The sequence below is a fragment of the Ctenopharyngodon idella genome, chromosome 1 (assembly GCF_019924925.1).
Source record: "Ctenopharyngodon idella isolate HZGC_01 chromosome 1, HZGC01, whole genome shotgun sequence".
Taxonomy (NCBI): Eukaryota; Metazoa; Chordata; class Actinopteri; order Cypriniformes; family Xenocyprididae; genus Ctenopharyngodon; species Ctenopharyngodon idella.
The window spans coordinates 39,914,150-40,025,364 of record NC_067220.1 but is presented as its reverse complement, the minus strand read 5'-3'; the positions used below and the strand labels follow the sequence as shown (position 1 = coordinate 40,025,364).

Here is a 111,215-nt window from a genome sequence, read left to right as displayed (position 1 = left end):
CCACCTTTATGTTACTTTAAAAACTGGTATGTGGACAGATGCTAAATAAATGGTGTGGCAGCAACATCAAATAAAGGTTTTAACCTTTTTGCAACCTTTAGTAATGGTTACTGAATTAAGTGATGCAGTGGTCCACATATAAACATGTATGAAAACTAAATAAAAAAAAGAAAAACAATAGTAAAGCAAATATTCTAAAATCTCTAAAAGACTACTATATGATACAGCAAATTCTTAAAAAGAATGATATCTAGAAAAGGAATTGAACTTTGTGGTGGTGGAATGAAGAGAGAGGAAGCCAACTTCCTGTGTAGCCATTTTGATTTCAAGATATCAAAGAAGTGAGACGGAAGCCACTGCTCTCTCTACAGATACCACATGGTTACGGTTGGATGTATTATCTTCTTGTCTCTTTTTTTTCTCTAGCCTCACACTTTCACTATGACTGGCTCATTCATGAACAAACATACTGGGTCTAATTTTGAAATGAAAAAAAAAGACTTACTCATTATTATGGTAGACAATGGAATCAAAATATGAGTAGTTTGGCTGTATCATTTATTGTGATGCAAACATTATTTCAGCTAGCTACTGAAACTGTACAGGAACTTGCGGTGCTTTTAAATTATATACGCATCCATAAATGTAAGATATACATTTTTATGAATATGTGCGTTGCTTAAAAACTGAACCTGTGACCTTGGCGTTATAGCATCATGCTCTGAGACTTCTGAAGAATGTGTGCGGCCCTTAAGTTTAAGAATGACCTCCACCCTGATCTCAGCTGATGACACAACTAAAAGTCCACACAGATCATTGTCAGTGAATCATTGTCACTCCGAAGAATTATTCAAGGGACAAGAGAAGTAGTGCAGAAGTACTGCATATATATATATATTGGGGGAGGTAAGAAATGTTTCTTGAGCAGCAAATCATCATATTAGACTGATTTCTCAAGGATCACTGAAGACTGGAGTAATGTTGCTGAAAATTCAGCTTTGATCACAGGAATAACTTACATTTTAAAATATATTCAAATAGAAAACAGTTATTTTAAATTGTAATAATACTTTTCAATATTACAGTTTTACTCTTTTTTTAAGTGATACAACCAAGCTACTCATGTTTTGATTCCATTGACTACCATAATAATGTTTAAATAAATAATTTGATTGATTGATTGTTTCATTCATAGATAGATAGATAGATAGATAGATCACATTTTATTAATTTTCTCAGTTTATTTAATATTTATTGCAAAAATCAGGGTTTTAAACTGTATTTAAACATACCTCAAATTTTGGTAACAGGATTACAAAAATTGCAAACACAAATGTTAAAAATGAACCTAAATTAGGGGCCGTTCACATATCGGGTCTAAAAACACGTGGAAAGCGCGGCTGCGCTGCTTTCTTCTTTCCAAAACGCTAGTGGCGTAGGAAGTTTCAGCAAAGGATAAATTGATTTCTAGCCCTTGCATTAGCTTTACTACTAGATATATTTATGGAGATGAGATATAAAAACCACCCTGTACAGCTATGATCAGCTGTTTGGCTGAGTTTTCGATGTTTTGTTAAGGAAAGGCCGAAGCTGATCAGTTGGTTCTTGTCACATGACCTGCGGTGCGCTTGCGGCATTCTGAAAAGTTGAGATGTTCAGAGTGGAAAACGCACTGCATGCGCGACGCGACCGGCATGGCTACATTTGAAATAACGAACTTGAGTGCGCAAAAGACCCGATATGTGAACAGCCCCTTAAACAGCTCATATAATTTTAGTTTGACCTCGTGATGCTGGCAACCGAAAAGGTTAACGGGTTAGTTCACCCAAAAATTAAATTTCTGTCATTAATTACTCACCCTCATGTCGTTCCACACCCGTAAGACCTTTGTTGACCTCAGAACACAAATTAAGATTACATTTTTTTTTATCCCCCATAGAAAGCAGCATAATTACCATCATTCAAGGTCCAAAAAAGTAGTAAAAGCATCGTTAAAATAGTCCACATGACTGCAGTGGTTCAACCTTAATGGTATAAAGTGACAAGAATATTTTTTTTATGCAAAAACAAAACAAAAATAATGACTTTATTCAACAATTTCTTCTCTCCCCTGTCATTCTCCTATGCTGTTTACATTCAGGCTGTTTTAATGATGTCTTTACAACCTTTCTGGACCTTGAATGTGGTAATTACTTTGCTTTATGGGGGATAAAAAAAACTCTCGGATTTCATAAAAAATATCTTCATTTGTGTTCTGAAGATGAATGAAGATCTTACAGGTGTAGAACAACACGAGGGTGAGTAATTAATGGCAGAAATTTCATTTTTGGGTGAATTAACCCTTTAAGCATCCTTTTTCACTGACCATTTGTTGAAAGAAAAAACAGCCTGTTTACTAACATCGTTTAATATTTAACTCGCTGCAGCAGGAGAGGAAGTTGAGTGTGTGTCGTCTTGGCAGGTGTGTGGTATATACCTGAAGATATAGGTGAAAGGTTCTGCTCTGCTGCCGAATGGCGAAACATGGGTTTGCACCTGGCTTTTAGCCCAGTCAGTGATGATTCAGTCTTATTAACATATTGAGGAGACAGTAGTGGCTTTCTTTTTGGGCAAAACAGGTGTTTGCGTGTGGTTGTGTGAACGTCTTCTCACACACCGCAGGTGTGAAGTGGCATTGTGTCTTAACCTGGTATATTCCCTAAATGCATAGAGACCATGACTGTACTGAAATACAGTTTGCATTAACATGTCACATTAAAGTCGGTGTTTCAATCTCACACTCTTGCGACAGCATGTTGTGTACGTGCTGCCTCTTCTCAAGTGTACTCCCCCTCCTCCACCTCTCCATGTGCGGAGGCGTTGCCTCTGGAATCAGGCCGACATGGGAGAGGTTTCCCGGCCGTTCACTAAGGAGGAACTACTGTGTGGTCTTGCCCATATATGGGACTGATAGATTGCCAAATCGTGAGTCAGTTGATTCCTGATCAATAGAAGGCTACGGTTACAGCTTATACTTTAATGTAAAAATCTTAAAACATGTTAGAGTCTATCTGTGGGGTCTGACTCTTAAAACTTTATAAGAAAGGCCTATTATTACTCATGTTTTGTGTGTTAGCCTATATGACTCAGTAAGTAAAATTACTCAAATACATATGGTCAATAAGCCCTCAAATACACTTGAATTATATATTATCTGAATTACTCAGGCAGCCTTATTATATATTACTCATATAGCTTTTCCTATAAGTTTAGTGGGCCCCTCTTGACTTTTCACAAGGGCCGGGGATGATGTGGTAGCCCTGACACATTCATCTTGGTTAAAATCTTAAGATCCTCTATTTACTTAAATGGCCAGTTTAGTTGTGCCACCTAAATTAAAGGAATATATTTAGAGCTTGACATTTAAAATAATTTCCACTTGTTGTATGTAAAAGAACGGCTTCTAAAGACATTTTAAGATCTCCTAAGAAAATAATATTGGGTTGAAACCAATTGGGTTAAAAAAAAAAAACTTGTTTATTTAATGCTTATATAGTCTTTAAGATTCTTAAGCCGTCTTAGAGCTGTTTATTTTATTTTTTTCCCAGGTCTACAACAGTGTTTCTGTTTTGTTGGCCATGGGATTTTTTCTTAAAAGTGCCTATGCAACCATTGCGGCCAGTTTTTGCGTCTTGTTTGTGGAAACAAAAATAGGAGCGCAGTCTCCCTTCAGTTTTTGCACTCTCGCCTCCAGCGTTGTTTTCAATCTCAGCGGTTCCTGGCATCTACGTCATCGCCCATCTGACAGCTCGAGGAGCGGAACGAACTCTCATCCAATCAGCGGCAGTCATTTTCCTAGCCACACCCTCAAAACGTCGAGTATAAAAGGCTTCAAGGCGCACTTCTCATGAGATCGAGTACGCGCAGAGCCAGAAGATACAGCGTGCGGCTGTTTGTAAATAACTGTCCGGGAACAGCGAAAAAGCACTTTTTGGACATCAGCTGTCAAGGGAAAACACCTGTCGACTTGGTACAGTAAAGTTGTTCAAACTATTTTGGAAGTTTCTTTTCTCTTTGACATCATTTTTTGCCTCATGTAATATTACGGACAGAACAAGATTTGCGGACATTAAAGTGTACAGTCAACTCAAAACGTCCAACGTATTTTCTGTTCTCATGTCAACAAAAATGGAGCAACCGTTTTATCATGACGACTCGTTTCTTTCTGCTTATGGTCACCCAGACGCTGCCCTGCACGACTACAAGCTCCTAAAGCAGAACATGAGCGTGGGCTTCACCGAACCTTACCGAAACCTCAAGTCCCTCCGCTCCGAAAGCGACTTCTACACGGCGGCGACCGCAGACGTGGGCTCGCTGAAACTCGCCTCTCCGGAGCTGGAGAGACTCATCATCCAGAACGGTAACGGTGTCATCACATCACCCACCCCGGGGCAGTATCTGTACACCCGGAGCATCACAGAGGAGCAGGAGGGCTTCGCAGACGGCTTCGTAAAGGCGCTGGACGAGCTCCACAAAATGAACCAAATGCCCCCGCCGAACGTGTCCATCGGGGCCGGCGGACTGTCGTCCTGCTCGGCGGCTTCGTCCGTCTTCGGCGCCTCCCTGCAGCCGGAGACCCCCGTGTACACCACTCTAAACAGCTGCAATCCCAACACTAACCTCACGCCTGCAAACAACTACCCGACAGCCACCATCAGCTACCTGCCTCACCACCACCACCAACAGTACCATCACCACCACCAAGCCACGACGCACCCTCATCACTTTCAGCACTCGCTCCATCCGCAGCGACTCGTTTCGCTCAAAGAGGAGCCACAGACCGTCCCCGACCTGCAGAGCAGCGACGGCTCTCCTCCCATGTCCCCGATCGACATGGAGGACCAGGAGCGCATCAAAGCGGAGCGCAAGAGGCTCAGGAACCGGCTGGCGGCCACCAAGTGCCGGCGACGGAAGCTGGAGCGCATCTCCAGGCTGGAGGACAAAGTGAAAATCCTAAAGTCGGATAACGCCGGACTGTCCAGCACCGCCTCCCTGCTGAGGGAGCAAGTGGCCCAGCTCAAGCAGAAGGTCATGACCCACGTGAGCAGCGGCTGCCAGCTGATGTTAACGCCGAAGATCAAGTCGTTTTAAAACGAACTGCGATCACACGGACAATGACAAATGGGAAACACTGGAAGAGCAGACCATGTTTGTGTGTTTTGATGCAAATGCAATTGCAGCACTGAGTACGAGCGTTGTATATTTCTTAAGTGTTTTCTTGTAGAAAACTATAGTGTTATAATAATTGTCTTCGAAAGCATCTTGAGCGACAAGGTACTTCCAACTGGACAATGAAAGCACTTGAACCTGAGTAACTTTGGTTTTGTTGTTAAGTGCTGCCCTATGAAAACATTCCAGTAAGTTATTGATATTGTGAGTCAGGTTGATCCAGACCTTTACATGTGTTTCTGTTTGTTTTGTTTATATTTTGTTTTTTATATTTAAGTAAAAATGTTGAAAATAACTCTACTGTTTGGGTTGTTCATTTCAAGCACAGAAAGAAAACGAATGGTTCATTCTGAAGTCTGCGGCTTTAAAATTTACGTGCCCACGTTGGCTTCTTTTTCCTGCTGACGTAAAGCCCATATATGGGCTGTTTTGGTGCATGTACGTCACTAAGGGTAGACTTGCGGGAACCCCCGCCCACGCTACCGGTCAGGAAGTCCGCGCGCTTTCATGTCTGACGTTCGAATGAATGAAGCGCGTGTGAATGAGAGAAAATTTAGCAACTCGGGATTTTCCCCGCGCGCAGAAACCTTCCCAAAACAGTTTCAGCGAAAACTAGAGATAAAAATATGAGCACGGGCTTTTTCCAGGTACTTTGCAAAAAATGGAGCCGTCGCAAGCACAAAAATAGAAAAACAGATCGCAGTATAAATAAGAGCTAGACTTGTAAACGAGAAGTGACACTTTTCCAGTGAATACCGGAAAATATACCGGTAGATTGATCTAACTGTCCACTACTAAAACCACGTACCCACGCACCTTCCAAGGCATATGCTATGTTTTGTAACATCCTTTATTCTTTCAAAAGTGGTAGATTTTCTTCATTTTAGTCAGGCCCAAAATACAACACTTAAGGCTTTCATTAATTACACCATTCAGATTCACCATTTCTATACGTCCTGCATAATGTAAACAGCAAATTCTACTTTGGCAGACAGTGACTATATTAAACAGAGATTAAATCAACAAAACTGACATTTTAACCCAAATAACATCTTGATTCAAATCTATGAATAAAAGCCAGTATTTTGTTTTATTGAAAAGACTTGCATCAGCAGTTGCCTTTATATAGTTTGAAAACATCACATTATTTTGAAAACAAGATATTTATAGACATATCAGCATTACACTCTCTTGCTAATAAATGACCTTGTATTGTCATGACCTTGAGCAAAAGTCATAGTAATGAACTGTAAAACTTTTTAAAGTCATACTGTAGCTCAACATTACATTTATACATTTGGCAATGATATTTCTTAGCACATTATTTGTGATTTAATGTTTAAAATTGAAGAGATTTACTTTCATAACCACCTCTTCAGTAGGCTATGAAAAAAAAAATCATTTCATGAAATGATTCATGATCACATTAATATTAATCAATCTTGTTTATACTAATTTGATTACATAGAAAATAACACCATGTGTTGAACACTGGTCTAATTTAAATAAAATAAAAGCAGAAAAAAGAACATATTTAATGCTGATGATTCAGCGAGACCAACCAAATCACTACTTATAGTTAGGGTTAGTTATAGTTCCAGATCAGAAACGTCAACAAATGTTTAAAATTCAGTGTGAAGTGTTCCCTCTACACTTTGATTTCCTGTAGCCTTCGCTTTATTGTTGCTTTGGGTGTGTTTTATCGTCAGAAGATTGCCACTATCAGATGACGTTTACATTACCAGCAGCACTTGACCACACAATCTACAAATCACATCTGTTTGAGCAAACACAATCTTTTAGATACCACTGACCCCTAAATATTATCATCCTCATGCGAGGGATCCCAATTCTAACATTTAAAGCGATATACAGCTATATAGTTTCATGTTTAAAGACCTAATTTACACTATAAAAAAAAAAAAAATGTATAGGCCATTATAAACGTAGAAAACATTATTTGGAAAATACTTCGTTTCTGTTATGCTACATTAAGTTTTTTCCTAAACTTTTCCATGGACCCTTCTAACACTCAGCCCCAGACCCCAGCTTGAAACCCCCCGATTTAGATTTCCACCTGAATATACATTAAAAGCCACCTTGAAGTAAATTATGTAGTAAAATTATTCTCACTTTACTATTGCAGTTATGTGGCAATTCATACTGGGCAACAAGTTGCTCCTTACAGTAGACTAGTTCTCCCAAATGCAATGAAACACTGCCATCTACCGGTCTGATTTGTCCCAACTTAAGACATGTTCCAGTTCAATTCATTTCAAACTCCACCAAAAACAAGTTTTACTCATCCAGTTTTTTTTTTAATTTATTTATTTTTTTTTATTATTTGATTACACTAGAACGCTTATATAGCAAGTAAACTGGGCCAGTGTTTGGAAGATTTACAACCAGAGATTGTTCATATTGAGTGAAAACCCATGAAGTGGTTTACATCTTCCTTATTGAGTTGGGAATACTTTTCTGGGTGGGTGAACTATTATTAGCTTGTAATGAACCTGGAACATACCAACAGCTTATATTAGTAAAACAAGACAACTGCAATGTTACGCAATAACAGCCTGTTTATTTTGACAGAGATACCAATAAACACCAGAATGTTAAACAACTTGAGGCAATTCAAAATGAATCAAATGAGTACCAAATATGTAATGCAGATTAACTAGAACTGCAAACGAACTACAGGCATTTCAGTGCATGTGAGATACTGACTGGAACAGCTTCTTCGGACAGTGGAAAGGAAAAGAAATCTGTCTATCAAGTGCATTTAAACACTAAAGAGTTTGTTACGTCGGCTAAGACAACTTCTCAAGAAATCTCAGGCTAAATTTAAGTGCACTAACACCCCACTGAATGGGAGTAAAATCTAAATACGACAGGACTGTTACTGCTTGGAGAAGAACTCCTTGCTCTTCTGCACATCTGGGACAATAGTGTCGCTTCCTGGTTTCCATCCAGCAGGACAAACTATGGAGAACAGACAGACATGTTATTATAAATCAACAGCATGTAACAGATACTGTTATCATGTGTATGTGTGTGTTATGTATCCTGAATTGAACCTTAACTGTAATGTGACTCAGTAACCTAACACCTCTGCATATAGACTGACACTCTTATTACGTATCCTGAGATCACTTGTGATCAGATTTCACTGCTACATCCATCACTTCAGTCAATGTGTTACTGCATGATGATAAAGCAAAAAAAAAAACTTGCCACACTCTTGCTCTCAAATACACTTGACGTTTTGAGTAAAATGTGTGTAGATATCAATCGCACCAAAGATGTGTTATTCGAGTAAACTGTTCTTTGTTGGCATCAGGATGACTTTGTGTTTACATTACAAGTTCAGTGTGGTCACATGTCTCTGACTACATGCTGTTCAGTCAAGAGGCATTCAAGGCGTAAACAGGACACTGAGAAAGAGCACCCGTCTTCACCCACCTTCTCCATATTTGTCAGTGTGCTGGAAGGCCTGCACCAGTCTCAGAGTCTCGTCCACCGAGCGTCCCACAGGCAGGTCATTGATGGTGATCTGCCTCAAGATGCCTTTATCATCAATCACAAACAGACCTCTGTGGAGCAGGACGAGAGGAGAAAACTTACTGCTTGTTCAGCAATCTGTTTACAATAAAATCTGTATGATGACTGTTAAACTAGTTTTCAACATTATAGGAATGTTTCAGGTGCAATTCAAGTTAAGCACTAAGCATTTGTTGCATAACGTTGATGATTAGTACAGAATTTCAATAGGTCCCTCATTTCGTAATTACGAATTAAACTCAAAAAAGAGTGAATTAGTAAAACAAGCTGACAGTATTAGTAAGTCATGGGAACAAATTGTTAATTTGTGGCCACAATATACATATTTTTTTCTCCGCATGTCTTGTGTGAGGCTGCTTTTAAAGAAATACATAAAAAAAAAAAAAAACCAGACAGTATTCCCACCTTACTTCAAAAAGGATATTTTTTGTTGATATCTTTACAGAAAAAAAATTGGGGCTCAGTATGATATATTTTAAAAGGAATTAACACTTATTCATCAAGGATGAATTAACTTGATCAAAAGTAAAAACATTTATAATGTTATAAAAGATTTATTTCAAATAAATGCTGTTCTTTTGAACTTTCTATTCATCAAAAACAAAAAAAAAAACCTAATTTTTTTTCCACAAAAATATTACACAGCCGTTTTCAACATTGATAATAATCAGAAAAGTTTCTTGAGCATCAAATCATCATATTAGAATGATTTCTTAAGGATCATGTGACACTGAAGACTGGAGTAATGATACTGAAAACTCAGCTTTGATCACAGGAATAAATTACATTTTACAACACATTCAAACAGAAAAACAGTTATTTTAAACTGTAATAATATTTCACAATATTACTGTTTTTACTGCATTTTTGATCAAATAAATGCAGCCTTGGTGAGCCTAAGAGACCTCTTTCAAAAACAAAAAAAAAATATATATCTTACTGATCCCAAAATTCTGAACAGTAGTGTATACTACTGTATACTGCAATATAATAAACATAATATATTTACAGAATAAAACATTTGTTTGTTTTTTAATTGAGTGATGGGTAAAAATAATTGGTGAATGGTAATGAACACTGTCATATGCTGCTAGTTGAACTTAACTTTAAACCCAGAATTTGTTTTTAAAATCAACAGCTGAACGCATTATATAAAATTCCAAGGTGCAATAAAAGCGGTTTAGCATTTATGTTCTTTTTTTGGGGGGGAGGCAGGGGGTTGTTGGTGTGGGGTTTCTGTATCGTGCCCACACTGCAGTACACGTGTATGTTATCAAGCACACTTGATCGTTATCTCCTGCGGTAATCAGTGAGAGAGGAAAGAAGGTGTAGTTCAACTGAATGCGTGCAAACATTAGCACGACATCACAGACCTGTAAGCGATGCCCTCCTCCTCTTTCAGAACGCCGTAATCTCGGGAGATGGACTGAGTCAGGTCAGCCACCAGCGGGATGTTCATGGAGCCGAGTCCACCCTGTTTCCTGGGTGTGTTGATCCTATCAGGAACAAGCCAAGGGTCATGTCACAACAGGAATGAGATTTGATTTATAACGTGTTTAATCCACTGGATTACAGATCAATAGACATTACCACATGGTTATTTTATATTTAAACTATTTACTTTACTTTTTTTATATATATATATATATATATATATATATATATATATATATATATATATATATATATATATATATATATATATATAAAAAAATATAGTAAAGTAAATAGTTTAAATATAAAATAACCATGTGGTAATGTCTATTGATCTGTAATCCAGTGGATGGATGGATATATATATCAGTAGCGTAAAGAGTTTGAGTAAATTAGTTACTGTACTTATATTTATATTTTTATCAAAACAAATGAGCAACTTTTACTCTCTACTTGCCTACAATACATATGAAATGAGTAATGCGATTACACATTACATTTTGCAAGGCACCTAACTTTTTCTGCAGTAGTTTGTTTCTGCTATAAAGAAGCGATGTCGCCATCTAAGGGCATTGAAGGTTCTACATCTTGTGCATTTTGCCATTACTCACCCAAACTTGTCAATAAGGCTACTTTACATGAATACGAGTGCATTAGCAGATAGTTGCTGAATCGCAGTTGTCTGATTTATGAGATGAGGTCATCCAGTGCAAGTAGACTTTGACTAGTTAATTTTACTTAACATTATTTTATCCACTATATTGACGAGACCTTTTTGAAGGATATTGGTTTACTTATGTCCTTTCTGTGCACTTGAGCTCAACTGAGACTTGAGGCTGTTGTGTCGACCTTGATTTATTGCAATTTTGAGGTGTTTAGTTTTATTTTGATTTTAGAAAATAAACGTGATTGCTCTCCTCACATATCAACTGTTTCTTATTTTCACTGGCATGACACTTAGGTGTTGAGGACTAGTTCATCTTTGAGCCTACATTCAGCATGAATAAAATACTTCAGTACTTAAAATACTTTAAACAGGGTTCCCACTCTTTTTCAGACATCATTTTCCAGGAGTTTTCCAGGACATTTCAAATTTCATTATGACGGGAATAAAAGACTACAAGCACAGATTTACAGCCTATAGTAATATATTCCAGAAGTCTTTAAAAACATATAGTTTATGTTTTAATTTTGTTTTAATTTACTATATATTATTGACAGTATTCAGTTGTACTCGAGTCTTTTTTTTGGGAAAGCACACTTTCTATATTAATCTTAAATTATGTTATAACGTTCATAATTCATATTATATTCAAACCATTTAATAAAATGATCTAAACAATCATAAGTAAACAAACAAGATATCACGATTGCATAAATTATGCTATGAGTTTAATGTTTTAAAATAATTACAATATTGAATAGTAAAAAAGGATAGATACTTTTAAAATTACTGCCAGTAGGTGGCAGCAAATAAGGGTCTTAACGAGTGAGTCAATGGAGTCATTCTTTCAAATGATTCATTCAAAGCGTTTATTAATTAACGAACGAAGCAAATGAAAGTCTGTATGAATGGGTAATTGAATCACTTTCTTGAACAATTTGTTCAAAAACACAGATTCCTTCAGAAACAAAACCCTGCTGTGTGTTGAGAAACATTCTCCTAATAGCGTTAATTGTTTGGGACCATTTGTAAACTGTTTGTTCTTCAATGAAACAAAGAAAGAAACCTGATTGTCCTGGAAATTTTTTTCCAGGAAAATGCATGTTTTCTCTCATTTACCATGTTTTCCAGGACTGGAAAATGTTTCATATTTTTTCCAGAACTTCCAGGTTTTCCAGGATGCGTAAGAACCCTGTTAAAATCTCTCGGATTGGGGGCACAAAAAAACTTGCTGTCCCTACATAATATAATTTTGTTCATACCACCCTCCCCTATTTTTTAAACATCCAAGTCGGTCCACAATTTTTTTAGCAATAAGCTCAATAATAAATGATATTTCAGAAAAGTCTGTTTTTTTTAAAGCCATAGAGAGAGAGAGAGAGAGAGAGAGAGAGAGAGAGTTTAGAACAGTCTAAAAAACAGTCTAAAAAAAATAAAATAATAATAATAGATTTTAATTATTTAAATTGTCGTAAAGAATAATGCTCTCGATAAAAAGGTCAAGACGAAAATGGCAGTTTCTAGAACTAATAAAGCGCTACACCCTTCCTTTATCTGCGCCTCTCTACACTATAGCAGCTCTTATCAATGACAGGCTGGTTAGAAGAACATTAGATAACCACTAACTGGGTGAAGCCATAGAAAGCCCGCGAAGAAGCACGTTCACCAGCATGAGAAAACTCAACGGTGAAATCTAAAGTACAGTGCAGGGCAAATGGTGCTATTGATCTATAATAAATTAATTATGTTCGTTTCAAATATACTCAAAACAAAATCACCGCTAACTAAATAAAAACGCTTGATATTTTTACACCATTTTATCGATATTCAATATACATTTTTCTTGATATGCATGTATGTATTTGCTCTGAAGTGACATTAAGCCCCTCGGATGTGGAAGATGTAGGAATCCTCACCATGCCAGATGGCTGAAGTGAGAGTCGGTGGAGGCAGCGATGACCTCACAGCCGATTTTACGGAACTCGGCAGCCCGTTCGCTGAACGCGATGATCTCAGTAGGACACACGAAGGTGAAATCAAGCGGGTAGAAGAACAACACGACATATTTCCCTAGAGAAGGAATGAGAATGAAGTGACAAACAGGTTAGACCTGACAGCGAACAGAGTGAAAATAGAGTTCAATTAGAATGGCTCATATCATGATCAAATAGAAAGCATAAGTAGTTTAAAATGACATTTAAATTCTCATTCTAATCTACAAAACGGCAAGTGTGAAGCGTTTGATGCTCACCTCTGTAGTCAGAGAGCTGAACGTCTTTAAACTGTCCATCTACCACAGCTGTGGCCTTGAACTGAGGAGCAGGCTGACCGATCTTAGCGTTTCCAGCAGACATGATAAAGACTGGCTGTCACTAGTGATAAGAAAAAAATCCAGAAGAACTTTATGGCACTGCTGCTTTAGGCTTTGATCACTAAAATTATTATTAATATTGTTGCTACTACTATCCCACTTTTTGTTACAAGCTAAAAACTTCTAAAATATTGACGCATATAAAAAACATGTTTCTAATACAATTTTTTGCAACATTAAATAAAAATGGACAGGCTGAGCATTAAAGTCAAAAGTTGCAATAATCTTTCTTCCCTGTTCTAGAGCTGTACGATTCTGGATAAATTGAAAATCATGATTTGTTCAGTGTTTTTTTTTTTTTTTTTTGAATGAATCGCATGGATGAATGATTCAATAACAAAAACATTTTTTTAACAGTCACTGTCGCCACCTAGTGGCCGTGTTAATTTCAAAAGGTGATTTACGCTGCGTCCCAATTCGCATACTATCCGTCCTAAATAGTGTTCAAAAATAGAATTAGTGTGTCCCAAATTGTAGTATGTTGAAATGAGTATTCCAAAGATACCCGGATGGTCTACTTTTTCCGGTTAGAATCCGAAGTGCAGATCTGTGCACACTTCTAACGGCTAATATTGCCCACAACCCATTGCGCTGTGGATGAGGATTTGATTAGAACTACAAATACGAATAAAAAGTGTTAAAAAACTACAAACATGACGGATGTGCGAGACTGACGGTTAAGCAGAGCGGTTAAGATAAAGGGGTTTGAGTGATTAATAATCAGTATGTAACCTGATAAAAATAAAAAATAAAAAAAAATTAAATGTTATCCACGTTATATTTCATCTGCAACAGCATTGTGAACTTTGAACGATGCGTTTGGTCATTAACTTTCAAATGCATCATTAAAAGATAAGGAGAGTTCTCCACATGAAAGACCCACAACTGGCAGATCAACGTGCAACTACATTTCTCTCCGAAACTGTAGGAAATTAAATTAAATTTTATGTGGAGGATTTTAACTGTGACAAGATGATTGACAGGGCAGTTTAAACGGTTACAGGTTGCGTAACTAAGCAACAGAATGTCCGTTAAAGACGAAATTATGATGAAGTAGTAGGTCCCAAAGATTGTATACGCTTCTGCTAAACACTCAAAAGTATGTACCCTTTCTTCACAAAAACAGTACATACTTTTAGGGCGTAGTATAAGTAGGCGAATTGGGACACAGCATTACTCCATTTTGATCGCTACCAAAGTCCCTTTAAGACAAGTCATTTCACTCGGTGGCCATAGTCGAAACGCCTCTCGGGCATCCAAGTGCAGCTCCTATCTCTTTGAATGGGGAAACATCAAATTCTCCAAATCTGTTTGCAAAGCTTTCGATTAAATTTCATATTTGAAATCACCAATGAAATCTGACAACAACTGTCTCATAAATTGTGTTTGTAAACACTGGAATCATGACAAAAAAATAAAAAATAAAAAAAAAGTATTTTTCAGGCTGGATCAAGCTAATGCGCGTCTCTTGTCTCTCATTTCGGAGGCGCGAGTCTGACTGTTTCTATAGGAACCGGAGCTTCTAACGGCCGCTGCAGTGACACGATGACTTTACCAATAGGCGATTGGCTCTTATTTAGAAGGCGGGACTTATTCCGCCATATTGCGCGTTGCACTTTCTCCCATTCAAAACAATACGAGTGACGCGTCTTGTGTTATTCTAAGGTTTTTATCGCTACCGACATCAGTGTTTATATTTAAGCTATAAACTTTTATCCCAGTACTTCTGTGATTTTTGACACAGAAATAATGATACTGTGCGATTGAAAAGACTCTCTCTAGCTTAGCGGCAGCACCAACACAGATTTGAATGTTCCGGTTTGATTTTGTCAAAGGTTTAATAGATACAGGCGAATCATTTTCATTTAGGAATTAGATCACGTGGGTGTTTGAATCGAGATGGCGATCTTTTAACGATTAATCTGCAGCTCTACCCTTTTGTGACATATCCGAGTGAAACGGAAGAAGAAAAATGGAAGGCGGGACTTTATTTGAATCATTGTGCAAGCAAATTTTATTTATATAACACTTTTCTAAACAAATTAATGCAATTCAAAGTGCTTTACAGACAAGAGGGAACTAATAGATACAGCAATAAACAAAATTAAAAAGAACAATTAAAAATAAATAAATAAATAAAATTTATGCCCTCATAATCTCTTGTGGTTTGCTATTGGTGGATCTCATGTGAGTGACAGGTTGTCCTGCCCTCATACCATTAAACACATCATCAGAGAAGAGATGATGTTTATGAGATTATGAGGGCATATGAATTAAAAAAATATTATGTGGAATGTGCGCACAGATAAATCATTTAATAACACAATAAATAATACAATATTCCATAACAAAAAAAATTGTCCATTTTGATTTCATGGTGACTTTAAGCTATCAAAATTCTGCAAGCTTTTTAAAAGTTATAAAAATAAATTATATTAGCGTTTTAAGTTCTAAAACTCTACGTGGACACGTTACTAAGCTTATAATCTAACACAAATAATCAAGATAAGTAACTTTTCGGCTTTGAACAGCCAAATATCAATGCATAATGCATGCAAAAGCCTTTCAGTAAATCACACACTGCAGGTCACATGACAGTCAGTTGTTCCGAACAAAGAAAGTGATTCAAGAAGTGGTTCAGTCTAAACGCGCCTTTCGTCATCTCAGTTCAACTACAGATCAAACGCATGAGCAATTAAGTCATTTCTATCTTTAACATATGAACTTTACGCGCGTTTTATAAAGTGAACTTGGCTCAGAGGTCGACTACACGCCTTCCGTTGGGCCCTGCACGCTCTGATAGCGCCCGACAGCTCGGTATCTCTGCAAAAAAGCTGATAATACCAACCCCTAGAAAATACATGAATGAGTCAACGACCCCCTTAGACTTTGCCCTGAAAACTGCCAGGAGAAAGAATAAAATGAATCGGAAAAGGCCGAGACGGGTCGCTAATAAAAGTCTTTGTTATCATTCGTAGAGGTTTGTTCACTTATAATAGTGACTGGAAATGTGACACGAGATGAAATGCATATGATGCATGCATAATAAAGTCGCTATTAAAACGAGTAATATATTCAGAGCTATTTAGCTGCTTAGCCACGCGAGCTAAGCCAAATCAGGTGGGTGATGTTACATAAAAGTAGCATTGCGCGATTCATAACAGCTGCAATAACTAATATTCACAGTAAAGCCTCCCGTTAAAGGTCGAATGCATGAAGATATTTCAAGCTGCTGTTAAAATATGAACATACAAAGTGCAAGAGAAAAACAGTACCGACGTTTTGCATGCGCTCTTTTGTTCAGTAATTACCAGCAAAACTATTCATTTAGCATTTGTGCATGTGCATAAACGTTAGGATTGTCCGCGAAACAGCGATATTAAAACTCACCTGTTTTGGACGTGGAAGCGAAACCTCACTTTCCCCTTGATGCACGAGCACAGGAAGTTACAACCGCGCGACCTGCGGCAAAAGTTGTAGGGAGCGAGCGTCGGGTCCACGTAAAGAGGGAGGGTCCATGTGCTTCAGTGCACCTCCTCCTCCCTTCTCTTTAAGTATTTTACAAATTCAAGCCACATTAGTTTTATGATAGGTTACAGATTCGGACATTTCAGAAAACAATACATTTAGATGTACATGGTTGCCATGTTTGTTTTTGTTCTTGTCCATAGTCTACTCATATATCAGAAAATAAAAAGCGCATTCATTATTTTAGCTACGTTTTACATCCACAGCATGAGAACAAATAGCACAAAAAAGCATATGCATAATGCGTTTTGCCATATTGACATCAAAACTTGACATTATACTTGCTTAATCATGGAACATTTATCGCAATTAACTGCCATCTGCTCCACTCCCTGTTTATGTTTTTGTGTTATACATTTTTGCACTCACTTGAATACAAATAAACATTGATTTGGAGGGGAAATCGCTGGAAAAAAATAGCCAAACGTTCTTTGAACTCCATTTCCCACAAACCACTGCGATAGCGAGATGTGGAGGCACACATTTAAACACGTTCGCTGCATACTTTTAGAAATCAGATGTATTTTTGAATACGTTTCCGTGTGTGTCGTATTTTTGTATGAAGTAATAAATACGTTTTGTCCATCCAATATTGTCGGTCAAAGGTCACGCTGTCCTGTCAGACTCGCGCCAATTCTGTATTTCCGGGTGAGGCGCGCTGCACACAAACACAGGTTCGTGCAAGTTTGTTTGTGCATCAATTTTCACACACTTTAATGAGTAAGCACAGTGTAATTATGCATTTTAAAAACCCAGTTAGTTATATAATAAGGATTAATAAACAGCATGTTCTCTACACTTATTTTTTGTAGTATTTTGAATGTAAATTATTTGTATTATCTCGCAATATTGCTCGAATTCAGTATTCAGATGCGGGAGGAACGTGTTGTGGGTCATTTTTTATTTCTGTATCTTACATGGGAAATATTATATTTGTGTTGTAATGAGGTGTTTGTATATGTTTAGACATAACTTATTTACACAATGACAAGAAAATAAAGGATGGAAGTATAAAGCTTAAGTTTAGTTGGTTGTTAGCTTGAAACTTATTTTAATAATTTTCTCAACCATCTATTTTTATTTGATTTATTCATTATTAGTTGTATTATTATTATTGATATTCGTTCATTTAAATCAAAGTTTAAAATTCATGCCACACTTAATTGTGATATATTCTGTTAAACTTATGTTTTAATATTTTATCCACTAAATGATCAGGCATGGATCTGAGTGATTTTGAGGCAGATAACTCCGTGAGCTGTCGTTTGTCCTCGTCCATCCCGGACGTGTGTAAGACAGAGGACTGCTGCCTGGGCATCGATGAGGCGGGCAGGGGACCCGTCCTGGGTGAGTGTCGTCGTCTTTGGAGAAGGTCAATTTTTTGATTGAAATTGGAGTTTATATTTGATATACTCTTTTTCAGGACCCATGGTGTATGGGATATGCTTCTGCCCCGTATCGAGAAAAGAAGACCTGAAGAATTTGAAAGTGGCTGGTTGGTTCGAGTTATTTATCCATTTACACGTTTGATGTTACAGTCTTGACAGAAGTTCAGATTTGAGCAGTATTTTTGTTGTATAATTAGACTCGAAGACGCTGACAGAGGCAGAGAGAGAGAACCTGTTTCTGAAGCTCAATCAGGCCAAACGTTTTGTAGGCTGGGCCCTTCAGGTCCTCTCGCCCAACACCATCTCCACCAGCATGCTGCAAAGGTACACATGACGTCACACTAAAGCTTGTAATTAGAGTCGGAAGAATCATTTTAACCTGTTGGCCCTTTTGTTTCCAGAGCAAAATACAATCTGAATGCTCTGTCACATGACGCTGCTATTGGTCTGGTGCAGTATGCGCTGGACTGTGGGGTGCAGCTCAAAGAGGTATTATTGTCTTGGAACAAATCAACAGCTGTGTGATAGACCGCAGAAATGGTGATGAACCCATTCCCACGTGTCTTTCGTACCTCTCAGGTGTTTGTAGACACCGTGGGTCCTGCAGAGAAGTATCAGGACAAGCTCTCCCAGCGGTTCCCCGGAGTGGAGTTCACCGTTCGTCCCAAAGCTGATTCGCTCTTCCCTATCGTCAGTGCTGCCAGCATCTGTGCCAAGGTAAACGCCTTTCAGAGGTGGATGATATGAGGGGAATATCAGTTATTAGACGAAAAAAAGTTCTGCTAATAATGAAAGAAAGATTTATACTCATTGTTTTTTAAATTTTTACTGTCATTTTACTCATTGCAGGTGGCCAGAGACCATGCTGTCAAATCCTGGAAGTTTGCAGAAGATTTGGGTGAAGTGGACACAGATTATGGCTCTGGGTATCCTAATGGTCAGTAGATATCATCTGAATCTTTCCATTTCCAAAAAAAATTAAAGGATTAGTTCACTTCAGAATTCAAATTTCCTGATAATTTACTCACCCCCATGTCATCCAAGATGTTTATGTCTTTCTTTCTTCAGCTGAAAAGAAATTAAGGTTTTTGAGGAAAACATTCCAGGATTTTTCTCCATATAGTGGACTTCAGCGGCTACCAACGGGTTAAAGGTCCAAATTGTAGTTTCAGTGCAGCTTCAAAGGGCTCTACACGATCTATACAGGGTCTTGTCTAGCGAAACGATCGGCCATTTTCTAAAATTAATAAACATTATATACTTTTTAACCACAAATGCTCATCTCGCACTTGCTCTGCGATGCACCACGCATTATGTAATCACTTTGGAAAGGTGAAGCGGTAGGGTGAAAAACTCCATCTCATTTTCTCCTCCAACTTCAAAATTGTCCAACATCTTTGTTTTACCTTTTTTCCTCTAAAGGCCGTTTGACTCACACGTTCACTTTAGCTGCTTTTCCACCGTTGGTACGAACGGTTCTTAGAATGGTAAGGAACGGTTCCAGTTGTGTTTCAACTGGAGCCTGGTACGGCACGGCACGATTACAAACCGTACTCGGCCCGGAATAGGCTATAATGCACGGTTACTTCCTGGTTGTCGTTAAGCCAGCTCGGGCATTTCCAGTGAACTGTTAGCTGTTCATTCTGTAGTCGCTGTACATCGACACAGAACCATCAATAGTTGACTTTTTAATGTTGTATTCATATTTTAATGCAGTTATCACATTTACCTAATTTGCCAATAAACTGGTTTTATTGATTGCAAGAAAGACAAAGCTAATGGGACTGTTTAAGAAATGCCATGTCTGTAATTAGAAACACACACGCATTTTTTTCCAGCACTTCAAATGTTATTTTTAATGTGATGACCACAAACATTACTTGTTCATCCTTCTGAGATTGTCCTCATTGTAAAACTGAACATTTCAAAATGTAGAAAATTCAACATTTGATAGAAAACACTTATTTAAAAATAAAAAAGACAATAATTACCACTTTAACCAGCAGGTGGCGGCAAAGTAGCATTTATTTGCGCATATATCAGCCATTTCCTCTAATCGTTTTTCACTTTGTTTTTGACTAAATATTAAACATGATTAAATAACTAGGTTTAAAAATACTTTTTGTCAAGTGTGAAGTACTCACAAAATCTCATGAAAAACAAAAACTTTTTTTGTGAATGAATTACACAGAAAGCGAGCACCGCGCTTTCCCTTTATAATCAAAGCAGCTGTCAGTCAGTGCAGCGCAACCGCAATGATTTCAGCACACTTGTAAAAACACATTTTATTCAATTAATCAAACTAAAGTGCACAATAAATATAAAATTTTTGACTTTTTTTTTTTTTATATGAAAGTTTGAAAACTGATGGTCAAATTAAATTTAGGCGAGGGGGAGCAATGAGGTACGTCTTTATTTATTTATTTTTTATGCTGTCTTACGCTTGAATAACTAAATGAATGCTATGCCTGACTATTTAAGTGACTATATTCTGATTATAAACTAAGCATTACACTACTGATGCTCAACACATCAGCAAATGACTATCTCACCAGAAGTTTTCAAACTGGCTTATATTGCGGAAGCCCATTCTCAGCACGGTTCGTTATTACATCTCATATCATAAGTAAACCGTTGCATTACCAAGGCAACGAATGACGCTTTTGTATTACATTCCAAAGAGCGGCCGTTATCAGCCTCCACCGTTCGGCCCGATGGTGGAAAAGCGGCTTTTGTAAACACTGGATCGGTACTTCCGTCTGTCACACGTGACCTTTCCAACATGATTACATCATGCGTGGCGCCTCGTCTCGCAGTGCAAGATGAGCATTTGTGGTTAAAAAGTATATTATTTTTATTTTTTTAAAATGACCGATCGTTTCACTAGATAAGACCCTTATTCCTCGTCTGGGATCATGTAGAGCCCTTTGAAGCTGCACTGAAACTGCAGTTTGGACCTTCAACCCGTTGGTAGCCGTTGAAGTCCACTATATGGAGAAAAATCCTGGAATGTTTTCCTCAAAAACCTTCATTTCTTTTCAACTGAAGAAAGAAAGACATGAACATCTTGGATGACATGGGGGGTGAGTAAATTATCAGGAAAGATTTTTTTGTGTTTTTGAAAGAAATCTCTTCTGCTCACCAAGGCTGTATTTATTTGATCAATAAATACAGTAAAAACAGTAATGTTAAATATTATTACAATTTGAAATTGTTTATTTGAATATATTTTATAATGTAATTTATTCCTGGGATCAAAGCTGAGTTTTCAGCATCATTACTTCAGTCTTCAGTGTCACATGATCCTTCAGAAATCATTCTAATATGATGATTTGCTGCTCAAGAAACATTTCTGTTTATCAATGTTGAAAACAGTTCATATTTTTGTGGAAACAGTGATACATTTTTTCCAGACATTTATTTGAAATATAAATCTTTATTATCATTATTAATGTCACTTTTTTTTAATTTAATGCATCCTTGCTGAATACAAGTTATAATTTCTAATAATTACCGTAATTTCTTTCAAAAACATATTACTGACACTAAACTTTTGAAAGTTAGTGTATACTTGGCTCAAAATAAATATTTTATGATATTGTGTGTGTGTGTTAGATCCTAAAACAAAGAGCTGGTTGCTGAAGTATCTGGACCCAGTGTTTGGTTATCCTCAGTTTGTGAGGTTCAGCTGGAGCACAGCGCAGACGCTCATGGACAGTAAAGCTGTAGCTGTTCACTGGTGAGTCTGACAGCAGAGGGCGCTGCCTTTCATATTCACAACAGACTCAGACCGGCTACACTTACACTCTGAAATATAATGTTATATACAAAAATGTGCAACACACAAAAATATTTCTCTTTGAATATGTTATACACTTGTGCATTTTTGCTTGGAATTCAATATTAAATGTTTGTTTGTTTGTTTGTTTGTTTGTTTGTTTTGTAGGGATGATGATGAGGAAGATGGAGAAAAAGCAGCTGCTCGTCAGAATAACACCTCCATGCTGTCGTTTTTCAGCCGCAGCAAGCCGCCCGAGCTCACACACACACGAGACACACACCGCTTCTTCGCTGAGCGCAAACTACAGAGCGTCAACACACTCTGAGCAGCGGTCGACATGTCACAAAATACACACCGTACTACATAATCCTGCAAATAATGACCTGAGCAGCTCAATGTATTATAATGTCATGTGTTTCTTTTTCATTTTCTGGGTGTAAATTAAAGGTGAAATATTTTCATGTGTGTTATTTTTTTGAATGTGTCTCAACGTTTTCAAAAAGTTATCCATAGGTGATATGAAATTCCACAGTCTTTGAATGAACATTATTAGTGATTGATTATTAATTATAATTAATATCTAACTGAAAACTGCCTAGCAACCAGTCAGAAATCTTAAAGTATTTGTACATTTTAGGGTTGAAAAACGTTTTTTAAACTTGGAGTCTAAGCTATCAAACTTGGGTGACAGGATAAATGTTTTTAGTAAAATTACGTACTCCGTGTTTGGTTTTGGCGAAGATGTTATATCACTCCGCGACAACAGGTGGCGCAACTGTTACACAACAATAAAGGAAAAGAAAAAGCGTAGTAGCAGTTTCCGCTTGAACTAAGCAGTGTGGTAAGTTCGAGGCGATTCATTCCGTTTTATTGTTATATTAGTTTTTAATTATTTATATTACGTTTATAATTTGGCAAATCGGCACTTAGTGTTATTAACACTAGTTGGAATACTAAATAGAAGTGCGTTTTGATATTGTGTAGGTGCTCATATATACTGCTAGTTGAATTCAATCTCTTTCTGTGTGCCTTTATTGCAGAGAAAATTTTTAATCATGGACATACGACCGAATCACACCATCTACATCAACAATGTTAACGATAAGATCAAGAAAGAAGGTAAAAAAGACGATTGTGGCTTTGAGTGGAACAGCTTTGACATGTTTGTTGTGTTTGTCTCCCTCTCTGATCATTAAACTATGTTTGAGCTCAGAATCTGCAGTTTTGTGAAACTTGTTTGTTTTTTTTCTTCTCCCGGATCTTTTCAACAGAGTTGAAGAGATCGCTGTACGCCTTATTCTCCCAGTTCGGCCAGATTATGGACATCGTTGCTCTGAAGACCATGAGGATGAGGGGTCAGGCGTTTGTGATCTTCAGAGAGCTTTCTGCAGCCACCAATGCCCTCAGACAGCTTCAGGGATTCCCCTTCTACAACAAGCCCATGGTCAGTGACACACAAGGAACTACAAAGCAGTCATTTGACATTAACGTATCTGATACGATTAACTTTTGTGTGTTATAATTAGATCATCATAATTACCCAAGGATAGTGTTGTCAAAAGTATCAACTTCGACACCAAGTAAATACTGAAGTTTTAAAAATGTGACGCTTTGAGCGCTGTTGAGCGGATTCGTAAATGCCTCTGATTGGCCATTGTGTTCACATGCTCATCAGATATGTCTGTGATTGGCTACAATGATCAACACTTCAAAAACATGTAAAATAGACATCAATGATGCTCTTCACCGAGCACTTACACCAGGGGTGTCCAAACTTGGTCCTGGAGGGCCACTGTCCTGCAGAGTTTAGCTCCAGCTTGCCGCAAAACACCTGCCTGGAAGTTTCTATGCCCAGTAAGACCATGATTAGCTGGTTCAGGTGTGTTTAATTGGGGTTGGAGCTAAACTTTGCAGGACAGTGGCCCTCCAGGAGCAGGATTGAACACCCCTGGCTTACACAGATACACACCGGAGCGTTTGAAAGCAGGCGGTCCGCTGATAGACACCTTCTTTCAAACGCAAATTCATAAGTCAGCACCTTTGTTGAGTATTTTCTCTTTAAAACAGCAGTGATCTAAAGACAGTTTCAAAAATGTGGTTTGAAATCGCTGTTTCTGACGTCACAAACTACCTTGTAACCAATCACGTCAATGTGCCGGCGGGCTTTAGCATATCATGAACTATGACCGCTGTGAAGCAAGGGAGTCGTGTTACATTATTAGCTGCTTAATAACATAGTCAAAACGCTTATATTAATTACCGTTGTGTCCGATATTGTAAAAAGCGATACCATTGTGCAGCGTTTACCTCAGTAAGTTGACCGAGTGGATCTCTGAGCTGGTGTGAGTGGAGGTGGGGCTAATTAGCATATTAATAGATCCACATGTACTAAATGAAGCAAGGGTGTAGAGTTACATTAATGCTATTTTAAGGCACAAGGAGAAAATTTTCACATGAAAAAAACTTTAAATATCTCATTGGTGATCAAAGATGAGTTTTCAGGGATAAAATGATTGACTACAGAGGTACTTTAAAATATGTCGGTGTCATTGTTTTGTCTCAAGATGCACACCGGTAATGTTTTTTTCCTAAAGGAATATTTATAAATGTCCTAATTGAACTAAGGCCTAATCCTGGCTTAATCTATTGGTGCATTTAAATCCTCCTGGGAAGTTTGTATTTACGAGGTGGGAATTTGTGTTTACGATGGCAGGTGCGTTCACAAACAGGGCTTATGATTCAAGTAATGTCGAAAAGATCGTATTAACAAATTTAATGCACATGAACGCTACCACAAAGTCGTAAATATGAGTGGGAAGCTCGGGATTTTCTTTAACCCCCGATCTGTACGAGTTGGGGGTGTGTCAGTGAGAACCGTGGAGGAATAGCACAATATTTATAGGCATTTAGCAGTGACATTGTCAGGCTTTTATATTTACAACAAAATAAGATAATTGCCAGCAGAAATATAATAGCATTGTAATATAACAATATATAATGGTAAAGAGTGGCATCATAAATTAATTAAAAACGTTAAAAAGCAAAACACACCTCATGCACATTCTTTGTTCTTCATGTTCTGGAAGTAGAGTGTAAAAACCTTGCTGTATTTGTGTGTAGATAATTAAGAGAAGGTACACCGCCATCTTGCTCTGACGAAAGTTACTTGAACACACCAACAGATTAAGCCAGGATTAGGCCTTAGTTCAATTAGGACATTTAAGTAGCTTTTATAAATGTTCCTTGGGGGGGGGGACATTACTGGTGTGCATCTTGAGACAAAACAATGGCAAGTTTACACTTTGCTTTCAGTTAGAAACATGCATTTTTGTCTGGGACTGGTCTTAAGCCTTGTCTGTGAAACCAGAGGCTGATATTTTACACCTTTATTTCCTTTATCTGCAAGAGCTACTTGTGTCAGAGAGAGAGAATTACTGGTATCAAAAAGGAAATGGAATGTTAAAGGATTAGTTCACCCAAAAATGAAAAATTTGGTCATTAATTACTCACCCTCATGTCGTTCCACACCTTTAAGACCTTCGTTCATCTTCAGAACACAAATTAATATATTTTTGATGAAAGCCAAGAGCTTTCTGACTCCTTCATAGACGGCAATTTAACAACCACTGTCAAGACCCAGAAAGGTACAAAAGACATTAAAATAGTCAATGTGACTGCAGTGGTTCAACCTTAATTTTACAAAGTGACGAGAATACTTTTTGTGCGCAAAAACAAAACAACAAAAATGACTTTATTCAGTCAAAAGAACTCTTGGGTTTTATGAAAAATTTCTTAATTTGTGTTTAAGTCCAGGGTTTTTTTTAATGGCCTTCCCACCCTATTTTCCCTCCGTTTCTTGGACTTGGATGTACGTCATTGATTACGTTGCACAAGTGCGCACTACTAGCGGAGCCCTTGCAATGGTTTTAAATAAAAAGCCCTAAGCCCTTAATCACTGGAATTTAATGTGGTTACAAGTATTGTGTGGTTTTATCTCAGTATAACCCTTCTAAACTGCTTTATTGACCTAACTTAACTTACATCTGTAAAATACTATTCCCTCCATCCTTTTGAATCGTGTAAAATGTGTGTGTAAATTAAGTGCGAAGACTGCGAGTTTCTGTTCTGACATCACAATCGTGTTGCATTGTGGTCTATGGAGCTGCCTGAAGTGTTCATATGATAATTGATTGGATGGTTGTGGTTTGCTATTGGTGGATCTCACATGAGTGACAGGTTGTCCCGCCCTCACGCCAGTAAACACACCATCAGAGAAGAGATGTCACTGTAAGAGGGAGGGGAGTTATTTTGATTAAAGATTACGAGAGCAAATGAATACAAAAAAAAATGTGCATGGATAAATCATTTATAACAAATACTGTAATATTTCATAAAAGATAGGAATTGTCAGATGTTGTCATTCATATTATGCATCAGTTCACATTATAAAGTATTAGAAATGCTTTACACATTTCACATTTGCTAACCTTTGCATGTACTTGTAGCGAATCCAGTATGCGAAAACAGACTCGGACCTGATCGCTAAGATGAGAGGCACATATGGAGATAAAGAAAAGAAGAAAGAGAAGAAAAAGAAAGCCCTGGAACAGGCGGCCAATGTCAACAAGAAACCAGCGGTGAGTTGAAATGCATCATGTGATCAGAAAAAGACACTGACCTAATTTTGCTGTTAAAAAAGTATATTCTAAGAAAACCAGATCAACTGAGCAAATTTTGCTTCTGCGTTTTCCCTGCAGGGAACTATAAACACACAACCTCCTCCACCTGCCACAGTCCAGGTATATCACACAATTTACACACTTTTAATATTTCTAAAAATGAGTTGTTTTATATATTCACACCTGATTGCAATGATTGCATGCAGCACGATAAATGATTTTATATTGTTTTAGGTCCCTGACAACCCACCAAATTATATTCTGTTCCTGAATAATCTCCCAGAGGAAACCAACGAGATGATGCTCTCCATGTTATTCAACCAGTAAGTTTTAAATACAGTAAACATTCGAAGAAAAACTAATTAAATGTTTCAGTAATAAAATATATTTTTAAAATATATTTTACAATGTGTTGTTATATTGGTGCATATATAGAATTTTAATATTGAGAATATATGAGCAATTTAACATCAAATATTTTTTGTGTTCTTTTAGAGTGGAAAACATTTCACTTTTGTTAAACACTTTAAATCTACTCAATGTTTCCCTTTGAGGGAAAAAAAAAAAAAAAAAGAATCACTCGTTTAAGCTGTTATCGCAAATGCATAAATATATCATGTATTGTCAAACAGCTAAAAATAGCTCTTTCAGCAAGATTTTCTCCTCTGATTGTTCACTCATCGGCTCCCTGTCATGTTTCATCTTTTCAGGTTTCCTGGGTTTAAAGAAGTGCGTCTGGTCCCCGGAAAGCATGACATTGCGTTTGTGGAGTTTGAGAGCGAGACTCAAGCCGGAGTCGCAAAAGACGCGCTACAGGGATTCAGAATCACAGCCACGTGTGCGATGAAGATCACTTATGCCAAAAAGTGACCTGGCTCACACTCGTTTCCTGAGAAATGCAGATTATACTGGACTGTAACTGAGGCATTATCAGTGGATCCTCGGTTCTGATTTGCATTTGTCTTTTCATTCAGTCTAATCTTTTTTTTAAAAAAACACCTTTGTTCAGTGACTGTTTACTTTTTTTTTTTTTTTTTTTTTGTGTGTGTGTATGGAAATTATTCGGTCACGGAGGGACATTGATATTCTAGGACAGATCTTTATTTTGTACTGTGGACTAATAAAATTAGCCTCTAAAATAAAATAAATGTCACCTTACCGTTTCATATTATTGATGACGTTTTTGTTTTCTGCTTGATCTTAAAGGAACAGTTCACCCAATATTAAAAAGGCATTATTTACTCATTCTCATGTTGTTCCAAACCATTATTAGATGCACTGTTCCTTTAAATCGTAACTGTGTGAATTGAGATCAGTTGTAAACTGTCAGGCCTGAACTCTCTGTACCTGATGGAAGGACTTAAATAGTTGGCAGATAATAGAGACATCGGTATGCGTCAGCGCTCACGGCTGTAAATTTTGTTCTGGGTGCGACTCGCTTATGAATTTGGGTTATAAATTGTAATTATAAATTATAAATATTGGGTTATTTGGCTTATGAAAGCTGACGGGTGCATCAATAACAGCAGCACGTTATTGCTTTGATTATAATACATCATTGACGTAAAAACCCTATGGTTACATAGCATACACTGTTCTGCATTCATCAGCTCTCTGTACCGAATGTGTTTTGTGGTTTAGAGATAAACATATCCATGTTTGTTTGTTGATATTTTAATTGCAATGGATGTGCGTTTTATTGTAGGCAAACTTGGGCAAACTCTCACAAAGCAGCAGAATGTTCAGACCAGATTAAATGAGTCATGTTTATATTTTAGCAGACAACGGTCTCATCATTTAAACAGCTGGAGATCTGACCACAGAGGTCAATGACATTTTCAGACATGCTGCTTTTAAAATGTCATGATGAGAGGTTTGCATAATAACTGACAGAAACAATCAAATTAGTCCCAGCACATAATGAGCCATCCACGAAGCTTAATTTCAAAAAAAGAAATAAATATAGAATGACACAACTTCATTAAAAGCTTTTTGTTAAATGGGTTGAATGGAAAGAAAAATAATATTTCCGTAGAGTTTTTTAAACAGGTAAATTTAATTGGGAAGCTTGAACAGTAAGGATGAGCAGAACTTTTGCTCTCCTGCTATAGGAATATTAAGTCCTGGTTTCAAAATAGACTCCTGTATCAACACTTGAACAGCCAATGAAAGGAAAGGCAAATATTAAACAGACTAAATCAATATCTCTTTAACAGAATAAGTTGAAACAGATTTTAATGAAGTTCTTGACCAAAACAGCTCACTCATAATACGCCATTAACCCTCTGGGCTGGTCATGTGGTGGTCAAAATGACCTTTTTCATTATTTCAATAAAATGAATGTACTATATTTTAGTTTGATAGTGTTTTTTATTTAATATTTCGTATTTTTAGGGGATTTTATGGTACTGAATTATATTTATACAGTAGTTATAATTTATTTATTCACTTTTTGAGCATAGACTTGAAAATTTAATTTCAAACTTAAACTGTTGTAAATCTTGAATGCTTTGGAGCACAGACTGAAGTTTGGTCCTTTTTTTTAAAGTTTAAAAAAGTTAAAAAAAAAAATAAAATAAAAAATTATTTATTGTTATGTAAAATGCACAAAAATAGTATTTTCATTTTTTTTTATATGAAATATATATTTCCCAAAACACGTTTTACTCTAATACTATTAGAAAATCAACAGATTGTGATCCAAATTTAAGGTTGACATCTAAAAAAATGAGCTTTCAGTAAGATTTTGTTTGTGCGCAGTACCAAACGTTTCCACTAGATGAAATTCGTTTCCCATTCATTTCCGCAATACAACAATACAAGTGTTACTATTTTTTTCAGGATTATTTAACCTTTTCAGATCATGTCCATGATTTGTGTGTGTGAGTGTGTGTTCACACAGCAAGTGCCAAAACCTTTAACAAGTTTCAAACAATAGCACCACAGGGTTAAATAGTGATATAATGAAACTTACATCACTCTAAAATAATCTTGTTTCTTTCATCATTCTGACTACTGATGCCCTAGCAACCACCCAGAACACTCTAGTAACAATCCAATGCCGTAGCAACCACTCAGAATACCTTTAAAACCGTCTAGCAACTACCTGGAACAGCCTTGCAACCCCTTGGCATCCACCCAGCACACCTTAGTGACTGATGACTTTAATGGCCTAGCAGCATTCACCCAGAACACCCTTTCAACAGCCTAGCAACAACCCAGTACAATCTAACAACCACAAATACCCTAGCAACCAACCAAAGCACACTAGCAACAATATAGCAATGACACAGCAACCACCTAGAACACCTTAGCAAGCTAAACACACCCTAGTGACAGACTGTAATGCCCTTACAACAAACCAGAACACCCTTGAAACTGCCTAGCAACACCCAGAACTACAAATACCCTAGCAACCAACAAGAACAACCTAGCAATCACATAGCAATGACATAGCAACCACCCAGAATACCTTAGCAAACTAAAAACACCACAGTAACAGACTGTAATGGCCTAGCAACCAACCTGAACACCCTTGAAACTGCCTAGCAACCACCCAGAACTACAAATCCCCTAGCAATTAACCAGGGATGCATTTCCCAAAAGCATCGTTAGCCAACTATGGTCGCAAGTTCCGTTGAATTGCGTTAGTAACGATGGAACTTGCGACCATAGTTGGCTTCGGGAAGAATTACAAATGCCCTAGCAACCAACCAGTACAACCTAGCAACCACATAGCAATGCTATAGAACACCTTAGCAACCATAAAACACCCTTGTAAAAGACTCTAATTGGCCTAGCAACCAACCAGAACACCTTTGAGACTGCCTAGCAACCACACAGAACTACAAATGTTCTAGCAACCAACCAGAACAACCTAGAAACCACATAACATTGTTATAGCAACCACCCAGAACACCTTAGCAACCAAAAACACCCTTGTAAAAGACTCTAATGGCATAACAACCATACAAAACACCCTGGAAACTGCCTAGCAATCACTCAGAATTACAAATGCCCTAGCAACCAACCAGAACACCTTAGCAACCACATAGCAATGCTATAGCAACCACCCAGAACACCTTAGCAACCAAAAACACCCTTGTGAAAGACTCTAATGGCGTAACAATCACCAAGAACACCCTTGAAACTGCCAAGCAATCGCTCCAAATGCCCTAACAACCAACCAGAACACCTTAGCAACCACATAGCAATGCTATAGCAAACTAAAAACACCCTAGTAACAGACTGCAATGGCCTAGCAACCAACCAGAACACCCTTGAAACTGCCTAGCAATCACCCAGAACTACAAATGTTCTAGCAACCAACCAGAACAACCTAGAAACCACATAACATTGTTATAGCAACCACCCAGAACACCTTAGCAACCAAAAACACCCTTGTAAAAGACTCTAATGGCATAACAACCATACAAAACACCCTGGAAACTGCCTAGCAATCACTCAGAATTACAAATGCCCTAGCAACCAACCAGAACACCTTAGCAACCACATAGCAATGCTATAGCAACCACCCAGAACACCTTAGCAACCAAAAACACCCTTGTGAAAGACTCTAATGGCGTAACAATCACCAAGAACACCCTTGAAACTGCCAAGCAATCGCTCCAAATGCCCTAACAACCAGCCAGAACACCTTAGCAACCACATAGCAATGCTATAGCAAACTAAAAACACCCTAGTAACAGACTGCAATGGCCTAGCAACCAACCAGAACACCCTTGAAACTGCCTAGCAATCACCCAGAACTACAAATGCCCTAACAACCAACCAGAACACCTTAGCAACCTTGAAACACCCTGTCTATACATCTTAAAGGTTTCAAATTCTTTAGACAAGGCTTTGTCAAGCCAAAAAAAAAAAAAAAAAACCTGCCGTTTCTGCATTAGTTGTATTTGTGGTCAGTAAACTGTAAAATAGTTCTCAGAGCAAGTCCTTTTGTAACGACAGTGATGTGAGAAGATATTAGCTACCGTCATCCTCGTTTACTCTCAGACTACTGATCTCTCGTCGTCATGACAGCCTAATCATCTCGGTTCACACCGCTCTGATCTGGGTCAGACATCAGGTAGCCGCACACAATCTGTGAAGTAACTCAAGCGTGCTGGACATTCAGATAGCATTTTTGTAAAGGACTTGGGAGGCGTCTGCTGCTGCCGTCAGACGAGTTCACCGGGTCTCTGATGCAGTGTAATGGATGTCGCCAGCTGTCCACCATTAAAGCATCACTGCTTCTTCACTTCCTGTTATAATGAGCTTCACTTATTATGAAGGGAACATTATAATTCTGTTCTGCTGTGTTGCCCATTTGCACAGTCTCTGTAAGATCACTGTTTGATATTCAGCTGCTTCAGTGCCGCTTTTATGGCTCACTTTTCCCAGGATGCTGTGCATGTGTGAGTGATTTAGAGAAAGAGAGGGATATTTTTGTCCACGCAGCAATCTACCATCCCCTCCTATCAGTGTCGGAGCTGTAAATTTAGAGGATGTTCAGGCATGATTCTGTCAGGGAGTGAAGAATTGTGTGTGTGCAGGACAGCACGATGCTCTTTGATAGATTCTGTGCTCTACATGTGAGTAAATCTTTAACACAACACCTGCTTCACTTTCTTCTGCAGGTTGTCCAGAAGCTTGTCCTGCAGAAGCTCATCTCGTGAATCCCACAAAAACGTGTCTAGGTCATATTTCAACCCTAAATTAAAAGGAAAAAAAGAAGAATTTATCTTTTGCATAAAGAAAATTAAGCCTATTTTAAGATCATATTGCTTTTTGCATTGTGACAAATTACTTTATAGTTTCTGGAAGCTTGTTTACCTCCATCACATTTTCATTTGAATGTTTAAATAACATGTTTTCATTGTAACATTATTTTCTGCATAACTAAACACATTTTGCTGTTCTGTAATGAGAAACATTTTTAAGGATAAGGATAATTTAAGGGGCAAATATATGGAAGCTTTTTTCCGCCATGGATTAAAAAAATGTAAAAGATACTTGCAACTTTTCTTCTCGAAATTCTGACTTTTTTTCTCTCGTAATTCTGACTTTTTTTATCTTACAATTCTGACTTTTTATCTCACAATTCTGACTTTTTTCTCACAATTCTGACTTTTTTCTCGCAATTTTTTATCTCACAATTGACTTTACAACAGGTTATCCTACTTTTATAACTCGCAATCGCACATTTGTATCACACAATTTAGTACAAGTCAGAATTGTGAGACAAAAAGTTGCAATTACCTTTTTTATTTAGTGGCAAAAACAAGCTTCCATAGTTCTATGCTTAATTGTTATGAAAATAATGTGATAAAATTGAAAAAAAAAAATAAGGAAAGAAAAAGTAATGGACCTAAAGTAGTCCTCATCATCTTTAAGTGAAATACATTTTCTTGTGTCTTTATTTTGATTTTTGGGAGAAATGGAACTGGACATGTTTTTGTTTTCGAGCTGTAGATTTATTTTCCCAATGAAATTACCTGATGAAATCTCTTCTCGTCGGGTATCGGGGTCAATTGCTGACCCTTTAACACCATGTCAGTAATTTATGTCTAAGGTTGAACTAGATTGTTTCTCTCAAGGTTTTCACAGTCATCAGTCCCTGCTGACACCTGAAACAGAACAATTAAAGGATGACATGAGTACAGAAATATTAATTATGACCAAACTGAATATCATGTTCACAATCATTTTCCACTGAACTGAACAAGACCAAGTCAAGTCACCTTTATTTATATAGTGCTTTATACAATACAGATTGTTTCAAACCACAAACACCATAGCAACTATATAGCAATGCCATAGCAACCACCCAGAACACCTTAGCAACCAAAAAACACCCTAGTAACAGACTGTAATGGCCTAGCAACCAACCAGAATACCTTCAAAACTGCCTAGCAGCTTCACAGTAGGTCTAATAAGCAGGAAAATAATGAACAATGTTGCAAACTTCATCAAATATGAGACAAAGTCAAATTCTGCTGTAAAGCAGCTGTATAAAGACAATAGTGTCATTAATCAGTTCAAGTTGGTTCAGTGATTGGATTCAGACCACAGAAATCTGGAATGAAAAAGAGCCTTGAACTACAAAATGCAGTTACAAATATTGCTCCCGAAGGGCCTTTAAATGAAAACCACACATGAAAAAGACATTTAGGCTACCTGAACTATAAATGATAAATGTTTATCTAATGTTGAATCTCAGTAAAAAATAAATTATGAATTTATTTTGGAAGACAAAAAGTCAAAGGCAGGACTCTATATCCCAGGGTTAAAAGTAGTTTTTTGTCTACTGAAATTTCTTGTAAAAATATTTTTGCAGTGTTTCGTCAGCAGAACAATCCAAAAACACGCTAAATAACAGTACAACCCACCGAAGAGATGTACGTCTATCCCTCACAGCCTCGCTTTCATTCCCTTTAAAAATCAAAGATGGCGCTGCTGTAAAGAAGGTCTATTCTATTTAAGGTAATTTGCTTCACCTAAGAACACCCCCTTACCTGTAATAAAATCACATAAAACTCGAGTGGATTATAAAATGCAGTGTTTTAACGGCGGTAACAGCAGTCTGAGATTTTAGTTACATTAAAAATGAATAATAAACGGAATAAACAAGTCCGCCAAGCAGTTCATAGGTCCAGTAGCCGTTTACGGTTGCCAAGCAACGTAGCGACTTGGCGCGTTTATTGCATATACTAGCATTTCACCATTTCGTAGTCCGTCCAGTTTGTATTTGTCGACGCTGTCCACTTTAATTACAGTCATGTGTATTTTTACGAGCTCTGAGTGCTGGGGAATTTAGTATGACACGTTTGTATAAGTTTAGTTAATACGCGAAGAAATACGCGATCATGTGACCGGGTTGCAGACACACGGCACTGCCGCTAGAGGGCAGGAGCAGGAGGCGCTGAGCGCTGCTTCATTCATCAGCTGAGAGAACAGCAGCGCACAGAAACTAGAGGAGACAGTCTGAAGATGCACACATGTCCAAACTCGGAGATCAAAACGAGTAAAGCAAACGGATTAATACTGTGAAGGTAGGCTATATGACTTTTTATTTCTGAAGTGAAAGTTAAATCGTTGTGTTTCCCCATGCAGATCTGTGCATTTTTCTGTAAAAAAACAAACAAACAAAAAACATTGTTTTGACTCTATAATGGTGAATAGACTACAACAAATCCTATATTTAGAAGTTTGTAAAATATGTTGTAACCAATTAATTCTGAGGCTGTTGTTGACCAGTGAACAGCTCTCAAAAAATACTTTTATAAGTGCAGAATACGTTTTATACATCACAGACTGTACAGTGCGTGTATTGTTTATACACTGTGAACGATTTATTGTAAATACTTCATTATAAGTACTGTATGTGTTTGCTGATAGCAGTCAATAATGCAAACGTTTGTGATTTTACTTTTTTCGACAGTGCTTGTTTTGCCCATGACTGATCAATTTACATCTAATTTATTATAGTGCCATTCCTAAATACGGAGTCACAGTTTGGTTATTACACAAAGTAATTGTAAATGCGTTTTAAGCATACATGCAACAAAAATATAAATATATAGCACTTCTTAGAATTTAAATGTATGTTGTGGAAGCTTAATGCAAGTCTGTTTTAATCTTTTTTAGGCCAGTCATGTATTCATAAATTAAAAATTGTTTGATTGTTATTTGGCACACAAAGGCTATATTAACTTCTAGTTTATGTCACTCTTAACTGGGACTGACACAATAGGCAACTCCGTACTACGGATCCTATTAGTACGCAAAAAAAAAAAATTGTAGTGAATTATGTTCTGTTTTAAAGAAAAAAACAGTTCAGCTAAGTCTCAATTAAACATGCACCTAAATCTGAGCATTATCATAAATCCATCCCTAATGTTGCCATCTGTGAGCTTTCCAAACTTAAAAATCAGTAACTGCCAGATAACCAAGCACATTTTTGTCTCTCATCTACACATTTCACAGACAGTGACTGGGTTGTGAATGTGTTTTCTTCCATTAAAAGCACACTTCACCCCCAAAGTGAACATTTTGTTGTCTTTTATTCACCCTCATGCCAGTCCGACTTCATATAATTTTCTTTCTTCTATGAAACACCAAAATGAGATGTTAGGCAGAGTGTGTGATCTCTTGCTGACTATACGCTCTTGAAAATAAAGGTTCTTTATTGGCATTGATGGTTTCAACATCAATGGAATCTTTCCATTCCACAGAAGGCTCTTAAAAGGGCTCTTCAGATTATTAAAATGTTCTTCACACTAAGAAAAAAAAGGTTCTTTTAAGAACTTTCCATTCTTTGGGGAACCAACAATGTGACCCTGGACCACAAAACCAATCATAATGGTCAATTTTTTGAAATTGAGATTTATACATCATCTAAAAGCTGAAAAAATAAGCTTTCCATCGATGTATGGTTTGTTAGCATAGGACAATATTTGGCCTTTCCTAACAATCGCCTTTAAAGTTGTCCAAATGAAGTCCTTAGCAACGCATATCCACTCACAAAAATAAATATTTGATATATTTACGGTAGAAAATTTACAAAATATCTTCATGGAACATGATCTTCACTTAATATCCTAATGATTTTTGGCATAAAAGAAAAATCCATAATTTTGACCCATACAATGTATTGTTGGCTATTGCTACAAATATACCCGTGTGACTTATGACTGGTTTTGTGGTCCAGGGTCACAAATGATTCATATATATGCATGCACTGTTAAAAATAAAGGTTTTAAAAGGGGGTTTTCGCAGTGATACCACAGAAGAACCATTTTGGGTTCCTCAAGGAATCTTTCAGTAAAAGAAACAAAAAATGGTTCTTTTAAGAACTGTTCACTGAAAGATTCCTTGAGGAACCTAAAATGGTTCTTCACTGTGAAAACCCCCTTTTAAAACCTTTATTTTTAACAGTGCATGCATATATACGAATTATTTTTGGTTCCCCAAAAATAACCTTTTTTTCTTAGTGTGATGAACATTTTAATAATCTGAAGATTATAAAGAACATTTTGTGCAATGGAAAAGTTCTTCATGGAACTGCAGATGCCAATAAAAAAGGTATTTTTAAGAGTGTGGTATCGCTGTTGAAAACTGCCAAACTATGATGAATGTCCTTTAACCGTATGTTGTGGAAACTAATGTTCTTAATTTTGCAGCCGACAGCAGATTCTGTATTGGAGAAAGAGTATGGCAGACCCTGGTGCTTTGACAGACCAGTAAAAAGAGAAGATGGGAGAAGACAACAGAAGCACCTCCACCGAGACATGGACTCTCATCCACCCGTCAGGGAGCCCTCATGACCTCATGCCGAATTACGACATCCCTCTGGACTACGAGGTTCCTGTGGACGAGATCCCGGACACGACTCAGGGACGAGCATTCTTCATGGCCACAATCGTTATCGCGGTGGTCTTGGTCTGCATCATGCTGGTCTGCGGCGTTGGCAATTGCGTCTTTATTGCCTCATTGGCACGTTACAAAAAACTCAGGAACCTCACTAACTTACTCATCGCCAACTTGGCAGTATCAGACTTCCTGGTGGCCACTGTGTGCTGCCCCTTTCTGGTGGATTATTACGTGGTCAAACAGCTGTCATGGGATCATGGGATTGTGCTGTGCATCTCCATTAACTACCTTAGGACCATGTCTCTCTACGTGTCCACTAATGCCCTGCTAGCCATTGCGGTGGACAGGTGAGTTTGTCTCTCTGAGCTTGTGCTGCATGATGCTAAATGTTGTACACACAGCAGTGGGAGTTTGTTTAACCCCAGACTTTGGGGTCTGTTTATTAAATAATCATGGCAAATTGGTATTAGGCAATGGTGAGACAAAGCCTGCGTCCGAAATCACATACTCTCTTGAGTAGGTACTTATTTTGAATAAGTAATTACTTCACATCCACTGAAAAAGTATGTTCTATATAGTATGAATGTGTGCAGTATGAATGTAATCCGGACGTACTCCGCCATGTTTGTCATTATCATGTGACCTACCAGCATCAGTTGTGTCACTTCACTGCCATTCATAAATCCTCTTCCATGGCCTAATGGGATAGTAAAGTGTCCATCTTATGCTCACTTCAGAATCTCGCTGGAAGCAGTAGGTCATCCGGGGATTTTTGCCTACTCTTTTATGAGTACTGTGAATTTGGACATACTTCTTTTGTCACATACTGTTTTTCACTTACTATATAGTAGGGAAGTATGCTATTTCGGGTGCAGCCAAAATCTCCCATGATTCACTGTGGCTGTATAAGAAAGTCAAAATTCAGGAATTACACACCAAATGCACATCATTAGCTTGTAAGTTTAAAAAGATTGCTGCTTTATGAGAAATTGTCACTTTCTATGAATAGTGTACAAAATAGGGCCTGAAATTAGTCATTTTTAATATAATTTTGAAAGAAATTAATACTTTTATTCAGCAAAGACTCGTTCAATTAATCAAAAGTGACAGTAAAGACATTCATAATGTTATAAAGGATTTCTATTTCAAATAAATGCTGTTCTTTTAAACTTTCTATTCATCAAATAATCCTGAAAAACAAAATGTGTCATGTTTTCCACATAAATATGAAGCAGCACAACTGTTTTCAACATTGATAATAATCAGAAATGTTTCTTGAGCATCAAATCATCCTATTAGAATGATTTCTGAAGGATCATGTGACACTGAAGACTGGAGTAATGATGCTGAAAATTCAGCTTTGATCACAGGAATAAATTACATTTTACAATATATTCAAATAGAACAGTAAAAAAAAAAAAACAGTTATTTTGAATTGTATTAATATTTCATGATATTACTGTTTTACTGTATTTTTATTTCATAAGAGACCTCTTTAAAAACATTTAAAAATCATATCAACCGCAAATGTTTGAACAGTAGTATATATAAAATATTAATATTAAATGCCAATTTTGCCTAAATTAAGCTGTCATACAGCAATCACTATTATGCTTTAACTTACATTTCCAAAATAGCTTTTTTTTTTTACAAAAAAATGTTAGTAAAAAAAGTCGGGGTCCAATCTTCGTATCTCACTTAATATATCTGAGATGATTTGACAGATGCCAGATCTTCTACTCGTGATAATTGATCTCTGGCTAATTTGGTTCTTCAAATGAATTTGTGGATTTGATTAAAAAATATCAATGGCAGGGACAGAACGAAAATCACTTGAATTAAATGAAAATCACTTAAATGTACACAAATTCATATTTATAACTTCCAATCTTGCAAGCAGAAATTTCTCAGAAGGAGTTGAAGGCAGGATTAGAGACTTCAGCAGTTCAGATTTAGGAGAGACTCAAGTAGGATACACAGCTTTGGATTAGGTGCAGATGTCATTCATACATTCGGAGCACATGCTTTCTGAGGTGCAGCTGCACCTGCATGTGAGGAATTGCATTGCGCTTGCATCACATTTGGGCATTTTCTGAAGCTAAGCTAGCTAATTAGCATGTCAATATTTGAATGGCCAGGGAGAATATGCTGTATCTAGCCTCCAGCAGCAGCTCATGTAAATAGAGACCTTAGATGTCAGCTGACATGCTTGCTGTTTGCAAGCATTTCATTAAATCAGCATCTTGCGCACAGTATGGTACATCCAACAGTCTCTAAAGATATAACCCTATTAATATAAACCCATTAGTCAGTCCTTTCTGAAACGATACCATTATCGCCTCGGTGTAAACTACAAAAAAAACGCAGATTTGTGAAAACGTGACACCGTCAAAATGGGCAATCGTTTTTGCGGATCCGTGTGAACGGGGACTGTTTTGACAACGGTGTGAACAGGGATTGTTTTGACAACATTGCTGCCCTGTTTACACTAGTGCGTTTTTGTTTTAAAACGGTGTTTTAAAATGAAAACGATCATTCTACACTGGCGTTTCCACAGTGTTTCAGAAACAATCTCCGTCTCACGGCCGAAAACGCATGTCACATGACCGTTTATGCACATCATGTGTGCATGTAGGTAGCTGCAGTATTAAAAAAATGCAGAGTTTAACTGCGCAATGGCTGCTAAAAATCACAACAAAGCCAGCAAAGATTGCAGTTCAGTCTCCATGTTTGTTTACACAGTTGTCAAGGATAAGCAGAGCAAAAGTGGGCAGCCACAACATCGTTTTCAAAAGTCTCCGTTTTGGTCCGTTTACACTGAAACGCAAGCCCGGCATTTTCAAACTAAAACGGGGTCTGTAGCATTTTCGAAAGTCTCACTTTCCGGCGTAGTGTAGACGACAGGTGTAACCGTAGCAAAAGTTATGCATTTTAAAACGAAAACGCACTAAGGTAAACAAGGCCTCAAATAGTACATCTTTAACTAGACAACTATTTTAGTAATATTTTCAGTATTGAATGAATGATATTTGTAATTGTGGATGGATTATTTTTTACTGAGCTTATTACAATTCATTTTGGGATTGTCTTCTCCATATAATGCAGCATTTAGCCAAAAGTTACCTGGGACAGACTATAATGCCTTCAAATGCTCCCTACTTAGGCAGCTCACTAGTTTTTGGAACAGAGCCGCTGTCGTATCTTACAATGCTATTCATGAAATTATCCGACCTGTTGCTCCAAGTGTGCAGTTTCCCATGAATTGACTGACTTCTTAACTGGGACCTCGCCAAGTAGCACAGATGATACATATCAATAGTAAATTTAATAAAGTAAACAAGTCTTTAGTCTTCCCATGCATCACAGTAACCGCATGCATTTGGGGCAAAAGTACACTCTGTTCACTCCTGCCGATCTAGCAGAGACTCCACAAAGAACAGAATTCTTTGTAACATTAGAATTTCAAGTTACATACAGATGAGTTAACAAATTAAATTTTTATTTAGAATTATTATTACAGAGAGTGGGACAGATCTCACCACATGAGACAAAACAAGAAGAGCCTTGGGCAAAGATGTGCTATTAATGAAAACGGACAGAGTATAAATGGGTAGAAATAGTGTCGTACCTTTGATTTAGAGAGCAAGAGATGGAGGAGCCTGTTATTCACCATGAATGTCAAAAGGTCGTGGAATATCTCATTAAGGACGGGGAGCAGTGATCAGATCAGACAGAGAGATCAGAGAGTCTGTGTGTTAATAGACCGCTGTGTGCCAGACTGATAATCCTGATTCATTTTCCACTTTTGGACGCTTCTGAGGATTTGAGCCTTGAACAGAGATGTTTAATAAATACCAATACAGATCTATCACAAACACCAGATCCATTTTAAATGTTCAAAGTTTCCTGATCCAGATTTAAATCCAGATCTAGTCCAAATGCTATATTTGGGCAGAATTTAAGAACTGGCTAGTTGAATTGGAATTAAAAGGATTTGGAATTTCCTGCATTTTAATTAAAATAACTTAAACAGGTACTGCAATTTTGGAAAATGTAATATTAATATTTTTGGATATATCAATTTAATAATATAAAATGTATATAGGCTTATGTTGAAGTGTGTGTTATAGTTTCTATAGCTAAATTTCAAACAGATTTGTTTGTTCAGCAGACAAACCTTCCTTTTCTAGTAAAAAAGACTTTTTTGAGTCATAAAAGTTTATTTGAATTTCAGTTATTTTTAACTGAATTTTAAATGTAATTAAATTTCATTTTAAATGTGCTTTCTTGAACTTACTTACTGATTCTACATTGTGCAAAAACAAATATATATGCATTATATACATACATAAACAGGATAATTTAGGCAACTTTACATCTCCAATTTGTCCATTTTTCCTGAGTAATACATATAAGCTTATGAGCACATATGAGCTTTATAAAATATGATCCTTACATTTTTGCTTTTTTTTCTCTGGAACATTGTCCCATGGCAACTGTCACTGATTTGACTTTTAAAATATTCATTTTTTTCTTATTTTGCAATACCTCTTTAATTTTGCCTTACTGCAAAGATAATTATTTTCACTTGTTTTAAATATAAACAACTAAGAAAATAAGTAACACAAAATACACTTCTATTCAAGATACAATCTTGAAAAAAAGCAAACAATGTTGCTTTTCAAGTAGATTTACTTGCTTTAAGCATTTTTGGATATTTTACTGAAAAATAAGTCTAAAAAAAATTGCATTGAGATAAAAATTTAAATTATTTTGTGACAAGTGCCACAATTCACAAAACTATGGAAGCTTGATTCCACCACTGAATAAAAAATAAAAAAAGTAATTCTGACTTTTTATCTCACAATTCTTACTTTTTATCTCACAATTCTGACTTTTTAATCACATAATTCTGACTTTTTAATCACATAATTCTGACCTTTTTTTTTCACAATTATGACTTTTTTTTCTCAGAAATTCTCAGAAATATAAACTTGCAATTATAAAGTCAGAATTTTGGGATATAAAGTCACAATTGCATATTATAAAGTCAGAATTTTGGGATATAAAGTCACAATTGCATATTATAAAGTCAGAATTGCAAGATATAAACTTGCAATTCTGACTTTTTTCCATAATTGTGGGTTATATCTCGCAGTTTTGACTTTATAACATGCAACTGCTAATTATTTAAGTCAGAATTGTGAGATATACACTTGAAATTCTGAGAAAAAAAAGTCAGTCTTTTTTTCGAGTGGTACTCACTGCAGAGTCTATGATGGCCAGCTCCTCCTCTCTGGACGTCCAGTGGGGTGGAGAGATAGAGTTGTGGGTAGGGTTAAGGTAGGATTAGGGTGTGGTTGTACATTCGCTCCTCCTCGCTGGACATTAACGTAACGCAAGCTCCACCCATTTGCTCTGCAGTGAGCACCTTCTCCTTTTTTCCTCAGAATTGGATTTTATAACTCGCAATTGTGATTTATATCTCACAATTCTGAGAAAAGAAGTCAGAATTGCAAGAAAAAGTAAAAATTGTGAGAAAAAAGTCAGAATTGCGAGGAAAAAAAGTCAGGATTGCAGTTTGTATCTCGCAATTCTGACTTTATTTCTCGCAATTGTGAGTTTATATCTCGCAATTCTGACTTCTTTTCTTTCTTATAATGTACGAATTGCGAGATATAAACTCACAATTGCGAGAAATAAACTCGCAATTGTGAGAAAAAAGTCTGAATTGTGAGATAAAAAGTCGCAGTTACGTTTTTTTTTTTTTTTTTTAGTGGCGGAAACAAGCTTCCACACAAAACAGTTTTTTCTATGTTACAAATAATTATGTGCATCTGCATTCAGGCAGTTATCTCAAAGTTTTCTGTATTCAACAGGTACATGGCTATCGTTCATCCTCTGAAGCCCCGTATGAAGTTTCAGACAGCGTACTGGCTTATTTTTGGGGTTTGGATTATCCCAGTCCTCATCGCAGTACCGTCGGCCTACTTCGCCACAGAACACGAGTACCCGCACAGCGCGCTCGGCCACGACAAAAAGATCTTCTGCGCCCAGATCTGGTCTGCGGACCAGCAGCTCATGTATCGCTCCTATTTCCTCTTCATCTTCATCGTGGAGTTCTTGGGTCCCGTGGTCACCATGTCAGTCTGCTATGCGCGGATCTCAAGGGAGCTTTGGTTCAAGAACTTCCCGGGATTTCCGACGGACCAGCTACGTAAACGACTACGGCGTCGGCGCAGAACGGTCGTGGCACTGATCGCGGTTCTGGTAGCGTATGTGTTGTGCTGGGCGCCGTATTACAGTTTCACGCTGCTGCGCGATTTCTACCCAGCGCTGATCACACGCGGCCGTAACTCGCTGGTTGTTTTCTACATCATCGAGTGCATCGCTATGAGCAACGGGGTCATTAACACTCTGTGTTTTGTGAGCGTTAGGAACAATGGCACAAAGTGCCTCGGAGCCGTCAAACTCGCTAACTGCCGCTCGATAACAAGGGCGATTGTTGGCAAGATAGCGGAAGACGACATTAGAACTTCATCTTTGAGAGTGACTGAGAATGTGGAATGTACACAAATAAAGTGAAGGGATGAGACGGAAAAATACACTAAAGGTTTGGTGGTCTACTTTGGAAAGATCCGCACAGCATGAACATATGAATTACAGGCCCAAAAAAGTTTAGAAGAGCCAAGAGAATTACAAATGGAAAAGGTTCAGATCACATAACTGAAGACCATTTGGTTCAGCCAACTGTTGTGATATGAAAAATGACACTGATGAGAGACTGAACTCATTTATGAGCAATATGAAAGAAAATACTCCCAGATTAATATATTTATTGCTTCAAAGACCCACTTTATGCCAACAAGCATTTTCAGTGATCGGACCAAAGGTTCTGTGATTAATGTAGTTTATAGAGCAGAAATTATGTTGCTGGCTGAAACCTTGAGTTAACAGATTTGAACAAAAGTGCCAAATGAAATGTCTAGTTAGCGATTGTCTTTCAGACTAATGTAAAACAAAAAAAAAAAAAACACATTTTTGCTAACCCTAAACTCCAAAAATGTACCTACATACATTTCACTGCAGATTCCAGTTGAAATGATCACTAGTGCCAGTAAATCACCAACAACTTTTATTCCTTTTCACAAAAAAATTACGATTTCAGGGAAAGATTATCCATTAATAAAGATTTATTTTTGCCCTTGCACAATATACATTTTGACCTTAAAACACTTTTACCATAATGCATGATTTGTAAACTAATACATTTTGACATTTGCATCACATAACCAGCTTTATATATATGGCTTTTCTGACGAAGTAAACTTGCTCGGTAGCTCACCTGATACAGCACGGCACTTGCGTTATTGAGTCACAATAAAAAAAAAGCTCAAAGACTAAGCTAAAATGGCACAGTTGCTTCAGCAAATGCGTTTTTATGTCACGTTTGCTTTTGTTAACTACGGAGCCCCGACATGATATAAAGGGGGAAAAAAGTAAATTGTGTACACGATTTACTAATTCATTCCCTTGATTTGCTTAATCACGCACAACTTACTATTTCGTTCCCTCAGTTTGCTAAATCTTGTGCACAATTTACTATTTCGTTCCTTTGATTTGCTAAATCGTGCGCACGATTTACTAATTTTTTCCCTCGGATTACTAATTCGTGCACACGATTTACTAATTCATTCCCTCGATTTACTAAATCCAGTGCACAATTTACTATTTCATTCCCTCGATTTGCTAAATCGTACATACAATTTACTAATTTGTTCCCTCGATTTGCTAAATCGTGCACACAATTTACTATTTCGTTCCCTCGATTTGCTAAATCTTGTGCACAATTTTCTATTTCGTTCCCTCGATTTGCTAAATTGCGCGCACTATTTTCCAGTTCGTTCCCTCAGATTACTAATTTTGCACAGATTTACTAATTTGTTCCCTCAATTTGTTTAATCGCGCACGATTTACTATTTCGTTCCCTCAATTTGCTAAATCGTGCGCACAATTTACTATTTCGTTCCCTCGATTTGCTAAATTGTGCGCACTATTTACCAATCCGTTCCCTCAGATTACTAATTTTGCACACGATTTACTATTTTGTTCCCTCAATTTGCTAAATCATGCAGACGATTTACTATTTCGTGCGTACGATTTACTAATTCGTTCCCTCCTCGGATTACTAATTCGTGCACACGATTTACTAATTCGTTCGCCCCGGATTACTAATTCATGTGCACGATTTACTAAGACGTTCCCTCGATTTGCTTAATCACGCACGATTTACTATTTCATTCCCTCAATTTGCTAAATTGTGCAGACAATTTACTAATTCGTTCCCTCGATTTGCTTAATCGCGCGATTTATAAGTCGAGGGAACGAATTAGTAAATAGTGCGCACAATTTAGCCTACTATTTTTTTTCCTGCATGTCATGTGCGGGGCTCCGTAGTTAACACTATCGGTTAGATTTAGTGCAGGTGGTATGTTTTTTAATAACCTTTTACCGCCACTCGACGGATAGTGTTCAACTGCAGCAATAAAAATAAAAGTACAACCAACATAATAAAACTTCAGATTCACGTTCATCTGTTTCAGATAAAACTAACACACTTTTAGCGTCACTCACTGGACATTTCACTTTGAACGTGTCAGGAATTTGGGTTTTTTTTTTTTTTTTTTTTCTCCAGATATTTTGCCACAGGCACGTTTTTCCAGTGAAACTGGGTTGCTAATTAACTAATAATTTGGCTCTTCCATGAATAAGAGTAAAGTGTAAATAAAGCATTTGTGATACAAATAAACAGTTTGTAGTTGTTCCTTGACCTCAAAAACAGGGTTTGTATTAACCATATTCTGTTAAGTCTTTTTTTAATGATGAAGTTTTCAAAAAAAAAAAGTCACACTAGTTCTGTTTAGGGTCCCCAGGTACAAAAATGATTAAATGCACTGCATTTTCACATTTTGTTTTCTTGTTAGTGTGCATACAGTTGTCTATTTGGATTAGTTTTAATGCCTTTTTCTAATATTTTGTAGTTCATTGTATTTTTTAAAGTGACCCCAAACAGAAACGCTGTGTAACTATAATGGAAAACAACAGTCACATCTGGAGTCTGGAACAACGTTCTGGATGCAACAGCTACAAAGTTAAAGCTACAATAATATCTGCCTACTGGGTTTTCTCTAGATCAGAGAAACATTTGAAAAGACTTTAAAGGGTTCAGAGGTTAATTTACAAATTACAATTGTTATTAATCTGTGAACTTACAAATAAATGAACAGTAAAGTAAATCTAAAAGGAACTTGAAAGAAACTCCCTTTCCTTGTGTTCAATCCAAAACACACATGTGCACACTTGGGTACAACATGCACTTTTGTGTCAAATCGATAAAAAGACAGTTTCCGTACATGACAGTCAAATGCCGTCACTTGTTTTGATCATATTTAAGACTTTCTGAGTCGGTTTAACGCACTGAGCAAATAGAAAAACACACGAGCAGGCCGCTTGGGAGAAATAAACGGTGTGCGAATTGCCATGTAACAGGTCGAGCGCAAAAAAAAAAAGCCTTCATTAGAGGAACAATGGGTCTCCTCACACACCATTAACTGGGAATTATCATTGTGTGCCTGAAACTGAAAAACGCATTTGTTCTGTTCCCAGTCAACTGCCTACGTAGGCAGCAATTTAAGATGCTACGTTGCCTCCCAAGATACCTCATTAGAAGCCAATTTTAAAGCAGAATAGCATCCGTCCTTTGAAGAGAAGGCAATCCCATAATGCATTGCACAAGATCTTTGAAAAAATAAATTCAAGATTGTGAGGAAAAACGTTGCTTCTAAACAGTGAAACAAAAAATGATTTACTAATCATTGAAATCAAATTAACTGTATCATTAGGATTAAGTAAAGATCATGTTCCATGAATATATTTTGTAAATTTCCTACTGTAAATATATATTTTAAAAAAAAAAATTGTGAGTGGATATGCGTTGCTAAGGACTTCATTTGGACAACTTTAAAGGCTATTTTCTCAATATTTAGTTTTTTTTTTTTTTTTTGCACCCTCAGATTCCAAATTTTTAAATGTATCTTGGCCAAATATTGTCCCAACAAGCCATACATCAATGGAAATTCAGCTTTCAGATGATGTATAAATCTCAATTTCAAAAAAATGACCCTTATGACTGGTTTTGTGGTCCAGGGTCACATATTGATAGATATTATGCGTCTAAAAACGGCTGCAGACGTCAACTTGCTCTCGAATGTTTACGGATCGCTCCAATATGGCGGACGGCTTATGTATAGAGGGTGCTTAGACGTCACTTTCCCGCCGGAACACACTCCCTCAGCTGGACTGAGTGGCAAAAGAACCTGCAGCATGACTGGATTTAATATGGGAAACTGCGAAAACGCGAGTAAAACAAACGATTACAACTAAAGGTTGGGCTCGAAAGTGTTCCTTATGACATGTCAAAGAAACCCAATCCATGGATATTGGCATGCAGCCAGGAATGGTGTTTCCAGACATTTATATGTGCCTGATTTTGACGCCGGGGAAATACATAAAGCAAATCCGCCTGTGAACGCTTTATATAACTACAATATAGGTAGGTCTAAATCGGAGTGATCACTTATATCAATGTTATATATATCATCATATCGTCCAGCCCTAAAACTTGTATAGTTGTCAGTGTTTATTTAAAAACACCCAATTACGCAGAATATAAGATGGTAAATATTTAATTGATGAGTTGTCAACACAATATATAACAATACAATATACAGGGTATGATTTTACCCCAAAATCCAACATTTTGACACAAAATGATAACTGCAAAACATGTTTCTTTACCTGGAGTCCAGCTGTTTCTGTGAATTGCAGCGACCTGTTAGTTTTTTTCTGTAGCTTTCAGCAGTCTGTAAAAATATACCTCAAATTTTGTGTCAAAGCTATTTGTACAGTCAGTCGCAAGCTTTTTCCAGTTTTGGATGTGTGTTTTTCGCGGCATTCACGCTGAAAACCAATACTGCCGCTCAGTCTTTTGCACTCAGTGGGCGTAACCGCAGTCATAACGGTCGACGGTAACGTCACGTGCAGTCCATTTAAACGGCCGCTAATGAAGCGTCTATTTAAATTTATCTGAGGTATGAGTTTTACAAGGAGGTGAACGGTCATTTCGAACTGGCGTGAAAGCAGAGCCTACCAAACTTTTTTTTTTAAATCAATGGAGTTGAGTCTACCTTTCATGATTAGCATTATTTGCTTATTGTGTGGTTACATGACAACTAAAAACGAAAACATTTTTTATGCGTTTTGGCCGTTTATTTACACCACCACGAAGTTTTGGGGGAAAACGGAAACTTTTGAAAACGGGTTTCAAAGTGCAAGTTTTTGAAAACGATAGGCTACCGTTATCGCATCAGTGTAAACTATTTGTTCTACTTGAGTGAACAGGATCAGTGGTGTCTCACAGCATATATGTAGAGAACATCACACAACTGATTATGATGCACAACAAAACTAGGCATTAACAGGCGTACAACATTTACTTTATATCGAGTCAAGCGCTGACAAGAGTGCTTTATCACTTTACTGAGCTTATGAGAAAAACAGACGCGTTTTCCTTAACGGTTTGGCGACTCCTGCTCTTGAAGCTGGAATAGATACATGACTCTCGGCACAAAAAGATAACCTCCTAAATCTCCTAAAACGCTAAATGCTAGAAACAGATCGAACCACAATGTCTCTATTTACCTCCCTTCTCATGGGTACTGATGCTGATTTATAAACCGGCAACACTTCAGGACAGCTGGGACCGTTCAAAACCAGTAAAACCCGCTGATTTACGTGCAAACATATACCGGTCAAAAGCTTAGGGTCGGTAAGATAGGATGCGATAATAAATAAATCAAAAGTGACAGAAAATACATTTATAATATTAAAAATATTTATATATCTAAATGTTGTTCTTTTGAACTTTCTATTTATCAAAGTATCCTGAAAAAAAAAAAAAAATGTATCACGGTTTCCACAAAGATATGAAGCAGCACAACTGTTTTCAACATTGATAATAAAAGTTTCTTGAGCAGCAAATCATCATATCAGAATGATTTCTGAAGGATCATGTGACACTGAAGACTGGAGTAATGATGCTGAAAATTCAGCTTTGATCACAGGAATAAATTACACTTTAAAATATATTCAAGTAGAAAAGAAATGTTTTAAATTGTAATATTGTTTCACAATATTACAGTTTTTACTGTATTTTTGAACTATTCTGTACGTGTACATACACAGACCTAAACTGTTTGACTGCTGTTACATTTAGAGTTGTTTTATGGGCACTTATTAAATCATTCAAATAAAATTTTTGTGCTGCACATCTCCAAATAAACTCTTAATGTTTGAACAGGGTTTCAGGGTGTTCCAGGATCAAGTTATTTATTTGTGACTCAAACTGTGAACAGTTACATACATCGCTCCATCCAAGATAAACCTTGGACCAGAGAAGCCCTTGTCAGCCAAGGTTCTTTTTTAGTTAGCTGTTTAAAACCACAATTAAATCTCAGTTCTCAACTTGCTTTGCTTCACCAATTCTACACTGTTGTATTATTGTATTTACTTTTAACATAGTTTTTTCCCTGCTGTTTGCAACCCAAATTTAATCAACATATTTTTTGTTTACATTTTATATACCTGCATATTATAAAATAGGGAGAAAAAATCTACTTTTTGGACTATTCACCCTTAAATATGCTTTGAAGATGAATATGATTGTAACTCAAAACAGTTTTCCATCTTGCCGTACGATGTGAAAGTAAGCATGTGGAACATCATGTGAAAACAAAAGGTTCTGTACTGTGTTTATCTTTGGTCTTAAGAGTAGACACATGGTCGATTAGTGCCTCTTTTCTCTTCTGTCCAGGACAAATAGTGTGTCTGGAGGGGATTAAGGTTAAGCCAACCCATGAGATATCACATTGAAAGTTAAAAAAAAACTACAAAAAAAAAAAAAAAAGGCTTTGTAAATGTGACTGCACACTGACAGATGGGAGGTCAGGATACTCAGGAATGAGCCGGTGTTGGTAGCATGTTGTTATTTCACGTCTCTTAGAGATCAGCTTTAAATCCTGTATAGTGACTGGGTGGAACGCAGGACTGGTAATTTAATCTGTGTGCCGTGATTCTCTGATTCAGTACAGTCCGGCCACCAACAGCATGAATTAAAACTGCATGAGGACCGTGAGACAGAAATCAAAACAATGGTGCAAAAAAACTTTGGATTTTCACTCTTGACAAAAACAAATGAAGAAATATTACAAAAAAAAAAAAAAGAGAAAGAAATATTAGAAAATAGTATCTGTATTTTGAAAGTAAATACAAGTTTTAAAGGCACAATATGTTTGTTTTGTTTTTTTTCGCCGCTAGGGGTCGCTAAACTCTTCAAATCAATAACAAAGGCGTAGATTGATGACGCAGTGAATGAGTGTGGAATCATGGATCTTGTCGTCATGCCGATGGATCTAATAATGTTTATGGGGAAATAATGTTTATGGATGAGTGAATGCATGTTTTTAACATGACTGTGGTACGAAGCAGGGCGTGGCCGAGAACCGCGGGCGCGATTGCTAATGAGAGACAGATATCAGTGCCACATGCGAGTCCCGGGGGATATAAAGGAATGAGGACATTTCATTCTACCGAACTACTCGCAAGTGCTGAAATACAACTCATACAGGTCATTTACTTGACAAATTAAAATTGTGAGGTAACGCAGCGCTGTTTCACTTGATCTCACGTTACACTATCATACTAAACTGCATCTAAGCGTGTTGAAAGTTGTAATGTTATTCTGTGTATTAGTTTGTTGGCTGTATGAGACTTAACAGTAAGCTAGATCAACATTAGAATATCATACTGATGATACTCTAACATTTCATCGTGTTATAATGTCAGCCATATAAAATTGATTAGTCTTATGTAGCCTACATTTGCTTACATTGTCTAATAACGTGCAAGAGCAGCATCTCTGTCAAGTCAAAGTTTGTCGCAAAGCGCCACGCCGATATTATCCTCGTTTTATTTCTCCTTTTGTACCAAAGTTTGCTTGCCATGGTCCATAATGTTTGACATTACGCAGCCGTCCACGTCTGTTGCCATGGTTACTATGCAGCACAAGGAAACCAGGGATAACACGGATATTACGTCATTGACAGGCGACAAGTGACAAGGGAGGGACGGGCACTTTAAAATTGTGAATTTCTCTGAATTTACAAATTCTTGGAAACATTTAGGATAATGTAAGTACACAATTGAACGAAATGTATAACACTGTGCAAGTGGTTTTTGGATATTTTAATATAAAAATCTTACATATTGTGCCTTTAAAACAACCTTTTTTTCCTCCTAGCTGAATAAATGGTTTGGTAACACTTTACAAAATAAGGTATTAAATATGAACAAAAAAAAAAAAGTTTTTTTTTACAACATTAATTTAAGTTAATATTTATTTATAGTGTCATATACTGTTCTTTGTTTATTTTTAATCATTCATAAAATTAATATTAAAGGGGGAGAAATAAAATTTCCCTTAATCTTTTGTCATAGGCCTATAAGAGGTCTTTGTACCATTAAAACATTGTGCAAGTTTCAGAGCTTAAAAACATCCTCCATGTTATAAACAAAGCATTGATTTAATCAAGCTCCAAAAATGACTTGTTAAGTTATTGCGGGATCTGTGACGTCACACGGGCAAATATATTGGCATATTCCTGCCTCCAGAGCAAGACATTGACTAATAGTTAGACATCATCGCACCATAGGCCCCGGAAAATCGAGGGTAACGCGGGTATGATGTGATTGATAGGTGCTGCACAGACACGGTCCTGGTTAAAACTGCTCATTTCTCTGGATTTAAACATTCTTGGAAACATCTGGGATAATGTAAGTACACACATCAACAAATATATCACACTGTTGTAGTGGTTTTTGGACATTTTAACCCAAAATCTTACATATTGTGCCTTTAACTGTGACTAATTAAATCAAATTGTAAGTGTTACCAACCCTAAAATGTTAATACAGAACAAATTAATTTTACACCGAAAATTGTTCTGCTTGTGTTGCATAAATGGCTCTGTTCCAGATCCAAGTGAGCTGACTGAGCGCCCTTGCTGTCTTCTGAGGGAGCATCCTAAATAAAATAGAATGTTCTAAGTGAGTGAGCTTGTTGCTAAGATAATGACACGCTACTCATAAAGCATAAAAATAAGCAGCACACAAATAGTCAACTTCAATACTGAATGAAATACTAGTACATTTCTCTTTGCCATCGTGGATGGATTTAAGCATTTGTTGCACTGTGGGATTCGCTTTTCTGAGGAGGAAACATGCAGTGCTAGAATTTGGCCAAAGTAAGCAATTTTAGATGGCAGCATAATTATGCTACCTACCTTTTGGAACAGACTTTACATTTGCAGCAGTGTTGGAACGGAGCAAATGTTTCCAGAAGGACTAAACGTCTGGCTCCTTTCATGAGCAAGCGCAACTAAAAGCAACTGTCACAACATATCCTCCCGCCCACAGTGTTTATTACCCTCAGACAAACAGCAGAAAGGAACATTCTCTCGTTTGCCGAAAAAATGGAAATTGAATCATAGCTGTGGAGACAGCGGGCAGGGCATCTGGCACTGATTGTTATGAAGATCGCCCTTTATAACAATCAGTAAAAGTCTCAATTCAATACAGACCGAGGTTCTTTAGATCCTCCTTTGATGGACTAACGGCCTAAGGCCCGTTTCAGAAAGGAGGTTAAGTGAAAACTATGTATGTTATGTTAACCCTAAAAAGAGGGAAACTCTGGGTTTTCCGTTTCAGAATGGGAGGTAGGCCTATGTCAAACTCGAGAAAGCAGGGTAAGTCAAGCCTGTTTCTGAAAGAGAGGTAACTTATACTCAGAGTCAGTTACCATGGTAACTTACTCTGTGAACCTAAACTGGTCGGGAGCAGGTTTCTCTTCGGTAAACCCAGAGTTTCTTTCGGTCTCTTCCCCCTTTTAAAGCGCAAGCGTTGTTTAAATACTTCATTCATTCACGCTGCAAAAATATTTTATTTACTGAGTATTTTTAACTTATTTCAAGTACAAATATCTAAAAATTCTAAATCAAGATGGATTTTCTATATAAGAAAATGATATAAGATATTTAGTCTTGTTTCCAGGGGGGGATCTAAATTACTCTGTAACGCGTTGGGCACAGAGAACTAACTTGTGGTGCGACTGGTTGGGTTCGAATCCTCCTTTTGCCGAGCTCGCTCTTCTCCCTTTTCCCATCACGTATCATATCAGAAAGGATTCATTTTCAATAGAAATGAAGAAAAGGTTCTAAAAGTGGAAGTGCCTAACGAGTGTTTAATAATGATAAAAGTATTTAAAATTTTAATAAATAGGCTATAATCATTACACTCTGTTATTATTGCATCATGTTAATGTACAATATGAGGTGCAAATAGTATGACACGCTGATTCATTATGCTCCGAAGCTTCCTGAAGCAGTGTTTCGAAATCGGCCATCACTAAATAATTCGTTATTTTGTTTTTTTTGGGCGCACTAAAAATATTCTCGTCGCTTTATAATATTAATATTGAACCACTGTACTCACATGAACTGATTTAAATATGTTTTTAGTACATTAATGGATTTTGAGAGAGGAAATGTCATTGCTCCCTATGTAGGCCTCACGGAGCCAACGGATTTAAACAAAAATATCTCAATCTGCGTTCCGAAGATTAACGAAGGTCTTACGGGTGTGGAACGGCACGAGCGTGAGTAATAAATGACAGAATTTTCATTTTTGGGTGAACTAACCCTTTAAAGTTTTAACTTAGAGTTTGTTGAACCTCCTTATTGAAACAGACCCCTGATGTTGAAACTTTCACAGAGCTGACAAAGCAATGCAGAGCATCAAGATGAAAGACTCAAACAAGGTCAGCTAAGGTTGACTACTTTATTTAGACTATTTTCTAATTTTTGGTTTTTGGCTTTAAAGTGCCTATATTATGTTATGTTAAAGGCTCCTAATGTTGTTTCGGAGGTCTCCAACAATACGTTTACATGCACCCAAGGTCAAAAAACACTTTAATATACATTGCAGCACCACCTCTTCTCTGGCAGCGCATAAAACAGTGTCTTCTCGACATAACAACAACACGAACCAAACTCTTCCAGGCCTACAGTGTTTGAGGGTCAAAGTAGACATTGTTCGTGGCAGAGGCTGGCATTATAGGCTGGTATTATGCAAATTTGTTACAAACCTAAGTAGGTTCGTGCGGGAACTAAGACTAGAATTACTGACGACTCCTTTCAGGCAGTTCAGAATCGCTTCAGAATTCTTTTGGGAGACACCAACTCCATTTACCGTGCACTTTTGATTTTTTGAAACTTTGCAGCCCTTTTACATTCATAAACAGCTATATTACTTACTGCATTAAAGGTAATATATGACAAAGTGTAATAGCGGCACTTTAATATTTTGAAAAAAATTTAAAAACTGCATCCCATTCCATCACAGACAGGACAGGACAAGAGAAAGATTTAAAAAAAAAAAAAAAAAAAATGTTGGCTCTAAAAACAAACAAAACCAAAAATTAGATTGCAAATAAATTAAGATTCAGTTCAAGAAATAGTTCACCCAAAAATGAAAATCATTTACAATGAAAGAAGATGATCATTTAAATGCCAAGCTAAAAAAACAAAACAAATAACAAAAGAAAAACCCATTATAAAAGTATTCTGTATGACGTGCTAAGTATTACAAAGTCATGTGATAGCTTTGTGTGTGCTGTTCTCGCTGTTTTCGAACATTTTCAGAAAAGCAGGTCTTAATCATGTAATAAGCTTGATCCAAGCACTAGGTTTTGTGATGCACTCCAAGTTTTGACCTCACAGTTGGAGACTCTTCATAATTGTTAAGTAATTTCACATGTGCCAATCAGAGCTTTCCAAATCAATCACTCAGGAGGGTCACAAACACAAGCTTGATTCTTGCTTTATCTGACAAAATAGCCATCAACAGCCAAATGCAACAATGATCTATAAAACAGACAAAAGTCCAAAATATTCCACAGCACAAAAAAACAAACAAAAACATCTTAATGCTTTGTATGATATATAAAGCTTGACTAAGCATTCATAATCTTCTTAGATGAACAGTTCCTCTTCTGAATGCTCAGAAGCTGGTTTATTTGTTTTCCAAACTGTTTGTGAACGGTTTCGGACTCAAATCACAATGACTTGGAAAGAGCCATATCTCAAAATTCATGGATTTCCTGTTTAAGACTTGTTTGTTCTCTTCTCCCTTTCGTCATTTGTCCTTGCCCAGTTACAAAAAAATAACTTAATCTCTGAAACAACAGTTTATAAAAACTGCAGCCCACAGGGTTTTGGCTAGAATTAGAAAAGAAATACAGAAGTAATTCATGGTTATGTCTTTGTTTTTAGAGGCTGTGTTGACAAAAAAAAGGTAAGTTGCCCATCTAGACAGCATTTTAAGGTATCAAACATGTTCTTCTGATGTGAATGCTGTCCTAAAAGGTAGGCTGCCTTCTAAGATACTTTCTTGGCACCAGGATGCGCTATGGGAAGAAGGCAAACCAGTGGAGGCAGTGTGATGCTTTGGGCAATGTTCTTCTGGGAAACCTTGGGTCCTGCCATCCATGTGGATGTTACTTTGACACGTACCACCTACCTAAGCATTGTTGCAGACCATGTACACCCTTTAATTTAAACGATATTCCCTGGTGGCTGTGGCCTCTTTCAGCAGGATAATGTGCCCTGTCACAAAGCAAAAATGGTCCAGGAATGGTTTGAGGAGCACAACAACGAGTTTGAGGTGTTGACTTATATATATGTGTGTGTGTGTGTGTGTGTGTGTGATTTTAGCAATTAAAGTCTAATATATGTGTAAAGGTGTAATTGAAGCAATTAAAAAGCATTTTAAAATTGTGTTACTGAACTAACTGTTGTTACTGGTTCTTCTGTTTATTTTTCCTATTACTCTAAACCTCAGTTCACTCAAGAACCGGAAGTAGAAATAAACCAGTTAGTGAAAATAAAAGCCCACGTAACTAATTAACTGAATTCATACAATCAACCAAAAAAAAAAAAAAGAGACTTACAAAGTAGCAGCCTTTATACAAACACTCACAGACACGATAAGACAGGCTGGGATAAGAGCAAGTGTTTAAAAAAAGAAAAAAAAAAAAAATTAATAATCAACAAACATCAGTTAGCGAAGAAAATAAAATTCAGGGAGAGTTATAGGGATACTTCATCCAAAAATTAAAGTAGATGCTGATCATTTAATGTCAAGCTCATTACACCTCAATTTAATAATGAACAGCCCATCATTTAAAATTAATCCTTAAAATGTGAAAGCAAAAGGTAATGAGGATAATCTAAAACTGAATAAAATTTGTCAAAACCAGCAGCAAAAAAAAAAAAAAAAAAAAAAATCAAAAGTAAAATTCGTAAAGTTCCTTTCTGGGTGAGCCATTCCTTAAAGTGTGAAGGCAAAAGGTAATGAAGGTGATCTAAAACTGAATAAAATGCCTCCATGGACAGGGATTCTGTCAAACCCAGTGTCTGATGTTTCATAGTCTTTGTGAGATTAGTGTGAAGAAGCAGTTTTCATGTAATCTACCCCAAAAGAGTCACTTCTTCCTCCCGAGGAACGCTTTTGCCTCTTTCTTCAGCCGTTTAATGTCCTCTCCTTTTCCACTGTCGTCCGATTCAGGCACATAGTCCGAGTCTTCATCCACCTCTTCCTCCTCACTCTCGTCATTAATAAAACTGTTTTCGTAGTGATCTTCATCCTCTTCATCAGCTTCATCAGCAGCGGTCTTGGCTGGGGAAACAAAACACCATGAAATGCGGTTTGAATGAAACATTTTGGAGCCGTTTACACGTGTATTTCGCACTGACCCCTTGTGATCACCCAAGACAGTGTAAACGGTGCTGGTTTTTGTGAGGCATACGCCGTTTTCTGGAGAAAAATAAGCACTTCGTGAAGCATTTAAAACCAATCACTTATCAGTGACTGCTAATAATTAAACATTACAAAATCTTGGTAGATGTTTCTCCTAATATTTATGCTGTTGTCCATATGTGCATTCTGTTCCTCCTCAGGGTTCACACAGCATGTTCTCAATTAGTTTAAGAGCAGTTTAATTATGTTAAACGTCCAGAGGAGCCTCAGGTTACTCGCCAAACATTACGCTTATTCGGTCCCATGGTACATGATTCAGATTTTGGCTTCAGTGAGACGCACGGATTTGCAGGTGTTAAATATGCATGAGTTGGAACAATAAACATATTATTTATTCTTCATCTCAGAATGGAAAAGCGATTGGATCTCAGAGAAGAGCTGTTGGTTGCACTTTCATAGACGACTGTTACACTCACCCCCCTAAACCTCACTCCCATCCGGGTCACGGCACCAATGTAACCCCCTTCAAAGAGCCAGTTCTTTATTTACCTTTGCATTGCAAACAAGCAGAGACTGTCCAAACTGCGTGTAGCAGTTCCTTCACGATGGGGGGGGCGGAGTTATGAGGTTTGACAGACAGTTTGAGGATCCAATGGAGTCACAAGGTTTAGTCACAAGCTCTTTTTAATACTTTTCATTGGTTAATTATTTGCAAAACCCACAGAAAGACGTAAAGGGTGACCAATAGTAATGATTTATGAAAAAAGGACGCATTATTTATGAGGTTTCAACCTGACAGTGACGCTATGTTGATTTGCTGCTCAAGAAACATTTTTATTTCAGGATTTTTTGATGAATAGAAAGTTCAAAAGAACATTATATATTGTTTTTGTATATATTATTTTATAATTAAATGTTTTAATGTATTGTTGAATTTTCTCTGCCTGTCCTTAGATCCAGAATGTTCTGGGTTTGAATATCAACTAAGCACTTGGTCATTTGAGATATTTGACTAGAGTTTTATGTGTCTAATTCAAATGGCTCACGTAGCTTTTGTGGTTTCCACTTCACAATTTATTCCTGATGAAACATTTAAATGCAGGGAAAAAACGCAGTGTAATTCTGAAAACAGTCCAGAGGATGATCACGGTTCACACCTCTCACATCAACGGCGTGGCCTGCAGTGGAATTTCATGCTGCACGACCAATCAATCCAAATTAGACAGGACAGAGGAAAGGAGAGGAGACAGGGAAGAATGAATGATGGCATTTTTTAGGACTTGGGATCTGCAGTTTGGAAAGTGCAACTAATATTTTTCCTCTCCTTCTTAGATAAAAACTATTTATTTCACATTTAAAAAGCAATAATGTGGCGATTTAGCATGAGCAGGCATAAAAATGACGTATTACCCAAAAAACAATTTTGGCACCAATGATTGAGTTCTGTGGAGTGATTTACTAAATCCGTTTCTCTATAATGTAATTTATTGCCAACAAGGACCCAAACAGGAAGTAAATATTACATTATTCAGTTTGAGGTTAAGGAGAACTGATAGAAACCTCTTACTCTAAATTAGCGTTGTCTTCTAAGGTAAGCATCACTTTTATTATTGTTATATTTAAAGAACCAAACGGTCTGATTCCAGAATCCACTGCCGCTTCAATATACATCCTTTTGAGTGAATTGTAATGAGCGATTTATAATCAAGGTATTAACCAATATTCAATATTTATCCTTCTACATATTACATGATTTTAATGAATTCTTCAAGCTTACAGAGATTTTACTTAATTATAGAATTATATGTTAAAGAATTTACTTCTCTTTTCATCTTCAAACACTAGAGAATAATGATGGATATTGTCTGAACCTCTCACTGAGAGAAAGAACATGTTATCAGTATCCTGTTTAAAGCAAGAGCCTGGCCAACTTCTATGTATCTGTGTATGTGTGATGGTGTGTGATGGATTTTTGTTGCAGATCCTGTATTGGAGAGGACAAACTGGCGCCTAGAAATGCATATCTGTGACCTAGGTCACTTCATGGCAAAAACTAGGGTCCTGGTGTCAGCCGTATAAAAATATTTGACTTGTTTTCCTCGACAAAGACCATATGTGGACATTTTCTAAGTTTATCTATTTCTTAGCCAATCAGAATCATTCAACCTGAAGTAATGACGTAGTACGCAGGGCAGCCTACAAACTCCTTCCTCCTGGCTTCTGCTGATGAAACGGCAAACTATTCTCTTCAGTAAAATTTTCTTCCATTTATTTTTTTAAACTCTGACTCCTGGTCTTCATTCATCGTATCTGGCCCTTGGGTCTTTTACTGTAAAATCCCCTACAGAACAAATCCTCCAAATGTAACTGTGGCAGACAGTTCACATTCATTCACACTTAAAAATACTCACATGGTGATTTAGTGTGTTTGTAGTCCATCTTGTGAAGCAGATTCTTCCTGAAATATTGAGGCAAGCACACAGAACAAACTTTAAACAAATGCTTAATAATGCTTTGTTAATCTAACATATTTCTTTTACATTTGAGGCAAGACACTGCAGGCAAATCCACTGCTTTTTCATACAGTAATCAATTCTGACATTTTGGGCTATTTTTCTTTCAGACTAGTGGAAAAAAGATCTCAATGTGTATCTCAATGTGGACTACATTCGAAGGAGTCTTCTTGAAAGATTTTTCTCCTGCACTGAGCCACAAATCTCCAAATCCAAATCTCCCACAAATCTTTTTTTTTTTTTTTTTAAATAGAGATCACGATTCTGACTAGACAACTTAACAAAATAACATGCAATTTACTAGAGGTTGCAGTAAATTGCTGCAGTCTATTTAAAAAATATTTAATTAATTTGAATTTGTTTTAGAAATTGGTTTAAATGATTCAGTGACTCATAAGATTTCACTTGTTTCATTACTGGATGAATCTGCGTTTTTGAACGAATCTCTTGAGTGAATGATTCAATGACAAATACATTTTTTTAGAGATCGACTGATATATCGATTTACAGATATTTTCCCTGATATTTAAGCATTTTACCATAATCGGATATCGGTTTTGTAATATCGGATTTACCGATATTGTGGGTGTTTTGAGAATTGCGCACAGGATCGCCATTACAGCGCATCTGAGGGAAGACGAGACAACGGCGTGCACAGGTAAAGTATACTTACCTGCTTTGCTGTAATTAGTAAACTTTATTTAACATAACAATGCACAAATTAGACGTGTTACATGTAAATGTAGCTAGTAAATGTAGCTCCGTGAGCTTGTCTCTAAGAAATAGAGACAAGCTCACGGAGTCACGTAAGATAATCCGTCATGTCCTGTCACAATAAAGATGTAACTTTGCATGAATTAAATAATATAGCCATGAATGAGCACATGTTGGAAATAAAAGCGCTGAATTTAATTCTCTCTCTGTCATCTATGCTCATCATTAGTCTCGTGAAGTCGTCTGCATTTTGCTGTTCACTCAGCGGGTTGATGCTCAGGAAATGCTCCAGCACGGCCACTGCATGTAACTTTTAACAAGATTCACTTGTTTAAAACACCGTAATTATATAGACACTTACTATATAACCATTAATTCACTAATAAACATCCAAGTAAACGCAACTCTTTGGAAATTAATTATTTATCATCTCCGCGAGCGATCGCAGTTTGAGTGTAGTTCTGTGTACATGCATAGATAAACAGCGCTTTGTCAGCAGATATTTCATAATCTAGAACGACAAAAACATTATTAATAATTCTGATATAACATGCCAGTTGAGAAATGCAATAAAATACAATGTTTTGTTTGTTATATTCCAATATTTCAGAGAATATTATTCAGTTATTTAACATTATCCAGCGAATTATTCTTCACTTTTTAGCCTTTTAAACAGCTTATAAATCTACTAAAACTGTGGTTTAAAATGAAGTATTACATTTCTGCAAAGTTGATATGACTCTTGTCTTTAATTTATTTTCTCTATTTGAAAACATTAGACATTCTACATTTATTTTGCTTATTGTTAACATTAGTGTTGCTGCAGATGCTTTTTATAAATAAAATTATTTTTGTAATATAAAGACTAAAATTAACAAAATGTATTGGTGTATAAATAAGATTTGTTTTGTTTTCTATGCAAGGAGGGAGTGATTGCTATAAACTTTTATCCCAGTACTTCTTTGATAATCTCAATTACTGTAACACAGAAATAACGATACTGTGTGGTTGAAATGACTGCTTGTGAAGCCGTTTCATACTTATACATGACAACTGCTCCCTCTGGGACAGCGGCAGCACCAACACAGGTTTGAATGTTCCCCTGTGATCATACTTGTCAGTTTAATAGACATCCCTGGCTTCTTGTCATTTGTGACCATGGTCCACAAAACCAGACATGAGGGTCAATTTTTTGAAACTGAGATTTATACATCATCTAATAAGCTGAATAAATAAGCTTTCCATTGATGTATGGTTTGTTAGTATAGGACAATATGTGGCTGAGATACAATTATTTGAAAATCTGGAATCTGAGGGTGCAAAAAAAAAAAAAAAAAAAAAATCTAAATATTGAGAAAATCGCCTTTAAAGTTGTCCAAACGAAGTCCTTAAATGCATATCCACTCACAAAAATACATTTTTGATATATTTACGGTAGGAAATGTACAAAATATCTTCATGGAACATGGTCTTTACTTAATATCCTAATGATTTTTAGCATAAAAGAAAAATCGATAATTTTGGCCCATACAATGTATTGTTGGCTATTACTACAAATATACCCATGTGACTTATGACTGGTTTTGTGGTCCAGGGTCACATTTATGATTGTGTGGGTGTTCAAATCGAGACTGCAATCTTTTATTAATCACGCAGCTCTAATTCCCATTTACATTCTGAAGGTTTTTACAGAGGGGTTTTTCATATATAATTTTGCCTGATTTATATTTCATTTTATTACTAAAAACATTTTCTTATTTATGGAGTGATAAAAAAAAAATAAAAAAAAATAAAAAAAAAGATCTAAAACTGTAATATGTCAACAAAATGAAAAGATTTTTAAGCCTGGCTTTATCCAGTTTTTGGAATTCTAAAAATGTATGCAAATTAGTGCATATTTAATTAACTAGATAATGCTTCGCTTGCATATTTGAACGTAACATTTGTCTTATTGTATTATTATTAATGAACTGTTCACCCTATTCACCTGTAGTGCCTTGCCTTAATTTTGTCTTCCTGAGCTCCACTTTTAGTGTTTCTTATAAAGACATGTAAAAGTGGACTGTCTTAAAGGGATAGTTCACAAAAAAAAAAAAAAAAATTCTGTCATCATTTACTTACCTTTTCCATACTATGGAAGTCATTGGGGACCAGAAACTGTTTGGTTATAAACATTCTTCAAAATAGCATCTTTTGTGTTCAACAGATGAAACAAACCTCTCACTGAGAGAAAGAACATGTTATCAGTATGTTTTGGGGAAGCATCCTGTTTAAAGCAAGAGCCTGGCCAACTTCTATGTATCTGTGTATGTGTGATGGTGTGTGATGGATTTTTGTCGCAGATCCTGTATTGGAGAGGACAAACTGGCGCCTAGAAATGCACATCTGTGACCTAGGTCACTTCATGGCTAAAACCAGTGTCACTTGTGTCAGCCGTATAATAATAGATGACTTGTTTTCCTCGACAAAGACCATATGTGGACATTTTCTAAGTTGATCTATTTCTTAGCCAATCAGAATCATTCAACCTGAAGTAATGACGTAGTACGCAGGGCAGCCTACAAACTCCTTCCTCCTGGCTTCTGCTGATGAAACGGCAAACTATTCTCTTCAGTAAAAATTTCTTCAATTTATTTTTTTAAACTCTGACTCCTGGTCTTCATTCATCATACTCATACAGGTTTGGAACAACTTGAAGGCGAGTAGATGACAGAATTTAAATTTTTGGGTGAACTATCCCATTAAGTTAATGTCTCAGGATTTTATGAAATTAGAAATTAATTTTTTGCATCTTAGTTTCAATAATTGTTTTGAGTTTTAAAAGTTTTGATTTCTGAAAGTAACATTTTTCATAGTACAATAAATTCTCATCTCAAAAGATCCAAGAACTTTAATAAACTTCTAACTAAAACATTTAAATAGGGGCTTTCGCACTGGAGGAACCTTTTCATAGTTCCTACAACTATTGGCTGAAGTACCCGGATTTTCCCGTGTTTAGTGCGATTTTAGTTCTAGGAACTCCTTTTGGAGGAACTAAATTAGCTCCTACTTCAGAGTAGCATCTAAACCAGCACTATAGGAACTATCAGTGATGTAAACGCATGTCAAACACCAGCACCCGGCATTTTTAAAAAGCCGTGTAAACATATTTACTTCACAAACATGGAAAACAGCGATAACAGCATTTACCTGCTGTCTGCAGGGTTGTGTTCATTTCTCCGCCTCGATGATATGTAATACTGAAAGTTGTCTTAGGAGATTTCGTCTCTTAGCCCCACTTTTTGCTCTTTCAGCCGCGTAAATTATGTGTTTACATTCCATTTCCATTATCGCGAAACCCACGACACACAACAAACACAGCGTAATCACAGCATCCTCCATCCACCGGCTTTTAGCGTTTGTAAATGCCGTGCTTAAAGACGCCGCTGTCGGCTGCTTCAGAGTTCCTATTCCTGGTGCGAATGCAACTAGGAACATGACCCAGGTGAGAAATTAGTTCTCGGGGAACTATCCTAGTGGCTAGTTCCTATAACTGAGTTCCTAGAACTATTCAGTGCAAAAGCCCCTAATGAAGTATGGTGGTTTATCATTTTATATGATGGTGTTTTTAAGCTCATTTGCCGTCACCTGTAGCAGTGGGTTCCGTATGGACACTCCGGCCTGTCATCATCATCAGCATCCTCTGCCTCCTCGTCCTTATAGTCGCTGTCTCCGGGGTGACTGCACTCCTGAAAGTGGAGCGGATTTTTCCTGAAGAGAGGAAAAACACAATTGCTCAGTGAACTGCAATGCATGCTGGAACGCAATAAGGCAAATGAATTCAATCGCGAGCATTCATGCAACTTAATTACACTGACAGCTAATCTAGTTGGAAATGAAATGTTTCCGTTCTTCATTTCAGGTTGTCGTTATCATTCTGTGAACCTTCATAACAGGAATATTTCAATAAACTGTCAACAGAAATAAACTCTGAAAGAGTAATTGATAAATCACAACTGCTGTCAGTTAGAGATGATGCTTTTACTATGCAGTTCCTTTATTGAAACAGAACAGAAAACCGAACTGCGTACAAATGCAAATGGTTTACAAGTTGATGTCATGCTTCAACTCTGCTTTTGAGGACAGCACCCAGCTTTTTGGAATTAAAAATAAGCGTCAGAGAACTAGACATTAGGGAAAACATGTGCGCTTGTCTTTGAAATATCACGCAAACCATTTCAGTCGAGCAGATTTACACATATTAAACATCTCAGAGGAGCTTTTGCTTGTGACTTTCAGTCTTAATCCTCTTCTAGCATTTTATCTTGAGATTGTATTAACTACATGAAACTAATTAGCATGCGCAGCATTGATCTTCAAGGAACATTTCGAGTTATATATTTATGGCATTATAGACACAAAGGTTTTAGGTAAAGTTTAAAAAGTTAATTGAAGGTTATTCAAGTACCTGTAGCAGGAGCTGCCGTAAGCACACGGCGTCCGGCGCTGTTTTTTCACATTACTGGTGCTTGTTTTGCTCTCAGCCTCCATGATCTTTGAGCTCTGCGAGGGTCCCTGGCTGACCTGAGAATCACTGGGATCTTTTGCTTGTGTTTTTGAGTCTTCAGCTTGAGCTCCTCGTCTGACCTCAGTTCCTCTGCCAGCTCCTCTTGTCTCCCCATCAGCACGCTCCATCAAACCGGTGCTGTTCTCTCCGTCTGGGACTCCACTACTCTTGGGAGCTGCTGCATCATCCTGTCAGGACATCCATGCACACAATAAACACTTCCATTTCAATGCAACAAAAATCCGGTATTAGCTATATGTGACATGAATTATATATATATATATATATATAAACACACACACACACACACACACACACACACATTTAAAACGAGGGAACGAATTAATTTGTGGCCACAATATACATGTTTTACAAAAAAAATGTAATGTTTGGAATGTGCATACTTTTTACAGTTTATAATATTTTATATTAAATGTATGACATATATGTTTACATTGCCAATTTTATACAATTACAGTAACAGCTAATGAAAAAAAATGACACAAATAAGAAGTGAAATGTGATATTAATTTAATAAACGGTGTGCTTCCATTAAGTAATCACATATTAAAAAGTTGCAGTATGTAGGTCATTCCAAACTATTATTATTGATGTTCTTGTTGTTATTATTATTAATAATAATTTAATTAACAGTATGCTTCCATCAAATAATCACAAATTAAAAACTTGCAGTGTGCAGGCCATTTCAAATGATTAAGAAATACAATCATCTTCTTAATACTAATATATTAATAATACATTAATATAGTATAATGTATCCCACCAGAGATACCAGAGGCACCGAATCATCTTCAGAGTCACTCTTCAGTCTCTTTGTTTTCCTTTTGGGCATCTCTTCCTCCGGCTCCTCTTCCTCAGATGATAGCTGAGCGGCTCGAGCTCGTTTGGGTCCAGTTGCCCGCTTTGGTGTAGCTACTCGTTTGGGTTTTGTTGGAGTCCCCCTCACTGCTGAGATCCAAAAGAACGTGAAGAAAGAAAAGGGGTTTATTAACACGTTTATGCAGGTAAAAACGTTAATGTTTTTGGTCACACCATAACTCAAGGTTAAAAAAGGATAAAAAGTCAGGCAGAAAAAAAAATCTATTTTTTCCCAAATCATGGTCTTCTGATGCAGTGATTACACACTGCACGACCTCCACGATCTGTAGGACCACAACAAAGTGAAAAAGGCCCCCGAGGGCTCCAGATGTGAGCTGTGGCACTGAGAAGGTCAGAGATGAGGGGTGACATGGATGCTTTCCAGACAGAGAGAACAGTACAGCTAATGCATGCCTCATGAGTTAGTCTTTCCAAATATCTATCATCCATCACGGTAAGTGTGTGCAAAGGAAAGAAAGTGCCTGATGCGAATACATGTGTATGTGTGTACTGAGCATGAAGGCGGTTGCTCAACTCTTGCTTCATTCCAAAATCACTGCTGCAGGTGCAAACAAGAGCTAATAAGAAAAGTCCTTCCACATGCTCAACTCACGCACTAAAGCATCCGTAAAAAATAATAATAACAATAATACTTTTATTCAACAAGGATGCATTAAATTGATCAAAAGTGACAGTAAAGACATTTGTAATGTTACAAAAGTTTTCTATTTCAAATAAATGATCTTTTGACCTTTCTATTCATTAAAAAAAAAACATTGACAATAATAATAGATGTTTCTTGAGCAGCAAATCATCATATTAGAATGATTTCTGAAGGATCATGTGACACTGAAGACTGGAGTAATGATGCTGAAAATTCAGCTTTGATCACAGAAATAAATTACATTTTAAAATATATTTAAATAGAAGTTATTTTTAATTGTAATATTTCACGATATCACAGTTTTTACTGTGTTTTTGATCAAATAAATGCTGCCTTGGTGAGCAGAAGAGACTTCTTTTAAAAACATAAAAAAAAAAATAAATTAAAAAAAAAAACTTTTGAATATGTTCAAACACACATCTGTAAAATATTTGTGTGCACTGAAAGAAATTCAAAAATTAAAAAAAATTTGGGTAAGGATGTAACATCACACCCTGAATGCTTTAAAAAATGTGTTTAAAGTACTGTAGTGGCCATCATGCATTAAAGGGTTAAAGACTGATGCTAGTTAGAGAAACAAATCTGCACCTACATGAGCTGAATAAGAAAGTTTTCTCAAGAACAAACCTGCAGTGCCACGAGACCCAGATGGAGTGCCGAATATGACAGGTTTGGTGCTAATGAGGTGTTTATGAAGTCTGTACTCGCTCTTTTGCAAGCACATTAGCAATACATCTGCATTTCTGGAGGGCGGCAGGATGCATATGAGAAGCCCTGAGAATGAGGGAGACATCTGGGACAAATCTGGACACAGTCTGGCTGGGTTGGAGTCACAGCACTGTAACTGATTTGACAAGTGGAAAGCGACTAACTCTCTCTGCCTTCTCCACTTTATCCCTCAAAAACCGCCTGACTACTATCTCTGTGACGACTGGACACTTGACAGATGCGTTTTTTTTTGGCCTGGGTGTGAATTGAGTGCATTAGTGCCCGCCTCCTTTTTCAGTGCCACTGGTTCCAAAAGTATTTTTTCCATTAATTTCCCCCACAGGGATTTCAAAAAAGTCTTTGTTAAAGCGTTATAAGCCATTAGCCAAACCAACCAGCTACGATGTGAATCATAACACTACAAACTTTGATTTGAAGCAAAACCTATTTTGAAAAGGTACAACACTGTGTACTTAACGCCTTTGGTGAGGGAAAGAACTACAATCCCATGAAGCATAACTGAATTTAAAACGATGGGGAAATATACTACTTCTCATATGTTGATAGCATACATAAAAACAACATATTTTAAGTTTATTGCAAAATATGCAAATATTTTAGTATTTTGAGAGTATAGCGAGATCGACTCGATTACATCATGCACAGTGCTTCATGGGAGTGGGCGGAGGATAAAGAGCTATTTTGGCACGTGTTGCTTTTTTCTACTCTGATTGGTGTAATTTTCTGTACAGCATCATGGGTAATGTACTTTTTCACCAGGAATTCCAATGTTAGACATGATTAATTTAAAAATAAGCTGAAATAATGTGAACTGATGGCTTCAGCAGATGCAAATACCATGGATTAACCACGGATCCTCGTAGCTCACAGCAGGTCTGTCTTTAAAGGTTTATAAGTTATCGATCAAAATCAATTTCCTTATGGAGAAAATGAATGGAATTTTTACTTTCGGAACCAGACTGTTGCACTCTATACACAGAACACTGGTTCTGTTGCCATGGGGACAGTGTTCAATTGCCATAGTGACAGTACCTTTGGCAGCTGATGGGCTTGTGGTAGCTGAAGTCATCATCCAGGCTGGCAAGATACGCTTCTTCTGTGGCAGATCAGACTCGTCGTGTTGGCTCTTTGTGGGCACCTTGAAAACACAAAATAGATTAAAATTATAAGACTGTAGTCAAGTAGGGTATAGAAGAGCATACAAAATATAAAACAGTAGGATAAAGTAGAAAAGAGGGTAAATTTATAGGAGTACAAAAGAGTAAGGTTAGTATAGCATGCAAGAATTTATCCCCTGGTTTCACAGACAAGGCTTAAGTTTAGTCCCAGACTAAAATGCATGTTTGAGCTGTTTTTAACTGAAAGCAACTTGCACTGACATATCTTAAAATATTCCATTGTTTTGTCTCAAGATGCACACCAGTAATGTTTTTTTTTTCTAAGGCACGTTTATAAAAGCTACTTAAATGCCCTAATTGAACTAAGGCCTAATCCTAACTTAGTCTAAGCACTGTCTGTGAAACCGGGCCAATATGTATAGAAGAGACTGGTATTAAACACTTATATCATTTCTGAGGGGGAACTGAGGAACAACACTGCAGACAGAAAGCACATGATATGACAGGAAAGTACAAATAATAGCAAAAGCAGCCATAACAGCAGGGTGAGTCCTGCTGCTCCTGGAATAAAACATTTCCCTTTCGTAAAAGGATACAGTACAATTATGCATGCATCAATAAAACACATGTTTAAATCACCGAAACCCACATCTATGATCTTTATAAAGCTATGGTAGATGGACTCAGTAAGGTTAATACTTTTATTTCAGGAAGGATGCTTTTAATTGATCAAAAGTGACAGTAAAGACATTTATAATGTGACAAAATATAACCATTTTAAATAAATGCTAATTTTCTATTCATCAAAGACGCGATATGTGAACAGCCCCTAAGGAGACTTCATCCAAAAGCATTAAAAATGCGTGCCCACTTCAAATCTTTGAATGGTAGCTTATAAGTATACAAACACACACACACACCTGGGTTAGAGAGCAAAGTGTGTGTGATGAAGCACCCGCTCCTTTATCTCCTGTGAGCGTAGAGCTGGGGCTCGAGGGCACGCAGCTGTTGGCTTCGAGTGTGGCGCTGTCTTCAGAGAGCCCAGCCGGTCCAGTCAAACACTTCTCCACCTCCTCCTCAAATGCCTGACTGTTTCTGTCAAGAAACAAAATCTTTTATAAGTTAAAGAGACCATATTATGCCCTTTTTTCAAAGACTTGGTTTTGTTTTTGGGTCTGCTAGAATAGGTTTTCATGTTTGGATGTTTAAAAAAATGTGCAATGTGCTCTGATTGGTCAGCTAGATCAGTGTGTTGTTACTGTCCCGCCCCCTTACCATAACCGTGAGCTTCAACCAAGCGGCAACCTCCCCCAGTTTCTCTTTGAAGCCAATACGGAAATGACTTAAATTGCGATTCATCGACTGGCCACTAGGGACAGGCTCCAAAAGAGAACAGAATCTCATTCAATCCCATGTTAAAATGCCCAACTTTACAGCAGAAAAAAAACATGTATACAGCCTGGTACAAATTGTGGTTTTGGTCTATATAGATAATTTTGCCCTTCATGACAACTCTGAGGGGGGTGAATTTTTTATAACTCATCCTTTTAAATTATATTAAGCCTTAAAGTTCTGCATAGTTAAAGGCGTGGTCACTTGAGTGACAGGTGGATTGCCACTGCTGTCTGTCACCTCAGCTAATTCCAGCCGCTGAACTTGTAGTGTTTTTGCTTTTTTTCGGGATTATTTTATACAATTATCAAATAATATGTCTTGCTGTGCGGTTTATGGTCGAGACAGATGTGCGTCTGTGTACATGTGCACACATGCGGAAGATAAACAGAACACACGTTGTTGGATCGTCTTGGCATTGGTAAAAGTTGTTCATCAGATTTACTACAATGACAATGGCTGGAGAATATGCCTCTCAAGACACCGACACTGCTTGGGTATTATAACTAAAACTGCTGCACTATTTAGAAAAATTATACTTTGGAAGCGGGCTCATTTGTTTATGAGAGTCCAATGTATACGATTGTAAACAGTTTTACAACATAAACGCTGCTCAGGTTGCATAATTTCTTAAAGAATGATGATGGAGAGCAGATCATTCAGAAGAAATGTGATGCAAACAATGGATAATATATCAATATTTCATGGATTTAACGCTTTTGTGGACAAAAAGTGCTGTTGTTTGTTTTTCAGTGGACACTCATGGACATTTTACCCAAGTGCAATGGATTGGATTCATCTCGCGATTGCTATTTCATTACAAAGGTATGAAGTCCCGTTTTGATATTGCGTGTTGTCATTTGCACACCCGGCACAAATTACAATATTACTGCTGCTGGAGCAGCTATATCGTAAAAAAGACACAGTAGATTGAGAGTAAACCTTTCAAACTTTCAAATGATATAACTTGTTATCTTTATTAATATTTTAGATAGTGTCTAAGATAGATAGCTCCTTGGCCTGAGCTAACTTGATCATGTGTGGTGGGCATGGTTTCAGCAACCAGGCATCTCAGTTCCAACCACGTCCCGCCTCTTTGCCCATTTTCATTTATCCAGGAGTGATGCACGGTGACACCCCGCCAAGATGGCGACAGCCCACTTCAGGCTTCAAAAATGCTCTTCAGAAACCTACGGGTGACGTCACAGACATTACGTCCATATATATATATTTTTTTTTTACAGTCTATGCTTTCAACACACTACTAACTCAACTCAACCAGGCCTCGCTCTTTTATTTGCATATGCCTTGGGCGGGAATTATTTAAAATGAGGAATATTGTGATGTGTACGTTTTCAGAAGAAAACTACAATCGAGACATTTCAGGGAGTTCAGAAACAGTGCGCACTGATATACAGGGGACCTTAAGTGTCATGAAAGGCGCCTATAAATAAAATGTATTATTATTACTACTATAGAGAATAACTTTCTATGGAGAGACTTTGTGCTTTGTAACTTTGCAGACCTTTTTCATGTTCAAACAGCAACACACTAAAGAAAGTTGAACATGTAAAAAAGCATATGTCCTCTTTAGCCTCACACTTTGGTAAAACCCCTTGGATAATATTCAACAATGTATGAAACAATTGAGATACAATATTTGCGCACTTTTGAGGAGACAATCAAGTCTTTAAAACAATTCGTCATTAACAAAAACAACAATCCCTCGAAAAGACAGCCACCTAATTGTCTAATTTCACAGATGAAAGGCATGACTTTTAAATGCATGCAAATCAGCACATTCAGAATTGATTCGCCACAGCAGCACTTATCATTTGTTTCCTGAGCAGATCATCTGGGTGTTATCAGAGCGTCTATTTGAAGGTGTCCATTCAGGACCAGTGTGCTTATTATAGAGAAAGACAATAAAAGTGTCCTTTGATCTAAACTCAGCGGGTCACAGATCGGTTTTAAGGGTAAAGGCCAAAATGAACACATTCAACAAGACGCTGATTATCATGACCAGAGGAAATATGGAAAGATGAGATAAATGACTGGCCTTAATAAAGGGCTCTATTTTAAGATGACAAATAATGATAACACTACATGCATGAATGTATTTGAATATTCATGAGGGTGTGAATATTCATGAGGATCCTTAATTGAATCTAAACCAATTTAACTTCCATAATGTGACAAACTGTACAATATTCAACAGTAAAACAACATAGCACTTAATTTTATCCATCAGGAGTCAATACAAAAGTGAGTGTTTCAAACAGAATGAAGCCATACCTGAATGTATTAAGAAGGTAAATTGTGTCAACAATATATTAACCCTTTCTTTTACGGAGTGAAATAAATAGAGAGCTTGTTGCAAACATGTTGTAGACTGTCAAATCATATCAGATTCAGTTCTGTTGTTGTTGAATAATAGAGAAGCTTTTTGTGACAGGCTGAATCACCTGAGGGTTTGATCCTCTTCTTTGATGCGCACTCTGTAAACGTATTTCCCAGGCATGAGAGAGAAGATGTCTCCCTCCTTTAGGCAGTGCCACTGGTCCTTCTCCAGCGGCTGAGGGCCGGCCACAATGGTCGTCTGAATAAAACATGGGTTCAGGTGTGTCTAGTGGACAGAAAGAAGAGGAATTCTGGTCAAATACATGCACATAATAATTATTTTTGCACATGTCTTTATCATATTATTCAGAATTATTTTGCCACCTTGTGTTTTTTGTCGGATTTATCTCCCATATGAGTACAATGGCTGATTCACAGCTTTGACAACAATCTCTCTCAAAAAAAGTCACATATTTGAGCTGGTGTTATTTCAGCATTATTTATATACTAGTATTTATTAATATTTTGGATAAGCTTTTATTTTTGTATTTCCATTTTAGTTTAACTTTTTGTAATTTTTTATGTGCTTTTGTAATCTAAAAATATTTCTATTTAGATTATTTTTATTTTTTGTAATTTTAGTACTTGGACTTATTTTATTTAAATTAATTTTCAGTTAAGTTTTTCATGTTTAAACTTTTCACCTAATATTTATACTATATTATTTCAGCTTTATTTCAATTAATGAAAACTTTTTTGGTGGAACATTACAATAAGGTTTCATTTGTTAACATGAACTAACAATGAACAATACTTCTACAGCATTTATTAATCTTAGTTAATGTTAATCTCAACATTTACTAATGCATTTTTAAGATCAAAAGTTGTGTCTGTTAAGATTAGTTAATGCACTGTGAACTAACATGAACATAGTCAATAATTTTATCCCTTAACTCTACACCCTTGCTCCATTTAGTATACATGGATCTATGAATATGCTAATTAGCCCCGCCTCCACTTGCTCACGCCAGTTCAGAGATCCACTCACATAGCGATAATTAATATGATTAGCCTTTTGCTTGACTACATTATCAAACAGCTAATAACGTGTTGCTAATGTTACACAAACCATGTTCCCATTCACCATGTCAGTCAAAACAGCTGCCTTCTAAAAATCAGCATCCTTAGAAATGCTTTGACCGACTCAGAACATCAGTGGACAAAGGCATAATAGTTCATCATAACATCGTAATATGCATCATACACCTGCTATATTACTAAATCTACATGATTTTTCATATCAACAGAAAAATTTACCGGGATAACCTTCTTTTGCGACTCCCCTGCTTCAGAGCGGTCATGGTTATAATGATATGCTAAAGCCCGCCAGCATGTTGACATGATTGGTTACAAGGTAGTTTGTGACGTCAGAAACACCAGCGATTTCAAACCATGTTTTTTGAGTCTTTTTTTCACTGCAGATTTAAAGAGAAAATACTCAGCAATGGTGTTGACTTATGAATTTGCACATGGTTTATCTTAAAGTATATTAAAAACACCACATAGACATATAAACAATATCAAAAACTTGATTTTCACCACAGGGGGACTTTAACATTAATAAAGGATAAATGCTGCAAAAATATATTGCTCATATTAGCTAATACATTAACTTATGTTAACAAATAAGACCGACCCTAGAGCATTGACTTGAGCTTGTGCAGCTAGAAACATTTGTATGCTTGCCTAGAGTATGTTTAATGATTTAATTCAATTAGCTATCAATAATCTGAATATTCATGAGATAAATCCAGTTTTGAAAACAAGGGCTTGTTAAATACTTAGAGTCAAAAGATCAATAGAGGCGAAAATTACCCAAATGCAATCATTGTTGCTATGACAGCATGACTAAGAGGCTAAAACGACACGTGTAATTAAGAGAGACAGCTGCTGGAGAGAGAAAGATGCGAGGAGAGAGCTCTTAATCAAGAACTTTTGATGTCTTAACATCAAAGGCGACGAGTGCTGCTTTTGTTCGGCAGAAGAGTCTGAAATGACAAAACCACCATCACGACTCTCTGCCCACATCAGAAAACCAACAAAAACATACAGGCTTCAGACGCAGTTGACCATTTTGGTTCTCCAGGATGCCGTGGTTCCTGGACACTCTCTTATCGTTCACCTGGTGGAGAAAAAAGATAAAGTGAAACATTTACATTTAATCATTTTGCAGATGCTTTTATCCAAAGCGACTTACAAATGAGGAGAACAACAGAAGCAATCAAACCAACAACAGGGCAACAATATGCAAGTGCTGTGACTAGTCCTAGTTAGTCTAGCACAGTACACATAACAGGGTGTTTGGGGGGGGTGTTCGTATCAATGTGAAAAACAGAACGCAAGCTTCTGGAGGGCACACAGGTCTGAACTAGTGAGTTTTGGTATAGTGGTGCAGAGCCAGTGGTCGTTCTGTAGGCAAACATCAGTGCCTTGAATTTGATGCAAGCGGCAACTAGCAACCAAAGCAAATTGATAGAGAGGTGTGACGTGCACTCTCTTCGGCTCATTAAAGACCACTCTTCCTGCTGCATTCTGGATCAGTTGCAGAGCTTTGACAGTGCATGCTGTAAAGCCTGCCAAGAGAGCATTACGATGGTCCAGTCTGGATAGAACAAGAGCTTGGGCGAGGAGTTGTGATAGGAACTGCTCCGATAGGAAGGGCCTGATCTTCCTAATGTTGTATAAGGCAAATCTGCAGGACCAGGCAGTTCTAGCAATGTGGTCTGTGAAGTTTAACTGACCATCGATCACAACTCCAAGGTTCCTGGCTGTCCTGGATGGAGTTATGTTTGATGAACCTAGCTGAATGGAGAAGTTGTGATGAATTGTTGAAATGGCTGAGACCACAAGCAGTTCCGTTTTTGCAAGACAGAGAAGCATCATGATATGTACTGTATCTTTAAGGATTAGTTCACTTTAAAATGAAAATGACTCCAAGATTCACTCACCCGAGCCATCCTAAGTGTATATATATGATTTTCTTCTTTCTGATGAACACAATCAGAGTTATACTTAGGAAAAAAGCATAACTGACAAGTTGAATATGGAAGGCGTAGGATGTAGCGTAAGCGTTTTGAACTGCAAGAGGCATAAGTTGAATACGGAAGGTGGTCTGGCGGAAGCTAGATATTTAACTTGTTAAATTTGAATATTTTTCTTACACAAACGCTTCGCTTTGCTTCAGAAGGCCTTTATTAACCCCCCGGAGCCGTGCGGAGTACGTTTATGATGGATGGATGCACATTCTTGAGTGCACGTCCCGTTCACCGCCATTATAAAGCTCGAATGCGTCAGGATATTTATCAATATAACTCCGACTGTGTTCATCAGAAAGAAGAAAGTCATATACACCTAGGATGGCTTGAGGGTGGGTAAATCTTGGGGTAATTTTCATTTTAAAGTGAACTAATCCTTTAACTTCAAATGTATGAAGGCATCTGGTGAATGGTACACTACTGTTCAAAAGTATGGGGTCAATAAGATTTAATAAATGACATCATAAAATATATCCAAATAAAAAGCAGTTGTAATATTTTTTTTCTTTCACAAACATTTTAAAAATCTTTCTGACCCCAAACTTTTGAATGGAAGTGTAGGTATTGTTATACGGAGGAGGAGTTAAAGGTTATCAACATTTAGGTGCACACTAGCTTATAGACAGCTAACACATACAATAAAAGGCAAAAATCATTTTGATTTTAATGGGTTTTCAAAAAATAATCTATGCTTTAAAGCTGTTGTCAGGACTTTTGAGGTTTGTTAATACAATGAAGAATGCAGTTCATGGACCACTCCATGAGAGATTTAACCTCAATATCTCCTATTATCTCCTTCAGATATAAGAGTTTGGAGTGCCATCTTCAGGGCTTTGATTGTCATTACTCCAAAATAAATGACCCCATGCATGAAACTGAAAGTAACACGTTTTGAAAGTACTACACTAAAAACAACAAATAAAACATTCAACAGGCCAAAATATTTTAACAATCGACACCAACTCACTGCGTTTAATGCAAAAACATGCAGCCTTCACATAAACAGTCTCTTTTACTTGGGTCATTCCTCCATGCCTATTGAGCTTTAAACAGCATGTCTGTAAAAGCACACACCAGACTACAGGCACTAAAGTGTATTAATTATAACTTAATATTTTGCACAATGGCAAAAACCTTTGTGCAAAGTTAATATAGCATGTTGTCTAATATTGTGAAAAATACTGCACAGCAGTAATGGTTCACTTACCCCTAGAAATGGTCCTCTCCCCAGGACAGTTTCTCCATAGGGCAGCTCTATAGGACTGCCACCGTCCACCTGCTCCAGCTCAAAACCTGGCATCTGTGCATAAGAAGAGATACAGACCTGTTTGGACGTAAAATATAAGTCCATGATTAAATGTCTTTACTTAACTATAGAAAAAAGTGCGTACAACTGCTGTAAAGCAGGGTTGTGCTCGCACGCGCTGTTTTCTTTCTCAGTAACGTACAAACTACAACTCTCCCATTATTAGTTTACGAAAGAATTACTTACTATTTAATTAGGTTGCGAAGACGAATTCGTTAGTGTTGTATGCACCCCAACTTTTTCGCAGCTTCATGTACATGAAACTCGCTGTGTTGACTAACTGTGAAGGGTAGTAAGAAATGAAAAATAACGCGAATAAGCACTTCCGGTGAACTCCACCATTAGCTTACGCGGTATAAACACGCACGTCAGACCTATCCAAACCTTTTGTCGACAAATGTGCGCAAATTTCGCAATTACAATGTAAGCTAAAATTCACATTTTGCAGCCCAGTAACAAAGAATCAAAATAACTCCACATTGCCGCTGAAGAAACGCGCATGCGCGGTGAGAACTGGGCGAGGTTTGCCTTGTGACGTTTGTGTCGTAAACAAACAGAGACGTTTAAATCCTCAGCTGTCAGCGAGACGCGAGTGGCGGTATGAATCTTTACAAATAACATATATATATTTTTAAATATCATCTTAAATGTCATCTTTTCGTACTGCATACAGTTATATAACGTTAGATGTGATCGTTTCGTTGTTGTTTCTGTTCTAGCCATTGTTTCTGTTCGCTCGATTTGCGTTGTTGGTGCTGTCCACTACGAACAGATACTGCGACCGTTCAGTTACACACGCACAATATAACCTTCGTATTGCTTAAATAATAATGTTTGATTTGTACGTCAATAAATAACTGGGTTTGGGGAAACTGAAACTGTTTTAGGACGCTGAGAGATGCAGAATGTCTGCAAAAGGAGCAAAAGCGCCATCTTCAGGCCAGAAGGAGACTCAACCATGATCCCTGGTGGCCAGGATCCACTTCAGCAGAACTTTGCAGAGACCCTGCCAACAGAAATGAGTGTGAGGATCTTCAGCGAGCTGGACATCAGGAGTTTGTGCCGTGCCTCGCTCACCTGCAGACAGTGGAATGACATAATCGAGGGCAGCGATCACCTGTGGAGGAGCCACTGTCTTACGGTGCTGGCTGTTTGCCTGAGGGAAGTGAATGGGGACAGGCTTGATGGATGTTCGTGGAAGGTTTGTGTTATTGTTCTGAAAACATCTGCTTCATTTTGTACCTACCTCTGCTGTTTGTTTACCTTTCTTCTTTCTTCTGTCCCAGGTTACTCTTGTGCGTAACTACAGGAAAGGCTGCGTAAAGAGGAGGTGGCTGAAGGGGCGGTACAGTAACATCCGCTCTGCCGATGATATCCCGCCCAACAGCATGTGTCCCCTGGACGTGGAGACCTGGGGAGAGATACTAGAGGCGGAACTGGAGAGATAGAGCTAAAAGACTTTTGGGATCATGCCAACAGGCTGTCGACAACGGAGCATTTTGACTGAAACACTTGCCGGATCATTTTATAATCAGTGTTGCCAAAAACACATAGACTGAGGTGGTTAGAAAACATGATAATGTGGCTTTTGTAACGAAAAATGTTTGATTTATTACTGAAATTTGCTTGAGACTGTATGGGAATCTGATGGAATTGTTTTATAGCTAGAACAGAGAGAGATCTTTTCTTCACACTTTTTATTGATCAACAAAATTGTGCACCTTTTGATTTTTTAAGTTTTCATTTCATAATCAGTGTTGCAAAAAAGCACAAAGACTGTGGCGGTCAGAATACATGATAAAGTGGCTTTTGTAATGGAAAATTTTAGTTGTATTACTGAAATTTGCTTGAGACTGTATGGAAAATTAAGTTTTATAGGTTTCATCTGATGGAACTGTTTTAACGTTTTGGGAGCTTCTTTATAGATCAACAAAATTGTGCACCTTTCAAAATTCTCATCTCCAAAAGTGTTTTGCCTTAAATCATGCAACTATTATTTTATAAAAGTTAATATATTATTATTTAAAATCATGTGTCCCTGTGCTATATTTCTTTTCTCGTCCCTGGCCTTCTGCTGCTGTCTGTCTGTATACACTGATCAGGCATAACATTATGAACACCTTCCTAAATTGTGTTGGTCCCCCTTTTGCTGCCAAAACAGCCCTGACCCGTCAAGGCATGGACTCCACTAGACCTCTGAAGGTGTGCTGTGGTATCTGACACCAAGATGTTAGCAGCAGATCCTTTAAGTCCTGTAAGTTGTGAGGTGGAGCCTCCATGGATCGGACTTGTTTGTTCAGCACATCCCACAGATGCTCGATTGGATTGAGATCTGGGGAATTCGGAGGCCAAGTCAACACCTCAAACTCGTTGTTGTGCTCCTCAAACCATTCCTGAACCATTTTTGCTTTGTGGCAGGGCGCATTATCCTGCTGAAAGAGGCCACAGCCACCAGGGAATACCGTTTCCATGAAAGGGTGTACATGGTCTGCAACAATGCAACAAAGGTAGGTGGTACGTGTCAAAGTAACATCCACATGGATAGCAGGACACAAGGTTTCCCAGCAGAACATTGCCCAAAGCATCACACTGCCTCCGCTGGCTTGCCTTCTTCCCATAGTGCATCCTGGTGCCATGTGTTCACCAGGTAAGTGACGCACACACACCTGTCCATCCACGTGATGTAAAAGAAAACGTGATTCATCAGACCAGACCACCTTCTTCCATTGCTCCGTGGTCCAGTTCTGATGCTCACATGCCCACTGTTGGCACTTTCGGCAGTGGACAGGGGTCAGCATGGGCACCCTGACTGGTCTGCAGCTATGCAGCTCCATATGCAACAAACTGTGACATCATGTCGCCGGTTCACCACTGTTGCTTCCTTGGATCACTTTTGACAGATACTGACCACTGCGGACCGGAAACACCGCACAAGAGCTGCAGTTTTGGAGATGCTCTGACCCAGTCATCTAGCCATCACAATTTGGCCCTTGTCAAACTCACTCAAATCCTTACACTTGCCCATTTTTCCTGCTTCTAACGCATCAACTTTGAGGACAAAATGTTCACTTGCTGCCTAATATTTCCCACCCACTAACAGGTGCCGTGATGAAGAGATAATCAGTGTTATTCACTTCACCTGTCAGTGCTCATAATGTTATGCCTGATCGGTTTATGTCTTTATAACTATTTAAAATAATATAGAAATTTTGTCATGCTATAAAATGTTTTATTTCAAAATGGAGATTTTGAAAGTAAATGAGTATGTTATAAATAGTCTTATCAGACCAATTATGTCTTTCAGTGCTAATTTATAGCGTTATGCAATCTCAAGCTAAATTAACTTGTTAATTTATGAGGGAGGAATCTGTGATATACAACTAATTATGAATGTTAAATAAGAATAGAACTTACCTACGTTTGAACTCATCTGATTACTCAAATTGTGTCACTTCCTCTTCATTATATAATTTAAAATGACATTTAAAATGAAACTATCCATTTAAAATAATTTAATTAAAAGGTTTATATCATTGTTGTTATTGCAAAGCTTTCTAAAAACACAAAAATGCATACAAATGCACATAAAATGTATATATTCCTCCAAAAACACCTATTTTAAAAAAAGTTTATAGTTAATTATATTCATTATATGTTAATATTTCAAGCTCATCAAACACGTAATAGCAGCTTTTTTGTGTGTTTAGCGTATTTCATAAAATGTTGAGGACACAAATGGCACAGCATTAGTGTAGCAACACATGATTCTTCAGTTTCAGCACTTTGGACAGGGACTGTTTTAATCGCGAGAATAACGGAGATGGACACTAACACAATGGGTTTAGGATCTAAATCTAATGCTTGATAATCTATTTACGATATCTATGACTCCTAGAATACAAAAATAGAAAATATCAAAACAATTGATAGGGTAGCGATGCCTATTTACCTGCGTTTGTTTACCCAGCGCGAGCGTGAAAAATGGGCACTGGTGTATTATATACATATGCATATATGTATGCTGCTGCATGAATGGGTGTGATGGCTTGTGTAGACGTCACAGCATCTCTCAACAGCTTCCTGGGAGCATCCGCCATCCCTTTAATGACGGGGAGTCCTGGAAATACATCGACCTCCGTTATCTCGCAACTATGGCCGACGTTCCAGCGATAATAAACATCGCGATTTCATTGAAAATCCAACCTAATGACGGACCGGTGTTTTATAAAGTGGACGGGACGAGGTTCGGCCAAAGCAGGACAATCAAAATGCTAACAGGATCGAAATACAAAATCGAGGTGATCGTGAAACCGGGTAGCGCGGAGGCCACGTAAGTCGGTTTAATGTGAATACGCGACTGAATTAATCGTGTATAGCCTGTATAAACTATGCATTTGATATGTTTTTGCACATACATAGCTCTTAGGACTCGATGTTTTGCCGTAATATTGTAACGATGTCGAAATATGCACCTGCGCCCCTATAAGAAAATAAATAGCCTATATAATATATGATATCATGTAGACTATATAAAGACTGCTCTATATTGAAGGCGATTCTTTATTTGGGCAATACGATATTTATGGCTGTAAAACTGAACCATGGGGATGTGTTACGAGTCTTTAATGTTTTATTGACAGAAGGAATTTCAGATGTGTGTCAAATAAGCTAAACAGGCAGATATAACATGACACTTGTTTAAATGGGTTTTCAGCACAATGGGGATCGGCGGAAAGACCTTCCCGTTGGAGCAGCAGTCCAAAGATGATGAGCAGATCGTCTATAATGGCACCTATGACACTGAGGGTGTGCCACACACCAAGAGCGGGGACAGACAACCTGTGCAGGTCTCCATAGAGGTAACAAAAAGAGCTGAAATCATGTGGAACTGGTAGATGCTAAATTGCTCATACAGAGGATTAGGGATTTGAAGCTAAGCTAAGCCTAAGTATTAGACTTCACACATAACTCGTACTGCACTGTTTTGGCTTGCTTGCATGATGCATCAAATCACTGAAGGCGTTTTGCATGTTGAAGAAAGATGGCCTGTTACTTTACACATAGATGCCGGTGCATGTAATGCAGGTGGTAAAACCGGCAAAAAAGCTTGAGGAGCTGCTCAAGCTGTATCTGGGGGTCAAATATCACAGACACATGGATGTGGGCTGTTTGACCTTGGCCAGTGAGAAACTGTCCATAATACAATAGCAACCGCATATAAACACCCTTGCAACCACATAGCAATGCCATAGAAACCACAGAGAACACCATAGCAGCTGCACAGCAGCCATCCACAATCCTGTCATTTACATTTACACACTTGGGAGACGTTTTTATCCAAAGTGACTTACATTGCATTCAAGCTGAAACTTTAGATTGCATTCATATTCTGGGAATCAAACCCACACTCTAAAAAATGCTGGGTTAAAAACAACCCAAGTTAGGTTGAAAATGGACAAACCCAGCAGCTGGGTTAAATGTTAAATTTCCAACCTATTTTGGGTCCATTTTAAGCAAGCAATACAGTAATTTTTAAACAATAGTTGAGTTAAATAAAACTGGCCAGCAGGTTGGGCAAACATTTAACCTAACCGCTGGGTTTGTCCATTTTCAACCCAACAATCAATCACCTCTTACATTTTCTTCAGAAAACATAAACAATTAGCTTACAATTGGTAGATTTGTTAAATATTAGTTTCTAAAATTCTAGGTCCTTTAATTTTGAAATCAGAATGTTAAGATTCAAGATTATTATTTTCTACACTTTCTACACACTGCAGTTGATGCTTAAGGATGCAAAAAAAATATAGAGCCCATATTTTTTATTATTATCAATATACATTAATCTCCAAAACATATGACAAACTTTAAAAAAAAAAAAAAAAAAATAATAATATTTTAATTGTATTATATTTAATCTATGTCGGCTCCAATAGCCTCGTGGGCAGGGCACTGACATATTTGCGCTTTGGGTATCCCAAGTCCAATCCTGGCTCGTGGACCTTTCCCCTTCTCTCTCTCCAACTTTGCTTCCTGTCAACTTACTGTCCTATAAAAAATGGCAAAAATAAATCTTTAAAAAAATTATATTTAATCTATATTAAATGGGAAGCAAGTACCTGGACAAGCATTAAGAAAAACCTGTAACACCTAAAAAAATAGCAATAAACGACAAAAAACATATAAACTGAGAGCTAAATCAAGTACATATCTAGTTAACAAGTAAGAGCATTGTGGTAATTTTGCATTGTTATAAGTATGTAAGCATGAAAACATCCACACAAAGTGTATGAAGAGAACTGAACCATAACATCTCACTAACTTTCCATCTTCCTGTTGTTGGCAGTTCAAAGATGCTGGCATGTTTGAGACAGTGTGGCAAGTGAAATACTACAACTACTACAAGAGAGAACACTGCCAGTTTGGCAACAGCTTCAACTGCATCGAGTATGAGGTCAAGCCCAACGAGACCCGCAGTCTCATGTGGATAAACAAAGAGGTCTTCCTGTAAAACACCAGCGGAGCGGCACAGAAGCACAAAACGTCCTGTAACCATCATGGGGCCGCTGTGTGTGGGACAGATGACTGCAAGCTCCTCAGTGAACTAAGATGTGAAAATGAAAGTCTGATCCATCAGGGTATCTGTTCACCAGTCAAGCAGTACACCTATTTGTTCAACCACTGGTCATGCATGATTTCCAGTTTCAGTTGTCTGTCAGTCTGAACAGAATTTCCTCAGTTACTGTATGTCTCATGCCTAAGCTGGTGAAACTCTGAAAAAGATGAAGCTTTGGGTGAAAGTTTCCATGGGAAAGGATTTTCAGCTCTCTCTTGGTCATTTGCACATCACATATCTGCTCTATTATGGTTACAAATACACTGAGACCATCTTTCCACGAGACTCGGATGAGAAGGCCTGTATTTAACCCAGTCATTTGCTGTTAAAGAGACGGGCAGTGCTCCACAATGCTTGCTCAAAAAGGTGCTGTATGAACTTACACAGGCTATACATGATACTCTATATTAGTGTGTGTATAATGTAATATTATCAAAGTAAAGACCAGTCAGTTAATATTGTGGTCTTTTGAGACCAGCGTAAAACAATTATTTATTTGTGGCAGGCGTGCCTGTTTCTGTATGGTGTGAATGGATGTTTGCTTAGTTCCCATTTTGTGTTATGCTGTTGTTTACTGCTTAATCTGTTATTTATGTTGCCTATTTCTTCACAGAAGCATTAGTTCACTGGTGAGAGTTAGAAGTGAATCAGAAATGAAGTTAGTGCTTTATTTATTTTGATTTAATTCTATTCCTATTTTCACTCATATTCTGATTGTTTTTTTTTGCTTGTGGGGTGCCTATGTGTTTCGCTGAATATCAGTCATGATTTTGATCAGTCTTCTGTGATTTTGAGCCAAACTTTTGACTTTTTTGTAAGAATATAAACAATCCTGTTGCTTGAATTTTTGTGCTGTTTTAATAAATACGTTACAGTTTAAGACAAAAGACCAAAAGAAGAATGAGGAAAGGAAAAAAACCTCACAAATATGCAATAAATTGATAACAACATGCTGGTTGTTTTTAGCTATGTATATTGATATACTTTAGTAACCTTATAGCTGATAGACATTATAGATAACTAGATTATTTTATAATTTCCATCATATGAAGTTATTTTTTGCCAACAGGCAGCTGCTGCAGATTAAATACAGTATATGGGTTGTTATTTAAAAATATATATATATGTTTATAGACACACCTGGGACACTTTAAGATGCAAATGCTAGCATAATGGCCATCAAATGTTTGTTAAAATCTTTTAAAATTGAAAAGCAGGCCTCAAAATGAAAGTCCTTCATGACATATGAAATGTGCCACAACAAAAACAAATAATAAATTTAAAAATGTAAACAGAACTTAAAAAAAAAAAAATGTATTGGTTGCAAAAAAAAAAAAATGCATTAATGTGTTATATTTAGCCTTAACACCATTAAAATTCATTATAAAAACTATTTTATAGTACTTTTAATTTTATAATTAGGTACTGCAGCCTTGAAGGCCATTTCAAATTATATTTAAAATGAGCTTTATTAAGTAATAACAGCATAAAATAAATATCCATCTATCTCCTCTTCAGTAAAGTCAAATACTAGGTTTCTCTTTCTGAGCTGCAAAATCATTTAATCAACGTTAATAATGCAAATGTTCGTGTACATTCAGTGAGAGAAAATAAGGCAGAAGTACCCGGATGTGCTGCTCTAATGCACCTCCCCCCCTCCACACCGTTCAGTCTTGCTCCCTCCCTCTTTCTCTCTCCACCACCACCACCACCAACTCAACCCACTGCCTCTTCTCCCTCCGCTGCGGACCTACCGAAGCCACTGCAGTGAACCGTCGACTGAAACACCGAGAACAAAATCCGAGCGACGCGCTACTGCGACTTCCTCGCTCCGAAAAATAACCGTCACCGACAGCGACAGCTCAGTTCCGTGAGATCCTGCACAAGGCGAAGACAACCCCGGCGACAGAATGGTAAGGATCCCTAACAGCTCTTGCTAAACGGCTGCAAATTTACCCGAGATAGCAGATACTTCCTATACTGTTGCGCTTCGGATCCATCGCGCGTTTAACGCGCTTTTCTGGTGCCGTGACGGACTGGAAATGCGCTCGCGGTGTCGTGATCAAAGCCGTTGTTGATAAAACAGAGCCATGGCTGTCAGTGTGGCCCACGTTCAGGCTCTGTACGCTATGAACGGAGAAACAAAACACGTCGCTATCTTATAGATTCCAGTGTAAATGCTGTATTTGACCCGATCAGTGATCAAATGTAATGGCGCGGCAGGGAAAGAGAAACACTGTATGGCTGCTAGTAGCTGCTGCTCAATCGATACGGCTGTCAAACTGATCGAGAGCTGGTTTGCGTGTAAAATAGATCCGTTGACAACTTGAATCGACTGGTTGATTCTCCAGAAAATATTGACTTTGCTGGGCCATTAATTATAAGACGGGGATTCCTATATTTGGGGAACTTTTGTACCCCCGGCATGATTTTAAATATATGCTTTTTCATAAAACAGTCATTTTTAAAGTATAGATTATAATAAATTTGGCTTTTTTTTTCTTCTCATTTTTGAGAGTGTTAAAGGGATAATTCACTCAAAAATGAAAATTCTGTCATTTATTCACCCTTAAGTTGTTCCAAACCTGTATGAATTTGTTTCTTCTGCTGAACACAAAAAGAAGATATTTTTACTTTGGAAGTCAATGGTGCCTCACAGCTGTTTGGTTCAATTTTAATTTTTTGGCTGAACTTTCCATTTAAATTCGCTAGAACGTCTCTTGTTTGGGCACACCCAGACTTTTCAACTTACCCTGTATAATAATTTTATAAAAAGTTCTAAAATTAGGGAAGTTCTGCCTTGCACTTTTTCATAAGACCGTAAAACATTTTCGCCCGTGATATTAATATGTGCATTTCTATTGTTATTATAACAAAACAATCACTGCTGTCATTACCGCCACACCAAGGATTTTAGATTACAACCATGTTTCTTCAAAAACTTAATATTTGGTTATTATAGAAATTGTGAAGTGACAGGAATGTTTTTAGATTTTTACATCATGGTCTGAGAGTGGATTTAGACAAATGGATGGCGTTTATTAGAAACATTGTTGATGAATCACGTTGACGTGGCCTCACTGTAATATTTAGTCTTGTGTATGCTGTTATGATAGTTAATGAGTTGATTGAGATACGACTTCCTCTCATGTCACATTTTTGTTGATACAGTTCAGTCCATATCTACCAATATACAGTAAGCTGAAGAAACGTGCAACCTACAGGGTTCCCTCAGTTATGCAAAACATTGACATATCCTTCTGATCCTTAAAGTCATATTAGTATTATCCATATCACCAAATGAGAGATGAATTTGTGCCAAAACAGGGTTTTGATTGGATGTACTGCCATTGAGGTAAACAAAAGACGATATTCATTTTTCTATCCTAACTATAAATGATTATGTGGTTAGTTGTGTTTTATTTTGTTGCCATTTTCCACATCAGAACAGGTCTTAAACACATTTTTTGGGTCTTTTTTGACCTACCAAAAAATTATTTATTTTAAATTGTTATCTAGTAAACATTTATGACTGGTCAAATAGTGGAAATTTATTTGTCAGAAGGTATGGGAACCCTGAACCTGTTGTTTGTGTACCAATTTGTGTGGTATAGGCATTGAATTTAGCCTCAGTTTACACCGAATTGCTGTCATGAGCAGGGTGGCCAATACAATGCATATGTATGTATAATTAATGAAGAGACACAATGTAAAAGTTTAAAAATGTCCCTAGCTGGAATGAGCACTTGCCACTTGTTTTAATCAGATGCTGCTATCGGCCAATGAGAGAATCTCAGTCTGCGTATCTGTGTATCAATGCAAATGACCCTAAAAGAAGACACTCAATGCACTCAATTCAAAGAATAGAAAAGTATGCATACTTGGGATGCATAGCGTAGCATTACATGCTCCAAGGACTAGCTTCACAGACCCAGAATTAGCCTACTCCCAGACACTACCAACACCAAATTCATTTTCATTTTTATCCTGTGTCTAGGTACTCAAGGCCCAAACATTTCTTTTGTAGTACCTTAAGATCTGGCCCAGACAAAATCAGCTGTTTTTCACATTTCCAGTGCTGATTTAGGTGGAAAATGAGTTGAATAGATTTTAGCAAATGTGTTACACCATAAAACTGTATAAAAACCTATCTAAGAGTAAATAACATTGACTCACTTCATGCTTAAGTTTTTATATTCTGAAATAATGGCCAATTAACAGTAGCTTGTACTATATTAGCTAAATTTGAATTGTATTTGTTGTTGCTGTCTCTTTAGGATGAATCCCTTAATCAGTAGAATTGATCATGTAGCATTGATTCATCATTTTAAAGTCGTAATGAAACAGAAGTAGCGACAGATCTTTTCTTCCATATTGTGACGTACATCTGAGTGTAGCGGATTATTGAAAACCAATATAAGGTGGGACTTGGTTCTTGGTTCTATGAAGTGGTTGTTGATTGGATGTTTAGATGCAGGCCCTGTCCCAAATGGCACACTTCATGTGCACTTGCGGTCTTGTGGACTTACAATGGCCGCCACGTGCCTGTTCACAAGACCGTAGGGTGTCCCAATTGTCATTTTAGGTTTCTTTGCGGCCGATATTCGCTCTGAAGCAGGCTTCTACCCAACAGTCAAAGTGCCGTTACTTCACGAAAGCATGGACGATAGGAGGAAGATCACGAGGGCTTAGGGTTCCATTTGGGACAGGGCCGCAGATGAACATGAGCTTGTTTTAAGGTTTAAAGGATTAGTTCAATTCAGAATTAAAATTTCCTGATAATTTACTCACCCCCATGTCATCCAAGATGTTTCTGTCTTTCTGTCTTCAGTCGAAAAGAAATGAATGTTTTTGAGGAAAACATTCCAGGATTTTTCCCCATATAGTGGACTTCAATGGGTTGAAGGTCCAAACTGCAGTTTCAGTGCAGCTTCAAAGGGCTCTACATGATCCCAGACGAGGAATAAGGGTCTTGTCTAGTGATCGATCGGTCATTTTCTAAAAAAAAAAAAAGTGTGTGTGTGTATATATATATATATATATATATATATATATATATATATATAGCACTCATTACGTAATCACGTTGGAAAGGTCACGCGTGACGTAGGCAGAAGTACCGTGGTAGGGCGAAAAACTCCATCTCATTTTCTCCTCCAACTTCAAAACCGTCCGACGTCGTTGTTTTACCTTTTTTGTAAAGGCCGTTTGACTTTGAGTCTTTGCATGTTCGTAGACGCTGGATCGGTACTTCCGCCTACGTCATGTGTGACCTTTCCAATGTGATTACGTACTACGTGGCGGATCAGAGAGCTAGTGCAAGATGAGCATTTGTGGTTAAAAAGTATATACATTTTTATTTTTTTTAGAAAATGACTGATTGTTTCACTAGATAAGACCCTTATTCCTCTTCTGGGATCATGCAGAGCCCTTTGAAGCTGCACTGAAACTGACATTTGGACCTTCAACCCATTGAACCCCAGTGAAGTCCACTATATGGCGAAAAATCCTGGAATGTTTTCCTCAAAAACTTTAATTTCTTTTCGACTGAAGAAAGAAAGAAAGACATAAACATCTTGGATGACATGGGAGTGAGAAAATTATTAGGAAAATTAAATTCTGAAGTGAACTAATCCTTTAAGTGCACTAAATAATTGAAGAAGTCCTGCTTATGTCACCAGAGAGAAGTCTTGTGTTTTCACCAGAAGATCCAGTTGACATTTTGATTAAACATTACGAGGTCAAAACATTTGTAAAAATGAAACATGCACAGATGCCTTATTGTTCACAATAAGATGTATAACATGCATTTAGAAAATAGGTGGCTGACTTTAAAATTACAGGCGTGATTTGCATATTTATATAATTACTTTTCATCTGCCTGTTCCCTTTTAAAAATACCCAACAAATCCTTCGACTAGTTATTAAAGTATTTCTTCTAAAATAAAGCACAAGTCACAAGGGTTTCCCTTTTGGTCATGAAAGTAAAGATATCTGTAAAGATGCCGGTTGGCTCAGATGATCTTGATGTGTTCCCAATAGATGCGTCTACTAAAGGAACTTCCTGATTGGACATTTGAAATGATTGGGAATGTGTTGATGTCATAAAGGTTAGAAAGTAGCCCAGTTGAAATTTTAGCCGAGCATTCATTCCCTGTATGAAAGTTTCCTCCAGATTTTGCTTTGCTTTGAGGTGTCTTTCCTTGCCTGGTGACTTGCTCACGTTTGAGACCAAATAACCAGATGAAGTAATCCTAAACCCTCAATCCACTTTAAGTTAATTTGCTGTCGCTCTACCACTAAAGTCAAAATAGCACAGGGCGCTCAACCTTAGCTAACCTACTAGCTGTGGCAAAACACTGTCTGTCTGTGTAGTGCACGTGAGCATACTGACTAATTTTAGAGTGAGAGACATACTGAAACGGCTCTATTTGAATACAGTCAACTAGAGAAGTCACTGTGTTTGACCGCACGGTGGGTGACTGATGTGACCTGTCCCACACGGGTTTAATCTACTTTCACACCATAAGTGCAAACACAAACACACACACGTATGTACACACAGCACCCAAAGTTTTATCAGCAACAAAGTGTGCTTGAATTTTTATATAAGAACCAAAATGGTAACACTTCTCCTTTTTACTGTTTTCATTCATTTTCTCTTATCTTATTCCCATGAAATGGCTGTATCACATAGCCGCACAGGAACTTGACTTTGTAAGCTTTGAAACTGTGATACACATTTAATGGGGAGCTCTAGATATTCTGGAAGTTGCTGTAGAACCTTCTAGGCACAGTGATGCCCCAGTTTATCTGTCCTACTCTCTATATTGGGTTGTGGTAGCTTTGGTTTCTTCCTGCAAGTCATAACAGGCCTTAAGCACACAGCTCCTGAAGGAACCAGCCCACTCGATGACTTGAAACAACTTGATTTTTGTCTGGGATGTCACACCCACCGACTGCTTTTTGCGGAAATCCTGCCCTCTGGCTGTCTCATCCATTGTTCATTTAAAAATTAATTTGTATCATTTACTCATCCCAATGCCATACTGTGCCATACTGAGACCCTAAATGTCTCTTCTGCTCACCAAGGCTGCATTTATTTGATCTAAAATACAGCAAAACTGTATTATTTTTTTTAATTTAATATCTTTTAAAATGTAATTTATTCTTGATTTAGTGATCAAGAAACATTTCTTATTATTATCAATGTTGAAAATAGTTGTACAGCTTAATATTTTTGTGGAAATTGATAATGTTTTTCAGGAGTCTTTGAATAGGAAGTTCAAAAGAACAGCATTATTTGAAATAGAAATCTTTTATAACATTTTAAATTTCATTGCATGTAGGGATAAAAGCACTGCTGTCACCTTTTATCCTTTCTTCCTCTCTTTCTCTACTAAAGTCTCTCTATCCTGCTCTATCATGGCATGTTTTCTTCTCTCTCTCTGTCTCCTGCTATTTCTGCGTGTCCCAGTGTACTGAAACTGGATGGTGATGGGTTGGCCTGATTTTTTGCCTGGCTTATTGCAATGTGTATTACCACTCTAATATATAACAAGGAATAAGGAACGCCTGGGTTGGATGACTCTGTATGATGTGTCAGTCGGTAGAGATTGTGCAATACCATTTATTATTGTGGTTGATACATTTGCATGGTTACAAGTGGCCTTTTATAGCAGAGTAATAAAAAAAAAAGTGAAGTAAAGTGAAATTATAATACCCAAATAAATAGGGTTGAGAATCAAAAATCGATTCCAATTCTGGAATCGAATATTTAAGTCAGGAATTAAAATAAAATTAAAATTTCGATTCGGCTTATCGATTCCTGTGTGTGCATTTTCATGTTGTTTTAAACTATTCAAGCCCAAGAAGATGCGAAAGAGAACTCAATTCAGCACAAAAAGCCACCTCTCATATAGTGCACAAATATGGAATTGAGTTCTCGTTTCGCGTCTTGCACTTGAACGGACAGATACACACAAAATTATGTAAAAATATCCTCGTAAACACAGTCGGTTGTGTCTTAAGTGTACATAAACAGTTGAGAAAGAAAACACATGGGTAACAGTATATTCGATCAGTGCATCAGCTCTTAAAATGACAGCAGCCTAATAAACCTGCTACCGTTTGTGTCATTGCTGTTAATAAAAGAACAAAAGAAAAAGAAAATCACACACTGATCTTGACTGAATAACTAACATTTGATTTCAATTTCTGAACATTGTTCAGTTTTATTTATTTGTGCTGTTGCTAATTTGCTTATTGGTTCTTATTGTTTTACTGACTGTATTGTCTTTAATAATGTTTGAAATATATATTAGTCTAGTTTATTAGTTCTTCTTTAGGCTGCTGATTTTTGTTTTTTCAACATTCATAATAAGAAATGTTTCTTGAGCATCAAATCATCATATTAGAATGATTTCTGAAGGATCTTGTGACACTGAAGACTGGAGTAATGATGCTGAAAATTCAGCTTTGACATCACAGGAATTTAGATATTGGTGTTGATATGAGTAAAGTCAACCAAGTCATCAATAAATGATATTGTAATTTCCCTTTCAGTATGCTTTTGATTAGTGTAGTGTCTATAGCCAGTATCCATGTACACATTGCAGCTAAATTCAGTTGTCACTTCACCTTTTAGTGCTTTAACGCTGTTCTGTACACACACAGTTCAGTAATTTACGGGAGTGAAAACTGCATTCTACAACCAAATTAACTCCCGAAAAATTACTTATAATAAGTAGATATGGCAACACTACAGGTGTGCGCTCTGTGAATCAGCCTTCCAAACATAAACAAAACACAATGGTGGTTTAGTTAAAGTGGCCGAACATAAAGAGTCTTTGGTTTCTGTGATATTACTTTGGTCAAAAATAACGAATACTAAACGTTCAAGATGGCAGAATGTTGCTTTTTTACTAAGGTGTCAATCATCACAATTTTGAGAGCGAGTTCTGTTCCGTACACTCACATAACAATAATGTAGGGGATTTAATCCCGTATTTAAATGCGGTTGCCACTCCTGAAACTCTTTACAGTGTGTACGCAGCCTATGTGGTTTCACTGTTTACATCTACAATAATTCACACAGCAAAATCCAGTTTCTTTCGCTGTCTGTTCTCTGAGACCGATAGCCTCCTCCATAGCACTGTTAACTCACTCTGCAAATCTGATTAGCTAACTAAGACACGTCAAGTGCCATAGTGGTGACTCTGAGGACCCTTTCGCCTTGTGACTCTGGTGACAGCTATGTGTCATGTAGTGAGAACATAAGAATATTTACTACATCAACACACACACAAAAAGTTTTCATTAGAGTAAATAGTAGCCTAAAAGACATATATTATGCCTGGTTGAGGTATTTGAGATCAAAGCATTATGTAGTTATAAGTGATTTTTTTTTTTTTTTTTTTTTTTTTAACTCAATCAGTATCAACAACATTCAAAAATTCACTCCCCTTGGTTAACATTTTAAGTGTATTGTCATGCTGATTCAGACTCTTGTTCTCTCTCTACAGGGAAATGAGGCGAGTTATCCCTTGGAGATGTGCTCACACTGTAAGTAGATTGGGTACTATATTCTAGTACTTTTCCATACTTTTTATTCTTGTAAATAGGGTAATCTAGTCATAGTTTATCGAGCACTAAATCTAAAACGATGCCTTAAACACCACCTGTCCATGTCTGGATTTGTTTCAGAACTTTTTAACAGTCAAAAACATGTGTTCAACATCAACATATAGAACATGGTGATCATGTAATTATTGATCTAAGGATTATGTAGGAGATGACGGGGTTTGGAAAGTGTCAAGAGCTCGTCTGATGCATATTGATGGCTTAAAATCCCTTTAAGGCAAGTCAGTTCACATGGCGGCCATCTTGACAGGGCCCCTTGGCAGTGGTTGAATAAGGTTTGCCGTTTGGTTTCCTTCAAACAAGAAAGAATATTTTATTATACTAGTTAATAGTGATACTTGTTAATAATAATGATATGATGACAATTTTCTGTTTAGTCAAACAGTAGCCTGCATGTGTACTGGTTTGAAGTGTACTTCAGAAAGACTGGTATCATCGTTATATCATTTCAAATATTTTGTATTGACTTAGTACCAATTTAAATACTGGTAAGGTCTTTCAGTCCGAAATTCGCATCTGAAATTTTTGCACGTTAAAAAATAAATACGACCTCACATTGTGTCAATCACGTTTACACACTGCCTCCGAAACTTTCGTCCGTCATAAAAAAATTCGGATCAGGTTCGATTTTCTGCATTTTTCGCATCCGTGGCACGTATTTTGAGAGACGTTTTGACAATTCAGAGCCACCGTACAAGCGAACGCCAAAATCCCGAATGCCATCTGACAAGTTGATCCACGTCATCTACAGCACAAAGCAGCAGCACTGTATGACAAACAAAGTGTGGAATACAAAGAGACAGAATATAAGACAGATTGTGCCAGTAGCAAAGCATCAAACTGAGCCAGTGACATCCTGAAGTAAACTTTGAAACGCTCGGATAATCACGCAGCTCCTTGATGAGGTGAACTCTCCTTTCTCTTCTATCATGAATACGAAAAAACACATACGAAAATTTCGGACTCAGTGTGCAAAGGCCTTTAGCCCTCAGTGAGAATCTGTAGCAAGAGACCATCGCCTAAATGCTGCCTCTTTAAGTCGGCACCACTACATTACTATATAGTAAGTCGAAAATAGCCTACAGGCCTTTGCACACTGAGTCCGGAATTTTCGTATGCGTTTTTTCATATTCGTGATCCTAAAAATTCGTCACGCACAGAGACCTTGCACACTGACTCTGATACGTATTAATGAATCCGTTGCCAAAAAATTCGCAAAACAATACAAAATGGAGTCTTCAAGCAGTGAGCATGATTTAGTTGTCCTCTCTCTTCTTAAAAAGAGAAAAAGAAAGAGGAAATATTGGGTCCATCCAATCCCGAGATTGCATAGAGAGAAAGGAGAGTTCACCTCATCAAGGAGCTGCGTGATTATCCGAGCGTTTCAAAGTTTACTTCAGGATGTCACTGGCTCAGTTTGATGCTTTACTACTGGCACAATCTGTCTTTATATTCTATCTCTTTGTATTCCACACTTTGTTTGTCATACAGTGCTGCTGCTTTGTGCTGTAGATGACGTGGATCAACTTGTCAGATGGCATTCGGGATTTTGGCGTTCGCTTGTACGGTGGCTCTGAATTGTCAAAACGTCTCTCAAAATGCGTGCCATGGATGCGAAAAACGCAGAAAAGCGAACCTGATCCGAATTTTTTTATGACAGACGAAAGTTTTGAAGGCAGTGTGTAAACGTGATTGACACAACGTGAGGTCGTATTTATTTTTTAACGTGCGAAAATTTTGGACGCGAATTTCGGACTCAGTGTGCAAAGACCCTAAGCCCCCTGAAGATCAAATCCTAGAACCGCTCCTGCTGAACAGTCATATCAGATTTCATGCGACTTTTACATCACTCTAGATCAACATTCGTCACAATTCTGCGCTAATGGCAGTCACTTCAAAGATTTTACATACCCAAAGTTATCAAGACAGTTGTAAAGGTAGTCAGTGAAAGACAGTGATGTGTCAGAACTTGTAAGTATTACAGTGACCGCTCTATATACAAGCAAAACATCGAATGTTTAAAAACTCTGCTCTCTTTTTTTGCATCTTCGTCTTTGTTTTTAATATTGCCTGTGCGTAAATTCACTGGGTTCTGCAGCAGAGCACACAATAAATAAACACGTAATCACTTAGTTTAATGTCCTCTGTGTTTTCTTCCGTATAACAGCGTGCTGCATGACGTCTTTTTATCGTTCTTTTACGCATACAGGTCGGTCCAGGACCATGATCTGTTCACACTGGAATGTGATATTGGCCGCATTTAAAACAACAATGTGAACAGCTATACAAAAAAATCAGAACTGAGCATTTAGGCTCGCAGTGTGAACGTAGCCTCAGTCACCTACATGTTGCTCGTCGTGGGTGATCTGAATAAGCAGCAGTCAGCGTAGTCTAGTTTGGTCCTTTAAACACCTGTGCCTGCTGCTTTGGGATCAGCTGGAAGATCAAGACATGAGGGGAGAGGGCTTTCCCTGGATCAGTGGGGCTCTCCAGGTTTGGAGGAGGGCCAGTGCTAATGCAACCACCAGACTAGACAGGGTGGCGTAAGGGTGCCGCTGTGGAAATGTGGGCTATAAATGCCTCCAGCTGGTAAAGGTTAGTGTGGGGCTGCAGGAAGCACGAGTCTGTTTATTTTTAGAGTTGGTGGGGGTGAGTAAAAGATCATGAGGTGATGGTCCATTTTTAATAGGTTTCTTTTTTGTGTGGTTTATAATTATTGACAAACACATTCAGGGGAGCTTTTGGACCTTTGATAGCCCTGTTTTACTATGAAAGTGCTGGCCGGTGCTACAAATTCTATAAACCTCTGTCAGAACCAACTGTTTCCACTTATTTAAAGGGACAGTTCACCCAAAAATTTATATTCAGTCATCATTTACTCAACCTCAAGTTGTTCCAAACTGAAAGATGTCGTCTTGGTGTTTTGTCCAATCAATGAAAGTCAAAGAGGTTCTTCTTTTGTGTTCAGTAGAAGAAAAAAAAGTCATACAGGTTTGAAAAGACGTGAGGGTGAGTAAAAAACGACAGAATTGTCATTGTTGGGTGAACTATCCCTTTAAGAAATGAATCTAATGTAATTATTCATAAACTTTGCACAATTTTTTTAAAGGATATGCAGAAATTTCTGCATTTTGTAAATAAAAATAAAACAAAGATCATTAGAGTACATTTTACAAGAAAATATTTCAGTCTTCTTAAAAAAAAAAAAAAAATGTTACTTGCCATTTCTTTGTAATTATTAGGGAAATTTTCTAGCAATTTTTAAATGACAAAATTGTTTCAAAGTAAATCCTACACCAAATGTTTTTTCAGTGTATTTGAACTCAGTCTTTCAGATTGCGCCATATAAGATCAGCTATGTATAACTACACCACCCAGAATTCCCTGGGCACAAGCACCGGGTTCCATGGGTTAAGTTGCTATGGCAACTTCACAGTGACCACAGAGGGAAGACCATGGGTCTTACTCATACGTGCAGCACACAGCAGAGAATAAGCTACAAGTATGTGTCCTGTGAACAAAACTCATTCAAACATTTGATGGCACTAAACTGGCAAATCCAGTGATTTTATTCTTCCTCATAAGCGTTCGTTCAACACAGTAATGATGAAAGCAGTGTGGGTCAAAGGTCAAGGTGAGGGGTGACGCACTGCAGAAGTCTCAGGAGATTATGCTTACAGTAATTAATTGTGCTGAACTGTAACTGTGATAACGAGTGTGCTGCTGTGAAACTGAGCCACCTGTTGGTCAGATGGGTGCTTGGCAACCACAAGGACATCATAAGGCCTCTCCAATTAGCAGCTGTGGTGACACAACACTTATGTATGACATCATCCCAAATCATTTTTGTAGATGAGATGCATCTGGCAAACACAGACTGTTTATTTGACATACAAGAGAAAAGATGATTACGGTCACCAGCCCCTTCATTACACCACTACACTGTTTTGTTGGATCATAAAAAGGCATTATAGTTGTTTTCAAAATTTGCTTCAAAATTAAAGTAATATTATTCCAGGTTAAATAAAAATTAATATCATTTTGACAGCCTTGGTGGCATAATTTTGAATACCACAAAAATATAATTTCGACACACCCATCGTTTTCTTAAAAAAAGCAAAAATCAAGGTTGAAGTCAAGTTTTGAGGGATTTAAAAGCAGAATGTGAAGCTTACAATTTTGTAAAAGCACTGCATTAATTATTCTGTTAACTCATTTTTACAGTATTTTTAGGGTTTATTGTGTTACATTGACGTGGTGGCGAAGTATGCAATTTTTTCACACTAAAATATTGTTAACACGTATTGTTAAATCTTGTGGCTATACTGTTGAAACAGAGAGTATTTTAACTTTTACCAGTTGACCCAATTCACTTCCATTGAAAGTGCGTCATGTCTTTGCTTCTTTTTCTTTCTTTCCTTTTTCCTTTTTTTGCTTTTAAAGAAACGAAAGAACAAGTGAAAATGATTTTTTTGTGGTAATTGTCACAAATGCTGTATACTGAACCCAGAATATTCCTGGTTTTGGATTCACCTGATCCCAAACAGATATGTTTCTAAGACACATTCTTCATTTCATTTTCATTTATTGCATTTAAAAACATCTAGTTGTAGTGCAGTGGAACATAATCTATGTCGTTAGACACATATTAAAAGTGGAACGCTAATTAAAGCAAAAATCTGCGGTACAAATGATATAGCAGAAGTTGACACATTTCTCTGAACCATCATGCACTAATAAGCGTGTGCACCACTGCTCTCCCTCCGCTGTCCTTGTTGCTAGGGGGCTTTTCTGAGAGGCCCTTATCAGCCATTACAGTGGGTGAGTGTGAGAGACCATAGAGGATCAGCCTGACTGCTATAAATATTTCCCCATCTCGACATTGTTTGAATGCTGTGGCTCGGTGATGCAACAGCCCTTGTGACACCAAAGAGCTCGTAGTGAATAGTGTGAATACTTTAACTCTTATTTTTATTAGAGGTGCATCGATAGTAAATTTCTCTGCTGATTATTCAGAATGATATCTGCTGATAACTTTATCAGCTGATTATTGGCTGATACATCTGTAATTTTTATTCTTTTAATGCCTTGAAAGCACCTTTAGGTAATGCAAATCTGATCCAAAATGACCCCATTCAGCACTTTCAGTGTGTGGACTATAACACTGGCATCCTTTGTCGGTGCACGACAGATGCATGATGGTGCAATATAGTCACCTGGTTTATTGACACACATTGGCACTAGCTGTATCAGGGTTAATCCATGGCATATTAATAGATATGAAGAATGAGCGGTTATATCATCTGCTGTGGGGTAATCTGGGAAGTGTCCACAAGCTCAAAATAGCACAGCAGAAATCAGCATACGTCTCTTTACCTCTCTTGTACCTCGGAGAATAATTGGATGTGCAACAGCAGTAACTCAGAGCTCTTTCTTTTCATCCGCTTTAGTAGTCACAGGGTCTCAGGCTGCTTTTTTTATTTACATGGCTATGATGTAACTTAAATAATATGTACTTAAATACTGAATATTATTGTCCTGCCGAGACCAAGAATATTTGCTTTTGTGTGCAAAAGCTCAATATGCAATACCTCATTTAGCTGGTGTGTCATTTAAATTATTTAAGTTTAAATTATTAAAATGTTATTAATTATATTTAAAACTTCAAATGAAGGATTAATGTTTTTATTTATTTTTCATGTAAAGAAATGTACATTTCTTTACATGAAATGTAAAACAAAGATTTTGTGGTATACTTGCATGTATTTATTTGAATATATGAACACAATTGCACTCATTTACACAATTTATCATGCCAGACTTTTCACATATTTCATATTTTGTACATTTCTAACTATTTTAAATTTTTGTAACTTTTGTTTGTTATTTTGAAATGCATATAAAAATTCAAATGAGAAATTTTAATTAATCTTTCATTTTATCCATGTTTTTCTGTGAAACTATGTAAATATAAATGAAAATGTCTGAATGTCCAGGCTTAAATGGTAAACTTGACCACGCTATTTATTAATAATTGAATTTCCTTTAAAAAGTGTATGTTAAGGCTGGAATACACTACACGACTTTTCCTCAGATTTTTGCCCCAATTTGCAGTCTGGATCAGTCGACAATAGTTGCTGAAAGTCTACACCAGTCTGCAGATTTTGGCCAGTCGGAGTTGGCAGATTTCACAGAAAATTGCGTAGTGTATGATGGGCACAGACTCAGATTTTTTTTTAGCTTCAGACAATGTTTCCATAGATTCAGAGGATATCAAAACATGTTTAATATTTTCAGCCGATTTTAGAACATATAGTGTCCACCAAAGTGTTTTAGCCAGCTATATGTGCAATGTTAAGGAATATCCTCAGAACTGCTACTAGTATCTGATTTCGCAAATAGTTTGTTTCTGAATATAAAAAAAAATGTCAACACATTGTAACATACTTACTCTGGCACTAGTTTTGGATGAAGAGATGTGCTTATTGTCGTTTGTTATCATTGAATAATGTGGCGATTGGTCGTGTGGTATTTGTCCCGCCCCTCCTCCACTGTGATTGGGCGCTGCGTTTTACCCAAAGTAGAACATTCTTCAACTCTCGGTGACCTGTAAAAAACGCAGAGCGCTCAGATAGAAATAGACGCCTCGTCACGCTGCTGGCGTTTTTAAAAACACGGTGCTCTGATTGAAAACAATTGAAAAAATATGCAAGCCTTGGCAAAAAAAAAGGCTTTGGTGGACACACGGCCATATTGAAGTGTATGACGTGTCGCTACTGAAACCAAAGCTGTTTCAAAGTGTCCATACTGACCTTGTCTACCCACCCAAGACCACATCCACATGCGCTCAGCTCGTTTTTTTCTTGTGCAACTAATTTCCTGCACATCCATGTTTTATTCATCTGTCATGCGTCTCCTAGCAGTGAAACACGTGTTTTTGTGTGAGTTTGTCAGTACAATTCAGTAGTGTGTGATCCTCAGTCGTTAAGTGTATGATGCCCAGTTTTTCTCTGTATGATTAAAAGTAGTGTAGTGTATTCCAGCCTTTAGTTGTTTGTTACATTTGTATTGGGGCCGCAGAATATCATCCCTGACACTGGGGGACTGAAGAGTTCGAAACATTGAGAATCACATTGTGATTTCGGTGTGTAATTCGATTAACCACAAAGCGCTAACAGCAAACAGTCTGACAGCTGATTACTGGAGGTGTGTACCACGTGGCTGTGTGAATGAGATTAGGTCATTTAGCAGTCCGCGGCACGCAGCACAACACTGAGCCGTAGCTGAACGGCGGTCCTCTGAGAGATGACCATGACTGCCAGGCAGGAGAAACTGGGTACGGTTCCTTCTGGCTTTCTGTTGAGAGCCAAAGATGGATGGAAGTGTGTGTGTGTGTGTGTGTGTGTGTGTGTGTGAGAGAGCCTTGGATATGGAGTTTTGCCTCCCTGTGTGTGTATGTGTGTGTGTTTTAAGACTTGTGCAACCGTTTGAGATTGAGGTTTAAGATCTATTATTGATGGCTGTAGCGGAGGGAGAACTAAGAGAATGAGAAAAGGATGTATAATTTAGTTTGTGTTTTGTGTTGCGTTTCTGTTGGAACTATTGAAATACTTGTTCACACTCTTTTCTCCATCTCTCTCTCTCTCTCTCTCGCTATTTCAGTTGACGCTGATGAGATTAAAAGACTAGGAAAGCGGTTTAAGAAACTCGACCTGGATAACTCGGGCTCTCTCAGCGTGGAGGAGTTTATGTCTCTACCCGAGTTGCAGCAGAACCCACTGGTGCAGCGAGTCATAGATATATTCGACACAGACGGCAATGGAGAAGTGGACTTTAAAGGTTAGTAAATGTGCAGGTATACATTGTTTTGAATGGGTCTTTTTTTTTAAGTGTCATCATGATAGTGATGTCATTGCAAAGTGACAAAAAGTTGTGATTGGTCTTGTGTTCCTTGCCTATATTTAACCATTCATATCTGCCTTTATGCAGAACCAAAGCCTAAATTGTTTCTTTGTGGCCTAGGAAACGTAATATTATATGTGCGTTTTCTGACCAGTTGAAATTGTTGCATTGAGATGTCCAGTGCACTTTCTCGAAAGCGTAGTGTACTTAAAGAGTTCAGATGCATCAATATAACTTGGTCTGGTAAAGGGTGGAGTGGATAAATAGTTACCTCACCCTTCCATTTCTGTCTTTTTCTCTTGCAGAGTTCATTGAAGGTGTCTCTCAGTTCAGCGTCAAGGGCGACAAGGAGCAGAAGCTCCGCTGTGAGTCTCTTTCAGTTTTGAATCTCACCAGCACTTTTCCTAGTTAACCGTGTGAAGCCTACTGTATCATATTTGATATGCAAAATTTCTCTCTAAATTATCAAACATGATCAAAACATTGCTGAAAAACACAATCTAGTCCATGCCTTCTGTCGTCTGATTGATAGTTTATACTTTTTCAGCAAGTAAAAGTCTTTTTAGTGTCATTCTAAAAACGTCCACCTTCAGGATGTGGTATACGTGTCATTTTGCTCTGAAATAAACATAACTAAACATAAATCACTTTTATAATGTTATTAATATTTCATGATGAACACTTAATGTACTGAAGCAACTTAGGTTTAATTGATTATCAATACATCAATTTTTAGAAAATTAATGTGAAAATATGAGTATCGATACATTAAGCTTTTGACGAACGTTTATTTGTTCATCTTTCAATCATCGTTGTATTGCAGTGCATTATATGTTTTGGCCCCCACAATAAAAACTACATATCATAAAACTAAGCATTTAAATATTATCTTACTAAGACATATTATTGGAAGAAATAGTGACAACTTATATTTATATACAGCTGCTATATTTTTATAAAGATCATATTGATTTACATTACAAGATATCAGAATTTCATCTTGGTGCAATGGCACCAATTTTCATATTTTTGCTCAGTTTGTACCTCTGAAAATAAGTAAATCGTTTTTTCCCTCTCGAGATCCATATACTCATATATCATACCATATGAGCCATAAAAGCATGATGCAGTCCTGCATGTGGGTGTGTGAACCACTATTATTTGATGTAATGGGTGGAAGAATATTTACGTTGTCATTTGTGAAGCGGGTGTGGGTATGGCTATTATTTCATATGTCAGGCTTTAAAGGGTTAAACTAGACAGTTTAAGAGTTTGGTACTCCTAAAAAAAAAAATGATTTAAACCAAAATAAACAACAACAAAAAGCCATAAAACTAGTCTGTACTGCTTTGCTTTATCACCTTTTCTTTTTATTAGCCCTCTTGGAATCGCTTTTTTTTTATTCTTCATTTGTTTCTGCAGTTGCGTTCAGGATTTATGACATGGATAAGGACGGCTACATATCCAACGGTGAGCTTTTCCAGGTGCTGAAGATGATGGTAGGGAATAACCTGAAGGACACCCAGCTACAGCAGATCGTCGACAAAACCATCATCAACGCAGACAAGGACGGGGACGGGAGGATATCCTTCGAGGAGTTCTGCGCTGTGAGTCTGACATGGGTCATTTCATTTTGGGTTTGGTTTCTAATGTAGGGATTCAGTGACACAGCAAACATTTTCATCTGCAAATGCCATTTTCAGCTTTCACTGCAAGAGAAAATAGGCTGAAAATAAAACAGAAGGGTCATTTTAACTTTAGCATTGCTATTTTAATATTTTATTTTATACAGGCTTTCTGCATTCATGGAATACTTGGAGGTTTCTATCTCTGTTAAATGAGTACTCATCAATGACTGATTTTATTGATTTATTCAAAAGTTGTGAGAATCCTAAATGTAACAATTATAGGATTAGTTCACTTTAAAATGAAAATTAGCCCAAGCTTTACTCACCCTCAAGCCATCCTAGGTGTATATGACTTTATTCTTTCAGACGAACACAATCAGAGTTATATTAATAAATATCCTGACGCATCCAAGCTTTATAATGGCAGTGAACGGGACCAACGAGTATGAAGCTCATGAAACTGCCTCCATCCATCATAAACATACTCCACACGGCTCTGGGGGGTTAATAAAGGCCTTCTGAAGCGAAGCGATGCGTTTGTGTAAAAAAAAAAAAAAAATCCATATTTAACAAGTTATGAAGTAAAATATCTAGCTTCTGCCAGACCACCTTCCATATTTAACTTAAGAAAGTGTAAAACTCTCGCAGTTCAAACCGCTTACGCTACGTCCTACGCTGACGTGACTTCAGTTATGCTTTTTTCGCAAGTTGAATACAGAAGGTGGTCTGGCGGAAGCTAGATATTTTACTTAATAACTTGTTAAATATGGATATTTTCCTTACACAAACACATCGCTTCACTTCAGAAGGCCTTTATTAACCCCCCGGAGCCGTGTGGAGTATGTTTATGATGGATGGATGCACTTTCTTGAGCTTCATACTTGTTGGTCCCGTTCACTGCCATTATAAAGCTCTGATCTGTCAGGATATTTATTAATATAACTTTGTGCTCATCAGAAAGAAGAAAGTCATATAGACCTAGGATGGCTTGAGGGTGAGTAAAGCTTGGGCTAATTTTCATTTTAAAGTGAACTAATCCTTTAACATTTAATATTAATATAATTAAAATAGGCTGAAAATAAAACAAAAGGGTCATTTTAATTTTAGCATTGCTTATTATTGGTTTCAAATTCATTTTATACAGGGTTCTCGCATTCATGGAAAACTTGGCAGTTTCTAACTCTTATGGTTTTGAAAAATCTTTGTCCAGTACTTGTGAATGACTGAATTTATTTATTTATTGGTCAGAAGTTGTGGGAACCCTAAATATAATAATTAACATTTAATATGAATGTAATTATTATTAGATATTTTTCCTGTATTTTTTTTTTTTTTTAGTTTTTGCGGTGGTGCTTTAATTAGCATGCTGTAAAATATAGTAGTCAACATTTGAAGTGGATCTAAACCTTTCATAAAAGTTGTCCTAAAACCTTCTGCTGAGGACAACTTTGGTGAACTTTTTTGATCCACTTCAAATGTTGACTACTGTAGTTTGCACAGTAAAAAAGTTGAATTATTACACTTTTTTTTTTTAACACTCTTTGGTTTTGAAATGCACTGACATTTTTGTCCCCATCTTTTTCCTTCTCTTCCACAGGTGGTTGGTGGCTTAGACATTCACAAAAAGATGGTGGTGGATGTGTGAAGAGACGAAACAGGCCCTTCACTGAACACCCTCTTTTTCACTTCTCCATTTCTGAGAATCAGCTCCAGATGTTCCGCTAACACACTCTCTCTTCTCTCTCTCTTCTCTCTCTCTCTCTCTCTCTCTCTCTCTCTCTCTGTCGCTCTTTTTCTGTCTTTCTTTCAATGGAAGTATTTCTCTGAATGATGCCTCTGTTCCCCGTCTGTACTCCCTGAGCCTTGTGACGCCTGCCATCCTAAGTGTTATAGAGCATGAGATTCTTCTGTCCACATTCTCGGGTATTTGAGGACAGTCAGAGAGACAATGTCTCCGTCGATTACCGAGCGATTCAGTGTGGTGGAGAAGGAAGAGAGGAGGGTGTGTGTGTGTGTGTGTTTGTATGCATGTGTGTACGTTCTTTATTTTTCTTTTTGAAGGGGGGGATTTTTTTGTATTTATTTTGGTCCTGTCTTTTTTAAAGATGATCTAGGTCTACAGGGAATATGTGTATGTGAGCGATGTATGACTTGACACTTGATTTCAGTGCAACACGCTTCAAGCATGAAGTGCCAATCGAAACATACGTGGGATTTAACAATAGCTGAATATTGAAATCGCTATCTGATGTTCTTCATGTCATGGGGAGATTAAAAAAAAGTTTATTAACAAGCTTATTGTTTTTTGTTTCCACCTCTTTTGGTTTGATATCTGCTTCAGATCTCACGCAAAAATGCAAGTCCGATTCGAATTTTCTACCGAGAACGTGTGCGTGTATGTAAACGTGTGCTGTGTTAATATTGTCAGGGAGTTCATCTACCGTCTTGCTTTCTGATATACAGTAGACTAGGAAAAAAAGTAAATATATTTGAAGTTGTGCACATATATACGTATGGTTTACTTTTTAAGAAAGGTGTTTTATCGCAGGGGTCGGGTGGGGAGGGACGATCAGATCACACCACATATTACTGTAGGATGGAACACAGTGCCATCAGTAAACTTTCTCAACTTTTTTTGTGTGTGTGTTCTGGATTTATTACCATTTTAACACAGCAAACGAGTCATTTTGATTTACCTCTCGACATTGTAGTTACATATGAGGATACAGTGCATATTGTGGCAAACTGACTCCACAATAACACCTGATTTGAATATTTGTTTGTGGAAATTTAAGGTTAATTTTTCCAACTTGACTGCAGGCAGCATTGTAAAGATCTTAGTAGCTCATATTTGTATATTAGGGATTGAAGGACTGAATGTGTGTTTTGTGGGTTCGGGTTTTTTAAGCTTTAATCGAGTTGGTTCGCAGCATGTTATCGTCGAAGTAGGCAAAACCAGACCAGACTGACCATCAGTTTCTCTCTTTTCCTTCGTCATTTCAAAGACTGGTCGATGGGATTCGATTTGTTCAAAAAGGAGAGACCAAACTAAACGCTGTCAGCGCGGATGAATAAACTCGAAGCGTTCAGGCACTCCGCTAGTTTGCTTTAAATGTGAATCTCCCGCGCAAACCGGCGTTTCGCGCCATCTGCTGCACGGTGAAGGCGCTTGTATGTCTTTCCCGAAGACCGTTGAGGTCTCGTGATGTGCTTGCATGATACGGGAGGGTTTCTCTCTCTATTTTTTTTTTCTTTCTATTGTGCATGTAGATCTGATTTTTTTTTTTTTTTTTTTTTTGGGGGGGGGGGGGGGGATTCTCTTGTTTACATATGAATCGTACTATTGAGATATTATAATCTGAATGACAGTTACATATAAATATATGGACGTTGCCAAACTTTTGGTAAATGTTTAAATATGGAAATGATTTTAAAGCGAGTTTCTTCACTACATTTATCCATAAATATTATTCTTCTGAAAATAAAAAAATAAAAATGTGTGAGTTATTCTGGATTGGTGTCCGTCACTCCCAGCGAAGCTTCTTTTTGTTCTTTCCTCTTTTAAAAAAAGGGGGAGTTAGATTTTATTTTTATTTTTTTCCTTTTCTGTTAATGGTTTGGTTGAATTTTTTTGTACAGAATGTGTTTATTGATGCTTCTTGCTTTCGGTTCTGTTTTTTATTTCTTTAGCTGGGGGTCAGACAGCCATCTATATAACTCAGTGTGGTGGGTTTTTGGACAAAGGAAACATACAAAGTGAATGAAAACGTTTCGCTTTTAGGTTTAACGTTTTGTTTCTTTCTTCATTTCTCTGCATGCTGCGTCATATGCTGTGGGAACCATTGAAATGTCATTCATGAAAATGAGAAATAAAATATTTGAGACTTGTACATCTGTGTTCTGGTTGTGTCAATTGCACCATAATGTCAAAAAGCAGTACATTTTCATGCCCCCATCATAAATTTCTTAATATATTGGATGTAATATACTAAAGACTGATGTCACAGTTGGGTTGCCCTTAATCCTGTTATTTTTAACCCGAGCCATAGTTAACCCAAAAATGAAAATTCTGTCATCATTTTCCCAAACAGTTGTGGGGCACCATTGACTTCCATGGTATTTTTTTTCCATTCTGTGGTGCCCCACAACTGTTTGGTTACAAACATTCATCAAAATATCTTCTTTTGTGTTCAGCAGAACAAAGAAATGTATAAATGTTTGGAACAACTTGAGGGTGAGTAAATGATGACAGAATTTTCATTTTTGGGTGAACTATCCCTTTTACAAAAACTAGTTCCTTAATGACATCATCTTCCAGGAAGAGACATTCTTTTTGGTGGGAAAACAAAACATCAATTATTAGCAATTGATTTGATGAATTCTCTGATGTTTTTGGGCGTTAGTTGGTTTATTTCACTCTTAAATATCCTATTTGATAACATTAAAATGCCAAAAGATGGTTAAAATTTAGTTAGAAGTACTTCAAATTGACACCCTCAGTCCCTCACTAAGTAATTAATAGTGTAGTAAGTTTGATAGTGTTGCTAATGTTTGTTATAATATGCCCTTTTGTTGGAGATGTGTCCTTAAAGGGTTAGTTCACCCAAAAATGAAAATAATGTCATTAATTACCCTCATGCCGTTAAACACCCGTAAGACCTTCATTCATCTTTGGAACACAAATTAAGATATTTTTGTTGAAATCCAATGGCTCAGTGACATTTCCTCTCTCAAGATCCATTAATGTACTAAAAACATATTTAAATCAGTTCATGTGAGTACAGTGGTTCAATATTAATATTATAAAGTGCCAAGAATATTTTTAGTTCACCAAAAAAACAAAATAACGACTTATATAGTGACGGCCGATTTCAAAACACTGCTTCAGGAAGCTTCGGAGCGTGTCGAATCTTTTGTTTCAAATCATGATTCGGATCGCGTGTCAAACCGCCAAACTGCTGAAATCACGTGACTTTGGCACTCCGAACCGCTGATTTGACACAAACGATTCGACACGCTCCGAAGCTTCCTGTTTTGAAATCGGCCATCACTATATAAGTCGTTATTTTGTTTTTTTGGCACACCAAAAATATTCTTGTTGCTTTATAATATTAATATTGAACCACTGTACTCACATGAACTGATTTAAATATGTTTTTAGTACATTAATGGATCTTGAGAGAGGAAATGTCATTGCTGGCTATGGAGGCCTCACTGACCCATTGGATTTCAACAAAAATATCTTAATTTGCGTTATGAAGATTATCGAAGGTCGTACGGGTGTGGAACGGCATAAGGATGAGTAATAAATGACATTATTTCCATTTTTGGGTGAACTAACCCTTTAAAGGGATAGTTCACCCAAAAATGGAAGTTCTGTCATCATTACAAACCCTCAAGTTGTTCCAAACCTGTATGAATTTCTGAACAGAAAAATAAGATATTTTGAAGAATATGGGAAACCAAACAGTTGATGGTCCACATTGACTTCCATAGTCTGGAAAAAAAAAATCCTATGCAAGTCAATGGGGACCAACAACAACTGTTTGGTTACATTCTTCAAAATATCTTCTTTTGTGTTCAGCAGAAGAAAGAAATTCATACAAGTGTAGAACAACTTGAAGGTGAGTAAATAATGACAGATTTCCATCACAAGCATATTATTTTACCAGTTACAGATCGAGCTACTTAACGGGGTGAACTTAAAAGTCTTGAAGCTGTAATATGAGTTGTTTGCCGCTAGGTGTCAGTAATGCACAACAAACGAACGAACTCTACATGTTGAGTCAAAGCGGGAAATCCAGCTAACAATTTGTGGTTAGTTTATGGTTATAAAAATAACACTTAAAACCATTAGAGAACGTTTTGTATAGGTTCTCATTATGTTATTACAAAACTCCCTGTAACCTTCTGGGAAAGTTAGATTTTGGTTTAAAAAAAGAAGCTACAATTCCGTTAGGAGACGCTAGCGGGCGGAAGTCACACCTATGAGGAAATATGGCAAAACGAAAAGGTACCAAAATGTTGTGTCTTTTAGAGAGAGAGAGAGAGAGAGAGAGAGAGAGAGAGAGAGAGAGAGAGAGAGAGAGAGAGAGAGAGAGAGAGAGAGAGAGAGAGAGAGAGAGAGAGAGAGAGAGAGAGAGAGAGAGAGAGAGAGAGAGAGAGAGAGAGAGAGAGAGAGAGAGAGAGAGAGAGAGACGTTATCTCAGTAGTCTGTTGCTTTACAACACATTTCCCTGGTAAAGACATCAAGTTGAAGCAGCCTAAGCTGGTTTGTTAGCTTGTTTAAACTGCTTGGTTTTCAGTTGGTCGGCAAGCAAAACCCCTTGTAAAATATTACTTCAGTTATACTGTAGTTATTTTTTTGTAAGGGGATCTTTAAAAGTCGTTCCAAAACAGCAGATAAAGATTTCAGACAGTACATAATGATGTTTGAGTCACTTTACATCAGAGATCTTTGGAGGACCAGCTTACTTACATAAATCATAAATGGACATGCTGATATTCAGTACAGAACACCTTTTGTAGTCTATTAATTGCTGACTCAGAATAAATCCTCAAAAAAAACCAAATATGATATGCAAAACCCTAGTAACGACACTTTATTTAAACCATAGGGTAAACTTACAACAGACATTTTCCAACACGTCATTTCTTTCCTCACAGAAACCGAGTCCTGTACAGGATCTTTCTGCAGGAGAGATTCAAGACCGGCCCTATCAGTCAGCATCAGGTGAAGCACAACAGACAAATTAGAACATCTATCAATTACAACACACACACACACACACACATACTGCTATTTCCCACACACATGCATACACACCAGAGGACACTGATCCACTTCCAGAATCTGTGCCCCAGTAGGACAATAGTCTTGGCCTCACAGGTTGGCATTTCTCAGGCCCGGCGTCTGGGACAGCGATTGATATTTTTGTATCGGTGTCCGTACTGATTGGGAAGGAGAATAATTGATGAAAGTGAGAGAATCGGAGTAAAGCAGAGAGGAGAGCGGGTTCAGCTGGAGTTCAGGTGTATTCTCGGGTGACTTTATTCCTGCACACAGGCTGCTGATAAGCATGTTTATCGAGCAGACAAAAGGACAGTGAGGATACTGTTGCTTCAGTTTAAACCTGTTCTCCATCTCTCTCCATGTGCTGGCGACGGAAGGCCAGACGGGCTGTAAATGGAGCAACAAAATGTAATACGGGGATAAATGGTGCAGTCTCTTACACAGAATTTGCAAGTATTCCTATGGGTTACACATTTGACCAGTGAATTTCCATGTTTTTTAAAGACATTAATGATAAGGCTTTTAAAAACAATTCAAATTCAGACTGATTCACTATGAACCGTTCTGAGTCTGATAGATGCTTTGAAATGAACCGACTCATACTGATTCACTAAGCATATTCTGCCCTACAGAAAAGCAATATTTAGCCAATTAGATCTATGAGCGTGTGACTAGAAAAATGCATAATCATTATAAAAAGATCCATAACTTTTACATGACTAGAAAACACTTTATATTTCCCTAACAAACACAACTGACTTGAATTTATTGACTTATTTCCATTCACACTTTGTTTATTGCCTGTGCTGGAAAGATGTATGGCGTGTATACACCGATCAGGCATAACATTATGACCACCTTCCTAATATTGTGTTGGTCCCCCTTTTGCTGCCAAAACAGCCCTGATCTGTTGAGGACTCCACTAGACCCCTGAAGGTGTGCTGTGGTATCTGACACCAAGATGTTAGCAGCAGATCCTTTAAGTCCTGTAAGTTGTGAGGTGGAGCCTCCATGGATCGGATTTGTTTGTTCAGCACATCCTACAGATGCTCCATTGGATTGAGATCTGGGGAATTTGGAGGCCAAGTCAACACCTCAAACTCGTTGTTGTGCTCCTCAAACCATTCCTGAACCATTTTTGCTTTGTGGCAGGGAGCATTATCCTGCTGAAAGAGGCCACAGCCACCAGGGAATACTGTTTCCATGAAAGGGTGTACATGGTCTGCAACAATGCTTAGGTAGGTGGTACGTGTCAAAGTAACATCCACATGGATGGCAGGACCCAAGGTTTCCCAGCAGAACATTGCCCAAAGCATCACACTGCCTCCGCCGGCTTGCCTTCTTCCCATAGTGCATCCTGGTGCCATGTGTTCCCCGGGTAAGAGACGCACACGCACCCGTCCATCCACGTGATGTAAAAGAAAACGTGATTCACCAGACCAGACCACCTTCTCAAGTTCTGATGCTCACGTGCCCACTGTTGGCACTTTTGGCGGTGGACAGGGGTCAGCATGGGCACCCTGACTGGTCTGCGGCTATGCAGTCCCATACGCAACAAACTGCGATGCACTGTGTATTCTGACACCTTTCTATCAGAACCAGCAATAACTTCTCGAGCAGTTTGAGCTACAGTAGCTCGTCTGTCGGATTGGACCACAAGGTCCAGCCTTCGCTCTCCACGTGCATCAATGAGCCTTGGTCACCCATGACCCTGTCGCCGGTTCACCACTGTTCCTTCCTTAGACCACTTTTGATAGATACTGACCACTGCAGACCGGGAACACCCCACAAGAGCTGCAGTTTTGGAGATGCTCTGATCCAGTCGTCTAGCCATCACAATTTGGCCCTTGTCAAACTCGCTCAAATCCTTACAGTTGCGTATTTTTCCTGCTTCTAACGCATCAACTTTGAGGACAAAATGTTCACTTGCTGCCTAATATATCCTACCCACTAACAGGTGCTGTGATGAAGAGATGATCAGTGTTATTCACTTCTCCTGTCAGTGCTCATAATATATATATTATAACTTCATTCTTTCATATTTGAAGAAATTCATATTTATTCCTGTCCTGTTTTATAATTAACCTATATGTCAAATAAAAAAAATAATATATGAATAAAGATGATTAATTTCTATAATGTTAAACATAAAACAAGTTATATTAGTATTATATTAATATATTTAAGTATTAATATATCAAAATTATATATAGTCAAAAATATAAAGCTCTTAGTATGTAGACAATAGACTTATTATAAATAAAAGAAAATACTGTCATCAAAGTTCCCAGACTTTCTGACTTTCCATGACTTTTTCCAATCATTTGGGAAAGATTACAAATCACAATTCTCCAGTCAGAC

At 37.4% G+C, this 111,215-nt stretch overlaps 9 protein-coding genes across 15 annotated transcripts; 7 read left to right on the top strand and 2 right to left on the bottom strand.

Moving 5' to 3' along the window:
* The first annotated feature begins 3,860 nt into the window (after positions 1-3,860).
* On the top strand, positions 3,861-5,503 carry junba (JunB proto-oncogene, AP-1 transcription factor subunit a). Its single transcript, XM_051888580.1, has 2 exons — positions 3,861-4,009; positions 4,223-5,503. Exon 2 carries the CDS (start codon positions 4,261-4,263, stop codon positions 5,128-5,130), a length of 870 nt encoding a protein of 289 aa, XP_051744540.1. The 5' UTR covers positions 3,861-4,009; positions 4,223-4,260; the 3' UTR covers positions 5,131-5,503.
* A 2,266-nt stretch (positions 5,504-7,769) lies between these two features.
* prdx2 (peroxiredoxin 2) lies at positions 7,770-16,795 on the bottom strand. Its single transcript, XM_051888621.1, has 6 exons — positions 16,629-16,795; positions 13,119-13,239; positions 12,784-12,937; positions 10,143-10,265; positions 8,671-8,801; positions 7,770-8,190 (listed from the first exon to the last, which is right to left on the bottom strand). Exons 2-6 carry the CDS (start codon positions 13,219-13,221, stop codon positions 8,108-8,110), a joined length of 594 nt encoding a protein of 197 aa, XP_051744581.1. The 5' UTR covers positions 13,222-13,239; positions 16,629-16,795; the 3' UTR covers positions 7,770-8,107.
* Positions 16,796-17,275: 480 nt separating this feature from the next.
* rnaseh2a (ribonuclease H2, subunit A) lies at positions 17,276-22,396 on the top strand. 2 transcript variants are annotated; one of them, XM_051888600.1, is made up of 9 exons: positions 17,276-17,440; positions 17,985-18,113; positions 18,190-18,261; positions 18,352-18,478; positions 18,556-18,643; positions 18,734-18,871; positions 19,004-19,091; positions 21,770-21,893; positions 22,101-22,396. In XM_051888600.1, the coding sequence occupies exons 2-9, from the start codon at positions 17,987-17,989 to the stop codon at positions 22,258-22,260; spliced, it is 924 nt and encodes a 307-aa protein (XP_051744560.1). In that variant the 5' UTR covers positions 17,276-17,440; positions 17,985-17,986; the 3' UTR covers positions 22,261-22,396. The 2 variants fall into 2 exon arrangements, with proteins under 2 accessions (XP_051744560.1, XP_051744550.1); XM_051888590.1 differs by having other exon boundaries at positions 17,382-17,486.
* Positions 22,397-22,690: 294 nt separating this feature from the next.
* Positions 22,691-27,860, top strand: snrpb2 (small nuclear ribonucleoprotein polypeptide B2). Its single transcript, XM_051888608.1, has 7 exons — positions 22,691-22,776; positions 22,976-23,054; positions 23,207-23,379; positions 26,441-26,572; positions 26,693-26,734; positions 26,849-26,937; positions 27,325-27,860. Exons 2-7 carry the CDS (start codon positions 22,991-22,993, stop codon positions 27,482-27,484), a joined length of 660 nt encoding a protein of 219 aa, XP_051744568.1. The 5' UTR covers positions 22,691-22,776; positions 22,976-22,990; the 3' UTR covers positions 27,485-27,860.
* A 6,316-nt stretch (positions 27,861-34,176) lies between these two features.
* prokr1a (prokineticin receptor 1a) lies at positions 34,177-45,788 on the top strand. Its single transcript, XM_051909684.1, has 3 exons — positions 34,177-34,668; positions 36,799-37,335; positions 42,868-45,788. The coding sequence occupies exons 2-3, from the start codon at positions 36,872-36,874 to the stop codon at positions 43,571-43,573; spliced, it is 1,170 nt and encodes a 389-aa protein (XP_051765644.1). The 5' UTR covers positions 34,177-34,668; positions 36,799-36,871; the 3' UTR covers positions 43,574-45,788.
* Positions 45,789-55,021: 9,233 nt separating this feature from the next.
* aplf (aprataxin and PNKP like factor) lies at positions 55,022-76,766 on the bottom strand. Of its 6 annotated transcripts, none has more exons than XM_051887940.1 (11): positions 76,460-76,766; positions 76,175-76,291; positions 73,983-74,054; positions 71,998-72,158; positions 69,061-69,235; positions 68,055-68,160; positions 65,535-65,716; positions 64,652-64,938; positions 63,832-63,954; positions 59,389-59,435; positions 55,022-56,896 (listed from the first exon to the last, which is right to left on the bottom strand). In XM_051887940.1, exons 2-11 carry the CDS (start codon positions 76,265-76,267, stop codon positions 56,703-56,705), a joined length of 1,440 nt encoding a protein of 479 aa, XP_051743900.1. In that variant the 5' UTR covers positions 76,268-76,291; positions 76,460-76,766; the 3' UTR covers positions 55,022-56,702. The 6 variants fall into 6 exon arrangements, with proteins under 6 accessions (XP_051743900.1, XP_051743906.1, XP_051743884.1 ...); XM_051887946.1 differs by having other exon boundaries at positions 65,535-65,719; positions 69,061-69,229; XM_051887924.1 differs by having other exon boundaries at positions 65,535-65,719; positions 76,460-76,763.
* A 93-nt stretch (positions 76,767-76,859) lies between these two features.
* LOC127509356 (F-box only protein 48) lies at positions 76,860-78,304 on the top strand. Its single transcript, XM_051887997.1, is given in 3 exon segments — positions 76,860-77,227; positions 77,230-77,474; positions 77,560-78,304. Coding segments are annotated over 3 exon segments (456 nt in total). The 5' UTR covers positions 76,860-77,178; the 3' UTR covers positions 77,722-78,304.
* Positions 78,305-80,303: 1,999 nt separating this feature from the next.
* cnrip1a (cannabinoid receptor interacting protein 1a) lies at positions 80,304-83,733 on the top strand. Its single transcript, XM_051887973.1, has 3 exons — positions 80,304-80,603; positions 80,988-81,132; positions 82,620-83,733. Exons 1-3 carry the CDS (start codon positions 80,425-80,427, stop codon positions 82,782-82,784), a joined length of 489 nt encoding a protein of 162 aa, XP_051743933.1. The 5' UTR covers positions 80,304-80,424; the 3' UTR covers positions 82,785-83,733.
* An 810-nt stretch (positions 83,734-84,543) lies between these two features.
* On the top strand, positions 84,544-105,951 carry ppp3r1b (protein phosphatase 3 (formerly 2B), regulatory s1ubunit B, alpha isoform, b). Its single transcript, XM_051887987.1, has 6 exons — positions 84,544-84,802; positions 92,414-92,453; positions 100,194-100,370; positions 100,739-100,798; positions 101,856-102,040; positions 103,659-105,951. The coding sequence occupies exons 1-6, from the start codon at positions 84,800-84,802 to the stop codon at positions 103,704-103,706; spliced, it is 513 nt and encodes a 170-aa protein (XP_051743947.1). The 5' UTR covers positions 84,544-84,799; the 3' UTR covers positions 103,707-105,951.
* The last annotated feature ends 5,264 nt before the right edge of the window (positions 105,952-111,215 follow it).

What these genes read in the sequence shown, in the direction of transcription:
- junba (XM_051888580.1), top strand. Translation starts at nt 4,261, where the DNA reads ATGAGCGTGGGCTTCACCGAACCTTACCGAAACCTCAAGTCCCTCCGC.
- prdx2 (XM_051888621.1), bottom strand. Translation starts at nt 13,221, where the DNA reads ATGTCTGCTGGAAACGCTAAGATCGGTCAGCCTGCTCCTCAGTTCAAG. An exon ending in TCAGCTCTCTGACTACAGAG is followed by an intron (nt 12,938 to 13,118) that starts GTGAGCATCAAA and finishes TTCCTTCTCTAG; the next exon opens with GGAAATATGTCGTGTTGTTC. An exon ending in GAGGAGGGCATCGCTTACAG is followed by an intron (nt 8,802 to 10,142) that starts GTCTGTGATGTC and finishes CCTGCTCCACAG; the next exon opens with AGGTCTGTTTGTGATTGATG.
- rnaseh2a (XM_051888590.1), top strand. An exon ending in GAAGAATTTGAAAGTGGCTG is followed by an intron (nt 18,262 to 18,351) that starts GTTGGTTCGAGT and finishes TTGTATAATTAG; the next exon opens with ACTCGAAGACGCTGACAGAG. An exon ending in CTGCCAGCATCTGTGCCAAG is followed by an intron (nt 18,872 to 19,003) that starts GTAAACGCCTTT and finishes TACTCATTGCAG; the next exon opens with GTGGCCAGAGACCATGCTGT.
- snrpb2 (XM_051888608.1), top strand. Translation starts at nt 22,991, where the DNA reads ATGGACATACGACCGAATCACACCATCTACATCAACAATGTTAACGAT. An exon ending in CCTTCTACAACAAGCCCATG is followed by an intron (nt 23,380 to 26,440) that starts GTCAGTGACACA and finishes ATGTACTTGTAG; the next exon opens with CGAATCCAGTATGCGAAAAC. An exon ending in ATGTCAACAAGAAACCAGCG is followed by an intron (nt 26,573 to 26,692) that starts GTGAGTTGAAAT and finishes TTTTCCCTGCAG; the next exon opens with GGAACTATAAACACACAACC.
- prokr1a (XM_051909684.1), top strand. Translation starts at nt 36,872, where the DNA reads ATGGGAGAAGACAACAGAAGCACCTCCACCGAGACATGGACTCTCATC. An exon ending in CTAGCCATTGCGGTGGACAG is followed by an intron (nt 37,336 to 42,867) that starts GTGAGTTTGTCT and finishes TGTATTCAACAG; the next exon opens with GTACATGGCTATCGTTCATC.
- aplf (XM_051887924.1), bottom strand. Translation starts at nt 76,267, where the DNA reads ATGCCAGGTTTTGAGCTGGAGCAGGTGGACGGTGGCAGTCCTATAGAG. An exon ending in GGAGAGGACCATTTCTAGGG is followed by an intron (nt 74,055 to 76,174) that starts GTAAGTGAACCA and finishes TTTCTCCACCAG; the next exon opens with GTGAACGATAAGAGAGTGTC. An exon ending in GAAGAGGATCAAACCCTCAG is followed by an intron (nt 69,236 to 71,997) that starts GTGATTCAGCCT and finishes GTTTCTTGACAG; the next exon opens with AAACAGTCAGGCATTTGAGG.
- cnrip1a (XM_051887973.1), top strand. Translation starts at nt 80,425, where the DNA reads ATGGCCGACGTTCCAGCGATAATAAACATCGCGATTTCATTGAAAATC. An exon ending in CCGGGTAGCGCGGAGGCCAC is followed by an intron (nt 80,604 to 80,987) that starts GTAAGTCGGTTT and finishes ATGGGTTTTCAG; the next exon opens with CACAATGGGGATCGGCGGAA. An exon ending in CTGTGCAGGTCTCCATAGAG is followed by an intron (nt 81,133 to 82,619) that starts GTAACAAAAAGA and finishes TGTTGTTGGCAG; the next exon opens with TTCAAAGATGCTGGCATGTT.
- ppp3r1b (XM_051887987.1), top strand. An exon ending in CTTGGAGATGTGCTCACACT is followed by an intron (nt 92,454 to 100,193) that starts GTAAGTAGATTG and finishes TCGCTATTTCAG; the next exon opens with TTGACGCTGATGAGATTAAA. An exon ending in CAAGGAGCAGAAGCTCCGCT is followed by an intron (nt 100,799 to 101,855) that starts GTGAGTCTCTTT and finishes TTGTTTCTGCAG; the next exon opens with TTGCGTTCAGGATTTATGAC.